Source organism: Centruroides vittatus, unplaced genomic scaffold, assembly GCF_030686945.1.
Source record: "Centruroides vittatus isolate TY-2023 unplaced genomic scaffold, ASM3068694v2 contig_19, whole genome shotgun sequence".
In the NCBI taxonomy this organism is placed as follows: Eukaryota; Metazoa; Arthropoda; class Arachnida; order Scorpiones; family Buthidae; genus Centruroides; species Centruroides vittatus.
In genome coordinates, this window is record NW_027121169.1 from 1,732,334 (window position 1) to 1,858,814 (window position 126,481).

Consider the following 126,481-nt stretch of genomic DNA (forward strand, 5'->3'; position numbering starts at 1 on the left):
ATGATTCATTATAAAGAAAAAAAATATAAAGAATTTTTCATATTTATAATTTATATTTTTTTTTATTTCAACAAAATATCAACTGCTTTTACTGACATGTTAAACATCAGTATACAACTGCTTACAACCGGCCGCCAGAAAACGCCATTGTGAAAACAACAACAACAATAATAATAATAAATAATAATAGTAAAGAAAATTATTGTTACATCTGACATAAAGTAAAATAAATTTAATCGAGTAAAAAGAAAAAAAATACAACTACATATAATAGTTTAAAACAAAAAAAAATTATATATATACTGTCACTTTTTGAATATTAAAAAAAAAACTTTATAAAAAAAAGCTCACTAATAATTTCTTTTTGTGTTTGTTCCTATAGAAGTGTATGAATTTATTGCATTGAACAAGAATATTTTTAGAAATTTTTTAGATGATTCCAACTTCAGTAAGCACTGAAGTAATTAAAAATGTCAGGTATAAAATTATCAGGAAGACACCATAATGCCTCTTTATTCGGAATCGCAGGATTATCGTGGTAATTAAGGTGATAATCAAACTTGCTGCTAATGTTGCAAACAAAATTTTTGTCAATCTTGTAAACATTAACTGTAAAATAAATAAATATAAATATAAAATTTTGTAATACTTATAAAACTTTAAACCTTTAAAATTAAGTGTAAAATATCAAGAAAATTTACTGTAATTACCGTCAATTTCCCGTCGTTACTTTTGAATAATCGTGTCATCGAAGAAACACCAACACCAAGTAAAAGTGCTAATTGTTAATTAAGTAAAATACAATTAAAAATTCTGAGTTAGAACATTCTAAAAAAATTTAAAAATGCAATTAAAAAATTAAATGTAATTTAAAAATTGCATTTTTAAATTTTTTTAGAATGTTCTAACTTCAGTAAGTATTGAAGTAACATTAAAATTTCTACATAGTTTTAATTACATTTAATCTATACTAAGCTCATTATTAATTTTTAAAAATTACAACTATATAAAATTTTAACTGTAATTCTTTTTTATAAAGTTATGATTAACTACGTGTAAGTTAAATTTTATTTAACACATATAAAATAAAATTTTAGCTTTTTATTAATTTTTATTTTTATTTATGTTTTATTTATGATTAATTATAAAGATGAAGTATGAAGTAATTTTAATATGTAATTACAAGTATTTAAGTTAAATTACAATTACTTAAGTTACATCATGTAAAAAATTCATATTTGTATGAGGCATATGTCACCTTAAATTAGTGACAACTTGTAAAAATACACAATTGATACTTATTTATTATGCCTTTGTGTCCTTTTTAACTCTATTTAAAATTTATTTTGTATACTAGTACTTTCTATATATTAACAGGACTTATTATACTGGAAATTAAGGATGCAAATATTTAGTCTTACAGATCAAACTAAAGAACATTATTTTTGATCTGTAAGACTAAATATCTGCATCCATAATTTCCAGTATAATAAGTCCTGTTAATATATAGAAAGTACTAGTATACAAAATAAATTTTAAACACAATTGATACGTTTATTATTTTTGTTTTCTGTAATTTTTTAGAAATTAAGTTACAAATTACCAACAAATTTTTTTAAGTTTTGACAGTAATTTAATTTTATTTTCATTTATTAAAAAGGATACTTAAGAATGGTGCTCCAAAACAAGCTGCAATTCCCATTCTTGGAAAACCTTTCCTTGCAACAGCCACATTTGAAAGGAAATCTTTTAAAAATATATATAAAAATGTATCATTTTTATAAAATTTAAAGTCTATTTTTAATTTTAATTATTAAAAATAATAATTTACCAAGTAAAGAGTTTCCCCATGCCAAAATGGTTAAACCAAGTATGGTGTCACTGAGATTGAAAACAATTCCTACAGCCTAAAAATAAAAACTTACAATTGTACAAAAAAATTGAATATTTATTTTCAGAGTTTGTTTTAATTATTCAAAGAATTAACTTACTTGCAACAAAACTACAATTTCAATAGCAATGCAATAAATCCATACAACAGCAACCAAAAATCCCAAATAAGAAAATGCACAATGATATTTTGGTTGCTTATCATTTTCACTCGTGAAAAATACTACAGCAGCTAAGATCAAAGAAATCACTAAAATTATGCAAATTAGTGGAAATTTGCCTCCAATCATTGTAAGAGCATCTATAGAAAAATAAATTAAGGATTTTAAGTATACTCATATTTATGTTAGTGAAGAAAAAGAGCATTTACTTACATCCAGTAACCATTAAAATAAACAAAGGACCAGTAATGCAGTGTAATACATTGAGATAACGACACCAATTCTGTTTCGGTTTAGTTACATCCAAAACAGGTGTGGTAATCGTAAGAAATAACATCACAGGGCACTGGAATGGAATGAATTGCAAATGTTAGTTTTGTCTTACTACAACAATACGTAATGTCAATCCTGATGTTTATCTGGTGGATCAATAACAAAGAGCAAATAGACATGTCTTAACCATGTACTGTATAGTACAGTATAAAGGTTTAAATACTATTCCTTCAATGTTAGGTAATAAAAAAATCAGTGTAAATCAAATTGTATTTTATAGAATTTAGTTTACTTTGATACAAAATTGTATTTTTCTTTAATGAAAACAACATTTGAAGGAATTTATTTGAAAAATTCATTTCTAATACCCAGAAAATGGTAATTACAGTAAAATCTTCTGATTAATCAATAATAAAAAGCAAATAAACATGTATAAGAATGAAGCTTTAAGTAGTGTCGTATAATGCTTTATAAAAAAGAAAGAAATTTTAAATGAAAAAAAATCAATTTTTTTTGTAAAAAAACATCAAGTACACCTTTTTGAAAAAATTTATATGAACAACTTTACACCTTAATATAGAAATTTAACTATAGAAATATTGATCTTAAGTAACAAAGAATAAATAAGCATGGCTGTATCATGACATGTATAACAATTAAAATAAAGATTTTAAATACCGTTTCTTAATGTATTACAGGAAAACAGTGATTTAAGATCTAGAAAATCAAATTTTCCACCTGAAAAAATATTGTAAATAGCTTTTTTTTTCGAAGGAAGTTGTGAAAAAATTCACTTTCTATGACCAAAAAACGGGAATTACCTTGCAGATCTCAAGTACACGTTGCCACCAGATAAGTTTGCTCCATCCTCGTACGTTAATAGGACAGATCTGATATAAAAAGTCCTTCAGTGGTTCAACCTCTCCATCCACAGGGATCTTAACTTTTTTCTTTCTTGACACCAACGACGTTTCACTTGATGTCTTCTCTAGGGATTCCATGTCAACGCTGATACTGCCTATCAGTAAATATGTCAATTTTACTTTAAGTGGTAGAAAAATTCCATGTTTACTGTATTTTAGAGCTTTCACTACATATACTTTAGATGGAAAAATCTAAAAGATACGTTTAGAAATTGAATGTAATTAAATTCGATCTTCGGCATTAATTGCTAAATACTGTATGTAAGTGATGACAGTTAATTTCTGAATTAATAATTAAAATATCACTGCAAATTTTATATAATAATTCAAAAAAACATCATTTAAATGTATTTTTAATCATTTTATCAACAATATTTTAAATTACAGAATTGGAGATAAGAAAATTAAAAATAATCAAGAAGAATTTAGGTTAGAACTATGAAAAAATTATTTTAATTTCTTGAAAAATACTATTAAAATCGATAATTGTACAGTAGAGAGTCATTAATCGGAACCCCGGTAATCGGAACGATTTTCAGTCGGACTGTGTCGTGCTGAATCGAACGTTTTTGATACTAGATTTACTTCTAAAGTATAATTTTCATAATTGAGATTTAATATAATATTTAATATTTAATATAATTTTCATGTTTTTATATTCTTCAATATATTTATTTTGTTTGTAGAAAATAAAGAAATAATTTTTAACGATACGATAGCCTCGATTATTATTATAGAAATTTTCGTTAGGCTTAAAATCGACGAAAATTCAACACGAAGCGACAGGCAACGGAGAAAAATTTGAACATCGGACAGATTAATGTATTTTTTCGTACATAATCGGTAATCTGAACAAATCACTAATCTGAACAACCCCAGTCCCCAATTGATTCCGACTAACGACTCTCTACTGTATAACATATTTTTATAAATATAATCTTTAAATATTTAAAAAATAAAATGAAAAGTATTTTACCACATGTAGGACGACGCCCAGCTATTTCTGGTGGTGTTGTAATAACAAAAATTCCAGATTCTTGTTCTGGTGAGATGGGTTGGGAAGGTTGTGGATTATTCCAAAAATCATTAACAAAAAATAAAGCTGTAAAAAATGTTCAAAATAAAAATAAATATTATAAAATTTTCACTATAAACTTTTATATTATATATTATTTACATAGACTTGAACTTACAAGTAAGAACTACACCAGCTGCTTCAGGATCATCTTCCCTTTTGGTTTTTCCAAAATTAATAGACGATAAAGATGGTACTGGTGCTAATGTGCTAGATTTTTCTTGTGCAGAAGCTTCTGAAAGATTTTTATAAACATTCAAAAATGGATTCTTAACATAAATATCGTCAGAAATGCAAAGAAATAAACATTGACCCTTACAAACAATGACCTTTGTGACATTAGGCCTTAATTACCTGTACCGTTACTCCCACATTCAGCGAGTTAAACTGCACGGTCACAGTTAAAAATAGAAGATTTATAAAGACGAAACGAAATCTAAGAGAAAAAGTGAATGCAGGGAGCATATATCCCATTTTCCGAAAAGGAGCGAGCTCACTTCGAAAGAATCCTTTTCGGGTTGTTTTTGGAATTCTGCTTTTATATACGTTTAAATAAAAAATTAATTTTAATAACCCATTAATCAATTAAAGCTTTAAATATAATAACTAGTTAAGTAACGCTGCATCAGCGTGTAGTCGGAACGAAGCTGCTCGCGCCTTTATTTTCTAGATTATGAGGAAAAAAGAAACAAAAAATCATTCGTTCTCAACAATATATTTGATTTCCATCGGATCATTTAAAGGTACAAATATAAGGTCAGAATAAGCCATTAATTAATTGCTATGCCAACGTCTCACGAAATTCTGACTATACTACGGGCCTTGGACATACAGATTGACTCGTTGCGATCTTTATTGTAACTCTTTAAAAATACTATGTCAGTTATTTTTTCACTGTACTCAATGTAACATAGATAAGACCGATAGCTGTTTCTCTTTTCCCTATATCTATTTTGATTTTTGGAAGAGTTAATCCTTGTGATTTATGTATAGTCATCGAATATGCTAAGGTAAGGGAAAACTGTCTACGAGATCGCAATATACTACCATCGTTCGAAGAGCGTGTTATGGGGATTCTTGGAAACAGATTACCATAGATGAAAGGTCCCTGATAGCTATCGAATTCCACTAAAATAAACAGAGAAAGAGCCGGAGGGCAAGCATTAGGAGCATATATAATGTAGCGTATAGTTCCTAGTGAACCATTGACGAGACTTTCTTGCACCCATAAGTTGACTCTCAGCATGATTCTGGCATTAACTGAGAGATTCAAATACTTGGAGAGACCAAGAGCTGAGTCATCTTTGGACGAAGGCAGGGCAATATCTGGAGTGTTTTCAGATGCTATATAAGCAAGAGGGCATCCAGTTGACTGCAAGTAGTTTTCGTTGCTTTGTTTAACTTGCTCGTTTATTGGATATAGCTCTACTGCCGTTTGGAACTGATCAAGTTCATCTCTGGATAAAGAGGCTCGATTTCTTGTTGTCAGAATGTTCAGATCTGTATCAGCGAAATCACTCGAAGCTAGATGTAAGACATCTGTAAAGGAACTATCTGCGCTATTTTGTCTATGAGAATTACTAAGTTCAATGAACTTCTCAAAAGAATCAAAGGCAAATGTAATGTAATGTCCCAACAGGGTCCCTACCTTGTTGGGATATTACATTGTAAAAAACACTCGAGTAGAGAGGAGTATCTTTAACAAGAGGAAGCTGACGAAAATCACCAAACAAATAGATAAAAAATCCACCAAACGGCTCATCTTTCTCGGGATTTATTTCCCTCAATCTTCTCTCGATCATGTAAAGCATTCTTGCAGCAATCATTGACATTTCATCGGTGATGAAGAATTTGAGCGACTTCATCTCAATCTGGAATCTCTGTGCAGCTTCTTCATTTAGAGATCGAAATTTCGTACTAACGATAGGAAGACGACGGAAAGAATAGATCGTAAAGCCATCAATATTGATCACTGCTGCTCCATGTTATAGAATAATAAGTTAAAAAAAGAAAACTTTTTAAACTTATTATTTTATAAAGATTTTTTATATTTGTTGTGTATCTAGTTAGCCATAACATTTACCTTTCAAAAGTACTGTTTTAATGCTTGTCATATTTTCCGACCACTAGATGACGCTTCTACACGTGCGTGCAGGAAGCGACTAACACTTGACTTCATGCATTCCTTGTCAACATTATAACTCTAGAATGAGTTGTCCGATCGCGATGAAATTTTCTAGGACGACTCATCATCACTCAAGGATGAACTGATTAAAATTTCAACTCTCAAAAATGATCCATACTAAAGAAAAACCCCTATCTCCAGTTCTACAAAAACGGATCATTTTTGAAAGTTGAAATTTTAATCAGTTCATCCTTGAATGATGGTGAGTCGTCCAAGAAAATGTCATCAAGATCGGACCAGAGTTATTTTGTTGACAAGGAATGCACGAAGTCAAGTATTAGTCGTCACTACGTTCCGACAACTAGTTAAGTAAAGCTACATCAGCATGTAGTCGGAACGAAGCTGCATGCACCTTTATTTTCTAGATTATGAGGAAAAGAAACAAAAAATCATTCGTTCTCAACAATATATATGATTTCTATTGGATCATTTAAAGGTACAAATATAAGGTCAGAATAAGCCATTAATTAATTGCTATGCCAATGTCTCATGAAATTCTGTCTATCACTATAGGCCTTGGACTTACAGATTGACTCGTTGCGATCTTTATTGTAACTCTTTAAAAATACTATGTCAGTTATTTTTTCACTGTACTCAATGTAACATAGATAAGACCGATAGCTGTTTCTCTTTTCCCTATATCTATTTTGATTTTTGGAAGAGTTAATCCCTGTGATTTATGTATAGTCATCGAGTATGCTAAGGTAAGGGGAAACTGTCATACAAGGGCAATATACTGCCATCGTTCGAAGTGCGTGTTATGGGGATTATTGGAAACAGATTATCATAGATGAAAGGTCCCTGATAGCTATCGAATTCCACTAAAATAAACAGAGGAAGAGTTGGAGGGCGAGCATTAGGAACATATATAATGTAGCGTATAGTTCCTAGTGAACCATTGACGAGACCTCCTTGCACCCATATTTGACCCTTAGAATGATTCTGGCATTAACTGAGAGATTCAAAAACTTGGAGGGACCGAGAGACCAAGAGCTTGAGTCATCTTTGGACGAAGGCGGGGCAATATCTGGAGTGTTTTCAGATGATATATAACAGGCATGGGCAAGTGCGGCTCTTTTTGAGTTACATGCGGCTCTTGCTGAAAGTGCTATCCTTTCCGGCCTTACCATACTATCCCCCACGATAGTACAGAACTGCGGCTCCCATGCATTTTGCAAAACCTACATTTCGGCTCCCACTGAACTCTTGCTTGCCCACCCCTGCTATATAAGCAAAAGGGCATCCAGTTGACTGCAAGTAGTCTTCATTGCTTTGTTTAACTTGCTCGTTTGTTGGATATAGCTCTACTACCGTTTGGAACTGATCAAGTTCATCTCTGGATAAATAGGCTCGATTTCTTGTCGTCAGAATGTTCAGATCTGTATCAGAGAAATCACCCGAAGCTAGATGTTGTAAAATATCCGTGAAGGAACTATCCGCGCTATTTTGTCTATGAGAATTACTAAGTTCAATGAACTTGTCAAAAGAATCAAATGCGAATCTACCTTGTTGGGACATTACATCGTAAAAAACACTCGAGTAGAGATAAATATCTTTAACAGGAGGAAGCTGACGAAAATCACCAAACAAATAGATAAAGAATCCACCAAAAGGCTCATCTTTCTCGGGGTTTATCTCTCTCAATCTTTTCTCGATCATGTAAAGCATTCTTGCACCAATCATTGACATTTCGTCGATGATGACGAATTTGAGCGACTTCATCTGAATTTGGAATCTCTGCGCAGCTTCTCCATTTAGAGATCGAAATTTCGTACTAACGATAGGAAGACGAAGGAGAGAATGAATCGTAAAGCCATCAATATTGATCGCTGCTGCTCCACGTTTTAAAAAGAAAACTTTTAAAACTTATTATTCTATAAAGATTCTTTATATTTGTTGTGTGTCCAGTTAGCGACAACATTTACCTTTCAAAATTACCGTTTTAATGCTTGTCATATTTTCCGACCACCAGATGGACGCTTCTACACGTGCGTGCAGGAAGCGACTAACACTTGACTTCATACATTCCTTGTCAACATTATAACTCTAGAATGAGTTGTCCGATCGCGATGAAATTTTCTAGGACGACTCATCATCACTCAAGGATGAACTGATTAAAATTTCAACTCTCAAAAATGATCCATACCTGAAGAAAAACACCTATATCCAGTTCTACAAAAACGGATCATTTTTGAAAGTTGAAATTTTAATCAGTTCATCCTTGAATGATGGTGAGTCGTCCAAGAAAATGTCATCAAGATCGGACCAGAGTTATTTTGTTGACAAGGAATGCACGAAGTCAAGTATTAGTCGTCACTACGTTCTGACAATTAATTACGTAAAATTCTGTATATTTTCTAATAGTTTCAAATATGTTTCAACGGAGTTTATTTTCAATATGTTGATAATCTAATTACAGTGATAGCTCGATTTTCGTCGATAATCTGTCCGAAAACAATCGGCGAAATCCGAAAACGACGAAAACCGAGGCAATTATTTCCATATGAATCAATGTAAATCCAATTAATTCGTTCTAGACACTCTAAAATGCATACCAAAAACACATTTTATAGAGAATAAATATAGTGTTTAATACTAAAAAACAATAAGAAATTTATATAAAATAAATATAAATCATATGTTTTTGATTGATTCAAATTAATAATAACTGTTCAATATCTTGTATTGTCTGCGATCTCTGTTTCGTTCGCACATTTACGCCTTTCGCTACATTAGCCTTCTTTATTGCTCCCTTTTTCGTCGCAATGGAACATATCGTGGATGGCGACTTCCCGTATATGCGGCCAATTTCAGCAATCTTAATGCCGCTCTCGTATTTTTCAACGATTTCCTTCTTCAACTCGATGGTATTCCTGGCCTTCTTCTTCGGAGGACTGATGGCTCTGGAAACTTTCTTTGGTCGCAAGATGGAGCTAAAAGGAAAGCAAAGCAATGGAATTGTTTGGCTAGACGTGCGGGATAATGCTCATACATTAAGAAACAACGCCACACTGAGCAGGAAGACGCGTGGGGCGTCGTTTGTTTTCGCAAAATTAGCAGCGAGATCACGTGGGCACGCCAACAAAATCCGAAGCAACCGACGAAAACCGAGAAAAATTATCTCTAATAATTTATGTAAGCAAACTTTAGTCATTGTTCTATTATCTGGATTTAATCCTTCAAGGACGTCCATTAAATTTACTGATATTGATATATATTACAAACACATTCTCAATTAATTTCAGTAACAGTATAATATCTTTACTCACTTCTATCAAATTAAATATGCTAATAACATAATATAATAAAAAAATATATAATAAAATAGAAATATGCTAATTAAAAAAGTAAAAAAAAACATAAAAAATAAATTTAAAAAGATGTAAACTTTAACGACAACAATAACGGGACAATGTAAAATCAATTTTTTAAAATAATTTCATTATATGTAAGAGCACTCAAATTACCTTTTTCTTTCGATGGTTTTTCTTGATATTTCTGATGGATGTACCTACTAACCCCCACTACTATTATGTAGACTACGTAAAGAATAACTAATCCTGTAAAGTTTTTTAGAATTTTAAAAATAAATTTATAGTTTGTTAAATTACTAAAAAATACTTTAAGAATAGAAACATTACCTATAGCGTCGTATACGTAAATAGAACCTTTATAACAAAGATAGAAAACCCAAGATGTCGCTCCAATATAGAAAAATATGTCTCTAAGGAATGGTCTTTTCATAATTGTGAAAGACTTAATTAGGAATATCGAACCAGCTATTACTGTGGTAACAAATATACCTGCCCCTGTTAAAATTATAAATATTTTTCATTAAAAAATGGCAGAAAATTATTCTGTTTGATGTTAGTTAAATCATTAATTTACTTACCCATTAAACCTCCTATTACAAGATCAGTTTTTCCTTGTTGAATACCAGCAATAGCCGAAAATATATCAGGAGAACCATTTCCAAAGGCTAACAAAGTTACTCCCTGTTTATAAATGTTAAGGTTAATATATTTAATAATTATTTCTTATAATAAAATGTATTTCTGCAGTTCCATAAGTAATTTGGTTAATAATTATTTCCATATTTTATCAGTAACAAGTTTGCGGTTGTTTATGTCTGTAGATGTGTATTTATATAGTGAGTGTATAGATGTATACGTGTTTATATTGTATGCATGTATTTACTATGCATAAAAAATGTGCTAAGAACGATGATGTAAATATAAGTATATATTTCTATTATGGGTTTTATATACTTAGGTTAATTTATACGTGTATGTATGTGTCTAAACATTATACAGGTATTTGTTTTGCCGAAACCGTGTCTTCTTTTCCTTGTTTTGTTTGGTGACACGACTTGGTGAATTTATAAACACTTGGCAAATTCATCTATTTAATCCATAATCTTTACAGAGACGCGTTTAGAGCTTTCGACCCACAACGAAAAATAAATAACTGGTAAAGTAAAATCTACAACAAAAGACTGGAAAATAAACAAAACAAAGATAAAAGCAGATTAAGATACTTATCCTTCCCCTATATTCGTGGCTTCTTCGAACAGATAAATAAAAGTTTCGATAAAATAAATATAAAACTGACACCAACTTATAGAAACTTACAAAAGAGAATCCGGCAGACTAAACCTGGTGTAAATAAACAACCAGATAAATACAACACTACTGATGTAGTTTACAAAATACCTTGCACATGTGAACCACCAAAAGCATACATTGGAGAAACAAAAAGATTGGAAACAAGATTAAAAGAATACATCGCGGATTTAAAATATAATAGAATAAACTCTGTTTTTTACGAACATTGCACAATTCACAACTGCAGCATAGGTAAAACTGATGTTAAAATAGTACCCAGGGAAAAAAATTGGTACAAAAGAAAATTTAAAGAAAGCTACGAAATTACTACAGACAATAATAATATTAACAAGAACCTAAGCATAGAAATTCATAAAAGCTGGTTACAACTATTAAATAGAATATCTTAAAAAGTATATTTATACAGTTGTAGGCGTGGCTGTGTGCAACATTCTGGGAGGGAGAAGTTACACGCTGTGAGACATGCGGGGGAAGCAGTCAAGTTAGCAGGGATGGGAATGTAAGTGGGAAGACGTAGTGCGAAAGGTGCCGGACAGATGCCCACCAGATACAAAATATGTCTATTACGTAACAGACTGAAGAGGGGTGAGAACCCGAAACGCGTCTCTGTAAAGATTATGGATTAAATAGATGAATTTGCCAAGTGTCTATAAATTCACCAAGTCGTGACACCAAACAAAACGAAAAAAAAAAAAAAATTATACAGGTATGTTATGTATAGTAATGTTTACGTAAATGGTTAATAGAATGCCAAATATATTAACATATCTAAATATATCTGTATGTATAAAAGTATGTTATTTGTATGTATGTTATGTCTAAGTATATACGTGAGCTGTATGAGTGTTCTATATGTATGCTCGTTTTCTATGCTTTTATATGTAAGATATATTTAAAGCAATTTACAATAATAAAACTTTCAGCTACACAATAGAATTTAAACTTTTTTATATTACAGTATTCTTATTATTACAAGAATATTTAATTATAATTATAATTAATAACATAAATATATTTTAATAAAATTAAAAGATACAGCAACATTCTGAGACATCTTCAAAGTTTTCGAAATGACGAAAAGTGCAGGACATAAGCTATAAGAAAAAAATAACAATTGGTTCAATAAAATAAACAAATTTTATAGTAAATATTAGAAAATATTTGAAGCGTAACAAAGTCTTATATAAAATAGCTAGAAGCTATACACATGTTAGAAACTTTTACGGATAAATTTTATCGCGAGTTCTGCTCTATGTATTTCTAGTGATGACAACTACGACTATATACTAAACCTATATACAAGTCGAAATCTCACAGTTTTACGATTTTAGAACAACAAATGGTTCACTTGAGGATGTAAAACGATTTTATGTTTGTAAATCTGACGTTGTCATCTTCGATGTTATATTAGTTGTTAGTTTAACATTAGGGGTATAAAACAAAATATCTACTCACAAGTCATTTGCTGTCATCCCTAGACCAATGAATAACAACAATAGCCATAAAACCTGATGGAAAAGAGAAAAAAATGTTACTAAAATTATTATATTACTTGTAATTTATTGGTTTCTATAAAATCGAATTTAAATATATTTATTTCTTTTTTACTATAAAAACAAATTAAAAGACAAAAATGACAATTTAAGTTTGATTGCAACAGGCTGATGTTTATGAAAGTGTTATTGTAGAAGTATGGAAACTGTACTGTGGAAAACGTTCTAGAATTGTAAAACGTAGTGCTTGTTGAATTATTTTAAAAGTGTGTTTATAGAACTATTTTGAAAAAGTTTGGAATACTTTTAAAGAAAGCCAGTACCATTACTGTTGGTACACTGGTAAAAGGGAATTAAACAATATTGTCAAACGGATATGTAAACAGAACTCGGAGAGTGCTGTATAGGTGTTGGGGAGTATATGAAGAACTTAAAGCCCTGAGGAGGGATCAGGACTTATAACACTGATCTGAAATGCATATGTTAAAAAGCCAATAAAGGAGTTATTAAACCTGTTTAGATGTGAGACAGTCTACCGTTATTCGGATTAAAGAGACTACCACTTGATAAACATAAGATACAGCTACTAAAGAAAATTTAATAAAAATTTAATAATAATAAAAGTTAAAATTAGCTGATAATGAGAATGTGAAATTTCATTTAGATTTAAATCACTTCTAAAATTAATACAAAAATTTCAATATAATACTGCAACTTGAACACTAACTATATAGTGTATTTACTCGGATACATGGCAAATTTCATCACTAATTTTTATTCAGTTGATACGTGTATTAAGTGCTTGTACACGTTGATAAAAAAGTAATACTTAATGTATAATTCTCCATCAGATGACAAAAATTGATGAATGTACAGAGAAGTTTTAAAACAATTTTATGTTTACAAAGATTTGTGATTTGAAGTTGGCTAAAGAGGGGCGTCAACAGCCCGAAACGTGTGCTATCACTTAATACACGTAGCAACTGAATAAAAATTAGTGATGAAATTTGCCATGTGTCCGAGTAAATACACTATATAGTTAGTGTTCAAGTTGCAGAATAAGTACCGGCAGGGTTTCATAAATACTATTAATACAATTCAATATAATATATACTTTATTATAATTAATTATAATGTGGTAATTAAAAGTGAAATATAAACTATGATGTATTATGTTGATATTTAATTATATTTCATATGTAATTAAGTGTAATTGATTGAATGTATGATCTATGATATTGATGTCAAATTGACATTTTGACATTGAAATTATTTAAAAGCAAAGAGAAAAATTCGAAAAAGTTAAACTCGAGATTAATTAAGTTTAAAGTAGAAATGAAATCAAATTTCTAAAATTTTCATTTGATTTTAATTTAATAGCCATCATCTCCGGTTTGTGTGTCATACAAGTATGGTTTTGGGTATTTTTTTGTACATTTTCCATCACTCATACATGGCGAATTGGGGTTTAATGGCCCGCATGGTCCGTGAATCATGTTTTTCACTACTATGTCGTACAGTTCCGGATCTTCTTGTGGATCGGGAAATTCAGCTTGGATGATTTTGTCGATATCCGTGGGATGAATTCTGTCGTGTAGCCATGTGAGATTGTGTGAGTGAGGCAGTCCTCGTTTTTGCCATTCGATTGTGTACATCCAGCATCTAACGATTCCAAGGATGTGGTATTTTTTGATGACTTCAATAAATCTCATTTGTTTTTGCCGGAAAACTCGGGCTATTATGTCGTGTCGATTCATGGGGGCTTGTCCGTATCTTAGTTGTTCTTTGATTTCTGACCACGATGTTGCATGTGAATGTTATGAAGAGGTCAGGTCGTCCATATTTTCTTACGTAGGTGATGGCATCTTGAGTGCATTCGTGCATGTGTCTCGGACTTCCTATGTATGATGAGGGTAAGATTACCATTGTTCCAATGTCGTCAATGTTGCCGTTATTTATGATCGCGTCTCGAAGGTGGATGTATTCTTCCGTGCGTAGTTTCTTCTAATTCAGTCTTATGAAAAGTATCCGTTCCGCTTCTATTTTTGCATACATATCTACCAGGAATTGTTGGAATAAACGGCGAGTGTTAGAATGTGATTGTATGTTTCAGTGTCTCTGATCATTAAGCGGTAAGCATAGAACTCCTTGGAAGTGACTTTTTTGTTTGTTTCTACGCCTGTTTCAGGTTGGATTTGTTTCACATTAAAATGATATCCGTCCTCTCCGCGCAGAAATATTAATGGATATTGGAGGGCATCATATGAACGATGTGTCTCTGCAATGCGTTGCAGTCCCTCTCTTTTTCGTTGTACAATTATGTCACGGCTTGTGTTTTCATTGTCCACAATTACGATGGCGACTTTATCTATCTGAGGTGCATTAAATCGACGTTCGTGTTCTCCAGGTGGTCTTTTGTCGGCTCGAATTATAACTTTATAGTCATCAGAAATCATTCGGTCTAGTGCTGCTTTGAATATGTGAATCAGTTGATTGTATTCGTGTAAGATCCTCTGTACATCTTGAATTATTTCTCGTCTCAATCCACTGATATTTGTGCATCGTTGATTAATTTCTCTTACTTCATTTCCGATGAAATATACTTGCAGAAATTTATGGTCTTCGTTGGGTAGTGGTAGTAATGATCCCATTTTGTGATAGATTTGTCCTTGAATGGAAAAAACATAATCGATTTCATCTCTGTTAGTGTTGATCGAAGTGACACCGAAAGAAGTCATTTGGAAGCAGGCGTTGTACGCTTTTATATTTCAAAGAAAGTGTTTCGATTCTGGAGTTTCCCCGGTCATGTTATGTAGAAATTCCTGCGGAGGTGCTTTCAGTGGTGGTAATCAAATTTTTCCATTCATGCAACAGAATCCTGTTTGTTATATTCTTTCGTCGGGTCGTAGTGGAATGCTTCATTTGTTAGGTTGTACTGTTTACTTGTCCTCGTCCGCGCTTCTCGTAGGGTGATATTTGCATGGGTGACTTGCGTTCGCAGTCTTTTATTATAAGATTGTGACGTAATTCTTGATTCTTCAATTCGTTCATTCCGTTGTTCTTCGGTTTCTCTGCTTCTCACGGTGCTCATTCTCGTTCGTTGGGAACGTAAACGTGCCTCGCGCTCTTCGACTGTTTCGTTTTTTTGCTGTTCTTTTTGTTTTCGCCGTGTTGGTTCAGAACTGGCAAGTCTCCTCCTCTTTTAAGTTTGGGCATTGTATAAAATATAAATCAAATCAACTTTCTATTAACAAATACACTAACTACACTTTTCACAGTTTTCACACTTTATTTTCGATTTATATTCAGTCACTGTATCACTTTGTCTACTCACACTTCACTGTTTGTTTTTATTCACTCACTGCACTACTTTGGAATTTTCACTTCTTTTTCGGTTCTTCCCTTCGTCACTGATAAGAAACTGACGTTCTTGCCACGACGGATCTTGCTTTATATACCCTCACCAATGAGTAGTCCCACCCATACAAAAAAGGATTCGAGTGGTCCACAATGTTCCAGAACATTCCACAACATTCGAGAGTGTTCTGGAATGTTCCACAATGATCTGGGATGTTGTGAAATGCTCTCGAATACTCTCGAATGTTCTGGACTGTTCTAGAAATTTCAAGAGGGCGAAACTTTCAGCCCTTATATCTTCAACAGCACGCCCTTTAGGTTAAAACGGGAACCTTCTTCATGAATGTGGGATAGAGGACTACCACACCATATAACTCCCTTGATCGTACCGAAACTCGTTTTTGAGTTTTAGCGGCACGCACATTGTACACTTACTTTTATAATATATATTAATTGATATTGATGATTGGTTGATAATGATTGATTACTATAGATCTTGCATACTGCTGAAGATCCAAAGATGCAATTTTATGCTGAAAATTAACATGCTAAAATCTGGTTATTGTAATTGTTTACTATTGTTTAAAAATGTTAAATATTTATATTAGAAAACTAATTAGAGTATTTATTTTAAACATAATTAAAATTTATTATAATTACGTTTAAAATTAACTTACAAAAAGTGAAGATGTTGTATTATTATTATCATTAATTTTTGTGCATTTTACACGAAATCAATTTCATTTTTAAGAATGATTATCCATTTCATATCTTTATTTGTAAGTCCTCTTAATAGACATTGATTGTGGCGTTCTATGTTACATAAATATACCGTTTTGAGGTAATAATAAATTTGAAATAAGTACACTTACACTAAGTCCAACAGCAATTCTGTCACCTTTATCTCCAAACGAACAGTACATATAAGCGGTGTAATCGATATAACCAATACTGCTTCTACAATCAAGAGTTGTTTTCACAAAGTTACAACGTTGACTCTCATCTATACCATTCACGTCACGACACTACAAGTAAAATTAAATTCAAATATATAGAATTATACATTCCATAAATTTATTTAATAAAAAAAATTGTTTAAAGAAATTTACTTTTGTGTAATTGCACACGAGCAGACCAACCGACAAACAATATAATTTAAATAGCCTAGCTACTGATAAATATAGATAAAACTAAATTATAAAGAAAAAACACACATTTATAGCGAGATAATTTTTCAAATGGGGTGAGTATAAAACCGAAAATCTCGAAAATAAATCAAGAAAAAGTAGTATTTGATATAAGCGAATGGATGAAAACTTTTCTTTAGAGATGTATTTGATATCTCATCATTAGCTACATTTCTGTAAGAGTTATTGAATGTCTTTCTTTGCCAAGTATTTTGTACCACGGCGAAGACATACGATGCTGAATGTCAATCTGTCACCAAACCATTAGTCTTCTACTGTCTTGTAAAAGTCGCTTTTCTGACTATAACGGAAAGAGAAGTAGGAAAACTTGTTTTATTGGTTTTGATAGAAAGGCTATAGAGTACTTTGTCTGTAGCAGATATCCTATCAATCAAAGGTATACTGTATTACTTTACATACGAATTTTAAAGAACTCTAAGATTATATAAAGAAAAGGTTTGTTAGAGGTTACTTTTGGTTAGAAGAAAAGTAAAAAATAAGGGTTTTGAAAAATAAAATATATTATATGGTACACAGAAGATAGAATGTATTGCTAATTCTCTAAGAAATCAAAACTTATTTATATAATTTTAATAAATAAAGTATTTTCAAAATAGCGTATTTTAGACAGAATAGTTATTTACAACATGCACTCTTCCTGTGACATCCCTCGATACCTACCAGGCGTTGCGGGAACCCTCAACCAACTGTTACTGTTTAATGATTTTATCCACTCAGCTACTTTAGGGCAAGTGATTTATGATTGTAAATGTTCCAAATCACTTATTACTGATCTTGAATAACTAATATTTATTTCACTACTAATAAAATTTTAATATAAGAGATACACTTGATACGTTTCTGAACGTCTAGTCTAAAGTCAATTTCTTTTCACAGAGAGAAGTTAGATGAATGCACTAAAAATGTGTTCGATCAAAGATGATACAGGTAATGCAAAAAGAAGCTTAGTATCTAAATTAATATTTAAACACACTGCTCAATCTGTGCCTACGTAATGTAAGAATATAAGAATATAACATTTTCACATTGCATAAGCCCACAACTGAACACTAGTAGTGGTTTCGCGCCTTACCACTTGGTTGACTACATGGAGTTTTTTTTAAGTATTCTTCATGTGTTTAGCACCTGGATAAGAGCCAGTTTTCTCTGAAAGTCCTCTCAGAAGGCATCCCTTTTTGACACACCACCCACGCATTGCGTCGCCTTGTTCCATTAATTCCATAAGCTTTACTGAAAAACGAACCAGGACAGACTATTACAAATGCCTTTCTGTTACATATTTACCTCTCAGCACCCATTTACCTAATCCCATTGCCCTTAAATGATGATTCCGCTCACTTCGAGAGACTTGGGCCTCATCAGTGGCGTAGGTATAATTTTGAGGCTCCTGAAAAACTTTTGGGAAAATCAAAATTATAATTACAAGAAATTGCTATCTACAAAATCATATAGTTAAAAGTAAATCGATCAGTTCCTTTATTATGGTGTCTGCATTTATATTACTCAAAATAATATTTAACATCTACATAAGATGTTGCTAAATTCTCGGAATAATGTTCTTGTAAAACCATCTTTTGAGTAATTTAACGTTTTTCATTTTGTTTGAGAAATTTGTCACATGTCAGCAAAATATTTCATTGATTTTCAAACTTTTAGAATATTTAGTTTTATAAAATGCATTTACTTAAAAATATTATTCAGCTTTATTAAATTGTTTGAAAAGACGTTTTATTCCGTTTGATTGAATAGAACAACACAACACATGCTTCAAACTGCCATAGGATGCTTTGGACAGATCTTCGTATGAGAAACTATGCGCTGTTTGTTAGACACTTAATCAAACTAGATATAGTTTCATTGTACATTTTTCAGTCTTCTTCGTCTTCTGAATCCTCTATTTAGTCTTCGAGATTTTTTCGTAGGTACGGTAGCGGCGTAGTTTGTCGACATGGGCAGCCGACTCAAAATGGTTGTGACAAGACAGAGAGATGCATCTGTTTAAATACCTTTGATTTTATCTCCCCCTTTAGCCCCCACATCTATAATGACATATTTCACCTGAGTTTTATGTTGCAATTTTATTGGTGATACGTACTTCAGGCCCAACCCTCATTTGGGGGGTAGAATCTGATAAACAAATAAAAATTACTTATCACTATCCAACTATTACAGTTTTCGGATCTCCGTGGATTCTTATCATCATTTACGTCATTGTGTACGCCATTTATGATTATATTCTCTTTCGATAAAATTGAATTTTACTATGAACATACATGAACGTTCTTATAATGATTTCATTTAGTCAAAGAGAACTGGTAGGTAAATTAAAGAATATTTGCTGATCATTCATATCCACTGTCTAATGATTTTTATATTCTGTAATGCAAAGTTCTTTACTTAAATTAAGGTTTTAATTAAGAATTTGCACTTTCTTTTGTGATATAAAATCCTTTCTATTGAAAACAGTTGAACATCAATTGCTTATAAAAGTGTTAAGTGGGATTGAAAGCACATTAAAGACTTGAGATAATTTTATCATGTAGCATTCAAGAATTATTATTTATATTTATAACCTTCATTTATTATCTTGCACAAATATTTTATTTTCAACTTTAAGCAACCATTTCAATTACTTAATATTTTAAAGATGTCAATGACTATAGGTTATTGAATCTTTAAAAAATTTCATTATCATTACAAGAAAAATCAAGAATTACATTGTGGCTTGCTTATCCCCTGATAAATTTTAGTGCAACAATGAAACCTGCACTATATCGAAAATTAAATCGTGTGTATCTATTGTACGTGGAGCCATTGGTAAACTTTGATCTCATAAAAGTGCCTTCAATATATCAAGAATTATACCACGTGTACTAAGCACTTTCATAGCTTCCCGATAAAGTCTGATCTCATAATGATATCTCAGTTAAGATGTATAATTACATCGTTTATATCTATTGCTCTGGATCCCCTGACTAGTTGTAATCAGGGGTAATTTCGGGAGGCTCACGATCTAGATCCATTATAAAGGTTTCACAATTGGTCCTTGTCATTCCTGAAACTACCTCTGCCACACGTGTTCTCTCAGTCTCTTCTGTAAATGGCCATGAACAATGTATAATATATTTTAAAAATTAAGATAAAACTCACAAAATTCTCTCTTAATCATACTTTTATATATTTTAAACTTAATTATAGTACAGATATCGTATCTTATTTTTATTTTATCGAAGAAGCACAAGATATCATACAATTATTTCACGTTTAATTTCTTCATATTTAAATATGTTTTTAGTACAGTAATAGCTACAAAATTATGAATATTTAATTAAATATAATAAATAAATAAATAACAAATTTTATTACAGCTTACAAACTGGATGAAAATTTCAAAGAATATATAAAATATAAAAATAAAACATTAAAATACATAAAGATATTATTTAATGATCTCTTAGTTTATTTTAGTCTTTAGAAAATCGATACATGTGTACAAATATAAACAGAATACTCATATAAATTAATAAATTTGGTTTTAAAAGCATATTTACCTTAATACAGTAAATGATTATATTTAAGAGTATTTTTATGAAAAGCCACTAAAATAAATGAATTGGGGGAGGGAGCGCTTCAGACCTTCGACCAAGGTGGCGCGAATTGCGTTAGAGTTTCTCTGGTGCGAAAAAAAGATAAATTTATTCATAACTTGGTGACTACTGCTGAATTATTTGTGGATAGTGATCAGATCAAAGTTAATAATGGCTGGGATAGAACAAAATCCAGATCCGCTATCCCATTCTCCGATAAAGAGAGGGCGACCTCCATTAACTCGAAGCACAAGTACGGTTAAGGTGTCTAAAGACGCGTGTATGGATACAATGCTCCGCCGACAACCGACATCGTCGAAGGAGATGGAAAAGACGAGAAAAATATATGAAATAGAGAGGGAAAAGGCCGAATAAACGCTAGGAAATTATTTCGAATTGATGGAAAAAGAAGACAGCCCGACATTTACTACCCTACAGTAACTGTCTAAATTGTTACAGGCCTCTCACAGCTCTATTACTGAACAAATTCTGAACCTTAAACCAGAAATAAATTTAATTCACCACGATATAAGAGAATTTAAAACTAAGCTTGGATCGTTAGAGCAGAAATTAAATCAATTAGAAACAACAGTGCCCGACTTAGATAGGAAAATAGAAAGAAGCCCAGCAATACATGGTAAAGAACATTTTAAGGGCGTACTATAGATTACTCCCTGTGGAATTTCAGGACTTTGATTATATATTTGAACTCAGGAGACCGAGACGAGTTCAACGGTACCCTATTTTTGGACCGGAGACGAAAAATAAAAAAGTTATCACACTTTTTAAGTTACCATACTTTTTTAATGCTCTCATGCAGACGGCACCGTAGCTGCTAGTATTGCCATCTTGCAATAAAGTCTGCAAACCGTGACGTCGGACTACGGTCATCTCCCGGAGCGTAAAACACGCGATACGAGAGCGGAAAGAGCGACGCGACTTCCGATCACCACGCGATCGCCATTTCGGTTAATGTTACTTATGGCAGCGAACATGGCGGCCCGACTGACCTCTCGTATGGGAGCCACCACACGCCGCCATGTGCTAAACTAGTGATCGATTCACGGTAGTTCTTGAACAAAGTAAAAAAAAGGGGGAAAACGTCTACTAAAGGCAATTTTAACGGCAAGCACGCGACTCCCGATCGCGATAGCGAGGCCGACTTAGCGGAGAGCGACGCGACTCCCTATCATTGCGCAATCGCCGGAAAAAAGTATGATAACTTTTTTATTTTTCGTCTCCGGTTCAAAAATAGGGTACCGTTGAACTCGTCTCGGTCCCCTGAGTTCAAATATATAATCAAAGTCCTGAAATTCCATAGGGAGTAATCTATAGTATACCCCATTTTAAATATAACTAACCAATGTAATTTAATGTTATTTTGATATCCGGCTACAGATAATATAAACATGAAAGAAAGTGTTACAAAATTTTTCCAGGAAAATATTACGGTTGCAGATTTTTAAAAAAGAGGAAATTTTAGACATTTGCATAATAAGAAAATAAGAACCAATGATTTTAAAAGTTTCTCTAAGTAAGGTTCAAAGAAAGAATCAAATTCTATCAAATGTTTATAAGTGTAAAGAAGTATGCTTAGAAGAGTCATTTAAAATCTACGCATGTCATCCGACCTCACTCAAGAATCAAGAAACCGTAGAGCAAAAATCCTCCTATACTATATAGAAGCCAAGAAAAAGGTGAACAGATTTTACTTAGAAATGACTATACAGGGTGGGCCAACGAAAACGAAACGGCAGAGTGTTCGTGTTCGTCCAAGCAAATCGCTCGGACAGGTCGATTTTATTCTCGATCTTATGCAATAAAGTTTTTGCGAATCTGAATATTAACTAAACAAACATTTTTTTCGAAATAAATGTTTGTTTAGTTAATACAAAATAAATGAGTTTTTAAAAGTTTTTGTTGTCTGTTGTATTCAGAATCGCAAAAACTTTATTGCAAAAGATGTCCCCTCGAGTATAAAATCGACCTGTCCGAGCGATTTGCTTGGACGAACACGAACACTCTGCCGTTTCGTTTTCGTTGGCCCACCCTGTATAATAATTTCGCGTGCATTAACTATATATTAAATAAATTATACACTAATTTATATAAATAAATAATTAACTTATATATGCAGTAATACCTCGGTTTTCGTTGACTTCGGTTATCGCCGGATTCGCTTTTCGTCGATTTTTTTTTGCGAAAAATTAGTAGCGAGGTCACACTGCTAATTTTTCGAAAACAAAGGGCGACCCACGTTTTTTTCCTGCTCAGTGTGGCGTTGTTTCTCGTTGTATGAGCATTACACATGGTAAATGCTAAGGTTTTATCATTTCTCTGTCCTTTGCTAGTCCTGAGATTTCGGGAAAAATGTGATCTGTTTCCCGGGATCCCGGAAAATTCCAGTATATAATTAAATATTTTTAAGATATAAAATAAATCTCGAAATCGAATGATATAATTATTTTTTTTATTTTTCATTAATTTAATACATTCTGCAACCTCCAAATTAATCATATTAATAATGCTGTGTAAAATATGTATTAAACAGTACCTTTGAATTACGTAGAAATTTTTAGAAATAGAAAAAAAATTATTAAAGTTTGTTGGAAACTGTTTACAAAAAAACTGCCTTTCAATTGAAAATTTAAAGAAAAAAATGAACTTAGACCAAACTTCTAACTTAGAAAGTAATTTTCGTTTTTTAAATAAAACATAATACAACATATTGTAAAGCAATGATGGTCAATATTCCGATAACTCAATCTGGTTCTTATTTTAGTAATGAAAAGTCCTACTACCGAGAATGTCCTTTCCGATTCAATTGATGTGGGCGGAATCGTTTTTAATGCATTTAAGAGAAGACAGATGTGGTTTTTTTCATTTGTAGGCTGAAAGATTTCTAGTTCGTTTTCGAGATGCGTTGTAGTATTACTTTTGCTGTCTAGTATTCTTGATCTGTCTACTCGGCTGCTTTATTAGTGGCGTTAAGATTATAGCGCAATAATTCGGCAGTTTGTTTAATAATCAGTTTTATGAAGAAAAACTTCATATTTGAATACTTCATACTCGTTTGTATCCTTGCACAATTTGGCATAATGCAGTTATTGAAGCTACTGGGCTTGAATAAAAATTAAGACAGCCTCTGCGCAATTATTCAAGATATTACAGATACTCTCTAGTAAAAATTTTTCAGAGTCCTGCCACAAATAGGCTATCAATACATATTGATTATTTTATGCAGACGGCACCGTAGCTGTTAGTATTGCCATCTTGCAATAAAGTCTGCAAACCGTGACGTCGGACTACGGTCATCTCCCGGAGCGTAAAACACGCGATACGAGAGCGGAAAGAGCGACGCAGTAGATCGCTCACGTGTCGCGTTGCCGTAACCATCTGTGACATGCCATAACAAGCAGGCTAAAAATTAATAAATACAAATGTATTCTGACAGTTTATGAGTTAATTATACTTTCTATTTGCAAAATGTCCTCAGCCTTAACACAAAATAAGAAAAAAGGTAACATTTTAAGAAATTTGCGGGTTAAGAAAAATTCTCCGGAATATTTCCCGGGTTAAAATATAGCCGGGATTACCGGGATCTTGGGATTCCGTTAAAGAAACCCTAGTAAATGCCATGTCAAATGTTCATTTATTCCTTACATTACTCTTTTATATTAATTTCTTATTGTTTTTAGTATTAAAAACTATATTTATTCTCTATAAAATGTATTTTTGGTATGTATTTTAGAGTGTCTAGAACGAATTAATTGGATTTACATTGATTCATACGGAAATAATTGTCTCTGTTTTCGTCGATTGTTTTTGGACGGATTATCGACGAAAACCGAGTTATCACTGTATATATATTAATATATATGATGCATTTATATAATATAAAAATTAAAAACATGTTTGTAAAAAGCTTACCGTTTCAGTGGTGTTATTCATATTTAATTTTCTATATGCATGTGTAAGGTTTTTGTATAGACAGTTTATATATAGTAATCTCTCGATTGACGCAATTGTGTTTTTTTGTAATAAAGCCGTTTAAAAATTGATAACAAGTTTCAAATAGCGTAGTGTTATTTTTTAGAGAAGATTTTAGAGCTATCAGCACACATTTGGCATGCCACCTGAATGACAAAGAATACGTAACAAATGGTATTGACCCTGGCCAAATTTACTGTCAAATTTCTCTATGGTCATCATTGTCCAAGCGGTTCCGTTCTTTGAAAACTGTGAATTCGGTCGTGGGTTCGCGCTTCGCCAGGACGGGCTGGCCACCGGAATTTTCCGAGTTTTCTCCACGTCTGTAACGCCTAAATAGAGGCCAGTTAACAAAACAGTTAATAACTTAAAAAAACAAACAAACAAATAAATTTCTCTAAACTAGTCTTATGGGAAATTGCAGGCATGACCTAATTTTGTCCATATTTTGAAAAATTGTATTATCTTTTGTCGATATTGGCACATACGGAAGTAACGTCATCAGAACTTTGCGTAATTTCGAATCTGGAACAGAATTCTTAATTGGAACAGAATTCTTAATTTCCTGTTTATTATAAACTTACTACAACACAGGCACCAACTCTAATAAGCCGGGACCCAATTAGTCCCCAAAAATATTTTAAGTAGTGTCTCTCCTAAAGTTAAAGTATAAAAGTAATTTTTATTAATTTAAGGCTGAAAGGGTTGTCTCTTTGAGTGAGTCCTCCTTAAAGATGGCACCCCGCGGCTACAAGTCATTCCACAATTTTTTCCCAGAGCTGCGGGTTATCCGAATGACAGTTCTAAAGTATTCACTTAAAGAAAATATACCTGCGATTCGAGACGTATTTCGTATTATGTTAAATTCACATAAGTTGTGCCCTTTATATATGAACAGAGACTATCTGTTTACTAGGAGTACATGATTTAAAATGTATCGCATTACCAAAGATTTTATTAATCGAGATCACATGATACTGTATTGTCGAAGTTGAGGCATCAACCTATCGTTACCAGAAATCCAAAATCGAATTTGCATTAGCAGTGGCAAAAATTTTTCATTTTGTTATTCCATTTGCCCGACTTCTTCATTGTAGGCTCCGTCGAACCCGTGATGGCTTTAGTGTCTTTGGGGCAAAAAAGAGTAAAGAAAAACATGATAAAATTTTTAAAAATTTATCCTAAATAATCGGAGAAATTTTATTGTGTAAATGTCTATTATTTAAACTCTAAACTAATAAATTTTGTATAAAATATTTTGATATCGTATTTCATCACATTTGGATAAAATAGCCAAACTGTTACGTTATATCTGAGTATAGAATATATAATTGTTTTTCCATTTAAAATATTCTTATATCGAATTCTTTAATGAATATAAAATTTTGAAATTTATTGCCAAACTTTCAAATGTATCTGTTTAAGGAGACCCCATCTATAAAACGAAAACTTTCCTACACAGGAAAGAAATCTCGGAACGAAACGATTTTATATGTAAAATCTATATATATAAATAAGAATGTTTGTTCGCTATACATTCCTAGGCCGTTCGACCAATTGCTACAAATCTTGGCAGTTACGTTGGACTACTTCTAACTTAAATCTTGTCGTAATTTCACCCCAAATTATCGTTTGATTTCTATATATCGATTGATTTTTTCTGTCTACATTTGATTGCTGGCTTTACATGTAGCGTCATCTATTGGAAAACACTTAACAAACAATTAACTAAATATAATTCCTACAAAAAAGGATATAACTTTAAAAATTATATAATATATTAATTACTGTGACAATGATACAGCGCGAAATAAGTTACGCCATTACATTACTGTGTCAAGTAGCACATTGCACTTTCTGCGTTGAGTGTAGTAATGTTTTGCTCCTGTACATCATACTTTTCCTGTTAGCAATATAATCGTGCCGGTTAGATATCTAACCCCGTTCAACGGAAAATTTTTGAATCGAAATAACGAATAACGTGACTTGCGGTGCAAATCAGAAGTTTGTATAGAGTTAATCCGATACTTTTTTTTACGATTGTCTGGTCTCGACTGTCTCGTGTCTGGTCTCTACTGTCATCTATCTAACTCCGTTCTCAAGATTAAAGAAAAACAGACAGAGGAACGACAATAAGAATTTATAAGATACAATTTTTTCAAAATGCAGCCCAACAAGTACTGTACCCTCCAGTAACCGAGTGGATGAAACCATCGAACATCGGTAATCGGTCGTGGGATTGCGCATGGCCAACGGACTAGCCACTTGAAGTTTTCTTCGCGTTAGTAACAATTAAATTGGGGCAAGCTGTACATAAAATTTTTTCCAGGAGTGCATCCTCCTCAGTAGATAGCTCACGTGTCGCGTTGCCGTAACCAAATAAACCAAACCAATACAAACAATTTTTCTATAAACGCGATATTTACGAAGACATGCTTAACTGGGAAATTTGAATATTCCGCCTCCTCCATGGTTCCATCTCCCCTTCATAACTCAAAAATCCATTGCCCAAAACTTCCTACTGATACTGCTTAAAGTGTTCTAACGTTCAGTCAAATTAATGTACACTACGCGCAACGATTTTAAGGCACGTAGTAGAGCTCGGAGTCTTTTTCTGTGCCAATGTTTATTTTTCCTATTAATTATTATGGCAACATTGCTTTATTCAAAATTTCTTGTAGTCGTAGTCTGTGTAGTCTGTTAATGGACATTTTATTCACATGTTGAGTCTTACTGTCAAATCTGCTTCCAGTATTCTTATGCCACAACTTACAAAAGTTTCCGTTACTTAGAATTTTCGGTAGCAATTCCATAATGTAATCCGAGTGAAACAGAATTTTTTGGCATTACAGCAGCTAAAATGTAAATCGTAATTAGCGCACATAAAAGACTATTGAGATCTGAAATAATTTTTTTGTGTTTTTGCTGAGCTTTACTTTTTCAACCTGGTTTCACCTGGGTTCAACCTATTTTACGGGATCACATAAAAGCATTATTCTCGCATTTTTACAAGATTTTTTTAATATTTAAACAGGTCTTATATCAAGTCTTTCGAACGTTAAGTTGAGCAACTTCGATTACATACGGGATTATCGCAACCTATCCAACACGAATCATTTTTCAAATATTAATAGTAGACCAGTATTAAGTAGTAGTCGTTGACCATCCTTTCTCCCAGGAGGAGAAGAACTACTACTTTTGCTCGAATTAACTTCAACCTCCATCTGCAACAGCCCTTCTTCCTCTCAACCCATCGGCATTCGAATAGGAAGATTACACAATGTGTGTTACATTGGTCACTTAGTGTGACAAACCCTTATGTAAGATAACTGTAGGGTTTAGAATCGCCTAGGCAAGCGATTTCCGCCCTGTTTTAATATAACGAACTTTTTCATAACGGAAGAACCGTTAGAAGTACCGTTAGAAAGATCCGTTAGAAAAACCGTTGCGGTTCGAATCAACGATCGACGGACAATTGGCTGGCGGAGGGTGACCGTTGGCCGGACGTTGGGAAACATTCGAATTTGATTGGCAGAGGATTTGAACGCTGGACACTATTTAAGAAGTAGTTTCGGCGGGAAAGGGATCAGATCGGATCGGATCGGATAGGGATCGTCGGTATCGAGTTCTAACTATCTCTCTCGTTGGACGTTACGGAAATCTGGGGGAAAGTGAACTCCAGTGGTTTAGTACGAACTTGTTTCTGACTCGGAGGTGTTGTTAATTATAAGTCTGCTTGCGAGATCGTAAGGAGTTTTTCCGACGAACTTGTACGGGTATAGTCGGTTGTTGTTTGGACTAGTGTTTGTGCATAATTAATTGTAACGCTACTTTGTATCATTTTGTACATTTGTATTATAAATATAAACTTTGTGTTTCGTTAAACCGACTGAGTGGTTATTTTGAACATTACTATAACGTTTGTAGTTATATAAATCAAGTAATAATATAATGAAAGGGTTAGAAGTACCAAATAATCTAATAATCTTAATGTTTTTACTTATTTTTTTGCACGGGCAACGCCGAGCTTACTTGCTATATTTTAGTTTTTAAAAAGATTATTATAAGAGGTAAACACCTGTTACGAGATTTTACTTAAAAAATAATTTTATACATTACACTGGTGTCTCGTACTTTGAATTTAATTTATTTCAGGTGGCCGTTCGAACTCCGAATCGTTTAAAGTCCGAAGCTATTTTTCTCATTAGAAATAATGGAAAGCGAATTAATCCATTCACAGACCCTAAAAAAATACCCATTTCGATAAACCTAAAACAGCAAATACACACATAATTTAAAGTAAAAATAAATGCCCTCTAATGCCCTAATACTAAATTAAAATACTAAAACAATAAATCAAATACATAAATTATGTATAATAAAATCAAAATTGCATTTACTGGTTGCACGCTGTCGACTTTAGCATCTTCAGCATGACTCCCAGATCTGCCACACATGTACTGTACACCCTTTCATGCTTTGCGGTAAGTTCCTTTTTCGTCTTTGCCTTTTTCGAGCTTCCAGTTGCTAGTTAGACTTCGTTCCTTTGACACACTTTTCGGATGCCACAATTATTAAGCAATGGTTATATTGGGTTGAACAGAAAGTTTTTGCGTATTTTTAACACTTGTCCTTACTTAACATAGATATGTGATTTAATTATAACAGTCACAAATTTCAACACATTACTGCTAATTTGAAATTATATTCTTTGTTCATAAGCCTATTTTGCGCACAGTTCGAACTTTAAAGCATCGTTCGAACTCTGAAGCATTCGAAGTTATACTCGTTATAACTTCGATATAAGTACGAGGTATACCTCGTACTTATATACGTAGCTGATACCTCGTTATAACTTCGTTATAAGTACGAGGTATCAGCTATATATATAGTCGAGATGGGTTGATAATAATAATAATAATAATAATAATAAGCGCAGAGCCCAAACGGTTAGAAGTTGAAAGTTGAAATTTGGTACACAGGATACGTCACGCGAACGTACACTAGGAAGGGATTTTTCGAAATTCCCCCCCCCCACGGGGGAGAGGGAGAGGATTAAAACTTACTCTGAAGAATTCGGCTTCTACTGTGCTATTTTAGATGCGGTTTTCTGCGTTTTTGATTGCGTTTTAATAGGGTACGTACACTAAGAAGGGGTTTTTTGAAATTCCCCCGGGGAGAGGTTGTTAACACTTCCCCCCGCGGTGGAAGTGTTAACAATGAAAGTGTTAAGAATGGAAGTGTTAATAGAAAGCGGCGTGCAAGATTTACAGGTGCAGATGCGGTTTTTCGCGTTTTTGCGGAAAATCGAACATATTTTTAGACCCAGCTAAAAATTCTTTAATTAGTCTGGAAACAGAGGGACCTAATTCTTGCATTCTGTGAAAAGGGTAAGATTGGCTATAATGTAATAATCATAATCTTCGCTATCGTTACTTTTTGCCCGAGCAACGCCGGGCTTATCTGGTAGTTGTATATATTTACTATCAATCTTCTGAATAAAGACCACGGACAGAAATACTTAAAATCGCCGTGTTTTAAAGGTTGTTTTGTATAAATTTTAAACGTTCCTAAAAAATTGCCGTTATTAGGGCTCGACTGTATTTATTTTACCTGAGTGACTTTCATCTATATTTATAAACAAGATTTTGGAACTTACAGCTGAATACAATATTTTCTAATGCTGAAATTTTAACATCAACTGAAGTAATGGACAAAATCAGGGAATCCGGAGGGCATTTCTCAGCTCAAAATATGAAAAACGCAATAAAATTTTGAGAAAAAAATAATATTAAGTGCGGGTTATCTACAGGTTAATGTTAATAGTAACGTAAAGTTTAAATGCTTTGACTTCGAATGAGAATAGCATAATCAAGTGGTCGATCCCGATCGTCTTGATGCATACACAACAATATTTAATTATAAAATATGCCATTATCTTCATTTTTTACGCAAGAACAAAAATGAAAAAATTGTAAGAAGTGATATTATAATAAACGGGAAAGTTAATCTTCACATAAACTTGAGATTTATAGTATACTAGAATACAACACATATACAGGAACCAAAATACAGTACACTTGTAATCTGGCCTTTCAATTATCCAATGTACTCTGCAGTTGATCGCCTAACCCAATACCTAATAAATACCTAATAAAACCTATATAATTATTTCAGTATTTGAAAAGTGTAGTTTCATTTCAAATATATAAAAGTATGCAATATATTTTCATTTTTTCAATAAATCAATCATATGTATGATGCAAAATAAAGCAAATATGTTTATTTGAATGTGTTTACATAGCCAGTATTATAGATAAATTAAAGTAAAAAATTTTAATATTTTAAATTACAAAAAAAAAACTACATCTGAAACCATTTAACGTTTAAAAATTATTTAGCTGAGTCCATCTAATAGGAAATAACATATAGCATCACTCATGTGAATGACAAAGTCTAAATTGCAGTTAAAGCCGTCATTTATAGTCGGGTAATAAAGCCTAGGATGAAAATTCTTTTTACCTCTTACTCTTAAATTTCTGTGTATATCCTGTCTACTTGGACCTTGTTTATTAATAAGACTTATTATACTGGTGTGGTTTCTGATTAGTAAATAGAGGAATACGGGTGAAAATAGAGATATTTTGTTTTGAGTTTTAACTATTTGCTAATCAGAAATTACACCAGTATAATGAGTCTTATCAACAAACGAAGTAGACAGGATATCCCTAGGATGAAAAAAACCATTTCGCCCATATATGCGTGACGTGGCAGTCAACGTGATAGCTAGTGTTAAAGCTTAGAAGCACGTTGCAACATATAGTTGTTTTTTCTATGTAATGACACAGTGGGTTTTTCCGCTATAAATATGAGATGATACGAATATAGCCAAACATTTCAGTAAAAAAAAAAACCACATAAACATCCCGTTTAAATTCCGCAAACACATAAGATAATGTAAACTTTTAGGTTATATAATTCATTAATTTAAACACATTCTTATATTTCTAAACTGGACACCTGACAGAATTTGTCGGTGGAATACGAGTAATTTAAATGATATAGTAATTTTACAATATAGCGATTTACCAATCTTTGCAACAGATGACAAATGTTTTGACATTCCACAAAAATAGTATTATTTCATCCATAGAAATCTGCGTTATAGTTATAGCTAAACATCTTTGATAGATGACGTTAATTATTTTATATAAATTACAATTCTGGTGAGTTTATGAAAAGACCCCATCCGAGATATTAAAACAGTTCATGAGTTCGAGTTAACCAGTTTGATTTAACATGTAAATAAATGTATATTGCTAGCCTGCGTATCTCAATCGGCAACCGGTTCATCACTGAGAAATATCCTGCAAATCTCTGACCCTATCTCCATCCATTCACATGTGTCAATAACTAATACACTATTTCCGTGACATCCATACGAATCGTAACGTACCGGTACATTCGTGAACTAATAATAAAATATTATCATCGAAAATAAAATGATAAATTGTTTATTAATAAAAACGTTTGATTTACAAAATAAATTCTGTTGTGAGCTCCTATTGTGTATTTAACATTATATTTACTCTCACATATATAAAAAATATGCAAATATTGCACTTGTATTAATGTGATATTTTGAAAGGAGAAAGTTAGTAACAGTTTTAAAATGCTAACTTTATTATAAAATGGAATGAAAACATTATAAAATGATTAAACTATATATAAATCAATTTAAGCAATATATTGAGCCATTTACTCGTAAATGTATCATGATTGCATAAATGATAATGTACGAAGGTAATTCCAAAAGTAAGGTCCCCTATTTTTTAGAAATACAAAGAAACGTTTATTTTTGATAATGTTTACATTAAAGCATGAGCATGTATCTATTTTTCTACATAATCGTTATTTTGGTTGATGCATTTTTGTAGGCGCTGTGGCAGTTTTTCTATGCCCATGTCATACCAGCTCGCCGCCATGTCGTGATAAACCGATTGAAAGTCATCGCCAATTGACGGAAATGTGTGGCGAGTCGTGCATGGATGTCAAAAACTGATATTTGCGTACTGTGGCGTACTGAAATTCACGACGAAGAAAGAAATGGTAGACCATCAATTTCCGACGAGACAATCGAGAAGGTTGGATAAACCATGAGTGAAGATCGGCGGATCACTCTGGATAATCTTTGCATTTTAGTTCCATTGACAGTTCCATTATTGATAGCATTTTAACGGAAATGTTGCAATATCGGAAGGTGTGCGCATGATGGGTGCCACGACATGGGGCGAGCTGGTATGACATGGGCATACAAAAACTTCCACAGCGCCTACAAAAATGCATCGACCGAAACGGCGATTATGTAGAAAAATAGATACATGTTCAAGCTTTAAAATGATGTAAACATTATTGATAATAAACGTTTCTTTGTATTTCTAAAAAAAATAGGAAACCTTACTTTTAGGATTACCTTCGTGTATTAGTACTAAGGAACTCTGTATATAAACAGTACTGATCTCACTGAAAAAATCGACTGATTCAGTCAATTGTCTAAAGATGGCAATCAATGATTGAACAGTTGTCTTTGAAATATCATTCGTTATGGATGATGATGACTAAACAGTCGGCTGAAGATTGTGTTGTACGTGTGCGTTTACCCTAAAGGGGTTCAATGGAAATAAAATATTTCTTGAAAAAGAATCACTACATAAAAAAGTTGTGAATCCCTGATTTAAATGTTATTAGCTACCAAAAATTTTCTCGCTATATCCGTGAAGAATCTCGTTATGATCGTCAGCACAAATCTTCAGACATTAAAAGGTGTGTGAAGATTTCTATCTTTCAGACTTCCACCCAGCTTGGAACTTTTTAAACACTCAGCGTACAGCCCCGATTCAGCGCCGATCGACTTCCACCTCTTTCTTGAACTGAAAACATAGCTAGGAGGGCAGAGATTTGAGACTAATGACGATCTTCAAAACAACGTTAAGACCCATCTTAAGTCACTGGCAAAACATTCTATGAAGAGGGAATGGCAAAGCTCGTCCACAGATATGACAAAATGCCTCAATCTTCAGGATAATTATATTGAAAATTAACCATGTTAGTACCTAACTTTTGGTAATAAATTGATTTTGTTATTTACACTTGTCTTTGTTTCATGGACCATCGGAAGTTGAAAAAACCGTCCTCGTATATATATCATAATTCATTCATATTGATTTAAATAACTTATCTTGAATATCTTATTAAAAAATAAATTAATTTGTGATTTATATTAGCTAAACTAATTAATAATATATTTTTAAAATATTTCTAAACATATCTCAAAAAAAAATCTCAAATCTTATGAAACAAATATAGAGTTTTATTCATGTATGCATTTTCATGACTTGTTAGACAATTTCAGCTAATAAAACATCTTATTTCATAAAGTAAGAACCAAGAACATAAAATAACAAATAAATAAATTCATCTTATGGAGGTAACGCGTATTAAAATTTTATTAAAATAATTAAATACGAAAAACGTTTGTGGCATAAAAATATTTAAAAACTATAATTAAAGAGGGGAATTAAAAGTAAGTAGATTTAGTTCTTGGATTTCAAATATAAGCTGTTAGAGGAGAAAGAGAAAATTCCAACTACAGTATTTAGATAACATATTAAACGTATTTACACACACATAATAACTTAGAGATGATTAGAGGATGGTGAGTAAGAGGTTGACAAATAAAATAGGTAAATATAGGATGCAAGAGTTCAGACAGTATTACTAGATATTGACAGTGATAGTGATTAGTGATGACATGGAAGCTAAAATAAAGACATGCTAGTGATATGTGCACAATATTATATAAATTATCAAAATATGTAGAGTCAATGTGAGTGTAATTTCTCATGTCAATAATACAAAACTATTTCGTCTGAAATACTATTTCTCACTATACTGAATCAAGTAAAATTGTACAGCACACTTTGTGTAGTCGATTTTCCGAAACCGTGTTTTATAATTTTCTATGATTTTTAAACACAAGACCATGCTACTATTTAAACACTTGGCGTTTTTTCATCTTTATTCAGTTGATATGAGTATTACTACACGTTTGGGCACTGCCCCTCATCAGCCAACTAAACATTAAAAAAAGTATACATAAATTTTTTCACAAAACAACAACATTATATAGAAAGGCTATTTTACAAAAATATATAACTAAATGTATAAATTCATTCGCGAGACGTACCATTAGATTCTTTACAAACTTGAAAGGTGTACACATGTATAAGAGTAATGTAGTTTTGTATATCTGCCTACATAAATTTTCACACTTTTTTACAAATTTATAATGTAACATTATTTTCTTTATACTTAAGGTAGGTTGTATTTTGTAAATTTTCTATAAGTATAAAGAAAATAATGTTACATTATAAATTTGTAAAAAAGTGTGAAAATTTATGTAGGCAGATATACAAAACTACATTACTCTTATACATGTGTACACCTTTCAAGTTTGTAAAGAATCTAATGGTACGTCTCGCGAATGAATTTATACATTTAGTTATATATTTTTGTAAAATAGCCTTTCTATATAATGTTGTTGTTTTGTGAAAAAATTTATGTATACTTTTTTTAATGTTTAGTTGGCTGATGAGGGGCAGTGCCCAAACGTGTAGTAATACTCATATCAACTGAATAAAGATGAAAAAACGCCAAGTGTTTAAACAGTAGCACGGTCTTGTGTTTAACATTACATAATTTTTTTATGATTCTTAAAGTTAATAAATTATTTTTAAAAATAGATTGTCTTTATCTGGATTAAATTTCTATGACTATTTAAATATATCAGAGGATAAGCTATGATTTTTCTAATTATGTTGTCATACATATGTAATAAAACAAAACAGTACAATGCAAATTATTTACTTATTTTACCATTACCTATTTATTAAACAGATATATTATACATAGAACATTATGCACGAAACTTTCGTTTACAATATGTAGTAATATAACAGTTTTAAACATTATAAAAGAGCTTATTGTCTTGAAAATTGTTGAAACTAATATCTCAAATACTATGATAGAGATAACACAGACTTATCACAATGCTACTGGTAACATTAAAATGATAGAAGATTGGATTCTGATGATAGAAGTGTCATTTTGATGTTATCAGTAGCAGTGTGATAAGTTTGTTATTTCTACTATAGTATTTGAGATATTAGTTTTAACAGTTTTAAATAGATCTCTATTTAAAACCTGGATAAATTAAACCGAAAATAACTATTTTCAATTTATCCACATCCTCATCTGTAATTTAAAATCATCGTGTTATTAATTTTTTTTTATAAACTAAATATATTTTTTCTTTCTTTATACAGTACATGATATAAAGTTAAAAAATGTAATTACGAATAAAATTTTTTTGACAGAACAGTAGAAAAAGTTATTAAAATTCTTGAAGACGGTAAAACTACCTACTAACCAAATAGATAAACAAACTTCTTCTCGCCTAAGAGCGACTCTAACGCCAGCTATTGGCAACCTAAGACATTAACTGTACTTTAGAGCAGTGGTGCACAAACCCCAAAAAATTCAAAGAAATTAATTACTTGACAATAAAAAATATAAGGATTTTCTCCAACAAGTATCAGATACCAGTAAAATAGTGAAATGAAATTATATTATTTATAGAAATAGAACTACAGTAGAGACTCGTAAATCGGCACCCCGGTAATCAGAATCGCCGGTAATCGGCACGATTTTCAGTCGGACTGTGTCGTGCTGAATCGAACGTTTTTGATACTAAATTTACTTCTAAAGTATAATTTTCATGTTTTTATATTCTTCAATATATTTATTTTGTTTGTACAAAATGCAGAAATAATTTTTAACGATACGATAGCCTCGATTATTATTATAAAAATTTTCGTTAGGCTTAAAATCGACGAAAATTCAACACGAAGCGACACGCAACGGAGAAAAATTTGAACATCGGACAGATTAATATATTTTTTCGTACATAAACCGTAATCGGAACAAATCCCTAATCTGAACAACCCTAGTCCCAATTGATTCCGATTTTCGGTTCACTACGAATGTATATTTTTTTATGAAAACAATTGTCTGTATTAGGTACTGATACAGACATAGGATGACTTATGACTTCCGATTTCCGATACAGATCCGAACATAGAAGCAATCATGAACTCTATGCAAGCACATACCTCACATTGAATTCTTATGTTGTAAAGTTTTTTAAAAAATATATTTCATTAAATAAATATTTATACCCATTTGCATAAATAAAACCATAGTTTCATAAAATTATGTGTTTTATTCAGACCTCTAATAGTGTGAAGTCCCAAAAACGGGTTAACATTAATTATTTATATTAGAAGATTGTTAAAACGAATGTAGAAAATCGTCCATTGTTACAAGGGACAAAAACCGATCAAAGATCGGATTTGACGCGTTAGTCATTTGAAACCGCGACGCATGAAAAAAAAGGAGAAAGATGTCGAAAGACAAAAAGGCCTAATGTAAAATAAAACGCAATAATTGTAATGAGTAATGATTGTAGACGAATGTCCTCCAGTATAGATGGACCTTTGACAAGTCGCTCGTATACGAAATTTAGATCATTAAAATTAGGAAAAAGGGAAAAGTTAATTATGAAAAGAAACTTCATATCAAAGCATTGAATTTCAAAAATCTCTCAGACTAGACAACAATAGGGAAAATATGAGCGCAAGTTTCAAAGTTCCATCAATTCTTTCCATCCTGAGTAAACGGAGGGTGTCAAGTAGATTTGTATAGGCGGTTCTTTCTCGTGACTCGAACAGGGGTCGTTTTTCGCTTGGAAACAAGCGAGGGACCAATCGAGAAGAGAGAAAGGAAGGACGTGGAGCCAATCAACATGAACAATACGAAAAAGGGAGATTGAAGTAATCGCCGAATAGGAAGGACAAGAGACTTTTTCCGAGAGGTTTCAAGGGAGACAAGAGGTGTTCCAAGGTGTCGATCGAAAGGTCCGCCGACGCCAACCGACGAGTCGCTGCACCAGCCGCTGCCCCGGGGCCTTCTATCGAGCGACGATAGGAAACACATCGGCACAAAAACGTTCGAACGTTCACCTTTGTAACGATCTGTGCATAGTGTAAGTTCGCCGACCTTTAGGGGGGAATCGTTAATCCCGCGACAGGATGGTCTAGGGTCGTTCGCGTGTGGGTGTGAGGGAGGATGACACAGACAATAAGTGTCTCACAAAGAAACCCGTTTATTTAAATATAAAACAACTCACACTATGCACAGATCGTTACAAAGGTGAACGTTCGAACGTTTTTGTGCCGATGTGTTTCCTATCGTCGCTCGATAGAAGGCCCCGGGGCAGCGGCTGGTGCAGCGACTCGTCGGTTGGCGTCGGCGGACCTTTCGATGGACACCTTGGAACACCTCTTGTCTCCCTTGAAACCTCTCGGAAAAGTCTCTTGTCCTTCCAATTCGGCGATTACTTCAATCTCCCTTTTTCGTATTGTTCATGTTGATTGGCTCCACGTCCTTCCTTTCTCTCTTCTCGATTGGTCCCTCGCTTGTTTCCAAGCGAAAAACGACCCCTGTTCGAGTCACGAGAAAGAACCGCCTATACAAATCTACTTGACACCCTCCGTTTACTCAGGATGGAAAGAATTGATGGAACTTTGAAACTTGCGCTCATATTTTCCCTATTGTTGTCTAGTCTGAGAGATTTTTGAAATTCAATGCTTTGATATGAAGTTCCTTTTTATAATTAACTTTTCCCTTTTTCCTAATTTTAATGATCTAAATTTCGTATACGAGCGACTTGTCAAAGGTCCATCTATACTGGAGGACATTCGTCTACAATCATTACTCATTACAATTATTGCGTTTTATTTTACATTAGGCCTTTTTGTCTTTCGACATCTTTCTCCTTTTTTTTCATGCGTCGCGGTTTCAAATGACTAACGCGTCAAATCCGATCTTTGATCGGTTTTTGTCCCTTGTAACAATGGACGATTTTCTACATTCGTTTTAACAATCTTCTAATATAAATAATTAATGTTAACCCGTTTTTGGGACTTCACAATAGCAGTGATATTTTTTATAAAAATAAATAATATACACAAAACTAACTTAAAAATATACATATAGTATGGGGGTGTCAGAGCTGTCAAGCGTGCCAGTGAACCTTTTGAGAGGTTGGTAGAACAAGTTTGGAATGGAAATAACAAAAAATTATGCAATGTGGTATGTACAGATTAGAGTTGTAGATACTAAATCAACCTTGGGATTGATTAAAATACTACTAATAATTGCCGGAATTGAAATAAATCCTGGTCCTCTCTTCCACTCACCACTTCGGCCAAATCAGTTGGATATGCAAAAAAGAGGGGTGAGGTAGACCTCGGAAGGAAAGTCACAAGGATGAAGAAAGGGAAACGCAGTTACTGGAAATTTTAAGTGAGGAAAACCAAATTGAAGGGGAGGATGAAAGAAAAAAATGAGACCCCGAGAAATTCTAAAATTCAGGACTATTTTCGACCGGCAAGAGAAACCGAAGAACAAGGTATTGACGATTCACAATATGCATTAAAATCTATATACGAATTAATTCAAAAAAAATTTTTTCCAGTTAAACTCTGAAATACAATCAATAAAAGCTGAAGTGAACAAGATAAAAGAAGAAAATAATAGTTATAAAGAAGATATGAAGATAATTTGTCACAAGATACAAAAATTAAAATATATTTACAAAATTAACAAAAAGTTAAAAGGTATGTTGGAATTCGAATTTGATAAATTGGTAGATGAGAATACTAACAACATAATAATTTTTAATTATCCGGTTAAAACATTGGACGTTGCTCAAGAAATTAAACAATTTGTTAAAGAAGAATTAGGATTAAAAAATATAGAAATTGAAGGACTAGTCCAACTAAAAAATAGTAAGAATAATCTAATAATAAAAGTAATATTGGAATCTGTAAAAGATAGAAATTTAGTTATCAAGAGATTTTGGACTTTGAAATCAAAAATCGTTAACGAAACCGAGAAAAAAATAATAATCACAACGGACTTGTGTATCAAATCAAGAATTAGAAGGAAAAACTACAGGATCAGATTAAAGTAGAAAAAACTAGTAAAAATAAAATCTTAATAAGAGATGATTACTATATTAATGATAATATAATATACACATTTGATATAAATACAAACAAGATCATTCAAATGGATTGTTTTTTAGAAATAGACAGACAACTAAAAAAGAACAGGACTGGCATGAAAATCATATCGAAGTGAGTTTAGTTCCTTGAATAAGAAAATAGCATCGAAAATAATTTAATAAAAGCTTGGTAAAACTGGGATATAGTAAAAAATAAAATGGCAGTAAAATTATGAGAAAGACTAATAAAGTCAAAAATATTTTTCTAATAGGTTATTGGAATATACAGGGTCTTCGCGGGGAAAATCACTAAGTCTCAGTAAAGGAATTCATAGATTCTAACATCATAATTGGATTTACGGAAACCTGGAAGATAAATTTAAGTGACAGTCAATATAATAGTTTAATAAACAACTTGGTTAAAATATTAAGTAAAGCAAAAATGAAGAATGTCAAGATATAAGGTGTGTTTCAAATTTATACGGACACGAAAAAATTAAAGTGAAACACAAATTTGCTGCATTAAGTGACAAATGTTTTATTAAAAATAATATGGATTTACATGTTTCTACACTGCAAAAGAAGAATTTTAATCAAACATTAACATTTTGTCACTGAAAATAATGTTTATGAAACTCTTATACAAAAAAACTGTTACATATTTATCCGGACAGGTTTCAAATTGCAAAGTTTTCTTACAATTTAATGGCCAATGTAACCACCATTTAACTTAATTACATTAAATACTCGATTAGGCATTGTTTCAATTAGATTCTGAAGGAATTCAATCTTAAGTTTATCCCAAGCATCTGAAATTGCTGCCTTCAAATCATGAATTGTGGAAAACTGCTTTCCATTGGCATAAACTGTACGAACCATCATCCCCCAAAGATTTTCCATCGGATTCAGGTCAGGGCTTCTAGCAGGCCATGTCATCAGATTAATATTTTTACGTTTAAACCACATTTTTGTTGATTTAGAGGCATGCACAGGGGCATTGTCTTGTTGAAAGATCCAATTTGGTCCACAAATATTTGGTCCAGCTTCTAATAAATGATCTTCAAGCATGCCTTAATACTTCTTTGAATTCATTCTTTGAGTTATAAATGCTAAATCTGTGGTTCCGTTGAATCCAAACGCACCCCACACCATTATTGATCCCCCACCCATTTGGCGTTTTGAAAAAATTTGTTTTTCGGTTCTTAAATCGTGCCAATAATACTTCCAACCGTCTGGACCATCTAAGTTGAATTTTTTTTCATCACTGAACAAAACTTCAATCCATTCTTCGGACCATGTCATGTGTTTTTGTGCCCAATCAAGTCTGTCACTTTTGTGCTTTAATGAAATTGGTGGCATTACGGCTTTTTTTCTGAATTTTAACATTGGAGATGTATTTAAAACTCTCCACACTATTGTGCTGCTACAAGGAAAGTCTAATTCTTTTTTTATTTTTCTTACTGATGTTTGTTTTGTGGAGCAAACCTTGATGATTTGTCTACAATCTCGAGGAGTAAGCTTGGGTTTTGGACCTGTCTCGAATTTTGGTACATCCTTGCCACGTCTTTTTGATAAATAATCACCAACAGTTGATTTTGGACGATTTATATATGCTGCAATTTCTCTTATTGACTTGCCTTGTGATTTATAGGCATCAATCTTCCCTTTTTCATAATCAGATAAATTCTTTGTTCTACCCATTTTAGAACGTTGAACAACATAAAGAATTTGTATTACAATTAGATATGTAAGCTAATTTGCATATTTCAATGCTTGAAACTAAACAATATTCTGTTTAAGTCATAAAATGAGTGCCTGTCCGGATAAATATGTAACAGTTTTTTTGTATAAGAGTTTCATAAACATTATTTTCAGTGACAAAATGTTAATGTTTGATTAAAATTCTTCTTTTGCAGTGTAGAAACATGTAAATCCATATTATTTTTAATAAAACATTTGTCACTTAATGCAGCAAATTTGTGTTTCACTTTAATTTTTTCGTGTCCGTATAAATTTGAAACACACCTTATTTTCGTCTTGTTAATACAGTTCGATAGGTTATACAGCACCAATTTGGAGTATAACGAATTTTAACAATCTTGGAAAGATCCAAAACAAATTTATACATAGAATTTCCTACTTGAGAATAGTATCCCAGGAAATACCGTTGATTTAAATAGATTTAAAATAAACGCTACCTCGCTAAAGAGATATATAAAAAATTTACTAAAAGTTAAAAACGCAAAGAATTATCAATGAGGATATTATATACAGTATAACAAAATTCTAGGGCAGGAGTGTCCAAACCGCGGCCCGCGGGCCGCATGCGGCCCAACGCAAGTTGCAATGCGGCCCAATGAACGTGTAAACAAAACTGACAAGTTTATTTTATTTATTTATTTATTTATTTCAACGGCATCAACCACAAAAAAGAAGTTTCACAAAGCCGTAAAACTTTATATATATATATATACTGTTGAGATGGCTATTTTTGGGCTACTTTTTAGAAAATTTTGGCAACAAACACTAAAAACATCTGGCAACACTGATTCGTTCTTTTTCCTTTCCACTCGAACTCGTGGCCGGACTGATATTACCGATCCCTCTCTAATATATCCTGTATATCTCTTGTTTTTATTTGTGAAACAACAAATTATATTATTTTTTAAATTTATTTAATAGTTGTTTCTTTTTAAGACAAGTAAGTAAATACTTTTATTTTTATTAATTTTAAATAACTAATTATAGTAATGTCAATTTACCGTTTAGCATGGCTTCTACGACTCAACAAAAAACAGTTTCTAAGAAAAGGAAATATATTGATGAAAGAAGGTTATTTAATGAGAAATGGACAGAGGACTATTTTTTTCTTCAGGTGAAAGGTGAAGCGCACTGCCTAATTTGTCGTGTTTCAATACCTGTCTTCAAAGAGTATAATTTGAGAAGGCATTATGCACAAAAACATGCTTCCAAATTCGATGCATATCAAGGAATGTGTCGCAAAGACCAAGTAATGGTACTGAAAAAAAGTCTTATATCTCAAAAGGTTTTTAGCAACGTTACAACTCGGAGAGAATCTTTTATAAAGGCTAGTTTTGTAGTCGCAAATTTAATCGCCAAAAAATCAAAACCATTTTCTGATGGTGAGTTTATTAAGGAATGCATGGAAAGTGTTGCAGATATACTTTGTCCAGACAAGAAAAGTGATATTTCTAAAATCAGTTTGTCTCATCAAACTATTGCTAGGAGAATTGACGATCTCGGGAAATATATCGAAAGCGACTTGAAAAGTAAAGCCTGTGGGTTTACATTTTATTCTTTGGCCATGGATGAAAGTACTGATGCTACTGATACAGCTCAATTCGCGATTTTTATTAGAGGTATTAATGACGAATATAGTGTAACTGAAGAAATGCTCTCGTTAGTGCCATTAAAAGACACGACAAAATCAAGAGATTTATATGAAGCAGTGAAAAAAACATTAATGCGATTTTCTTTATCCCTTTCCAATATATCTGGTGTAATTACAGATGGGGCCCCAGCTATGATAGGTAGAAAAGAAGGGCTTGTAAAATTAATAGAAAACGATGCCTTTGCTGTCGAAAATTCTCGTTTCATGAAGTACCATTGCATACTACACCAAGAAAATTTGTGTGCAAAAGCTTTGAAAATGGATCATGTTATGCAAATCGTTGTCAAGACTGTGAATTTTATAAGAGCCCGGGGATTATATCATCGCCAATTCCAAGAATTTCTCAAAAGTGTTGATGCTGAGTATGGCAATATCATTTACTTTGCAGAAGTAAAGTGGCTCAGTCGAGGACAAATGTTAGAAAGATTTTATGATCTACTTAATGAAATCAAATCTTTTATGACATCGAAAGCAAAATCTGTGCCAGAACTTGACGATGCCAACTGGCTTGCAGACTTGGCATTTTTGGTAGATCTGACTGGTCATTTAAATGACTTAAACACACGTCTTCAAGGGAAAAGCCAACTTATCAGTGCAATGTTTCAAATCATAAACGCGTTCCAGGTAAAACTGAAATTATGGCAGGCCCAATTAAATGCGAACAACTTTTTGCATTTCAACACGTTATCCAAGCATATTTCTAAAAAGGGAAAAAAATATGAGGCCTTACTTTTCGATTTGATACAAGAATTCGAAAATAGATTTTCAGATTTTCGGGAAAATAATCTCAATTTTTGTATTTTTGCGACTCCATTTACAGTCGATATAGAAATGCTGCCAGCAACTTTTCAAATGGAATGCATAGAGTTGCAATCTGTCATCCAACTTAAAGAAAAATTTGATCATGTCTCTTTGTTTGACTTTTATAAAACATATCTACCCAGAGACATATATCCTGCACCGCACAGTCATGCGTTATTCATGTCATCATTGTTTGGAAGCACCTACATATGTGAACAACTATTTTCAAGAATGAAGCATACTAAGAGTAAAATTAGAACCAAAATATCGGATGAACACCTTGAGGGCTGCCTGAAAATTGCAACCACTTCAATCGAACCAGATATTGACGCATTAGTTTCTCAACAACAATGCCAAATGTCACATTAGTTTTATTATTACATAAAATGTATAAAATGATGCCAAACGAGTTACATGTTCTGTATTTGTAATGAAAAAATTTTAATAAATTATACGAATGAAAAAATTCTAATAAATTATACGAATGAACAAATCTTTTAAATACTGAAATATGAAAACTCTGTTGACTTTTTTTTTGCTCTTTAGCTAACTCCGGCCCATAAATCCATGATTTCGTCCAATGTGGCCCAAGAATCAGAAAGGTTTGACACCCCTGTCTAGGGATAAAGAACATAATAGAAATTGGATATCACAAATTTCGATAAAATTAAATATATATGGTTTTTCAATAGATCTGTTTATGGACCAAATGGATACAAATGATCAACAAAGTCAACAGTTAATACAAAGGATATTGGAAATATCCATTTCGATAGATATAGAAGAAACACAAAAAAGAACTAAACCCGATTGGTATAGAATAATTTTAGACTATCCATTTAATAATAGCTATATATTAAATTTTTCGAATTTTCACAATCCAGTTGTCAAAGATGTAAACATTATAATAACGAAGTTTCATTCGTATATTCTGTGATTGTAAAGAAACGAGTAAGCTAACTCAAAAATACTAATAAGTATACACTAGCTGGTTGTGCTAATGAAAGAGATATGTACGAAGTTTTTTGGTATATCGGAAATAAAATATCAAAGTTGTAAAAATGAAATTGTTATAACAAGATTAAATTAATCTACTAAGTAAATGTATTAACTATAAATATAAGTTTAATAAAAGATAATAAGATCTTTGTTATGCTAAAATAATGAGATATTGTATGCGGAAAACAAAGTAAATTTGAAGTGTTTTATAACAGGTGTAAAACGGAATATACGAAATGTGAAATATAAGTTAGTAATATAAAGATACGAAGAACTAATTTTTGTGTAAAAAAATTGATAAATTATGAAATTAAACCACCCCGTTTGTAACAGGCGGAAGTCTTTTATGAATAATAAAGATTGGATTGGATTGGATATACATATACTGCAGTAATAATATAGATTTACAACTAGTAACAAATTTATCTACATAAATATAAAAATTTAATTGTAGTGATAACTAAATATCAATAAAAATTAATAAAGCGCATTATATAGCAATTATTAGTGCACATTAACTGTGGATATAAAATAAATTTTAAAATATCAATATTATATGCTAAATATGTGAGAATTGGCAACTTGCAAAGTTACGAAACGATTTGTGATGAAAAACTGTAATATACTGTATAAATAACACGCTAAATAAAAGTTTTAATATGGGCCCACTAGTGGACAATGCAGATTTCGTTTCATGAACACTAGGAGTTCAGTCGTGGGTTCGAGCCTCGCACGGACAGGCTTGGCCACGTTGGAGTTTTCCGGGTTGTTTCCACGTCTCTAAACGCCTAAATAGGGCCCAGTTTCCCTTAAAAAGACCTCCCGGAAGTTATCCACTCTAGGCAGATCGCCGAAGTGTTCCGTGCCGTAACTAAACAAAAAAATATTTAATAACATTTTTTATAAATATTTTAATCAATTGATTATAATAATGTGTCTGGAACAAAATATTAAAAAGTAAGCGAGGTATTGTAGTTTTATTGTCGAACGTGCAAAACATCACAACCTAGGCGTTGGCACTGCCAATGACCAGATGTAGAAAAATATAACCTAGGTGTGGGCACGCAAAGGGTTTAATTAATTAAACACACGTAAGTTGTGCCCTTTATATATGAACAGAGAATATCCTGTTTACTAGGAGTACTTGATTTAAAATGTTTCGGATTAACAAGGATTTTATTAATATTAACCGAGATCACATGATACTGTATGGCCGAGGAAGTTGAGGCATCAACCTATCGTTATGAGAAATCCAGGATCGAATTTGGCAGTGGATTAGCAGTGACAAAAATTTTTCATTCTGTTATTCCATTTGCCCGATTACTTCATTGTAGGCTCCGTCAAACCCGTGATGGCAATGGTAAAAAGTAGTGATGTAACGAATATTCGATTACTACCCGGTATTCGGCCTATTTTTCACTATTCGGCCGAATACCGAATACCTAAAAACAGAAGTAAGAAATAACAAAAACACAGTAAATTAATCATTTTAGTAACTTTTATTAATGCTGAACATTAAACTATAATTATTAAAGTTAATAAAAAATAGCATCTAACTCTAGTATTAAATTATTTCGTAATTAAATAATAATATAGCCTTTATCTAGTCCGATATCTTATGGCATTGATGGCGTGTAGGTTAGAATGTATCGGGCATTAATGTTATTGTTTAGTTAATTATGTTATATTCGTATTCGCGTATATTTTAATATTTTTTACGATATTTTAAAATGATTTACGAAAAACGTTTTATTGAAACTTATCGTATTTAATGAAAGAATTATTTATCTATTTCTAGCAGATGAGTAACTAATATATAAAGCAAAGAATGAGCATTTCTCATTATATGCAAAAGATGACATTTGAAATCATGTTAAATTTTAAAAATATTGACAAAAAGAATAGCAACAAAATATCACAAATAGAAACCCCCCAATAATATATTTGAACTGGGGAGAAACTACACCATATCTCCCCACTAAAGTATATCCTTATACTACGTTCGCACACAATCCACGACTCACTTCGATCTCGATTTACCTACAATCTGGATTGTGACTGTCGCCAGTCGAACATCGTGCTGTTCCCACAGGCAGTCTGCTTGAGAAGAACCCGGCTATTACACGCAATGATAAAACTGACATAACTACGCGGTAAGTCACGAACATCTACAAATAAAATGGAAGTTTTGGTTAAAAATAAATACAGTACTTTTTCTTGCCATATATTTAATAATAGAGAGATGTCATCGTCTCTCCAAATAAAGTATCTTTTTTATTTCTCTGTCGATAGCACGACACGTGTTCAGCAGCCATTTGTATTTTTTTCTCGCGCGCGTGGGATTGTGGGATCTCTCTTATCACTGGATCTAGTTTCAAGAACTCTCTCGAGTCAATCGCGATTGAACCTCGTTTCAGTCGAGATTGAAACGGTCGGGGGTGTTCGCACCAAGGCATAGTCGCCGACCTTGGTCACAATCTAGATTGAAATGTTCGGTTCGAACGGGGTATTATACTACGTTCGCACACAATCCTCGACTAACTTCGATCTCGATTTACCTACAATCTGGATTGTGACTGTCGCTATTCAAACGTCGTGCCGTTCGCACAGGTAACTCGCTTGAGAATAACCCGGCTATTGTAAGCGATGATAAAACTGGCATAACTACTCGGTAAGTCACAAACACCAACACACAAAATGGAAGTTTTGATTAGAAATAAATACTTTTTCTTGCCATATATCTAATAATAGACAGATGTCATCGTCTCTCCAAACATCTTTTTTATTTCTTTGCCGATAGCCCGACACGTGTTCTGTAGCCATCTTGTATTTTCTCACGCGCGTGGGATTGTGGGATCTCTCTTATGACTGGATCTAGTTTCAAGAACTCTCTCCAGTCAATCGCGATTGAACCTCGTTTCAGTCGAGATTGAAACGGTCGAGGGTGTTCGCACCAAGGCATAGTCGCTGACCTTGGTCACAATCTAGATTGAAATGCTCGGTGCGAACGGGGTATTAGGGTACTATTCAGTCTACAAATACGTAGTAAAAACAAAATTTTAGTGCTTAATTAAAGATTTAAAAAGATCGATTGCAAATAAAATAACTTATAAGTTATAACTTACATCTAAATACCAACAACTGCCGAATCATATAGGGCTATTTATGGCTATTACATAAATTATAAACCAATTTGGCACTAGAGGTGGACGTTATACTACGTTTGCGCACAATCCTCGACTAACTTCGATCTCGATTTACCTACAATCTGGATTGTGACTGTCGCTATTCAAACGTCGTGCCGTTCGCACTGGTAACTCGCCTGAGAATAACCCGGCTATTGCAAGCGATGATAAAACTGGCATAACTACTCGGTAAGTCACGGACACCAACACACAAAATGGCAGTTTTGATTAGAAATAAATACTTTTTCTTGCCATATATCTAATAATAGACAGATGTCATCGTCTCTCCAAATATCTTTTTTATTTTTCTGTCGATAGCCCGACACGTGTTCCACAGCCATCTTGTATTTTCTTGCGCGCGTGGGATTGTGGGATCTCTCTTATGACTGGATCTAGTTTCAAGAACTCTCTCCAGTCAAGCGTGATTGAACGTCGTTTCAGTCGAGATTGAAACGGTCGAGGGTGTTCGCACCAAAGCATAGTCGCTGACCTTGGTCACAATCTAGATTGAAATGCTCGGTGCGAACGGAGTATTAGGCTCCATCTCATATTAACTTTAATACAGTAGAGCATCGATTATCCGACTTAATTGGGGACTGGGGTTGGTCGGATAACTGAAATGTCGGATAACCGAAAAGTATGAAAAAATACATTATTAGTATAGTGTATTACGCCTGGTTTAAATACTATCCTCCCTTTCATGGTCGAGCCAGTGCTGCCAGCTAAAACAGGCAAAAATTTAACAAAAATAATATTAAAGTAGCCAAGACAACCAAATATTGTAGCGCCACATCACTAGCGAGCATTTGAATTTGCTGACTAGAACGCGGTCGGTTAACCGATAAGTCGGTTAATCGGGGGTCGGATAATCGATGCTCTACTGTAATTATAATTTAATTAATTAATTTAAATAATTTAGACCTACTGGAAGAAAAAATCGTAGTGACAGCGGGCCAATAGAGCGGGCTGCGCGATCCTTGCCATAATGCGGTTTGCGCGCCAATTTTCGTACGTGCGTTAATCAAACCGAATAGTTTGGCCGAATATACTATTCGTTACAACACTAGTAAAAAGCCTTTTAGTGCCCTTGGAGCTAAAAAAGTAAAGATAAACATGATAAAATTTTTAAAAATTCATCCTGAATAATCAGATAAATTTTATTCTGTAAATAACTATTATTCAAGCTCTAAACTGTTGAATTTCCGTATAAAATATGTTAAGATACCGTATTTTATTAGATTTGGATAATCTAAACATATTCAAGCTGTTACGTTATATCTGAATATAGAATACAAATATTTTTAATGAAAAAATAATTACGTATTTTGAATTCTTTTATGAATATAAAATTTTGAAATTTATTGCCAAATTTTCGCATATAGGAAAATCTGTTTAAAGTGACCATCTGTAAAACAAAAATTTCTACACGGAAAATAAATCTGAAAACAAAACGATTTTTCATGTAAAATCTATATACAGTATATAAATGAGAATGTTTTCTACAAAATTTTATCTATAAAATTTTCTGATTTTACTTCTCAAAATTTTTGTATTAAAGTAAACAATATAAATATATAAAGCAATATACACATGATAAAGAAATGTATATATAAATTATATCGATATTTTAAGTGAAAAAAACAGAAATGTCTTACATATAAAATATACAAATTGTGATATTTTAAACGTAAAAATACCTTAAATTATTTTTATATTTTTGAAATTTACGTCTTATTTTGCATTTTTTTCAATACTTTACTCGTATTGAATTATTATTATTATTTTATTTCTGCACGATTTACATCGGAGTAAAAAATACCTCGTCCCGTAACCCACAGAAAAAAAGATATCTATTTCCACCCCTTTATTGCATTAGATGCACTTTTAGTGCAAGTAGTTCCTCTTCTCTTCCCTTTTCCTCTTCTTAAAACGTTTCCAGATGAGCAATGTGTACTAGTCTCAACAGTCCTATTGGGTAACTCTGGATTATTATTATTATTACGGTATATACAGTATATATTATATATATATTTTATTTTTATGTATTCTTATCCTTTAACAAAATTCGCATAAATATTTTATTATTCTTTTATCAGTGTAATGCAAAACCTTCGATGCATGTAATTCTGGCAGAGTCATGGAATAAGAAAGGAAGGGGAAAAAACAAAATACATAAAAGTATGAGTCATTTATGACTGAAGTTTGAAGCTATTTTGTCTATAATATATCGGGAAAATATCATTTATAGCGGGGAAACCAATTTATGGCAGCCAACACGTTTTACAGTTGCGCTGAGCTAGCTTACAATATAACAGGAAGGAATAAAGTCTGCCTGGAAGAGCTTTGTTGGGTTGTGGGTCAGTTTGATAGATGGTCAACTCCACACCTTCGCCTTTTCTCTCGTGTATTGAAGCTTGGTACAGAAGAGATAGTCTCTGCTACATTGGAAAAAGTCGTCCACTGAGTTATGAAACTTTTTCTTTTATATGTTTAAAATTTATTTTAAACAGACTACTTTATATCAAATATATATACTGTATATACTGCACTTGTTTCTCTATAAAAACACAAACCAATTTCCTCCTAGATACGCAATCAGCCCCTCTTGTCTACATAATGAATTTTCTCGTAAAAATATTCTATTAATTTTATTATATCAATAAATATACAGTAGAGAGTCGTAAATCGGCACCCTGGTAATCGGAATCGCCGGTAATCGGCACGATTTTCAGTCGGACTGTCTCGTGCTGAATCGTACGTTTTTGATACTAAATTTACTTCTAAAGTATAATTTTCATGTTTTTATATTCTTCAATATATTTATTTTGTTTGTACAAAATGCAGAAATAATTTTTAACGATACGATAGCCTCGATTATTATTATAAAAATTTTCGTTAGGCTTAAAATCGACGAAAATTCAACACGAAGCGACATGCAACGGAGAAAAATTCAACACAAAGCGACACGCAACGGAGAAAAATTTGAACATCGGACATAATATATTTTTTAATTTTATATTTTTAATATATATTAATATATTTTTTCGTACATAAACTGTAATCGGAACAAATCCCTAATCTGAACAACCCCAGTCCCCAATTGATTCCGATTTTCGGTTCTCTACTGTATATCCATTTTATGCATATATCTTATACCTAAAGTCATATCAAACGCTAATAAATAAATAAATAAATTACTCGAAAAGTGTGTTTAACGTTTTAAGAATTTTAAAATTTATTTTAAAAATTCTTTATAATTCAATAAGTTACCTTTTTATTTATTTTATTTCAATACAATATCGATATCTAAGATTAAAAACGAAATTTGTTCTTTTATAAAAACTCAAACTTTTACCGTTGAATTGTATTTTTATAAACTGTATAAAATAAAATAATTGCATCAAATTTTTATTATGATTATTTGGTTAATGTTACCTTAGGTGCCAATATGGCGGCGCTTCCGTCGCCATATTGGATTAGTCGGGAGACTGCGTGGTACGCGGTACTTTAATCGGAGATCACGTGACTCCAAAACCGTAATAAACTAACAGTAAAATAAATAAAAATTTATTCACATTAACGCTTCTTTTTTTTCGTTCGAAACTATATTTCTTCCCTGCTTTTGTCAATTCATGAGCTCTTGTTGCATGCCTTTTCGAAAACTCCCTGATCTTGTCGATTCTGCTACACTTGTAGACGTTTTTTCTCCTTGTCTTTGTATTCGATTTGGTTGTTGCCTTAACCCATAAGTACCCTTTCTGGTACTTATGGGTTAAGAGGACGCCAGTCGGAAATTGCGATCAAAATCGCGTTTTTGAACGAAATTATCTAAATAACAATAGACTAGTAAATTTAACTCTAAAAAGAAGAAAAAATACTGTTTAAGTTGTAAAAATGAAAAAACAGCTAGAAGGATGATTATTGATATCACCTGTGTGCCATCTTCGCCGTATACTCTACAAAACAATTAGCATTTTCATGTGGTTTTTTTAAGAGAACGTGTGAAATTTTGTTATATCGTTATAAATCGTGGAATGTGGCTAATTTTATTATTTTATTGCATGTATAATTTATTTTTAGTATGTTTTTATGTCGTTACTTTACACTTTATCTGTAATCGTTGATGTAAATTAGTTGATTTGACGTTATGACTCGTTCGTGCGATTATGCAAAGTAGATGTCCAAGTTGCTCATGGTACTCGTTTGTGTGTTTTATTATCACGTTCATTCAGTGGCGTATCGTAGTGGGAGCAGCAGGGGCGGCCCGCCCCGGGCGACACTTATAGGGGGCGGCAAAATTTCACAATAAATAATAATATCTTGTAAGAATACCTAAATAAGGAGGCGGCGAAATTTTCCTTCCCCCCATGCTACGCCACTGCATTCATTACAAACTTCTGAAAATGGAATATACCTTTTGGGACTTACCGAACGACGAACGTGGATCTATAAGTGTGTTTCAGAAAAATGCAATTTTACATTCCGAACGTTTTTGCAATAATAACCATCACCAACGAGTTTGTATTTTTGTGAAACAGAAGGTCCGAAATGGAGATGCTACGTCAGGACGTGTCGACAGCAAAGGGGAATTCGGACAGATAACTGGTTTTTTGGTCTCCGCATATCCTTCCTCGATGATTTGCGTTTTATATACATTTGGTTGCTGGAACTTTCTTCGTTGGAATTTTGTAAAATGCAAGTAGGACTTGATTTTTCTACAACCATTGATTGGTACAGTTACATGAGGGAGGTCTGCGCTCATTCTGTTATGAGTCGTTGTGACAGGAAGATAGGCAGTGTTGACAAGATTGTTGAAATTGACGAAACGATGTACAGTACACACGAAGGAAGTACAACGTCGGTCGTCTTTTACCCCAACAATGAGTGTTTGGTGGACAATGTCGAGAGACAAAGGAATGTTTCCTTGTTCCAGTGCCAAATCGTTCGGCAGAAACATTATTGAAGGAAGTGGAAAATCACGTACATGAAGGAACGACCATTTTTTCGGATTGTTGGAATGGGTACAGCACCAAAGACTTACAAGAAGCAGGATATTTTCATTATCGAGTGAATCACAAATTGAACTTTGTCGATGCGGATACTGGATGACGCACGCAAAACATAAGACCTTAAGACCTTCCTTCCTTAAGACCTTATCCCGAGTTATCTCGGGCAAGTTACATAGCGTTACAAACAATCCCGTCCTTTGGGCCCCTAATTTTTTTTTTTTTTTTTGATTTTTCAGATGTTTTCTGTCTCCAAATTTTTTGAAAAATTTTTACCCGCGCGAAAAAATTTTATTGCGATTTTAATTAACCTTTAATGACGAGCGATTAACGCTTAATTGTTTTTTACGGGATTTTTTTTATGGAACTTCATTCATCCTTCTAAAGTTCTAGTGCACCGATTTTACTTTGGTAAAGTTATTTAAAGCTATTTTCTGATGTCAAAAACAACATTCAAAAGTTTTTTAACTTTTTAATTAATAGATTTTATTATGTATACGTTTAATTAAGTCAGGGGGTCAGAAATTTCAATTAAAATCGTAATTTTAAAAAAATATTTAGAAATATATTGCCACCTAGTATTCACCCTACTTTTTATCCTTCTCCACCTGAGACGTTTGAGAATGTCCCGCGAAAGAGGACACCAGCTGTTCTCAAGGTCATTCAGCTGTGTAAACAATGACTCATCTGTGTCAGATTTCGCAGTAAGGCGAGACAAAGGAAATTGTACTTTGAAGCTTTTTCTTCAAAATTAACACATTTCTTTCGTTTTTTTCGTTTTAATGTTTAATTGCATTAAAATTAAACAGTATTTAATTCATCCAGAGTCCCAACAAGTTAACGATTTACAAAAGGGTTAGTTTTCATTTATTGTTTGATTTGACAATTGTTTTAAATTTGAAAAATAAAAAAACTTGCATTATTCAGAAAAATCGCAATTTCCGACTGGCGCCCTCTTAAGTACCCTTTTGCTTCTCTGTTTTCTGTGTTTCCTTATTTTTAAAACTTGACACTGGTGCAGATGGAACAGATTTTGCTGCCGTTTTAATGTTTTTCCAGTCCCAGGATTTTTCATAGTCAATCGTTTTGCAAAAATTTGGAATCTTTCTCCAGGTTTTCTTTATAACCAAACATATGTATGAGTCAGATAGTGCCAAATGCAACACTTTCCAGTTGACGTACATTCCAGACAAAGATTTTGCCAAATGAACGACAAAAGACCACAACGGTTAATGTAACCTATGGTTAATGTAATATCTAACCTATGTCATAGCGGTTCGTCTCAGATACAATGGTTAAGCTCGTATTAGCCTAACGTAACCTATTCTAATAATTTGTTTGGTAATAATTACGATAATTTATTAGAATAGGTTACATTAGGCTAGTACGAGACGAGCCGCTATGTTCGCTATCGATAGGTTACATTAACCAAAAAGGTTACTACAGATTGTAAAGATATTTAAATCAAATTCTCAAAACATATCGTTTAAGAAAAAGGGTGTACTATAGATTACTATCTATGGAATTTCGGGACTTTGAGTATATATCTGAACTGACGGGACCGAGACGAGTTCAACGATACCCCCTACTTTTGGACCGGAGACGAAAAATAAAAAAGTTATCATACTTTTTAAGTTACCATACTTTTTTAATGCTCTCATGCAGACGACATCGTAGTTGCTAGTATTGCCATCTTGCGGTAAAGTCTGCAAACCGTGACGTCGGTCTACGGTCATCTCCCGGAGCGTTAAACACGCGCATAACACAGCAGAGAGAGCGACGCGACTTCCGATCATCGCGCGATCGCCATTTCGGTTAATGTTACTTATGGCAGCGAACATGGCGGCCTGACTGACCTTTCGTATGGGCGCCACCACACGCCGCCATGTGCTAAACTAGTGATCGATTCACGGTAGTTCTTGAACAAAGTAAAAAAAGGGGGAAACGTCTACTAAAGGCAATTTTAACGGCAAGCGACGGAACTCCCGATCGCGATAGCGAGGCCGACTTAGCGGAGAGCGACGCGACTCCCTATCATCGCGCGATCGTCGAAAAAAGTATGATAACTATTTTATTTTTCGTCTCCGGTCCAAAAGTAGGGTATCGTTGAACTCGTCTCGGTCCCCTGAGTTCGGATATGTACCCAAACACACGAAATTCCATAGGGAGTAATCTATAGTATACCCCCTCAGTTCAGATATATAGTCAAAGTCCCGAAATTCCATAGATAGTAATTTATAGTATCCCAAGAAAAATACATTTACCTTTTTAACAGTTTTGGAAAGAATATCGTAAAAAAAAAAAAAAATTAAATATTCCACTACACATACAATGTAACACTATCAGTATCGTCTACCTACATGTTAATTTGCATATTTCTACAACAAACTACCATCTACAACGCCAAATCTAACAAATTTGCATATCCATTCACAATCGAATTTTATGTCACGTTCATTGTATTTTCAAATTTCGTCACACTATTAACAGATAGCTCCCTCTATCATCAGTACCACGCGTGACTCTATTTCGAGATTACCGGAAGCACTGCCACTTTGGCACCTAAGGTAACATTAACCGTTTATTTTATTTAAAAACAAATATAACAAAAAGCTGTTAAAACACATTTTAAACTATCTCAAAATTACTTTTATCATATAAAACTACAAAATTTTATTAAAACAATGCGTTATATACACTCTACAACATAAGTTGTTGTAGACATTTGTGTGACTACAGTGTTTATTTTTAAAAAATCAAAACATTTATTTTTCATTTTTGAGAGTCAAATTTCTAAAAATAATGAAAAAAACTGTTTGTTTAATAAAATTTTGCATTTTTATATGCAATTTCTCACATTCCACAATGTATGCTAACAATGTTAATGTGTTTTTAATAAGTATTTATTCTATTGAAAAAATTCAGAAAATTTCATTTTATTTCTTAAAGTTTCTTAGAAAATAAAAAAAAAATTATGTAAGTAGCTAAAACTGCAAACTTTAATTATTATAAATGCATTTTTTAAAGCTGTATAACGTAAGATAGGTGCATGAATATTTTTGTTCATTAAAATATCTAAAAATTCCGTTATAGATTTAACTACTTTTATTAATTTCTAGAAAATTAACTCAAAGTTTCAAGATTTTATTATATTATTATGTTTTATAGAATGTATAATGTTTGTTACTGTACAGTACTATCAGTAGAAATATCAGTGATTTTAGTTTGTTAATTCTATTAATTAAAACACCCAAAAATTTATTTTTAGTTTTTTTTAATTAACTTTTTTTAAAATGAAACATCTATTATTTAAAAATGTAGAATATTGCTATATAATTGTTTTTCCTATGCTACATTATAAGATTTGTATACATTTGTATGAGTATTTACATTGAAAAAAAAACCCAGAAAATGTATTTCTAATTAATTACGATTAACTATCTAAACACTAAGAAGTGTTTTTTTTTTAGATTTTAAAACCCTTTAAATGTATAAATACTTTAAATTTTTTAGATAAATTAAAAGCCGTTGACACTGCATATAAACACCAAACATGTTTGTAATTATTAAATATGTAAAGAGTATAAAATGATTCATTATAAAGAAAAAAATTTAAAAAATTTTTCATATTTATAATTTATATTTTTTAGTTCAACAAAATGTCAACCGCTTTTACTGACATTTTAAACATCAGTATACAGATGAAGAAGAACAATATTTTTAGAATTTTTTTAGAAGATTCCAACTTCAGTAAGCACTGAAGTAATTAGAAATGTCAGGTATAAAATTATCAGGAAGACACCATAATATCTCCTTACTCGGAATCGCAGGATTGTCATGGTAATTAAGGTGATAATCAAACTTGCTGCTAATGTTGCAAACAAAATTATTGTCAATCTTGTAAACATTAACTGTAAAATAAATAAATATAAATATAAAATTTTGTAATACTTATAAAACTTTAAACCTTTAAAATTAAGTGTAAAATATCAAGAAAATTTACTGTAATTACCGTCAATTTCCCGTCGTTACTTTTGAATAATCGTGTCATCGAAGAAACACCAACACCAAGTAAAAGTGCTAATTGTTAACTAAGTAAAATACAATTAAAACTTTTCTGTATATTTTTTAATTACATTTAATTTTTTTTAGAGAATGTTCTAAATTTAGTAAGTATTGAAGTAAATAGTTAGAAATGTCAGTTACCAAATTAAAATTTCTACATAGTTTTAATTACACTCTATATTAAGCTCATTATTAATTTTTAAAAATTACAACTATATAAAATTTTAACTGTATTTTTTTTAAAATAAAGTTATGATTAACTACGTGTAAGTTTAATTTTATTTAACATAATTAAAAAGAAAAATGTAATAAAAAACTAAAATTTTATTTTATATATGTTTAATTTATGATTAATTATAAAGATAAAGTATTAAGTAATTTTAATATTTAATTACAAGTATTTACGTAAACACATACTTAACTTAAGGAATTGTAACGTAACTTATATCATGTAAAAATTCACATTTGTACGAGGCATATGTCATTTTAAATTAGTGACTACTTGTAAAAATACTTGTTTTTTGTAATTTTTTAGAAATTAAAAAAATTTGTTGGTAATTTGTAAGTTTTGACAGTAATTTGATTTTATTTTCATTTATTAAAAAGGATACTTAAGAATGGTGCTCCAAAACAAGCTGCAATTCCCATTCTTGGAAAACCTTTCCTTGCAACAGCCAAATTTGAAAGGAAATCTTTTAAAAATATATACAAAAATGTATTATTTTTATAAAATGTAAAGTCTATTTTTATTTATTTTAATTATTAAAAATAATAATTTACCGAGTAAAGAGTTTCCCCATGCCAAAATGGTTAAACCAAGTATGGTGTCACTGAGATTGAAAACAATTCCTACAGCCTAAAAATAAAAAATTAAATATCCAATTTTTTCGTAAAATTGTATTTTTAGAGTTTGTTTTAATTATTCAAAGAATTAACTTACTTGCAACAAAACTACAATTTCAATAGCAATTGAATAAATCCATACAACAGCAACCAAAAATCCCAAATAAGAAAATGCACAATGATATTTTGGTTGCTTATCATTTTCACTCGTGAAAAATACTACAGCAGCTAAGATCAAAGAAATCACTAAAATTAGGCAAATTAGTGGAAATTTGCCTCCAATCATTGTAAGAGCATCTATAGAAAAATAAATTAAGGATTTTAAGTATACTCATATTTATGTTAGTGAAGAAAAAGAGCATTTACTTACATCCAGTAACCATTAAAATGAACAAAGGACCAGTAATGCAGTGTAATACATTGAGATAACGACACCAATTCTGTTTCGGTTTAGTTACATCCAAAACAGGTGTGGTAATCGTAAGAAGTAGCATCACAGGGCACTGGAATGGAAAGAATTGCAAATGTTAGTTTTGTCTTACTACAACAATACATAATGTCAATCCTGATGTTTATCTGGTGGATCAATAACAAAGAGCAAATAGACATGTCTTAACCATGCACTGTATAGTACAGTATAAAGGTTTAAATGCTATTCCTTCAATGTTAGGTAATGAAAAAATCAGTGTAAATCAAATTGTATTTTATAGAATTTAGTTTACTTTGATACAAAATTGTATTTTTCTTTAATGAAAACAACATTTGAAGGAATTTATTTGAAAAATTCATTTCTAATACCGAGAAAATGGTAATTACAGTAAAATCTTCTGATTAATCAATAATAAACATGTATATTAATGAAGTGTGGCGGTCTAGTATGCACCACTTAAATGTTCGTTAAGATTTAAAATATCTGAAGCCAGGTTCCTTTCCAAATGGATTTATTTACAGTAATCTACAATACTCGCTACACTTGTCGAGTAAGGAGATCTCGGCTACAAGATTTAGGATGGAACAGTACAAGTCAGTACAAGTCATACGCGGAAAATTGAACAAACCAGAAAAGAGCCGAAAAGAGCTATGGCGGGCGGTCAGCACGAGTTTTTATATTCTCAATAAAGCGCCGCCTGGATTTTCGTATGCAGCTCCAGGTTACAAATATTCGGCCGCCACAGAAGCTTTAAGTAGTGTCGTATAATACTGTATAAAAAAAAAAAATTTTAAATGAAAGAAAATCGATTTTTCTTGTAAAAAAAAACATTAAGTACACCTTTTTGAAAAAATTTATAAGATAAACTTTACACCTAAATATAGAAATTTAACTATAGAAATATTGATCTTAAGTAACAAAGAATAAATAAGCATGGCTGTATCATGACATGTATAACAATTAAAATAAAGATTTTAAATACCGTTTCTTAATGTATTACAGGAAAACAGCCACTAAAGATCTAGAAAATCAAATTTTCCTCCTGAAAAAACATTGTAAATAGCTTTTTTTTTCGAAGGAAGTTGTGTGAAAAAATTCAGTTTCTATGACCAAAAAACGGGAATTACCTTGCAGATCTCAAGTACACGTTGCCACCAGATAAGTTTGCTCCATCCTCGTACGTTAATAGGACAGATCTGATATAAAAAGTCCTTCAGTGGATCAACCTCTCTATCCACAGGGATCTTAACTTTTTTCTTACTTGACACCAACGACGTTTCACTTGATGTCTTCTCTAGGGATTCCATGTCAACGCTGATACTGCCTATCAGTAAATATGTCAATTTTACTTTAAGTGGAAGAAAAATTCCATGTTTACTGTATTTTAGAGCTTTCACTACATATACTTTAGATAGAAAAATCTAAAAGATACGTTTAGAAATTGAATGTAATTAAATTCGATCTTCGGCATTAATTGCTAAATACTGTATGTAAGTGATGACAGTTAATTTCTGAATTAATAATTAAAATATCACTGCAAATTTTACATAATAATTCAAAAAAACATCATTTAAATGTATTTTTAATCATTTTATCAACAATATTTTAAATTACAGAATTGGAGATGAGAAAATTAAAAATAATCAAGAAGAATGTAGGTTAGAACTATGAAAAAATTATTTTAATTTCTTAAAAAATATTATTAAAATCAATAATTGTATAACATATTTTTATAAATATAATCTTTAAATATTTAAAAAATAAAATGAAAAGTATTTTACCACATGTAGGACGACGCCCAGCTATTTCTGGTGGTGTTGTAATAACAAAAATTCCAGATTCTTGTTCTGGTGAGATGGGTTGGGAAGGTTGTGGATTATCCCAAAAATCATTAACAAAAAATAAAGCTGTAAAAAATGTTCAAAATATAATTATAGTAAAAATTTTATAATATTTAAACATATTACATTTTATATTATTTACATAGACTTGAACTTACAAGTAAGAACTACACCAGCTGCTTCAGGATCATCTTCCCTTTTGGTTTTTCCAAAATTAATAGACGATAAAGATGCTACTGGTGCTAATGTGCTAGATTTTTCTTGTGCAGAAGCTTCTGAAAGATTTTTATAAACATTTAAAAATGGATTCTTAACATAAATATCGTCAGAAATTCAAAGAAATAAACATTGACCCTTACAAACAACTGACCTCTGTGACATTACCTGTACTGCTACCCCACATTAAGCAAGTTAAACTGCACAGAAGTACTAGAAGATCTATAAAGACGAAACAAAATCTAAAAGTAAAAGTGAATGCAGGGAGCATATATCCCATTTTTTGAGAAGGAGCGCACTTGAAAAAAATTCTTTTCATGTTTATATTTTGGAATTCTGTTTTTCTATACGTTTAATTAAAAAATTAATTTTTAATAACCCATTAATCAATTAATTCTTTAAACATAATAATTAATTACGTAAAATTCTGTATATTTTCTAATAGTTTCAAATATGTTTCAACGGAGTTCATTCTCAATATGTTGATAATTTAATTATCTCTGATAATATATGTAAGCAAACTTTAATCATTGTTCTATTATCTGGATTTAATCCTTCAGGACGTCCATTAAATTTACTGATATTGATATATATACAAACACAATCTCAATTAATTTCAGTAACATCTTTATCAGTATAATATCTTTACTCTCTTCCATCAAATTAAATATGCTAACAACATAATATTCACTAATTAAAAAAGTAAAAAAATGCCAAAAAATTTAAAAAGATGTAAACTTTAACGACGACAATAAGGGACAATGTAAAATCAATTTTTTAAATAATTTCATTATATGTAAGAGCACTCGAATTACCTTTTACTTTCGATGGTTTTTCTTGATATTTCCGATGGATGTACCTGCTGACCACCACTACTATTATGTAGACTACGTAAAGAATAACTAATCCTGTAAATTTTTTAAAATTTTAAAAATAAATTTATAGTTTGTTAAATTACTAAAAAAATACTTTAAGAATAGAAACATTACCTATAGCGTCGTATACGTAAATAGAACCTTTATAACAAAGATAGAAAACCCAAGATGTTGCTCCAATATAGAAAAATATGTCTCTAAGGAATGGTCTTTTCATAATTGTGAAAGACTTAATTAGGAATATCGAACCAGCTATTACTGTGGTAACAAATATACCTGCCCCTGTTAAAATTATAAATAATTTTCATTAAAAAATGGCAGAAAATTATTCTGTTTGATGTTAGTTAAATCATTAATTTACTTACCCATTAAACCTCCTATTACAAGATCAGTTTTTCCTTGTTGAATACCAGCAATAGCCGAAAATATATCAGGAGAACCATTTCCAAAGGCTAACAAAGTTACTCCCTGTTTATATATGTTAAGGTTAATATATTTAATAATTATTTTTTATAATTAAAATGTATTTCTGTAGTTCCATAATAACTAATTTGGTTAAGAATTATTTTCATATTTTATCAGTAACAAGTTTGCAGTTGTTTATGTCTGTAGATGTGTATTTATATAGTGAGTGTATAGATGTATACGTGTTTATATCGTATGCATGTATTTATTATGCATAAGAAAATGTGCGAAGAATGGTGATGTGAATATAAGTATATATTTCTATTATGGGTTTTATATACTTAGGTTAATTTATACTTGTATGTATGTGTCTAAACATTATACAGGTATGTTATGTATAGTAATATGTTTACGTAAATGGTTAATTGAATGCCAAATATATTAACATATCTAAATATATCTGTATGTATAAAAGTATGTTATTTGTATGTATGTTATGTCTAAGTATGTATGTGAGCTATATGAGTGTTCTATATGTATGCTCGTTTTCTGTGCCTTATATGTAAGACATGTTTAAAGCAATTTACAATAATAAAACTTTCAACTACACAATACAATTTAAACGTTTTTATATTATTCTTAATTAATTATAATTAATAACATAAATATATTTTAATAAAATTAAAAGATACAGCAACATTCTGAGACATCTTCAAAGTTTTCGAAATGACGAAAAGTGCAGGACATAAGCTATAGGAAAAAAATAACAATTGGTTCAATAAAATAAACAAATTTTATAGTAAATATTAGAAAATATTTGAAGCGTAACAAAGTCTTATATAAAATAGCTAGAAGCTATACACATGTTAGAAACTTTTACGGATAAATTTTATCGCGAGTTCTGCTCTATGTATTTCTAGTGATGACTACGACATATCACCGGCGAAATAAAAATTTAAATTAGTCATTATCTTGACATCAATAACCAAATTCCAAACCAAAAACTGACCGTCTTAGGGGAATGACTGTACCTCCCCCTCCCCTCGAAACGCGAAACTGAGTCACACTCGGAACTAAAGACAAAATTCGCTTATTGGCGAGAAAATTAACGAGGGGACGAAATAAAAAGGAGGGGAGCAAGAACCAAGGAGGTCGTCGTTCGTAGCTCCCGCCTATAGTCGGACCTTTACGCCTTCACGCCTAAAATCTACGAAGCCTCTACGGCGCCGATTGGATTGACCGCCGAATAGACTCTGTCCTCGGACTCTGAACACCTGGTGAGGTATGACGACAACTTATTTGTAAACTTTCTCTCGGGTCCGAACTTTCCTATGTTAGTACGTAATATCTCTGTCAATGTTATTCGGTGTAACTATTCTTTATTGTTTCGTAATAAATTCTGTTTGTTATTGGAACTGGTGTCCTTTATTCGAATCTCGCCTCTGTCTTATCAACGATCCCTCCTCTCCTCCTCCACTCGACCTGACACGTTATTAGTTCCAGACTGGACAAGCCATCCTCGACAGTGGGCAGGTCATAACCGACCTGTGAACCGAGAAAAGGAGGTCCGACTCCGTCCGACCTCACGGTGAACCCACATATTTCTAGTGATGACAACGACTATATACTAAACCTATATACAAGTCGAAATCTCACAGTTTTACGATTTTAGAACAACAAATGGTTCACTTGAGGATGTAAAACGATTTTATGTTTGTAAATCTGACGTTGTCATCTTCGATGTTATATTAGTTGTTAGTTTAACATTAGGGGTATAAAACAAAATATCTACTCACAAGTCATTTGCTGTCATCCCTAGACCAATGAATAACAACAATAGCCATAAAACCTGATAGAAAGGAGAAAAAAATGTTACTAAAATTATTATATTACTTGTAATTTATTGGTTTCTATAAAATCGAATTTAAATATATTTATTTCTTTTTTACTATAAAAACAAATAAAAGGACACAAATCAAAATGTTCAATTGTGATTCATAAGCAAATCACAATAGAGTTTTGCTTATAAATCACAATTTGAGTTTGATTGCGTTTTCAATAAAAAAAAATTGTAATAATAAAAATTAAAATTAGCTGATAATGAGAATATGAAATTTCATTTAAATTTAAATCACTTCTAAAATTACTACAAAAATTTCAATATAATATATACTTAATTAAAAATAATTAAAATGTGGTAATTAAAAGTGAAATATAAATTATGATGTATTATGTTGATATTTAATTATATTTCATATGCAATTAAGTGTAATTGATTGAATGTATGATCTATGATATTGATGTCAAATTGACATTTCGACATTGAAATTATTTAAAAGCAAATAGAAAAATTCGAAAAAGTTAAACTCGAGATTAATTAAGTTCAAAGTAAAAATGAAATCAAATTTCTAAAATTTTCATTTGATTTTAATTTTCAGTTTTTAAAAATAGCAAATTGAATTTTTGTAATTTTATTTTAGAAATTAAAATTAATGTCTAGTATAAAGTACATTAAAAAAATTCAACATCATATTTGGAATTTGAAAACCAAAAATTTAATTTCAAGTTTAAATTTTTCAGTTATTTATTTAATTATTTTTATACTAAATTTTAAATTTAAAAAATATTATTTAATAAATTTTTGTGTTATTATTTATTTTTCGAAAATTTCATGCAATATTAATTAAATACAGTAGAAAGTTGTTAATCGGAATCAATTAGGGACTGGAGTTGTTCAGATTAGTGATTTGTTCTGATTACCGATTATGTACGAAAAAATACATTAACCTGTCCGATGTTCAAATTTTTCTCCGTTGCGTGTCGCTTCATGTTGAATTTTCGTCGATTTTAAGCCTAACGAAAATTTTTATAATAATAATCGAGGCTATCGTATCGTTAAAAATCATTTCTTTATTTTGTACAAACAAAATAAATATATTGAAAAATATAAAAACATGGAAGTTATACTTTAGAAGTAAATCTAGTATCAAAAACGTTCGATTCAGCACGACACAGTCCGACTGAAAATCGTGCCGATTACCGGCGATTCTGATTACCGGGGTGCCGATTTACGACTATCTACTGTAATATCATATAAAATTGTATTTAATAAAACATCAAACAATTCGAATAATAAAAAATTTTAAAAAGTAAATAAATAAAATTATTTTTATTATCCGAAAATGAACTCATTGAATTTTAATTTTCTTTGGAAAAATGAAAAATCATTCATGAAATTGTAATTTCGGACATTATTAACTTTTTTATCAGTTATAAATTATTGTTTACAGCTGATAAAATAATAATTAAAATGAAATGATTTTTTAGATTAGTGATTAACGACAAAGAGGATAGAATTAGCATATAATAAGAGAAACGAAAGAGGAGAAAGAAAAATATCCTTATCAGAAAATGATATTGATAATCCTATAGATTATTCTCATCAATTTAAAGATTTTAAAACGAGAAAAAAGAAAAATATAATCATTATCTGCTTGTGTAGTTCGTCTCATCTCTAATGCATCGTCATCAATCAGTTTGAGCGTGATAAAGTAAAAATAATGTTAAACCTCTCCCTCCTAACATAAAACTTAACATCTGCATTTATCAGACTAATGAAGTATAGACTTGGGACACGACGTAATTGAAATGTCATGAGTCAAAACCCCATCTGACATTTATTACTGAAATGCAAAATTATGATCTTTAATAAACTATAAATTCTCATCTGTATCTTTATAACTGCTGATTTTTCTTTTAATAATCATCAAAAATTTGTTATTATTATTATTTTCTTCTTCGAGATGATAGAGTATAGCGGATGATAAATTTATGGATGATGTATTCTGTAACTGGATGTTGTTTGTAGAGTGCTCCGCTATTATGTACTATAGATGATGAACAAACAACAATTATAGGTGTTGTGCCATAGTGATATAGATACTATGCTGTTATGTTTCATATGTTTATAATCTATAGCATAAACAATTTTTATAAATTGTTTATGCTGTATATGCTATGCTATACGTATGCTCGACAACTGGCTAATATGGATGTCGTGTTATCTTCATAGCTAACTGCTATAGATGTTATGATTTTTCCAAAACAGATGCTATATATGCTGTGCTTTCTTCACAACTCATCATTGTAGATGGTATTACATAACAGATAGATATGAACAAAGCAGTAAAGCTAGTACTGCAAATGCTTTAATGTAATGCTGTATTTTTTATATCTGTATTATATTGTGACCGGTGGGTCGGCACTACCGTGTCTCGACGCCGTGACGATAAATTGTTGCGATTCGGAAGTATTTGGTTAAACAAACAAATAACCGATTAATTTCAAAGAAAAGAGTACGTGATACTAACTTCGTAAGATAAAAATTTAACCTATAGAATGTAAGTGGTCGCAGAGAGAGAGAGAGAGAAGAGACAGAGAGTTTACAATAAATCGCGCGTTGGTGTAAATACCTGAAGTTTGAAGAGATCTTCGAAAAGAACAGGTGAAGGCGATGGTTCGAACTGTCCCTCAGGAAGATTTCACACAGGAGAGGGTCGGTACGTTCGGGTAGTTTGGGAAGTGGCGGCGTCTTACACATGGTGAACTCCTCAAAGCAGAAGTAGATTTAATCGAAGTCGGGATAGAAGGTATGTTTGATTATACTCTCCCTTTACGGTTGAGAATATTCCGTACTAGGAGGCGATGTTATTCTGTATTCTGAGATATAGAATTGACTATCTCGGTTGAGGACTAGGCGACAACTGCCTCGTTCGACCGTTAGTTCCAATATTAAAATCGGTAGCGCAAGGCCGGGAGGTCAAGGGATCTGGGGAAAGCATCGCTTTTGCCGTCAAGAACATTCAAACTGAGAAGTTCACAGATAGTAGTTGAAAAAATATAAATATGATCAAAATATAGATGACAAAATCGCGCTATTTTTTCTTCTTTTTTTTTTGTTGAGGTCCGGGTTCTCACATCATTATAAATACCACGAATTGCCAGGAATATATCACAACCAGCTACTACAGATGACATGCTTTTTTATAATTACATAATACAAAAGCTCTGTTACGTTCCGTAACTAGTTACTGCTTATATAATACGTTACGTTACACAGATATTACTATAGATATTGCATTCTGCTGAAGATCCAAAGATGCAATTGTATGCTGAAAATTAACGTGCTAAAATCTGGTTATTGTAATTGTTTACTATTGTTTAAAAATGTTAAATATTTATATTAGAAAACTAATTATGGTATTGATTTTAAACATAATTAAAATTTATTATACCGTATTTTACGGACTATAAGACGCTACAGACTATAAGACGCACCTTAATTTTTAAGCAATTTAAAAAAAAAATACCTATAAGACGCTACGGACTATAAGACGCACCTGAATTTTGGAGGCAATTTTTCGATGAAAAAAGTGCGTCTTATAGTCCGTAAAATACGGTAATTACGTTTAAAATTAACTTACAAAAAGTGAAGATGTTGTATTATTATTATCATTAATTTCTGTGCATTTTACACGAAATCAATTCTATTTTTAAGAATGATTATCCATTTCATATCTTTATTTGTAAGTCCTCTTAATAGACATTGATTGTGGCGTTCTATGTTACATAAATATACCGTTTTGAGGTAATAATAAATTTGAAATAAGTACACTTACACTAAGTCCAACAGCTATTCTGTCACCTTTATCTCCAAACGAACAGTACATATAAGCGGTGTAATCGATATAACCAATACTGCTTCTACAATCAAGAGTTGTTCTCACAAAGTTACAACGTTGACTCCCATTTATACCATTCACATCACGACACTACAAGTAAAATTAAATTCGAATATATAGAATTATATATTCCATAAATTTATTTAATAAAAAAAATGTTTAAAGGAATTTACTTTTGTGTAATTGCACACGAGCAGACCAACCGACAAACAATATAATTTAAATAGCCTAGCTACTGATAAATGTAGATAAAACTAAATTATATTTGAATAAATTAAAGTTATAAATATATAAAAACTAAATTATAAAGAAAAAACATACATTTATAGCGAGATAATTTTTCAAACGGAGTGCGTATAAAACCGAAAATCTCGAAAATAAATCAAGAAAAAATAGTATTTGATATAAGCGAATGGATGAAAATTTTTCTTTAGAGATGTATTTGATATCTCATCATTAGCTACATTTCTGTAAGAGTTATTGAATGTCTTTCTTTGCCATGTATTTTGTACCACGGCGAAGACATACGATGCTGAATGTCAATCTGTCACCAAACCATTAGTCTTCTACTGTCTTGTAAAAGTCGCTTTTCTGACTATAACGGAAAGAGAAGTAGGAAAACTTGTTTTATTGGTTTTGATAGAAAGGATATAGAGTACTTCATCTGTAACAGATATGCTATTGTGAGAATTCGGGGGTTACAATTTGGGGTCGATTTACTTCGGGACGGTTAGGCCCGCTCACTTTGTTGGTGGATGGCTATAAAGATCTAAGTTATTTTGTCTCAAAGATCGTGAGATCTTTTTGACTCACTTCCTGACACCAGTTAAGAAGTAACGCGTCTTAACTGGAGATTAAATCTGTCATTAAAGATATGTTCGAGTGGAAAGGGTCTTGAAATCGTTGATAGGATGACCTTCATTAAAATAAATCGAGTTCGAAACCAATTAAACAATAAAAGTTTAATAATAACTATGAATCGGGGAGTACATATGGATACAATTAACACCTTTTCAAAGAATGTAGGAATTAAAATCGAATATATCTATTGATAAACTCTCTAATTATACCTGTATTTGATCGAGAGATGAGTTCACAATAATTAATGCATAATACCTCTTAATAACAATCGAATCTTCGGATGGTCCTATCGTCGAAGCAAGGAACATGAAGAGCGAGAATCTTCACTGGATGACTGTTTCAGTGGAGAGATAAACGACAACGATGAAGCCCCGAAACTGGGATGTTTACCCCTTTTATCCCAAATCTCTTCCAATCGGGAGTCAATTTGTTACACATGTGCCGGGATCCGCTCGCAAACTACTGCAGAACGCTAGCAATCGTGCGCTAGCACACCCGATGAAGTCAAAGGCCCTGCCCTTTTCTTCGAGGCCGTGCGGTTTTTCATTTGCTAGCGCAGTGATACGAATATAATAAGCTCGCTGTTGACAGAATTAAACAGATAGAGTAGTCATGCTAGCAAGAGAGGATTGCGCATTGTAGGAAAAGCATACGAGACATGCACAATGTCATTTTACAGCCAAGAACCAACAATGCGCATGCCAGTTTTAAACCAGTTCGACACTTGTGTTGGAACAAACCTAATACTTGCAAAGTACAGGCAAATAATTTTAAAAATTTATTTTGTTTCATGATAATTTCACATTGGAGCTTGACCCACCGTATGCTAGCACCCAGTTCCTGTAGTTTGCTGCAGCTCTAAGGTGCAAAGGCTGGAGTAAAATTATTAAAGTGGAATAATTTTATTATTTTACTTCCACAAATCTAAAAACTTTTAATTAAATAATCTTCACTGCATTTAATGCGCTTAGTATGAGAACAATTTCGAAATTTTTCGTTTAATTCGGCATTTTTATGAAATGAAATTTTCTATAATTAAACAAATTTATAGTATTTTTAAATACATAAAAGTCATTAAAAATAGCAAAATGTCTGGTTTAAGATTAGAAAAGAAGTAGGACGCCATTTTGAGTCTGAAGATAGTACAATGCGAATCAGGGATATCAGATTAGACAAAATAACTAGACTTGTGCGTCATACAGAATGTTTAAAAAGCGATAAAGATGCAGAATTACTGCTTACTTTTACGTAAAAACATTTTAAAATTAATTTAAGCATTAATTGCATAGAATCAAAACAAATCAAGCTTAATTGCTTACCAAAGGTTCGTGAGACTTTGTCGTGTTTAAATATAAAGTAGACACCGTAGTGTTCATCAAACTAGATATAGTTTGACTGTGCATTTTTCAGTCTTCTTCGTCTTCTAAATCCTCTATTTAGTCTTCGAGATTTTTTCGTAGGTGCGGTAGCGGCGTAGTTTGTCGACATCGGCAGCCGACTCAAAATGGTTGTGACAAGACAGTGAGATGCATCTGTTTAAATACCCTCGATTTTATCTTCACCTTTACTCCCACATCTATAATGACATATTTTACCTGAGTTTTATGTTGCAATTTTATTGGTGATACGTACTTCAGGCCCAACCCTCATTTGGGGGGTAGAATCTGATAAACAAATAAAAATTACTTATCACTATCCAACTATTACAGTTTTCGGATCTCCGTGGATTCTTATCATCATTTACGTCATTGTGTACGCCATTTATGATTATATTCTCTTTCGATAAAATTGAATTTTACTATGAACATACATGAACGTTCTTATAATGATTTCATTTAGTCAAAGAGAACTGGTAGGTAAATTAAAGAATATTTGCTGATCATTCATATCCACTGTGTAATGGTTTTTATATTCTGTAATGCAAAGTTCTTCACTTAAATTAAGGTTTTAATTAAGAATTTGCACTTTCTTTTGTGATATAAAATCCTTTCTATTAAAAACAGTTGAACATCAATTGCTTATAAAAGTGTTAAGTGGGATTGAAAGCACATTAAAGACTTGAGATAATTTTATCATGTAGCATTCAAGAATTATTATTTATATTTATAACCTTCATTTATTATCTTGCACAAATATTTTATTTTCAACTTTAGCAACCATTTCAATTACTTAATACTTTAAAGATGTCAATGACTATAGGTTATTGAATCTTTAAAAAATTTCATTATCATTACAAGAAAAATCAAGAATTACATTGTGGCTTGCTTATCCCCTGATAAATTTTAGTGCAACAATGAAACCTGCACTATATCGAAAATTAAATCGTGTGTATCTATTGTACCTGGAGCCATTGGTAAACTTTGATCTCATAAAAGTGCCTTCAATATATCAAGAATTATACCACATGTACTAAGCACTTTCATAGCTTCCTGATAAAGTCTGATCTCATGATGATACCTCAGTTAAGATGTATAATTACATCGTTTATATCTATTTCTCTGGATCCTCTGACTAGTTGTAATCAGGGGTAATTTCGGGAGGCTCACGATCAAGATCCATAGTAAAGGTTTCACACTGGATTTTTGTCATTCCTGAAACTACCTCTGCCACACGTGTTCTCTCAGTCACTTCTGTAAATGGCCATGAACAATGTATAATATATTTTAAAAGTTAAGATAAAACTCCCAAAATTCTCTCTTAATCATACTTTTATATATTTTAAACTTAATTACAGTACAGATATCGTATCTTATTTTCATTTTATCGAAGAAGCACAAGATATCATACAATTATTTCACGTTTAATTTCTTCATATTTAAATACGTTTTTAGTACAGTAATAGCAACAAAATTATGAATATTTAATTAAATATAATAAATAAATAAATAACAAATTTTATTACGGCTTACAAACCGGATGAAAATTTCAGAGAATATATAAAAAATAAAGATAAAACATTAAAATACATAAAGATATTATTTAATGATCTCTTAGTTTATTTTAGTCTTTAGAAAATCGATACATGTGTACAAATATAAATAGAATACTTATATAAGTTAATAAATTTGGATTTAAAAGCCTATTTAGTTTAATAAATTATTATACTTAAGACTATTTTCAAGAAAAGCCACTCAAAATAAATGATTTGGGTAGACGTAGACGAAAATAATATAAGATATTTATATATTGTAAGATTTAATAATAAAATATAATTAAAAGTACTAAATTACAATTAAAGTATAATTTTTTATTGATACAAATTAAATGTAATTATAAGCAATTTAAATAAATACAGTTATGTCTTAAATTCACGTTTATACATAATTTTAACAAACATAAACATATTTACTATTTATTAAATTCTACATTTATTAAAGTTATTTAATTATAAAAAATAAATAATGAAATATAATTGTAATTATTTAAGTTTTATAATAAATGATTAAATAATTTAATTTTAATTACATATATTATAAATTAATAGTTATTATAATAACTTGAGGAAAGTGCACAATCCTGCTATTGTAATTCCAATAGGTGTGGCTGAAGGAAAACTTTTTTTGACTTCTAGATCTAAGGCATGAGATCTTTTAGAAGATCTAGAGAAAATGAAAATCCTGTCATAGTTTGAAAAAATAGTTTACATTTTTTTTTTTTTTATAAAACTTAAAACAATCCACTTAGTCAAATAACTTCTTAGGAGTGGCTAATAGATGAAATCATTGGAAGCGTTATACGATATTTTGGTGTGTAGCATCCACTAGTTAAACCACGTTAGGTTGGTGCTCTGTAAAGGGCATGAGCGAATGCGTATAATCTGTCTGCTTTACACTATTCAAATATTTTCGCCGTGGAAGCTACCCATATTCGACAATACAGCGCTTCCATTGGGAATATGATTATACGAATTTGTATTCGAATATACAATAGTAATCTTATCATTGTTTTACACGTGTAGTACAGAAATTTGTAATAATGAGGTAGTAATAAAATATTAATTTTAATTTAAAGTACGTTAAAATATGAAAATAATTGCACAATATGTATTTATATTTTAGAAAATACAAGGGAAGCAGCGCTTCCACAGCTTTCCACAGACTGCACGCAACTGATTTTGAAACACGTTTTTAACTTTTTATTATAAAAATACATAATATATATTAATATATATATTAAGTTATATAATCAAATAAATAACTTATATATATATATATATATGTATATAAGTTATTTATTTGATTATATAAATTAGTGTATAATTTATTTAATATATAGTTAATGAATTTGAAATTATTATATACTACATATACAGGTTAATATAATAGAATTTTAGGTAATTTATGTAAGCTATATATTGTACACATATTATATATAATAGATACTGTATACATAATTTACCCAAACTTCTGAACTTCTGCTAATACCATTATTTTTAATAGTTTTAAGGACAATTTTTATATATACTATTACATTTTCCTTTTTAACAAATAAGGGATGGTTTTAATTCTAAATTGAATTATTATTTATTTATAAAATTTATTGAGCAAATTATAATCAAATATCAAAATATATTTTCATCTAATTAACATTAAAATAAAATTGTTTAAATTGTTTTTAAATTAGGTTAAATTTTTAAAAAGCTTTTTTAAATGTTATTGTTTTAAAACAAATATTTAATATTATATGTTTTAAATTAAAATTTTTTTATGATAATAAACTAATAAAATATAACAAAATTAAAATATTTTAAATAATTAGTATTTTTAATTCAAACTTTATTTTATTTAAAAACAGAAAACAAAAAATGTAAGTTTACGTGCTGATGAATTATCAGCATGATTTTTTTAAATGAAAAAAACAATATTCAAATCGATGATTTTAGCTTCATCAGCAAAAATCAGCAGAAAAACTGCTGTTTTATCGAATGAAAATAAGAATAAAAACATAAATCAATTTTAAATTAATAAATAAGCTGCAATAAAGATGAATAAAATGTTTAAAATTAAATTACAGTAGAGCATCGTTTATCCGAATCAATTGGGGACTGCTGTTGTTCGGATAACCGATTATGTACGAAAAAATATATTAACCCATCCGATGTTGAAATTTTTTTTCCGGTGCGTGTCGCTTCGTGTTGAATTTTCGTCGATTTTAAGCCTAACGAAAACTTTTATAATAATAATCGAGGCTATTGTATCGTTAAAAGTTATTTCTTTATTTTCTACAAACAAAATAAATATATTGAAAAATATAAAAACAAAAAAATTATACTTTAGAAGTTAATCTAATATCAAAAACGTTCAATTCAGCATGGCACAGTCTGACCAGAAAGCGTCCGGATAACCGGTGTTCGGATAAACGATGCTCTACTGTATTTAAATTTTATAACAGATGTTTAAATATTTTAATTTTAATTACATATATTATAAATTAATAGTTATTATAATAACTTGAAGAATGTTTACAGTTAGAATTAATTTTTTTTCAAGTACGACTAAAGGCAATCCTCTGTTAAATATGAAAAATAAAAATTCAAAGAATTTTAAAAGTGATTGATTAAATTATGTTCGTCTTAACGATGATTGGTCATAGAATAAAAACAGTCAGAAATACTTAGTTTGAATTGAAAGATTCGAAGATGATTGGTTAAACATATGTAAAGTAAACAGAAAGTTATTTACGTTTCATTTCGGGCACCAATCATTATACAGGTAATTTCATTAGCAATCAATCATCCTTAATAGATTTTATAATATTTCACAAAAGAAACAAAAATATTCTTTGAAGTTATTGTTCCTTAAATTTTATATATGTATAAAAAAATTATTTTAAAAATAATATATATTGATATTTATTTAATATTTTTTTGATATATTCAATACATGTTTATTTATTTTTCAGAGTTGAAAAGCGTAAGAATTGAATTTATGTCTTCGTTTCACAATTAATATTTCTCGAAGAAATTCAGATTTATTGTTTGAACGAAGAAGAATAGAATAAATGTGGTTTAATTTAAGTTGAAAAATGACTGAAAATATTTCATAAGGAAGCTCATAAAGATAATATTGTATCAAGAACACTTTGTGAATGTCGTTGATAGCGTAATTTTTGACTTGAAAAATCTATTTTATTTTTCGATTTTTGGTTAAGTACTCGTCCTTACTTTAAATATAATTTATTTATAATAACGTTTTTTTTCTAAAAGTATGATTTAATGTTATTACAATTGAAGAAAGTCTATATATTTTATTAAATATTTAACTCATGTATGAAGATAAAATTTTAAATAATAATTTATGTAATTGTAACAAATAATGTAATGGTATTTAGATTAATTTAAAGAAAATAGTTTACTGGTTAAACGTGTGAAGAGCATAAACACTTGCCGCTTCTCCTACAAATAATAAATATAAAATATATCTCATACTCTTGTAGAGAATATATATTTAAATACCTAGAGATAAATATAATAACTTTATATTTAAGAAATTTGTATGTTTATATTAGAAATTTAATATTTTCTTCCAATTAATATCGTTGTCATCTGCGGCAATGAGAACGTCAAAGCATTTCGTAAATCACTCATTAAAATGAAAACTTTAATATGCCAAATGTTTATACACGTTAAATTACATCATTCCGCTTTTTAACATATTTAATTTTAATTAAATAGAGTAGAAGTTATTTAAACTACACGCGCAGAACCGTGGCATAACGCATGTATTTTAAAGATAGGTTGTTAAAATTGTTAGTATTTTTTTAATGTTAAGAATTATAAAACCTGTGTAAAACGAAAGGCCAGAATTTTTATACAGGAGGTTTCCTGCAAAAAATTCTATTTACTCAGATGCAATTTTTACGCGACGTTGTCTTCTGTTTTTGTATTAAATAGGCTTCCGCTTATAATAGTATTTTATATAGAAAATATATCATTTCAATGTTTGTTTTGTGTTTAGGCAGGTTTCTGTTTGGTAAACGCCCCGTTTTTGACAAGATTTACAGTACAAATTAACATTATAAATTCTAAAAGTTATCTAAAATACAGTTCATAATGATTGTAGTCTGTTTTGTTTTGTTTTTTTACATGTTATTCATTTTTATTGCAGCTTATTTATTAATTTAAAATTGATTTATGTTTTTATTCTTATTTTCATTCGATAAAACAACAGTTTTTCTGCTGATTTTTGCTGATGAAGCTAAAATCATCGATTTGAATATTGTTTTTTACATCTTTTTTAAAAAAATATCATGCTGATAATTCATCAGCACGTAAACTTGCATTTTTTCTTTCCTGTTTTTAAATAAAATAAAATTTGAATTAAAAATACTAATTATTTAAAATATTTTAATTTTGTTATATTTTATTAGTTTATTATCATAAAAATAATTTTAATTTAAAACATATAATATTAAATATTTGTTTTAAAACAATAACATTTAAAAAGGCTTTTTTTAAAATTTAATTTAATTTAAAAAACAATTTAAACAATTTTATTTTAATGTTAATTAGATGAAAATATATTTTAATATTTAATTATAATTTGCTTAATGAATTTTATAAATAAATAATAATTCAATTTAGAATTAAAACCATCCCTTATTTGTTTAAAAAAAAAAATGTAATAGTACAGTAGAGAGTCGAAAATCGGCACCCTGGTAATCGGAATCGCCCGATAATCGGCACGATTTTCAGTCGGACTGTGTCGTGCTGAATCGAACGTTTTTGATACTAAATTTACTTCTAAAGTATAATTTTCATGTTTTTATATTCTTCAATATATTTATTTTGTTTGTACAAAATAAAGAAATAATTTTTAACGATACGATAGCCTCGATTATTATTATAAAAATTTTCGTTAGGCTTAAAATCGACGAAAATTCAACACGAAGCGACAGGCAGCGGAGAAAAATTTGAACATCGGACAGGTTAATATATTTTTTTCGTACATAGACCATAATCGGAACAAATCCCTAATCTGAACAACCCCAGTCCCCAATTGATTCCGATTTTTGACTCTCTACTGTATATATAAAAATTGTCCTTAAAACTATTAAAAATAATGGTATTAGCAGAAGTTCAGAAGTTTGGGTAAATTATGTATACAGTATCTATTATATATAATATGTGTACAATATATAGCTTACATAAATTACCTAAAATTCTATTTATTAACCTGTATATGTAGTATATAATAATTTCAAATTCATTAACTATATATTAAATAAATTATACACTAATTTATATAATCAAATAAATAATTATATATATATATATATATATATATATATATATAAGTTATTTATTTGATTATATAACTTAATACATATATTAATATATATCATGTATTTTTATAATAAAAAGTTAAAAACGTGTTTCTAAACCAGATGGTATCAATGTGTAGAAAATGCCAATAACAGAGGTCAAACCCAACCCCAGTTAAAGACACTCATTGGCCATCACCCTAGGGACCCTGGGACCGAGTACACATTGATCATGAAGGACCACACTATGGACGTACATATTTTATTCTAGTGAATGCTTATTCGAAGTCGGTGGAGATAGAAGAAGTACAAACGAAGTTAACCCAGGAAACCGTGAAATTATCGAAGAGAATATTTAGTACACATGGACTACCAAATACAATTGTATCAGATAATCATCAAAGCTTTAAATCCCAAGAAATGGAAGAATTTATACGAAAAAAAAATGTTATACAACACATATTTTCCCCTCCATATTATCCCTCTTCCAACGGACAAGTAGAGAGACAAGTGTAAACTATAAAGAGGAGAATCGAAAAATTACATCACAACCAAGAAAAAACTGAGGTGTTGCTCCCCAGACTTCTGTTTAGTTTACGCACAACACCTAGTAGTACTACAGGTAAAACGGCAGCAGAACTGTTGATGGGAAGAAGACTACCTACCATCTATGATCGACTTAATTCACACCTATATAAGAATAGAAAAGAGGAAACAAGAATACCAGAATTCCAGATAGGAGACAACATCAATTACAGGTGCTATAGAGACGCAAAGAAGTGGAAACCAGGTAAGGTGACAAAGAAGACCGGACCATATACAGTACATACATGATAGCTTCACTAGAAGGAACTATAGAAAGGAGACATATTGATCAACTGATAGCTCCAAGACAACAACCACTCCAGAACAGGCAACATCCAGTTTCTCAGAATAATCAACATCAAGACAAAGGACCACCGGTTAGAAAGAGCTCTAGAACACGGACACTACCTGCACATCTCCGAGACTTCGTTTTAGAGGGGAGAAGATCGGTTGTAATTTGATCTGAGTGACAGGTCAAGGGTGAAAATTCCTACATACTTTCGTTGTCTGAGAGGGAGTTCTTGTATAGTCGTCACTCCAGTCAGTTGTATCCGAGAGGGAATAAAGTTAATTGTTAATTAATCTCGTGTTTTATGTGAAACAGTGTCGAAAACAAAATCGATATAAAACCTTAATCCTAGAAGTCAAAAAAACGTTTTTCTTCAGCCACACCTTTTTTTTAATTTTTTTTAACTCTTTCCGCCCTGTGGGCACTAAGAGGGCCTCTTTTAGTAGGCCCATTATGGGTTCGGCCAGGCCCACAATGGGGCGACCGGGTTCAGCCACACCTATTGGAATTACAATAGTAGGATTGTGAATTGCGTTATGGAGTATAAACAAGAATGAAATCTTTTGTTATTGAATATGGTGGAAAGTCTAGAACAATGGTATTCTGTACTGCAATTGCTCAAGAGGATTATACCATTATTTAATAGATTTTGATTTCCACTTTTTATTACTAGTTTTTCATCAAATATTTGCACAGTCAGATATCCTATTTGATATATTACAAAAAATGAATTTTAATAAAGCATATTGTATTACTAGAATAAATCAGTTTATTGACTTCTTACGTCAGAAAAGAAATGATTTTGATTTGATTTGGGACGATTTGGAAAAAGATAAAAAATTTTCAGAAATTCAACCAAAAAAAAAAAAAAAAACGAATGAGACATAATGATGTGACGATCGTAATATTGTGAACTTTGTCATTTATATGTACCTTTATAATCTTTTAACTATATTTTATGCAAACTCTACATTTTATACAAAACGGAACGAAGTAGACCAAAAAGGGTTAGTTAAACGGAAATCAACTGATAAAACTTTCTGATAAGAGCGGTCTAAACTCGATTCCCACGAGTTGAGTTCCTTGTTAAGATGAGTCAAATTTCGGTGACACGACTACGTCACCAATAATTTTATTGGTCCAAGAAGATCATCTCTTCTGACGAAATCAAAGAAGGGCCTGCAAACTCCCTCCCCATATAAAAAGGGAGTACGATGAGTAAGACAGGGAAGTTGTTACTGACCGTGTGTTTGTGCGCTCAAAAGGATAGTTACCTGTCGCCGCCGATCCTCCCTCATCATCTATATTCAAGCTGAACTGTCGTCGTTACCCTTCCTATCTGAACAACTATTACCTGTTAGTGGACAGAGTCATTACCGACGATCTACTACAAGATCATCTATTCTTAGCCCGAACGCCTACAACGGTCTATAAGGATATCATCGATTATTACATCGACATCCGACTACATATCTTAAGGTATTTATCCTACACGCGAATATTTGTCAGCTCTCTCTCTCTCTCTAATCCGCGTAGAATTTATGTTCGCGGATCGTGAGCCATGTACCTTATCACGTGTCTCTCTGTAAAGTAATCGTTTGTATCTAATTAGACATATGAGAAATTAAACGGGTATATTTTTATATATAAATCTCTGGGTGCGTTCTTTCCGTCATCTTCTCCACTCGCTTCATTCCGGGTCTAACCCATACGTAATCGCTCGCGCAATTGATTTTCTGTATCAATCTAAAGATACAGTGGTGTCATCCTTACGTGGTATCAAAGAGATACCGGCCCTATGGTCATACTAACATTGGTTCTAAAAAGAAGTTATATAAACGTCTGTTTTATGAAATAATGGATATATTGACACAAAATTTTATTGACAGATTTTCAGACATAAAATCTTTAAAATTTTTTATCACTTTTAGATGTTACTAATTTTAAATATTATGAAAAACAATTTACCGAAGCGAATTTTAATTCTTTAAGTAAATTGTATGGAAAATTTTTTTGATTTATCTAAATTACGTAGTGAATTGCAATGTGAACGCATAAACTCAAGCTAAACATTTACAGTAGTTTGTACTTTATATTCATGTCCAGGCTATAAATGTTGTGCAAGAAAATAACTATTTTTCATATAAATTAAATATAAGATTAATATTTCTATAAAAATGAACAGTATTAAAAATCAGAGAATTATTTCATATAATGTGTTATAATTCGCTAAGATATATGAGTATAGAAAATAATATACATAAGAATGCAGAAAACAGAATTTTCCATCTAGATAGCATAAAGCCAAACAAAAAATATAAGTTTAAATGATATTATGTTAGATCAAATTGCAGTAAATTTAGAAGCCATTAGAGTAAGCAAAAAACAACAATGATAAAAAACTATTTTAAAAAATATATAAAATACAAGCAGATTATAAATATACCAAACAAAACTACTCATACTTGCATATTAGCATTATTTTTTTCATACTTCTATTTTAAAAATTTGACTTTATACGCATTTTAAAATAATATTAGTAGACTGATTCAGTGACCCTGACGACTAGGGACCAGTTTGTAAACAGACTAACGCATTAAAGAGAGCAAGGAAACAAAGTAAAACTTTCTCTTATCTCTGGAGCGAAATTGCCTTGCATGGAAACGGGTGCACTGATTTCGAAAATGACCATGAAAAATCTCTGTCGCGCAAGGTTTAGATGTTACAGGTATATTTCAGTATGAATTACTCAGTTAAATTAAATGTCTAGAGTCGATCACACAATAAAACGGAAGACTGCTTATAGATTCTTTGGAAATATCTTAATAAATTATTAGCCCGGTAAAATGGGTTGATGTCATCCTATTCGGGCGGTAAGCTAGCACGCGACCGATCCGAAATTTCCTCTGTAAATTCGTAAATTTAGCATCCAGATTCGATCATACCCCGAAAAAAGACAAAACGTTGCTTTTCGACTTTTCCACTTATGTCTCAGAATATCTTTATAAATTTTAAACCCGATAAAAAGCGGTTGACGTGAATAATAAACACATAAGAAGACAAGTGAAAATTCTAACCACCTTAAAATCGCCAATCTTCTAAAAACCAGGTATACTACAGTATTTCCAACATCCTTGGTGCCAAGCCATGCACAAACCAACCGTGGTCATGTATAAGAATACTTCCGCAACATAGTTCACACACATATTTTTTCAACATTATTTTGGATGGAAATGGACTGCGTTTACGTTTGACACCACCACTGACACACTTATCTCTCGTATAAGCCATAGCTAGGGTTTATTAGTTTTAGTTGATTTAAGCAAAATAAACTAAAAATATAAGAAATTTACGATATCACCAGCAGCAGTTTCAATGTAGATGATGTAAATAAGCGCATCCTATATACAATGCCAACTGTGGCCGCTCAGAAAAGAACTCTGGAGGCCGCGATAACTTCAAATTGCCCCTAGTCATTTTGTCCGAATTAAAGAGGTGACGGTCCATCAGTGCCCGAAATTCCATGGAATTTAATTTAACAAAAGTTCAATTTTATAATAGATTATAAAGCGTCACTCAAGTAAATTACAACAAGGTGGATAAAAGGGAGGTTGCTATACTTCGAGTCTATTCTTTTTTCGGTTCGAAGAATCATCATACAATCGAAATTTTTATTCCTCTTATACGGACACGAAACACAAGAATATTTCATTTTTGAATACATATTACTGTTAACGTGAATGTATATGCAAGGATTGATTCGCGATAATCCATCTCTTCAGCGACACAGAGGCAGAAAAATCATGAAATTCGGTGAAAACTCCAAACGTTTTACATAAAATTTCGTGGCGACTCAACAATAAAATTCCGACAATTTGTTGCGAGCGGATGATTACTGTTGTTACGAGAGGTTGAATTTTTAATTCGTCCAATTAAAAGTGATTTATTTCAAGCGTTTTTCTGAGTTTTGCGCAATTTGCAGCATTTTATCGGTAAGTTCAAACCACTAACTTTCTAAATTTAAGTATTTTTTAACATTGTTAGGCCGAATATCACAATTAGTGTCAATGATTTTCCGACAATGCTCCATTTAGACAATCGATCGGTTTTGTCACAGAGACGACGAACGGTGTCTTTCCACTTATTTTGGGAGATTCTTTTCACTCTTTTTATTGTTAAACAGATTAAATTGTTATTCCTCGCTATGGTTTATATACACATTTTATACCATATGAAATTCGTACAGCTATACTCGAAACTTTAATTAATTATAATAGAATTCCTCCATTTTCACAAATAATTTGTGTTATGGCAATCGACAGTATTGTATAATTTATACAAACCGATTTTTTAAATTATATACGATCATTAAAAATCGTTGGAAATATTAAAATTACTATATTTAATAATTAAAGATTCCTGACTTTGAAATTTTTATTTTAATTAAAAAATTGTAGAAAATGATCGTTTTATTATAAATCTTTATTGCATTTTTAAATTAACTTTACATAAAAAAATTTACATATTTCTTACTTACAATTTAGATGAAATTAAGTCAATAGGAACATTTTTACAACAGTTGCTTGTTTTTCATTGCAGAATGGACAATTTCAGAGTTGAGAAAGTGGCACACTTCGGGAGATGATAAGCAGGAGAAAAGCGCCTCGCCCTCCTCCACCTCCTCCTCTTCCATTTCTCTCCGAGTGATTCGGGTGCTTTCGAAAGATGTTGAGCAGAGCGGAGGGCAGAAGTCGCAAGCAGAGCGGAGGGCGGTTGTCATATCTCCGAACGACAGCACCTCGTCTCTGGTCGAGTATCTGGGACGACGATACCCGGAAGTGGCGGAATGGACGGTGGAGAGGCGGTCGCGCGAGATAGGACTGGACGGACAGGAGTCGAAGGGCATTCTGAAAAAACCCGTCAAGAGTAAGAAGCCTTGGTAGAAAAGACTTCTTTTTCTGCAGAAAATAAACCTTTTCTCCGCCGAGCTTATCTTCCCCCGAAGTCGACTTTGCCATGCGGAGATGACCTTTCACCCGACTACGACTTAATCGGATTTTCATCTGGCTTCGTTTCTCTCTTTTCCAATTTACGGCGCCGTCCTCGTTCTTCCATTTCGATTAAATTAAAGTACACAGAACAACGACGGTGTGATGTCTATCGTCGGTAAAGTGACGACGAAAACATAAGGAAGTATTTCTCGAGTTTAACCCCTGTTATAGTCGTTTAAACTCTTGTTTAAACGACTATAACAGGCCAAGGCGACTTATACAGACATTTACACTGTATTTAAACCAGTGTGCTACTGCTAACAAATTTCGCAACAAATAGTGGCCACTCGTATGCACTACAAGTCGACGTTAAACTTCAATAAAAAATATTTAAAAATGTGCAAACCTAAATAACAAATTTGTAAATATAATTTTCTTAATTGTAAATAAATTTTTATATTTAATAAAACTTAATACGAAATTTAATAAGTTTTTGAAGATTTGATATTTTAAGAAATAAATATTAAAAAATTACACATGTTTAGCAGTGGCGTGCCGTCATTGGAAGCAGTGGAAGCGCCGATTCCACCTTCCAATGACCTTCCCTTGTATTTTCTAAAATATAAATTTTCATATTTTAACGTACTTTGAATTAATTAAAATTAATATTTTATTATAACCGCATTATGTACTGTACCTTATTACAAATTTCTATACTACATGTGAAGAAAACGATAAGATTGCTATTGTGTATTCGTGTGGGTGCCGGGAGGCGGACGGAGTCTCGTTCCTCCTTTTTTCGGCTAACAAGTCCGTTAGACTTGCCCACGTCAAGATGGCGGTTCGGATGAGTTACGCGTTACGCGTTTTTATGCGAGTGGAGGAAGTGAATGGGGTCGACGGTAGAGCGGCGGATGATAATATTCGAATAAAGGACATCACAAGGATTAAAACAATAACAAAGGTTTATTAACGCTAACATAACAGATACAATTCGGCGAGTTATTGTCGCCTGAGCGCGGCTTCGCGGAGGGAGAGTTGACATGAAATGGGGTCATACCTCGTGATCCGGGTCGGTCCTTCCTCTAGGTCAGTGGTTCTTAACCTTTTAGTGATGAGGGACCATTTATCAAAATTTTTCTCTTGCCATGGACCACGAGCTGTTTGGCAGTAATATAAGTTCTTATAAGGTTGTTCTATAAATTAAACACGTATAAAATTATTCGAAACCAAGAGTATTATATTATTTGCGAAAATGTTACATTAATTATATTATTTTAGTGCAATTTTTGTAACTGCATAGTGTTTACCAACTGCTGGATTCTTTGTTCAGTGCTACTCAAAGCCAAACGCATGTCAGCACTGGCATCCAACCGATTTCGATGTTTATTTTTAATTATCAAAAGCACTGAGAATCCTTGCTTGCATAAATATGTGGTTGAAAATAAAGTTAGGTACCGTAAAGCAATTTCTCGAATTTTAGAGAAAGCAATAGCTTTATGCCTCCAAAAATCTTCAAGATTAATTCCTGTCTCGAAAGTATCCTTGCAGTTACTATCGTGTTACATTTCAATTAACTCTTCTTGTATTTTATCCGGCACCTCAGAAATGTTGACTATGAAAGGATTGTGAATCAGTTTCCGAATAATGCCTTCCAGGAGATCTTTTAAAGGAAACTGGCCCCTATTCAGGTGTTACAAACGTGGAGAAAACCCGGAGAACTCCACGTGGCCAGCCCGTCCGAACGCAGTGGGAACTCGCGACCAAACTCTCAGTGTTTAGCGACAGAACCGCTCGGCCACTGGTGGGCATCTCAGCACACTGTCTGTTAATAATTGGGTTTAATGTATCAAACGCAGAAAAATTCTCTCTTTCAACTTTGCTGATCAATAGGTCGATTTTAGCGATAAACGTACTGATTTTATCTTCAAATGCAAATATATTGCTAGTGCCTTCCAATTTCATATTTCCTGACCGTTGCAGTTGAAGGTTCAATTTATTTAGTTTGTGCAAAAAAATCCACTAAATAAGCAAAATGTATTTGAAATTTGAACTGACAAAACTCGTCGTCATTTATTTAATAATTTTAGGATGACTTCAAGGACCACTTCGGGTGCTTTCAGGGACCACCAGTGGTCCACGGACCACCGGTTAAGAACCACTGCTCTAGGTCAAGGTATCGTCGGCAAGGTATGCCTTTCGTTCGGGCGGGTTCCGTCGGGACTCGGGACGCACACACTCTGTCTAATCGACACTACGTAACCGACCCCTCCTTTCCTCTCTCGTCGCCCTTTTATTGACGTGGTCACGTTGTTCAGTTTCACCAACCCGCAATTTTCGTCGGTTGTTCCTTCTGATTCATTTCTTCTTCCTTTGGACTCATATCCTTTTTCCTTCTGAACGCGCGGAAAAAGATATATCATTACCGGTTAAATTCCGGTGGGTTCGAACTTTCACATTCGAATATCAGTGGCGGAATGGAAGCGCTTACGAGACAGTTTCCACGGCGAGAATAACTGAATGGTGTAAAGCAGCCAGAGGACATTGGCGCATGCGCTGTACAGAGCACCAACCTCACCCGGTTTAGCTGGTGGAAGCTACACACGTGTAACGCTTTCAACGATTCTATCCCTTAGCCACTGGGTGGGAGCTATCTGACTAAGTGAATTGTTTAGGATTTAAAAAGTAAAGAGTATTCAATGTTATTTTTATGTACGATTTTTGAAAAGTTATATTTAATTATAATTTTCTTTTAATTATACTGTAATTATACTGACAGACATAAAATCTTTAGAATTTTTATCACTTTTAGATGTTAATAATTTTAATATTATGAAAAACAACTTTCCCAAGCGTGTTTTAATTCTATAAATTAATTATAATACATCCAGTTTTTTTGCAGTAATTAATACTTTTATTAACAATAGTTCAATCCTCTATATTTCCTAATAATAGTAAATTTTAATAGACAAAAACTCATAACACCTTATATATAAGTATGTTCATTTAAAAACGTTCCAAACGCTTGTTCGTTACTGCTAAATGTTCTTCTGTTCGATTTTTTGATGTTCTATCCTGAAGAAGGTCGTTAAATACGACCGAAAACGTTAGTTAGTTTCTAATAAACACGGCTGCTCATATATAAGGTGTTATGAGTTTTTGTCTTGATAAGTCACGCAGTCTATGATGAGCTGTAAATTTTAATATGTCAAAAACTGATGAAAATTTAGTTTTCACTCAATTTCTGAATATATTTGTCTTAAAAATGTTGTAAGTAGTTATTAATAAACTAGAAAATAGTGATACAAATCACTGCAGCAGTAAAACAAAAATTCTAATTTTGATCAACAGTAATTTCAAATGAGAATGACAGTATTTGTCACTTCACTTTATTGTGCAATTGATTGTTATGAAAAAAGGTAATTCCAATTTATATGAATTGCAAATTGGATAACAAATTCTGGAAAGGAAACTTTAACTCAAAAAATAGCTTTTTTCTTGAATTTTCTACTTAAATTATATAAATGCTAATTTTGATTGATTTTTAATTCCATATTTACCATTTTATTTCCTTGGCGTCTTCGAACAACATGAGGTCGGAAATTATCTCCATAGCGTAGAAAATAGTAATAAGAAATAAATCGATTTAAAGGGTTTCTAATAAGATTTATATAAATTGATTGCTCTTTAATACCAAATCTGAAATTTAAAAATATAAAACAAATTAAATTTTTATAAATTTAATAAAAACTATAAAAACATTTATGAAATTTCATAATAAATGACCCATTGCTTACCTCTGAAAGTCTAAAAATGCCATATGTCCATGATATATAGCAGGCTTTTTTAACCTCCAAGATGTTATATTTTGTACAATTCTTGCCTATGATAATAAATTGCTTTGTCTTAAAAATATATATATATAATTTTTTTAAATATATATTTAAAATTTCTTTTTTTAATTTAAAAGATTACCTGATCTGAAAGGGAAAGAACATGAGAATTTTTGGTGGTATTTATATGGAGAACATGAAACCTTATTACGATTGCAAAGATCATAAGCAATCCCCATAAAACTTGTGCTTCCGGTTTTTGGCACACGATTATAAATAATAACTGCATTCTCCACGGAATTTGAAACACTATAATCTTCCTGTAACATTGATATCATGGGATTTGTTATTATTTTAGAATTTTGTTCCTTTCCATTATGCAACTGAAGTTCTGCTACAGTAATAGCTATTGAAAAATATAAAATATGATTTAAAAATTTACATACAAAAAAGCAATCAGAACAATGGATTGTAGAAAAAGATTTGATAATACGTTAGGCTTCTATCCTGCAAACTTGGGGAATCCGGTTCGTTCCGGGTTGGGAACATAGTAGATTTAATGGGCGGTGCTGTCTCCCATGATGTAGCCACCTCTACTGAGGGCCTGGCCGAACCCATAATGGGCACGATGTGGGTTACACACGACTCAAAATGTTTAAAAATTGAAATGTACACGCGCGGGTTTATTCAGTTTAGTACTGAGAGTCGGGTTGTAATACTCACCTGTTGGAGGAAAATATTTTAATTAGTTCTATTTTTGTCCAGCTTTAACATATGCGCATGTGAATCACCAATTTTAGTTGGCCAGATAATTTACGTTGCACTGACAGAAGAAAATTCAAACCACTTATCTTGATGCCACTGTTTATTAATAGGTAACATAATTGATTTGAATTTTCGTAATCATATGAAAAACTGAAAGTTCTTTACTTTCCTACCAAAAGAATCTGTAACCTCATAAAGAACACCCTATTCGGCGTAAGGCTTCGTAATGCTGGTGTAGGCGATGCTCCTTAGCGTTAAGTAATTTATGGAAATCTCCCTATGCCAGACGAAATCATCGATGATTGCACGAATCTATCGATGAAGTCATCGCACAGCCTTAGTAACAGTTGAAATTTTCTCCAGTTATTTTAAATAAAACCGTAACTTGTTACAAATGCCTAATTTACCCAACATTAAGCCGAAGGCATCAGAGCTAGTAAGATTCATCGCAGGATGTAAGCACAATATGGAAAGTCGTGCATGTCGCTACAGAAAGTTTGGTTCAAAAGTCTATGCGTTTATCTCATTATCTACGTTTCTTCAGCCTTCCTTCGACTTTCGAACCCATTTACAAGATTTTTGCAGCGACATGCATGACTCTCCATAGTGAGATCCATCGCAGCATGTATGCACAAAAATTTGTAGTGTAATGCTGCCTTCAGCTATCAAAAATCGCATAACAGTTCGCTATTTGATTCTGGTACAGTCTGATATGAATAATACCATTTCATAAACCTCGTAGTGAACGCAAATGCCACATGGCAGGGACGAATATTGATATACGGCTGCATTATTGTATACTTTTTCAATATTATTAGTTTCAATCTTGTTTCATAAGTCTGGAAGCTTAAGAGTTATGTTAATCTTTGCTCTTTTACAAGTAAAGCATGGCACTTAAGTAAGGAGGAACGGTATTCGTTCCTCCTTACTTCAGTACCATGCTTTAGCTATAAAAGAATAAACAAAAATCAACATAATTCCTGTTTCCAGACTTGTTGGACACCCTGTATAGTGTATACATACATATGGTTTAATAAAATAAATGCAAATTTATATATTTATATATAAATTATATATCTGATATATAAATTAAACATATATAATTATATATAAATATATGTATATATTTATATATAATTATATATATTTAATTTATATATCAGGTATAAAATGCATGTATTTTCAAATTTTTGCAAGATTCTTCGTGTAGATATTGAAACAATCTAAAGTCTCAATTTCACTTGATTAAAAATGAAGAACATTCAAATATTACTGTCATCGAATATATGAAAAGTACATTTTCAATAAATAATTTTTTTAAATGTATAACATAATAAATACAGCGCTGAAATCAGAAATTAAAAACTTGAATAGAATAATCCATAAAAATGGTAACATAGTACATGGGGCTATTGTGTTTAATGAAAACAGAATGGATTTATACGTATTTTATATGTAATATGATATTTGTTCAGTTTCAGAGTTTTTTTTTTATCTCTGAACTCTTTCCACCCTGAAGGAACCACAGATGTACATTAGAGCGACCGTGTAAAGAGAGAAAATGTATTAGGGTATTATCTATCACTTTTAGGGGTAGATCATTCATGAATATATCTGTAAATACGATCTGAACTTGAACCTAGATCCACCAGAGCAACAGAGTGACAATTAGTCACATCAAACATATGGTCAAGTTTCCACAAGTTTGTCATTATCAATACAAGCCTACAATCTATGTTCAGGAGTCAATTTAATTGTCATTTTAGTTAATAGCAAAGAAATTTAAAATATTTTTCATCGTTTTAACATATACAATGTGATTGGAACCCTATATATAAGGTGCATTTGGAAAATTAATTTATTTTTATTCAATTAGATATTTCAAATATGAAACATACAGCTGCTGAACTCGAGAACATCGTACTAGATATGACAAAACAGCAATCCATTGAAAACGACGTAAGTATCATATTTTAAATATTATTTTATGAAAATTGACATAAAATTAGAACAATAGTTTTTATATATTTTTTAATATAATAACGAGTAAATAATATTTAAAATTTTTATAAATTTCTTTATTTTTTTATTAGGAATTGCAAAAAATATATGCAGAAAAAGAGTTACAAGAAAATCTTCTTAAAATCAGTAAAAGAAAAGTTCAAGCAATTACAAAAATGTTGAATATGTGAAAAAGGAAAATAACAAATTAGAAAAAATAATAGAGAGAAATGAAAAGGAAACAACAGATTTTTATATAAAAAATTGCGCATTAGTTAAACAGGTATTAATTTATGATAATTAAGAATAAGTACCAACTACAAGTGTTCAGTTTTATCCATTCGATCACTGATGGACTTGGATTTTTGTCAAAATAATTTATGTGGTTAAATTTTGTAATTTGCAATTAATATTACAGTATTTATTAACATTAAAATTAAAAATAAGACTGTAAATTTTCTGGTCTTAACATGAATAAACATTAAAATTACATTACCAAATTCGTTATATAGGGTTATTGTATCTAATTACGAAACAAGCGGGTCAGTTATTTTCCACGATTTGAAACCACTTAATACAAAATATACAATTATTGAGAAAATTCATATAAAAATATTTTGTATAAAGTAAATCTTATATTAAGTACTGTATCTCTTAATGCTTTGACCAATATCTAAAAATTTAATTATAAAATTTTTTCAGTAAAATTAATTAATATTCAATTGTTATTGTTCTAACCGATACAAAATTTTAATTAATTGATATTACAGAAAACAATTTTATAAATGAAAGCTCTTCGGGTTTTAAAAAATTTATTCATCATCAAACTAATTTTTTAAATAATATTTACAGCTTAAAACATTATTTAGACAAATTCAAAGTATGGAATATAAGCATCAAGAACTAATCAAAGAAATCGAAGACCAAGAAAAAGAAACTGCTAAACTGAAGAAACAATGCGAACAATTAAGCATAGAAAAGAATCAATATTTAAGAAATTACTCGGAATCAAAGGTAAAAAAGCAAATTAATTACATTACATTTTAACAAAAATGGATTGTCTATAAATTACATAACACTACTTTTACACTTTTATACATTCTATTCCCCGTAACGCGTTGCACATACCTATCCCAAAAATTACGTAACGCACATCCTCATCAATCCTCAATTATACTAAGGAATAATACACAGCACCGTACGTTACATTACTTTATTAATTGCATGTATAACGTACAAATCAGTGATATAAACATTACGGTTTACTATGCAACATTTCAGAAACAAAAATGATTCATTCTGTTACCCAAGGATTGTGACACTTGCATCACGTAACGTTTTTGTAAACACCCTCACTCACCCGAATCTGCATTACGTAATTCATAGGCAGTCCGAAATACTAATTAAGAGTTATAAATGATTCGAACATCGAAACATCGAATAACTGAGAATTTGAAAATCAACTTTAAAAAGTTAGAAACAAGATAAATATTAATTTAATAAAGAGGTTTTTCGTTCTTATAATAAATACGTATCGATACTTTGAGAATAACATAAAATTCGGTCAAACTCCGATTTAGCGCCACCATTTTTCGCTCCCGAAATTGGCACTAAACCAAATCATTTCAATCAGAATTATATAAGGTAACGAAGTCTCAGGAATATTCAGAAATTTCCTAAACTATAGGGATATTTTTATGCAATAATTAACATAATTTGGCACTACAAGTGTTAATTAAAAATTGATCATAACCACGAATTTCTGTCTGAATTTAAATATAGACAGAAATTCCTGATGGTGGTCAATCTTTTTCATCATAGATCTCAATAACTGAATATGTTACATGTAGGATTGTTTAAATTATCTGAAATAGTAAAATAAAAATTTTTATAATAAATTCAGCCAATAATTTATACAAAACAATTTTGTATACATTTCATAGGCAACACTAGAACAGTACCGTGAAAAAGAAAAGCACATTTCTGAATATATTTCTAAATTAAAAAAAAAAAAAAAACTTAATGTTCAACGCGGTAGCTTTGATCAAGAAAAAACGGAAGTAAAGAAAAGAAAATCAGAATTAAAATTAAAAGAAAAAGAAGTCAATGATCAAACCGACATCACTGAAAAAATACAACAAAAATTATCATCTTTTAAAAATAAATATAACAAACTTCTTAATGAATTTAATAGTAAAAAGAATGATTTGACCGATATCAAAAAAGAAAGAGAACAAGTGAATATTTGATTATATATTATTATTATTTACAAAAAAAATTTCTTTTGCCCTTTATTTCAATAAATCATAAATAAAATTGTTTTATTCACGCAGAATTTGAGACAATTGCAAATAGTTGAATTGAAATTAGATCAAATGGACAAGAAATAAATAATTGGAAAGAAAAATTAAGTAACCAATCATTCGAATTAAAAAGAGAAGCAGAATATTACAATAATCAAAAAGAAGAAATATCAATAATGAAAGATATCATAACTTAACTGATATCCTAAAGAGAAACGAAGAAATGAGAAATAAATGTTTAAATATTTCCGAACTACGGCATGAACTGATTTCAGACAGCAGAAGACTCTCTGAACAACAACAACAACAACAAAAAAACGGTGGTTTTAGAAGAACATATGAAAAATCCCACTAATATTCATCAATGGAGAATTTTGGAGGTAAGATGTAATAAAATACAAAAATCGAAAAAATTAGTAAATATTCAAGACTTGTTTACGGAATAAAACGCCTTATAGAGAAAATAAGATATCCATCGTGTAGTGAGTACCTCTCTTGCACAGAGGTGTCATTATAGGTTATATCATTTTTTCAAATTGCAGCCCAAAAACTGGTGATACCAACTGATAGTTGATGCTACAGAGAGTCCATTGCCTTTTGTTACATGTTAAAATAATTTCATTAAAATATTTTCTGTTAATTTTCTATTAGTCTATTATGACTATAATCTATTAATAGGACTTATTATACTTATCAGGCTGCAATTTAAAAAAAAAACTGTAGATCTATAAATCCCACCGTCGTCCTGCCCGTCTTTCCTTAACACGTAATGACTCGAAGAAACGAGAATTAAAATTAACGTATCTCGACTTAGTACTGTATATGTTTACGATCGAAATTACAGTGGCATTTTATTCAGAAGTGTATAATATACTCAGAAAACCTAAATTTATGTAACGAATGTTATAAGTTATTTTGTAACCTGTTGTTAAGTTTTAAAAAATGCATATTTTTATAGATGTAAGATGTCTCCGAGTTATGAAAAAATGATATATGCCTACGATAAACTGTTCGTTGCTGTAATGTTCAGTGTAATGTAAGGAATATAAATCAGCTATTTGTTTGTCATATATGTAGATAACTTCTTTGTTGTAAAGCTTTACAAGTGTTCAACCTTTACAATAGTAGTGAGTCACGCACCCTTCGATCACAGGTGTGTGGCTCACAACTGGTGCCCGACTAAAATTGACCTATTTTTACAAGTTAGTAAGATAAAAATTCCACGAAACTCGCCACAAACAATATTTGCTAAAATTTCTTTAAAAAAATGATTAAATCGAATTGAATTTTTTGTTTTAATCCCATCAAAAACATGCGAAATTTCAATGCCAATCTTCAATTCAAAAAAATAACAAATATATGGTATGATAGCGAGTGTTCGATCACGAGAAAAAAATCTCCAAAGAACATTCTTTATATATTAATGGTGAACAATTGTCATTGGATCTGTATAAAGTGTTTCCAATAAAAAAGAAATGTTTTACAGATTTTACACTGGAGAAATCAAAACAAACTATTAACCGTTTTAAATCTGGTACTTCACCTGGAATCGATTTTATTAGAACAGAATATTTAATGTGTTTTTCAGAAAACTTTCTTCTTACAATATTGGAAGCTTTTAACGCTATTAAAAGAGATATTACTTTTCTGGAAAAATGGATCGAATCTTTGGTTATTCCAATATATAAAAGAGGCGATGTATATTATCCCAAAAATTTTCGACCAATATCTTTGATTCCTGTAATCGGTAAACTATTTACTTCCTTGTTAATGTATGCTGACGACAGTAATTTTTGCTGATACCCCATTTGTGGGGTATCAGCAAAAATTAAAATAAAATTGCAATTCTAGAGAAATTTTGTTTTGACTATGGACTAACTATAAATGTTTCTAAAACAAAAGTAATGGTATTCAACAAGGGTGGTATACGATCACCCAGAGATAAGGCGACCAGACGTCCCGCTTTTGGCGGAACAATTCCAATTTTTAACAATTTGTCCCGCGTCCCGCGGCGTTTCAAAAAAGTCCCGACTTTTTGCAAAGATTACATTTTTAAAAGAGCCTCGCAATGGAAAAGCAAACCAATTAAGTGTTTTTAGATCAGCGTTTCTCAACCGTCGGTCCGCGGAGAATTTTTACCGCTCTATGTTAAAAAATTTTCTTATTCAAAGAAATAATAATAATAATATTTTCATTTATTAAATTATGAAAAAAGATATTTTATACGAAATTTATGTTTAGCACTGCACTAAAGACAGATTCTTGTAATGCAAAATATTGGGGAAAGTACATACGTCACTTGTTTATATCTCACAATGATGTGATGTCATTTATTACTAGACGTTCCCTACAATATTTTTAACTGTATTTCGCAAATATAAAAGTAAGTGGTATGATTTTACCACTTACTTTTATATATTATATATTATGCATGAAAATATATCGCATATTTTCATGCATTAACGATTTAAACTTAAGTTTACAAGGAACTGCAATAAATGCGTTTCATTTATTTAATAAAATAGATGGATTTAAGAAAAAAATTAATTTTTAGTTGGATAAGGTAGAAATAATAATGTTGATATATTTAATAATTATTCTGAGTTTGTTACTTCGCAGCAAGATATAAACTTATCAAAAATAAATATAATCATTGAGCAACACCTACAATCTTTAAGTAATAGTGTCGAAAAATATTTCTCGTCAGAAAAAAACCACACGTGAAAGGAATTTGTGGATAACAAACCCTTTCATAGTATATGATAGTAGTAAATTATATTTAAGTAACAGAGAATACGAGTCCATCCTTGAAATTAGTTCAGATATGCTGAAAACTAGATTTTCAACAATGTCTATAGATAAATTTTTGATCAAAAGGAAAAATGAATATCCATTTCTACACGAGAAAGGGATGAAAATGTTAATCCCCTTCCCAACAACATATTTATGTAAAGCGGAATTTTCAACTATGACGGTAACAAAAATTAAATTTAGAAATCGACTTTCAATTATTTTACCGCTCCTACTCGGCTCGACTAATTTACAACCCACAGTTGAAAAGTTAATTGAAGAAGAGCAGCAGCAATCTTCTCACTAGCAATGTATACCAAATGAACAAAAATTTTAAATTTATAGTTTCTAGTAATCATAAGATTGATATTTTTTGTTGTGTACCTATATGCAATAAATTTGTGATGTGTTCAAATAATTTTTCACAATATTTTGTTGTAATTTTTGACAAGGATTTGTATTTATTAATAATTATAATTAAATACAAGAATAAACGTTTAGTAAATACTATTAATTTAATTTTTTAGTAATCATAAGACTGATATTTTTATGCAATAATTTTGTGATATTATCATCGTTTTCTGTGATTTTTGTCAAAGATTTATTTATATAAAATAATTATAATAATTACTTATATCGTACTATAATTGTTTCTTAAATTAATTTATCCAAAATCCATTTATTTTTTACGTCGGCTAATCCGAAAAATCCATCGGAATAAAATGAAACAAATAATTTCTGGGTTTGTAAGCTGGTTCGAATTGCAGTCACATACCTAGAATTCTAGGTCACACCTGAAGCACCACTGCCCACGTACTTTACAGAAAATTACTGATTAATTTATTCGATAGACAAACATTATTTATTTTATTTATTTATTATAATATTTTATATTTTATAATTATTAATTATTTTATATTATATTATAAACATATAATAAATATATATCATTATATAAATTATAATTCCTGCGAGTTTATGAAAATACTGTATCAATACCCCTTCCGAGTTATCAAAAGTTTGATGAATTCGAGTTAACCGGCTTGATTTAACATGCAAATAAATCCCTATGCTAGTTCGCATATCTCAATCAGTTATAGGTTTATTACTGAAAAATTTCTTGCGAATCTCTAGCCCGTCTCCATCCATCCACATCATCCACATGTGTCAATAACTAATACGCTATATTAGTAACATCCATACGAATCGTAAGGTACCGTACGTATGTACATTCATAGACTAATAATAAAATATTATTACCAAAAGTAAAATGACAAATTGTTTATTAATAACAATATTTTATTTACAAAATGAATTCTTCTGTAAGCTTCTATTGTCTATTGTGTTATATTTACTCTGACATATTTAAAATATTTGCAAATAATGAATATATGACATTATTATTACAGAACAGAACATGTCAGTTCTGATTTACACTTATTTGCAGGATTTTCTGCAGAATATTTTTTTTTTTTTTTTTTGGTTTGCAGAATAGATATATTTTTACATTTAAACAATTATAATTATATATATATTAAAAAATTAAATAATAAACATTAAAAAAGCATTTCAATTAGTAGAACATGACATATTTTACTTAAAACTGTGTTCCACGAATAGAATAATCTTATATACTGTAATTATGTTTTCAAGATAAACATATGGAGTGCCATCTATCGTTAGAAAAATCATTTAAGAAAGAGTGACCCGCCATCTATCGTTTGAAAAATCAGTTATATTAAGTAAGAGTAACCCGCCATCTATCGCAAACAATTTAAATTATTTAAACGTTATTCAGAAAATCGTAAATAAAATATATTTTTAATAAAAAATTTAATTTATTGTTATTTTTTAAGAATGTAAAGACAATTATCATAATAACGGAGTCGATTCGATGTTTAAATAATTTATTACTTCGAAAATATCAACACAGTAATAAATTATATAAATTATAAATTCAGTTTATTTATAAAAAATATGTTAATCTATCTATTAAGAAAAACCATTTCAAACAATTATGAAAGAATATAAAATTAAGTGAAATTATTGTTTATAATGACGAAACACGAAATACGTCACCACCCAAGACCACGTAAATACTCTATTTCCGCTACGTCAAACTAGTCTGACGAGTAACCGTTTAATATCGAGAACGGAGTTAGATGAAATCCGAGACATCTTAAGGACAGGTGACCCAGATCACAATGCCGGTCTGCAATTTTTAATCATATTTTTAATTTATTTAATTTAAAATATATGTTCTCCACCTCAGATTAGTAGCGGCTTACATGTACTCATACTTTTAATAATGGAATCGTGTCGGTCATCTAATACCTATGGGAGGAAAAATTTTGAATTGAAATAACACGACTTCCGGTTTACATCGGAAGTTCGTATATAGTTAATCGGGGCCTCCTGCCCCTGAGGTTTCCATATCTGGTCTCATCTTTCATGTATCTAACTCCGTTCTCGAGACTAAGGAAGTGACAGACGGGCAGACAACAGTAGGAATTTATAGGTCTACAATTTTTTCATATTGCAGCCCGATGAATAAATAAATTTTCATAATAATTCATCTTTATTTTTTCATATTTTAGAAATTCATTTATCTTTAGAAAATAACCTCTTATATAATGTAATATAATAATTTATTGCATTCTATATTATTATACATAATTTTTCATATATTTATTAGTATATAATAATAAAACTGAAGACTTCTATTTGAAGAAGGATTTAAATTAGTACTTTAAATTCATATCTAAGCATTTTATAATTTATATAAATAATTCAATAGTAATAATTGTACAAAGTAAATTTATTTGGCATCAAAAATAAATATGAAATATAGACATTTTCTTATTTGACCACTCTCATCAAAATATTTTCTAAAAACCTTGTAATACTATTTATGTTAAATATTCAAACCAAAGACTAATAATTATGGAGCTTAAGATATAATTTAAGTCAATGAAAGATCTGTAGAATCTTATAAAAATATTTGCATTTTCATTATTGGACACAATATTTCACATTTTAAATCATTTATAGCAGTATGTTATTCTTTTATAGAGACATATTTTTGGCTATTATTCTGGACTCCAATTTCATAGGAATCTTGGCTTTTTTTCTCTTCATTTTTTAACTTTAAACTTTTTAGGAGAATTATATTTATTCTTATAGCTTCTAGCTTGCAATTTATTCTTATAGCTTCTTGTTTTTTTTAAACTCCTTTGGAATTTAAAAAGAAAAAGGACAAGCTATAAGAATAAATTTATAGCAGTTTCTCAAATGTTGGTCTGCAGACTAGTGCCAGTCCATGATGAAATTTTTACTGATAAACAAAAGTAATTATGTTAAAAAATGTGAATTCTAGTTTTTAAACATATGTAAAACATATCTATGAGAGTCTATTTTCTTAGCAATAATGGTAATGAAAACAAGTCTTATCCTCAAGCATCAATAAGTTGTTGGTGAAGATTAATTTTCAAATTACGACTTTCATGTATAGAAATTTCATGACAACTTTCAAGTCCAGTACTTCAAATTTTCAAGTTTGACATGAAAACAATTATTACATGATAAGTTATTAAATGCTGTAGATAATCATAAGTAGATAATTAAGTTATTGTAATTTTTCTGTATTTAATACATTACTTTTCTCAAAGATAATCATCATCATAAATTAGTGTTCTTTACTTTGAAATTACAATATATTTTACCAAACTTTTCCACATTTAATTTCCTTTCTATAAAATGATGGTAAATAATAGAAGCAATTATATGGTATTTAAGTTATACTTATACTTGCAGTTCATAGACCATAGCTTGAGCACATGCTTCTAGACCATCATGTGGTCACAGACCATAGTTTGAGAACCTCTGGTTTAACTAGTGGATTTATTGAAATATCTTCATTAAAAAAACTTTTAAAGAAAATGTAATTTCTGATGCTAGATCATTTTAATTTAACCTATACTGTTATTTTATTTTTAGATTAATTTGTACTGGTATATTTTAAGTCTAACATACTGTTTTGTGTTTTAATCATAATTTTATAAACAGGATAATGACTCTGAAAATTATGCACTTATCAAAATGAACCAGACTCTAATGCAACAACTGATATCTGAAAACAATGAAATTACAAATTATAACATAAACATTAAGGAGAAAACTCAACTGTTTCAAGAAATGAAAACATTTGCTTTAAGACAGTTTGATTTGACAGAATTAAAACAAAAATTAAAAGAAAATCAAATTTTACTCAAACAAAAATCTGATGAGATAAAGGTTAGGAACTTCTTTATAATTTTTTTTTCCAATTGTCTGCTTTAGTTGCATATATAAATTAAATAATAATCAGTTTATAATTCAATGTAAGTTGGTTTATCTTGCAATAACAACATTTTACAGATCTTGAGATTAAAAATTTGTAAGGATTTGAAATAATTCATTCTTAAATTTTTCAGTGAATCAATTCTGAAGTAGAACTTATTGCATGACTAATTGTTATTAAAATTATAATTTTAACAATAAATACACTATCTTAAACTGTTTTAATTAATTAAATGATTTATTTAATTAAAGTCATTAAGTGTTGAAAGGGATCATTTATATATAAAATATAAGAAAGAAAAACAAGAAAATGATGAATTAAGAAATCAATTGAAAAAATTAAAAGTGAAGATATGGTTAAAAAAGAAATCTTCCCATTTTAACACGTTAGTTTTATACTATATGATCTTATTTTAATTATTTAAAACTTTTATATTAATTTTTAATTCATTCCAGAGAGCAACAAGAAAGCAATTATTCTTGTATAGCTAGTAACTCTGATGTTTTGCAATTACCACCTATAATTGAAACAGATGAAACAGCGTATTAATAAAATTTTATGTAACTAAATTTTCTAGTCATATATTTCATTTTATTAAAATATAATATATAAATAATATTTCTCTTCAATATATAATTAAATTAAGTAAATATTCCATTAAAAGACTTGTAACAAAATTGTCGACCAATTTAATACAATAAAAACAAATACACTATTAAATATATATATACTATATATATATATTTGAATAAATTGTATATATACTGTACATTTTATGTATTAATCAAGTTATATATTTTAATAACTTTTCTTTTGTAAAATTCTTATTACTTACACAATCTCTTTATAATAGAAAATATCAAAATGTTGTGCAGTCAGAAAAATTCATAAATAAATATTTTCAAATTTTATGCATATTATTCAGCCCCAAATGTTTTTTATCTCTACATTGCTATTACTAAGTTTTCTAATTACAATAGAAAATTTATTATTACATAATATAATTGTGTATCTTCCATTTACAAATGAATAAAGATAGTAGCTTAAAACAAGCATACCAAAATAAATTTTAATTTGTTAAAACATTATATGCATTGTTACTTAATAAAATACTTTTATCTTTTAATTTACAAGATTTTCAGATAGTACCATTTAGTAGGAAAATGAAATTCTTGCATTCAAATATAAATCTATTTAAAGAAAAATTTTCCAAATTTCTGTTTAACTAGTATTCTTTTATTATTCCATATATTTTCTAAAAAGTATGGATAAAATCATTTATGGAATGTACTATTATGAATAAAAAGATGTTAATAAAGTATACTAAGTTTATTGTTAAATTCATTACAAGCTTGTATTTTCATTTCATGTTAGTCTCATTATAATTTACATTTCTTGTATACTAGTCAAATCAGTGAATAACTATTGCATTCCTATAACAAGTTTTAGTTGATTAACTACTACTGCATACTTTTGTTGATTAATTATGACAACATAGGTTATGTTGCAGTAGTTAATCAACAAAACTTGATTTTTGTTGTATCCTGTATCATTATGCTATTCAAATTTATGGTGATTTGTCAAATTTATATTGGAATCTGATAAATCATCACAAAATCATATTCTGATCTCTGTTAAATCTATAATAATTAAAATAATACACAATATCAATGTTCAGAAATCAGACAAGTCAGCTGATAAAAAATAAACTTTGCTTGCTTTTTATAGAATTTTGTTTAAATGCAATAATTTAACATATTTTCTTGTTAAATGAATTTTATCTGAAAACTGTAATGGATAAACAATTTATAAATTATTTACCAATAATAGGTAAAAAGAAATTAAAAAATTATTACTGGCCATTTATTTGTTAAAATGACTGATAAAGATTTATAACCATTCATACTCTATATATTTTCTAGAACAGTAATACTCTAACCACCTAATATATCAAGTTCTACTTTTAGATGGCAAAAATTTCCCTTATACTAAAGAAATAAATTTAAAACAAAAACCATCACTGCTATTACATGTAAAAAGAATATAAACATAATATTTTTGATAATCTGTATAAACTTTTTAATTTTTAATGAGAAACATCATATAATTTTTGTGCTAAATCTGTATATGTGTTAGTCAAAACCCATTTTTAGTTAGAACGCGTTTTAACTAGTTGAAACTAGTTTATACTGGATGTCTTTGTTAAAATCTGTTTTGTCTAGTTAAAACTAGTTTTAACTCAAATTCATTTTTGACTAGCAGTAAATTCTAGGGTTTTAACTAGACAAACAGGTTTTAACAAAGGCACTCAGTATAAATTAGTTTCAACTAGTTAAATGCATCCTAACTAAAAACTGGTTTCGACTGCAACATATTCGCGTTTTTCATGAACTATAGACGGCGCTGCATTTTCCACAAAATGGCTACTTCATCTGGGTCGCTTGTAACTAGTATTGTAAAATTAATCATATATTATTGTCCGATATAATGATATGCTGCTTGTAGCTGTTTATCGAGAAATTTTATAGTAGAACAATTATTGCTAGCGGGACACGTCTTTATGTGGTATCGAAACAAGTGAGAGATCGTTCTATACATATTTGTGTCCTTTGTGTTAAGAGCATCAGCTTCGACATTGTCCTATCAGGACTGGATTTACAAGTAAAGAGCTATTTAAATTGTTGCTTAGGACTTCGACTTTCAAGGGACCTCAAACATTTGTAAAAAAAAAAATTAAAGTCGAATTTTGTAATAAACATTTTTTTACGAACCAACAGTATATGCTTTACTTTTTATTTTGTGTAGTATTTCATTAATTTTTTTCTAAGAATTAACATAAGGTCTTTTTTTAAAAAAATTGATAAAACGAATTTTAAAAAAGATTTTTAATGGAATGAGTATAAAAATTTAATTAAATTCAGTTATAAAACAAGACTAGTGAAACCTCATCTTTTTCTTCCAATATCCGTATAAATCGGAGACATAATCTGATTTAATTCTTTTCTTTTTATGATTGACTTCTAAAATTGTGAAGGGTTGGTAAGGGGACTTAGAGTTCAGCTTAGGGCTTCGAAATGCTTAAATCCGATCCTTTGTCCCACACAAAATTACTGGCATTTTAACTTTAAGAAAATATCTTTTAAAATTGACAGCATAACTTGTTCGTGTAAAGTTGGACAATCGGGAAACCGCCAATTCTTAACAGTAATCCACTCTTTCAGAATTCGGAGAAGCTCATAAATATAACCGACCGATTTCCGAATAATCATCTGTTTTTCGTGTGGGAATAGACGAAAACTTGTATTATTTGTATTATTATATGTTCCCGTAAGTCTTTGAAATTGTAATTTGGAACACAACAGAAAGCTTTGCTTTTTCTATTCATCTTTACTGCTGATAATACACAAGAATTAAGCAAACGACTCAGATAGAATAGTTTTGTTTTTAAACGCCAGAGGGCGAGCATCCGGTGAAAAATGCGAATAGAGTGATTCGGGATAAGATGGTAAGCGGGGGAAGATGCCTACTTTTTGGTATTTTCAAACGGTGACGTCAGATATTGTCATGTGTTTGTATGATCGTTGGGCCAATATTGAGTGCAGAAAGCTGTAGTTTGCTACCGTTATCTCATTTTCTACATCTGAGAAGAATAAAAGCAAGATAAGAACAAAGTTTTTGTTGTGAAATGTTTCTAGAATCATTTTAAAACTAAAAGTTAAAATAGAATTTATTAAAAATTGCAAAAAACAATTAATGTGTGATGTAGTTAAGGTTCTAAAGTTTCCATTGTCAGCTACCGCCGATCCCGATCGGACATGCTAGAACACGTGATTCCACTAGGCATCTTACCCCGACAAATGGGAAAGATGCCACATTTTTCTTGGGGTAACATGCCTAATGTTTGAGTTAATTGAACTCCAATATGCCTATTTTTAATAAATTTTTGTTTTGTCGTTTTATTGCAGGATATGCATAGATATTATATAAGGACTTCTCAAAAAGGTTTCAAGACTGAAAAGCTTTCAACTAGCTATAGAGCACGTTAGAACGGGCGGAAACATAACAATACTTATACTGCGCTGTTATACTTACTATGAAGTACTCTGTACTACATATGCAATAAATTAAATTTGGTTAAGATATTCAAAAATTAATTTTATGCAATTATATTTGTTATCTTACCCTAATGGCATTTGGCATCTCACCCGGATGGGATGTTCCAAATTACAATTTCAAAGACTTACGGGAACATATAATATACAATACTAATACAAGTTTTCGTCTATTCCCACACGATAAACAGATGATTATTCGGAAATCGGTCGGTTATATTTATGAGCTTCTCCGAATTCTGAAAGAGTGGATTACTGTTAAGAATTGGCGGTTTCCCGATTGTCCAACTTTACACGAACAAGTTATGCTGTCAATTTTAAAAGATATTTTCTTAAAGTTAAAATGCCAGTAATTTTGTGTGGGACAAAGGATCGGATTTAAGCATTTCGAAGCCCTAAGCTGAACTCTAAGTCCCCTTACCAACCCTTCACAATTTTAGAAGTCAATCATAAAAAGAAAAGAATTAAATCAGATTATGTCTCTGATTTATACGGATATTGGAAGAAAAAGATGAGGTTTCACTAGTCTTGTTTTATAACTGAATTTAATTAAATTTTTATACTCATTCCATTAAAAATCTTTTTTAAAATTCGTTTTATCAATTTTTTTAAAAAAAGACCTTATGTTAATTCTTAGAAAAAAATTAATGAAATACTACACAAAATAAAAAGTAAAGCATATACTGTTGGTTCGTAAAAAAATGTTTATTACAAAATTCGACTTTAATTTTTTTTTTTACAAATGTTTGAGGTCCCTTGAAAGTCGAAGTCCTAAGCAACAATTTAAATAGCTCTTTACTTGTAAATCCAGTCCTGATAGGACAATGTCGAAGCTGATGCTCTTAACACAAAGGACACAAATATGTATAGAACGATCTCTCACTTGTTTCGATACCACATAAAGACGTGTCCCGCTAGCAATAATTGTTCTACTATAAAATTTCTCGATAAACAGCTACAAGCAGCATATCATTATATCGGACAATAATATATGATTAATTTTACAATACTAGTTACAAGCGACCCAGATGAAGTAGCCATTTTGTGGAAAATGCAGCGCCGTCTATAGTTCATGAAAAACGCGAATATGTTGCAGTCGAAACCAGTTTTTAGTTAGGATGCATTTAACTAGTTGAAACTAATTTATACTGGGTGCCTTTGTTAAAACCTGTTTGTCTAGTTAAAACCCTAGAATTTACTGCTAGTCAAAAATGAATTTGAGTTAAAACTAGTTTTAACTAGACAAAACAGATTTTAACAAAGACATCCAGTATAAACTAGTTTCAACTAGTTAAAACGCGTTCTAACTAAAAATGGGTTTTGACTAACATATATACAGATTTAGCACAAAAATCATATGATGTTTCTCATCAAAATTATATGATCTTTCTCATCTTATATTGTTTTGTACAAACAAAATAAATATATTGAAAAATATAAAAACAAAAAATTATAGTTTAGAAGTTAATCTAGTATCAAAAACGTTCGATTCAGCACGACACAGTCCGACTGGAACGCTTTCAGTTAACAGACGTTTCGGTTGATCGGCAGTCGGATAAACGACGCTCTACTGTAATTAAATATAATTTAATAAATAATTATGCATTAATAGTTGTAGTCAGGCATTTTTTGATTGAGGTCCAATGCTCAAACTTTCAAATTGCTTATAAAAGGAGCCTGGATGTATTTTACTTAATCAGGAATGACAAAGATCCCGATATAACTACTCTTCCAGACATTTACTCAATGCCTTTGACAACAGGATATCTTCCCATTGAATATACAGTAGAGAACCGAAAATCGAAATCAATTGGGGACTGGGGTTGTTCAGATTAGTGATTTGTTCACAAAAATCATATGATGTTTCTCATCTTCTTATATTGTTTTGTACAAACAAAATAAATATATTGAAAAATATAAAAACAAAAAATTATAGTTTAGAAGTAAATCTAGTATCAAAAACGTTCGATTCAGCACGACACAGTCCGACTGAAAATCGTTCCGATTACCGGGGTTCTGATTAACGAGTCTCTACTGTATTGGTGTCACATGTAGATCTCTGCATACCAGGATAAAAGAACATCAGGAGTCAATGAAAAAATGCCTGACTACAACTACCTTCGCAGCCTTTGCCTCTGACCAGCATAATAATGTCTTTTTTGATAGGGCACATCCAATATATCACACATCAATGCCTCATCTAATCTGGAAATACTCAAAATCTATAAAGCAATTTGTAAAGGGACCACAATTAACAGTAGAGACAGTGTCATTATCACCTGCATGGAGGGCTTTATTTGCAGTTGTCTAGTTTTATTTAATGTCTTCGTTACTATAACACTTTTATTAATTTTAACCTTTTTTTGTTCTATGTCCACTCATGTAAGTAATGTTCTTTTATTTATACTTATTTTATATTAATTTATATGTATTTTTTTAAGTTATTTTCTTTAGATATTTTAACTATTTTTATGTATTTATTTTTAATTTTACATTAATTTGTATATTCATCCCTTGAGCATGCAATATCTAATAATATAAACCATTGATCGCACTGTTTGTATATCTGTCTTGGTATGCCTAGAACAGCCACTAGGGGCACTCCTAGCTATTATTTAAATTAACACTAAATTCGGTATATTATTATTAGATGCAATTTTTTGCATTTTTCACTGTGTTTTAGTAGGGTATTGCTTAACTCTCTTCCCCATGGGGAAGAGAGTTAAGGATTACCCTGAAGAACTCGGCTTCTACTGTACTATTTTAGATGAGGTTTTTCGCGTTTTTGACTGCATTTTAGTAGGGCACGCCATCAGAAATTCAGTATATTTTTATTTTTATTTGTAATAGGAATTTATATTTATTATTTATACCACAGAATGACACCGTTGCTGCTAGAATGCCCACTAGGGGGCGTCCCGAGCTACTAGTATAATAAAATTTGAACTGTTCCATCGTTTGTATTTTTAAACTTGTCTATCACCAGAACCTGATGATATTCTTTAAATGTTAGTTCATTAATTTGTTTTCTATTACTGGGTTAAGATATATTTTGAGTTAAGTAAATTTTATGGGAATTTTTTTGATTTATCTAAATTACGTAGTGAATCGCAATATTTATATTCGTGTCCGGACTATATTGACAAATAACTCTTAAGACATAAAAAGTATTATAATTAATGTCGATCCGAACAAAGACGTACTAAAAGAATTATATGATTTAATATCATTAATTTTTACGGTATCATCTACCAGTGCGTCTGTTGAGCGCAGTTTTTCGACCACGAAGCAAATTCATACATTGGCCAGGAACACTCGGTCGGAGAAAAAATTGTCGCGCTAGCGTTACTTTCGATAGAAAAAGAGCTTTTAAATGCGTTGATGGAGTCGACGACCAGCGACTTTTATGATAAAGTAATTAACGACTTTGCGGAAAAAATCGCCGAATAGAGTTAGTTTATAAAAAATTTAAAAAACAAGTTTTTCTATCGTGTGTTTGTATCATATCAATTTGTATTATGTATGTATTATTTGTATTTTAGAACTAAAATACATAAATTGTTTATTTTTGTCATTTCCAGTATTTGTTTAAAACTTTTATGGAAATGTGAGGTTCCGGACAGGTCTGACCCGTCACGAAAGACGCGAAAAAACGGTTAATTTAGAGAAAAATTTATTAGTTTAAAAAAATATAGGTAAAAGTCGTTTGTAGTCGGACACCCATTGTTTATATCAAACTGCCAGACAGAAACCAGAAATCGCAGAAGGAAGTCGTCCTATGATCGGTGGAAGATCGAATTCATCTTTGATTTTGACTTTTCTCCCGCTCCAGGTAAGAGTCTCGTTATGTTTAGTAACCAGGGACCAACCACTTGGGAAGCGTGATTGAGGGAGAACGACCAATCAAAATGGACGAAAGAAGGAACGGAGATTGATGTAATCTCCGACAATCGAGGACACCTGGCACTCGGTTAACGTTCCGAATAACCAAAACGCCGTGTGTCAACACGCAAAAAAAAAAAAAAAAAAAACAATTTCTCGTCTATTGTGCCAACCTGTAACCCGTGCCACTTCGGACTTAGACCGTGTCCCCGACGCCAACAGAGGAAGTCTCCCCGTGCCCTCAGACTTGTCAACGCCACTGTCCCGGGGCCACCTTCGATCGACCATCGAAGAACCACATCGACGCCCAGGATGTCCGAACGGCTGATTGTCCTAAAGCGAACTATTTTGTACATAGTATATTTTGTGTTTCTTTTTTGACGGTTTTTGTCAGATACGTCTCTTCCGCCACCACGCACGTACGAATGGACCTTAGGCCATCACTGACGCGCAATTAACTGATTGCCCCTGGAAGTCGGCTTTTTACAGAAACACAGCTTCCCTATCATCAAATGTCACGGCACACCACTGATGTTTAGATTCATTTATAACTCTAGCTTCTTCCGGTCTCACCTGCGTGTGTTTACCCCGGTGAAAAACTTGTTTCAAAAGCCTCACCGGTATTACTTACGCCGCTGTTTACAATTTTATTAAATTCCTATTATTAGTTCACACTCTCCCTATATATATATATATATATATTATATATATTATCTTGTTTAAATTTTCAATCGTTAATAAAATACTTTTTATTCATCCACTCAAGTTCAAATACATTTTTTTAAACTTTAGTGGATGACACTTGATATTAATACAGTTTTTTCAAATATTAATTCATTAATTAAATTTAATTATTGATTAATATTACCTGTGGCATCGAAGATGGCGACGGGGAATTTTTTCCCTAGATACTAGACGGCGACGGGGAAATTTTTTTCCCCTACGTTCGAGATGGCCGCGTTTCCGGTAATCTCGAATCAGATTATCGAGTGATAATCTGGAAGCAGATTAACAATGGATAATCTCGAAGTAGAATACCGAGTGATCTAAACGTTAGGGGACGTACCCTTAATATCTGTCGCATTATGCAAATTAATAAATTTCCCCGTCGCCGTCTAGTATCTAGGAAAAAATTTCCCTAGTAGGAATTGACTTAATTTTTTTTTTTTTTTTATATTACTTGTTTTTATTCCGAACAATACATCATAGACATAAGCAGTATTCGCCATTGTTTTCTTTGTCTGTTCTTATTTTACATATTTATTTTTGATTTGGCTTCTATTTTAAAATAAATTTGTCATTTTAGATTTTTTTAATGAACTAGTCTGACCCGAAACGTTTTAACCTCCCGTTTAAAAAAACAAAGGAAAATTTCACACATTATACAATATTGAAACTTTACAATATTGAAACTTTCCCTAATAAAAAAAATTTCAATTTAATAATACTCTAAAATGAAAACATATTAACTAAAATATATAAATGAATATTATACAACTAAAATTATAATACAGGTAGCCTCCTACAACGTGGTACCTTTACAACGCATTTTCGCTCCAACACAGTTGGAAAAACGCAGAAATTTTCTTACAACGCGATTTAGGGTATTTAGAAACGAATTATCCTTCACATAACAGAAAAATCGCAACGGATCACATAAGTGCAGTGGAACTTGATGAAACAAGCTCAGATCTTGAAATAAGGCCAGTCAAACATTCTCGAACAACTATAGTAAGTGACAATGAGGACTGAATTTGTGAGCATAACATTATGTTTCTTTTTGATTTTGACTTGAAATCATAATCTTTTTAGTTTTTATATGATGTAGAATTTTATTTAAGCTTTTTATGTACATAAATTTAAAAAATGATGAAAATGTTACACCATAAAAGGCAGTTTTTCTCTTTTTAGAACTGAATCCCAGTTTTTGAATTAAGTTGGTGTCTCCTATAACTCGATTTCCCACAACGCGGTATTTTCAAGGAACGTATCTACCGCGTTGTAGGAGGTTTACCTGTATTGCTAAAAATCTGTAACTTATATACTATTTAATATCTACCGATTAATTAAATAAATTAATTATATATTATAATGAAAAAATAAAATGGTTTGTCCCAGATTATTATACAACTCAATTATTCACAAACCATGGAAAATTCGCAAGCTATCTTGCCAGATTTACAAACAGGGCATCAAACCAATGTCCAACTTGCATGATTGAAGATGGCACAAGACATTATGTATATGATTGCATAATGACAGAAATAGAGAGAACTGAATTACGACAGCTTTTGCAAGATTCAAACATAGATTGGCCTTGTCACCTCTCAAACATTTGGATCAATCATGAGACATTCTCTGCATTTCGAAGACTAGCCAGGAAAACTTACCTAGTCACAAGTCAATTAATTCAAAGCTAATTGATAAATTTTATAGTTAATGGTCTCATTGTTAAGTAAATCCTGCTCGTTTCTAGCTTGCCAGTACTACCTGCAACACACATCAACATACTGCTGATTAGTTTCACGGATGATCATTCTCCTATCCAAATTTATAACTAATTCGTCTGTTCTACCTGAAACGCCTATCTATCTATACTGTTGATAGATCACATAAACGATGATTCTCCTCATGACATTAGTGACCACAACCTCTTAGTGACAGTGCAGCGATGTACTACATGTGTTCTACAGACTTTAATTTACGTAGTACAATCACAAACTTCAAGTGACAGTGCAGTGATATCCGTTAGTGTATGCACTACAGGCTGCACCCGACCCATTTGTGATTAGTGATCATAACCTTTCGGTGACAGAGCAGCGATGTACGACATGTGTCCTACAGACTTTAACTTATGGAGTACTATCACAAACTTTAAGTGACAGTACAGTGATACCCGTCTGTGTGTGTACTATAGACTACACCCGACTCAACTGTGAGTGGACGATGATACATCAAAATAGAAACTTACAGGACTACGAGACTTAAAAGGACATCTGTTGAAAACGATTGGTAAGAATTTATGAAACAACACCTGTAGGATGGTATGCGTTCATTTGAACTAACGGTATTTACCTAATTATAATATTATCTAATATTAGCTAATTATATATATATATAAAAGAAAAATGTATTAAAAAAAATGTACATAAAAAAAATATATATATACTCATGTACATATACTCATGATAAGAAATTTATTATATTCCTAGAGATATTATTTAGACTTAGTATTATACGATTGATTTAATTTATAGAAATGATTCACTTAAAATAACTTCGTAAATATATTATGGATCAGCTAATCACTTGCTATAAATGATAAATGTTAATGACTTTTTATGCGGAATCGAGTACTGTTATGTAAAAATGAATACTAAATGTTACTTTACTGGTGTGTAAATATTATTAATTGTGATGACATGTAAATGACATTAGTTGTTATATGCCATAACTGTATAGATTATACTTGTGTTATTTACTGTTACGTCGGGAATCAATGTTAAAATCCAATATTTCAATTGTACTGTACATATACTCATTCTGTAATTCTAATTATAAACTTTGAGAGACTTATCCCTGGTAATGCTATAAAGCGGGGCCAGGGTATGTGCGTTTGCACCTTAAAATAAATAATTGAATTGAATTGAATTGAATATTATAATGAATCTAATGTATATGTAAGAATTCACGTAAATGTAAAAACGTACGAAAAGTGGCAATACAAACAAACAAACCGTTAAAAACAATAAATGTATTCGGTATGGTCTTCAAACCGAATATTTGTGCCGGATTTCTGTGCTGGTGAGTTTATTTTAAAATGCCGAAAAATTATTTTTCGGCAGTCAAATAGGATAAGTTAAACTTATTCTAGAATATAATTTAATAATTTAATTAATCAATAATAATGTCGGTATTTAGCCCTACCCCCGAGGTCTTCAAAGACCTAATAGTTTCGGCATTCTCCGCTCTTGAAGAGAGTAGAAACTTGAAAAAGGAAATAAAGGAAAACATTAGAATCCAACTTAAATAAAGCATCAGAGCTGTTTAATTCTCTGGCAGATAACTACATCAAAATTGAAACTAGACGCACTTAAAAACAAGCAGAAATGTGCTGATAAGTCTCTGGGGACTCTAACCGCTAACTTACCTTGCAAGAAATTAGAGCCCTATATAAACAGAGTATGGCCACTCTAACGTATGGACGCCATTTTGAGGCCAAAGTTGCAGTGTCACAGTACTGCTTAGCATTTAAATGAGCAATGTTAGTTAAAAACAGAAATTAGATTCAGAAAGAAGTTATATTAAGTTAAACATTTTTAGAAATAATTTTTAATTATGTTCGGAATAATTGTAGTTTATAAGTGATGGACAAAATATATAACAATAACAGGGCTAGAAGCAAAAAAGTGAATATATTAAAAAATTATATTTAGTGGATCACATTTATTCACAGCACTATTGCAATATAAATAATCTGAAAAATATGTATTTAAATTTAAAAATATAATAACTAAAGACAAAAATTATATAAAAAAATCAATAAAGTTTATTTTTCAACAAGAAAAACTCAAGTAACATAGTGTAACATAGTAACAAATAGTGATTCTCTGCATTTTTTGCAAGGAATGCAGATAATTACTAAATATCAATCATTTATTAATAAAAAGGGTAATTTCCCTGTTACAGGGGGTGTTCTGTAGTCGTCTTTACAATGTCCGTAAAGAGGGAAGAGGCAAGCCTTGTTCAATTAACATTTCATAGCCTGATCTTCCACAAGCAAATTTTAACTGCAGAGCCTTTCTTATTGTATTATTTTGCCATTTTATTTTCCGTGTTGACACGTTTCCAAGGGCTGTTATTTGATCAGGATTGAAAATTAATTTTATGTTTGTACTCTGTGTGTTGACTCTAGACTTTAATTTTCTTATCTCTTCATAGAGATCCTTATTCTTTTCTGCGCTCTTTTAACTCTATGTAATGCATTATGCAATTGAGATTACAATTCATTAATTTGTTTTGATTTTGGCGACAGTGACTGGCTTTGTTTTGATTTTGGTGACAGTGGTGACAGATTACGGAGTCTTGAAATACTGGACCAGATGTCTCATTGTCTTCATCTTCATTCGTGCTTTTACATTCTTCAGCATTTTCTTCAAAAAGAATCAAAGTATGCAATAAAAAAAATAGAATATTTAATAAGAATATTTTAAATTTATATTATAAATATACCTGTACTGGGCTGCATAGATGTCATAGGAGATAATTTGTAGCATAACTGTGGTCCAAGGTCGGATCTATACGCTCACAATTGTTTCTATGCCCTGTTTTTGATTCAGAGCATCTTCTCTTAGGTGCAGGTCTGTGAGAAAAAAGTGTAGGACGGCATCGAGCTTCAGCAATCTTCTTCCATCCTTCCTGTAATTTTCACACTGATCTTTCTCAAAATGAACCTATGAGAGTTAATTGTAAATATTCACATCACTAAACCAATATACTTATAAAGGTTAAAATGTATTAACAGACTTAATACTCTTTAGCTTTAGTTTATTAATGTGCAATGTACAATTAAATAGGTAGGCAAAGCAGAAGTCCTTTCTCATAAAAATTCTGATTCTTACCTCATAAAATTCTGATTCTTTCTCATAAAAATTCTGACAAAGTAATGCATGTTTTCCAGGAATCCATAATTTCTTATTTTCATCCAGCCTGTTTACTTTAATCGCCAATGCTTTTTTTTCCTAGCTTTATCACTTGGAAATCGATGCAGTTTGAATTTAAGAGCTCTATTTTGAGCAATTAATGGCTGATCAACCTGGCATGATCTATTTTTATATGGTAGCTTTAAGAGCGATATAGATGTATCGATAGATCTAAAGGCTAAAATAATAATTTCTAACGTCAGTATAGCAAAGTAAGAACTAACTTGATGTTTAGAATCTATTTTAGATTGGAACTACCTGGTATATAAAGTTTCGAATCCTGTTATTTATCGTAATAAATAGCTGATTGACACTCACTTGTCATAAGCGGATCGGAACTGGCCTCATAATGGCGTCCACAAACCACGTGATCGGCTGTAGCCAATCATATTTTGACCATACTCTGTTTATAGAGGGCTCTACAAGAAATTTTCTTCTGCTGCCATCTGGTGGCAGTCACTGCAATTAAAACCGAAATTTAATTTTAACTAAAATATATTTTTTAAAGCACGCAATTATTTTATTTTTGATTGTGTTGCTGTCTCACATTAACGTAACCTAAAACGTTATTTTAAAATTTTGATTTTATACTTTTTAACCACTTTTACGAAACATGCTTTCTGATCCATTTCCTCGTCAAATTATATCACTGTTATTACATTAAATAGTTTATGCAAAATTATAATTATTAGCTTCACATTTCCAACACTTAACATAAATATTACATTTTAAAAAATAAATGTTTAAATTTAAAACAATTTTTCTCTGCTGCCATCTGGTAGCAGTTTTTGTGAATATTTCCAAACTGAAGTTTATTCAAAAATAATAAATAATTCATAACGCATAATTATTAAAAAGTAACTTACAGCAATATTCTTCATTTTATCTAAACCTATAACACTAGTTTAAATATTTTCTTTAATTGATACCTGTACTGCTTTAAAATAAATACACATAACATACCTAGCCTCCTGTACAGGTGACTTCCTGGCTGGCTATCCGTAGTCTTGCTGAGCTTTCTATGTATACCCATATATCTATCTTCTTTTGTATTCTGCCCAGACCTATTTATATAAATGGGCTTGAGCAGACGACATTTTCTCCATAAAGTTCTTATCAATTACAGCCCTGTGCCGCCCCCAGTGATAAATCTTAAATTATAACTTTTTTACTGGATGTCATCATCTATGACTTCTTTCTTTTCCTAGTAGCTTTGTACAACTCAGAACAACCTATGTTAGGCTACTATGGGTACTAACCGAGCATCCATCCTACCTTGGCTTAATACACTAAATCTTTTAGGTTACAAGTACTGACTACACAAAACATGTAAATTTTTATGACCTCAAGCATGGAATTAGTATATTAATATGACCCCTCTCAGGTGAACATCTAACACATGCCGTTAATACTTTCTGGCCTCTTAGTGCTCTCTGAGCGGAAAGAGGCCTGGGTTATCTTGACCAAACTGCTTGGAACTTGATTGAAAAAAACAAAGGTAGACCGTAACCTAGCCCCTCAATTATTCGATGTACTCTCCAGTTGATCGCCTAGCCCTATACCTAATAAATACCTAATAATACCTATATCTATACACGCAAACACACAGGCCTATATATATATTATATAATTTTTTCAGTATTTGAAAGGTGCAGTTTCATTTCAAATATATAAAGGTATGCAACATATTTTCATTTTTTCAATAAACCAATCATATATATCAGGTGTGGCTAAACTTTTATCCCTTACGGGCTACTTTTTCGGTAAAATATAGTCTGCGGACGACTATGAATATGGGCAAACAATTTTAGGATTTTTCAAATTTTTCATAGATATTTTAATAAATAAATAATGATGATAAATAAATAATGACAAGTTTTTATTTTTTCCGGCCTGTACTTGGTTTATTAATTCTAAAATAATAGGATTAAATATTAATAACATTTAAAACAATAATTAATAAACTAACATACCTGCTTCTGTTCGCTGTATGAATAAATAAAAATTAAAAAAAAACTAAAATTGAAAGTAAATACAAGTGCACAAACAAGGAGTAACAAGTGGATTGAAGCCAAGGGCTGTCACGTTACTGTCTGACACATGATTTTGCGCCATTTTATGCGATTGACATTTATATGCGCATGCATTGCGACTACAATTAATTTAAAAGTTAACATTCATTTGCATTGTTCATCGGGATAAATACAAACAGTATGGGTACGTTGCACAGACAAGTCTATTATTGTAAGAATAAATTATCGAATTAAGATTTTTAAACATTAATTTAAGTGAAAGCAAATTGTTCAACTTTAGCTTCGCGGGCTACTTTGAAAACCTTTGCGGTCGACCGGTCGACCGCGGTCTACGTGTTGGCCATTCCAGATATACATGATGCAAAATAAAGAAAATATGTTTATTTGCATGTGTTTATATAGCCTGTATAAAGTAAAAAAATTTTAACATTTTAAATTACAAAAATAAATACTTCTGAAACCATTTTATGTTTAAAAATGGTTCAGCTGAGGCTTTAGGTTTGAAATCTAATAGAAAATAACACATAGCATCACTCATATGTGGATGACAAAGCCTAAATTGCAGATAAAACCGTCATTTAAAGTCGGGTGATAAAGCCTAGGATGAAAATTCTTTTTACCTTTTACTCTTAAATTTCTGTGTATATCCTGTCTACTTGGACCTTGTTTATTAATAAGACTTATTATACTGGTGTGGTTTCTGATTAGCAAATAGAGAAATACAGGTGAAAATAAAGATATTTGTTTTGAGTTTTAACTGAAATCTCTATTTGCTAATCAGAAATTACACCAGTATAATAAGTCTTATTAATAAACGAAGTTAGACACAATATACCTAGGATGAAAAGGCCACTTCGTTCATATATGGTTGACGTGGCAGTCAACGTGATAGCTAGTGTTAAAGCTTAGAAGCACGTTGCAACATATAGTTGTTTTTTCTATGTAATGAACACAGTGGGTTTTTCCGCTATAAATATGAGATGATACGAATATAGCTAAACATTTCAATAAAAAAAACTACGTAAACATCCCGTTTAAATTCCACAAACACATAAGATAAACTTTTAGGTTATATAATTCATTAATTTAAACTCATTCTCATATTTCTAAACTGAGATTTGGACACCTGACATACGATTATTGATGGAATACGAGTAATCCAAATATAATAGTAATTGTTAAATTTCATAATGTAGCGATTTACCAATCTATGTAAGCGGTGACGAATGTTTTGACATTTCACAAAAATAGTAATATTTCATCTATGGAAATCTGCATTATAGTTACAGCTAAACTGCACATCTTTGATGATACTTATTAGGAATGAAAATTGATTTTTAAGAAAATATTAATCTTCAAATATAATGATGGAGTTGAACCACGCTTATCATAAACACGCGTATGCCCATCTAAGTAATTCTCTTGCAGTAGATATAACGAATGATTATTTGAGTTTAAAATTCGTAAGTATATTTTAAGATATTTGAATTATTTTATAATCAATTAATTTCGAAAAACGTAATAAGAATTATTGTAATTCTTTAAATTTCGAAAAAGCTGGCGAGAATGATTAGTAGTGTAAGCTTATCGTAGTGTTTACTTTTCCAGTCATGATATATATAACAGAGGAAAAGTATGGTGATCGATAAAAAACTGCCTCCCCAAGACCTTTAGATTTTTTGACTTGTTGTAGTGGCTTGCCCTTGTACATCATACTTTTCCCTTAATAATAGAGTCGTGTCGGTCATCTATCTAACCTCTATGAGGAGAAAATTTTTGAATTGAAATTGAAATAACACGACTTCCAGTTTGCATTGAAAGTTTCTATGAAGTTAATCGGGACCTCCTGTTTCTAAGGTTTCCATTTCCATATCCGATCTCGTCTTTTATCTATCTAACTACATTCTCGAGATTAAAGAAAGACAGACGGACAAACGACAGTGAGGATTTACAATTTTTTACAAATTGCAGCCCAAAAAAGTTCGTCGGATATTTCTGTATGTATGGATATTATTGTGTGTTGGGCATGATTTTGTTCATTCACTTTGAAGCTTAATAACTCCTGTTTTTTCTGAAATTTTGCAGGGAGGTTTGTGTATTAAGGGGATTGGTGTCATTAAATTTTGGTGGATAAAGGTTGAGTGGATGGGGGAGAAAAGAAGGAGTCGTGTCGTATCTTTGTAGGGTTGGACCGAATAAATATTTTACTCGTTATTAGCATTTACAATTTTTTAAACTTGTTTCTACCCTTAAAATTAAGCCTTTTGTCATTTTATAATAATTAATTATTTTTCATATGCACAATAACAACGTAGTTACATTTAAAAAACAATTACATCACATGTTGTAAGCTGACTTAAAATTCCGAAATGCACATTTTGGAAAAAAAAAAAAAAAAGAAATATAGAATAAAGAATATCAGGGTGTCAACTTACAACTTGCGGTGTGATAGTTCTTTAAATATAACCACATGTTTATTTCTTCGTATGCAGAATAACAAATAGGTCATAACTATAATTTTGTAAAAGGTATTTTTTAATAAAATGGCAGATGGTGCTACACGCACTTTTAAATGTTGTTGCCAGGAAAGTTAAGCAACGCGTTGCTGGATTTTTTTGTTTTAAGTTTAATAATATACATATTTTTTTTTATAAAACTTTGTTATATAAATGTAATCGTAATTGAATTAATTATTAAATCATTCTAATGTGTTTTGAATTTAGAAATATGACGCCCATAAGCCCGCAATATGCAGGCGCCCCCAAACTAATGGTGCCACTTTTGTACCGAATGATTCTATTTTATAATTTTAATTCTTCAATGATTGTATTTTTACAGTTATTTTAAATATCAAAAGGGCAAAGGACACTGCTATTTAAAACATTATTGCAACCACTCTCTTCATGCAAAAATGTTAATATTACTCAACTGATAGATCTTACTTTGTTAAACTTATAATTTGCACTAATTCCTTTACGAATTGTTTCTACATAAAAGTATTTTTTTAATTATTTTATTGTTATTGTTATTATTTTGAATTTTTGTGCTCCAAAACACTTGCGCCCTACGCTCGAGCCTAGTGGGCCTAAAGGCCTATTTCCTCACATAGCATATCATGAGAAATCTAGATCTTAGAACCTGTTGCACTTAGAACAGATATCATTAAAAACCTTTTACTATAGCAAAATAAAACATCAGATTTAAGTCCTATTTTTGATAAATACGCATTACTAAGATCATAATAAAATCAGTACAGTGGCGCGTTATCCTCTGGTCAAAAAGGGCAATTGCCTGGGGTTTCCACCAACAGCGGGTCCCAAACTCATTACTGTAAACAGGATATCGAAATTTAAGTTTGGCTCCATATCTGAGGATTCTAGATTGCCGATGTGGGTGCAGGGCGCAGCGTAAAACTTAATTACCCTTAAGAGGTCGCTTTAAAACAACAGACGCATATACCATGGAATTCCCCCCAAAATATTCCTTTGAAGAAAAACTCTTGAAGTCAGCACTTTACATGGAGCCCCCTAATTCAAATTTGTCTGGGACCATAAAGCTATAACCCGCCCATTGAATCAATAAAATAGTGTTATCATATGAATACCCTTTCCAAGATATTAACATGATGGCACTTATGCACATTTGTGCTGGTGTTTAGATAAATAGCTGAGGAATACGTTACTTAACCATTTACCTAAATATTTGCATATTTATGCTTATGCAACCAACTTGTCTTGATGTTCTTTGACTTTCTAAGACTCTTTTACCAGAACCCACAATATCAACCAACCAATGAATAAATCTAACTTGAGTCTAGAGGAAATTCTTATAGAAGTTTTTTAGTTACAAATTTTCCTTAAAAAACACAAAATACAATTTGCTTACAATTTCATTCTTGATAAAATGTCATACCCAAAAAATCCAGAAACGAGTTGTGTTACTTTCCCGCCGATAAACATTAAGACACAGCACAAAGCTAAAATTGTGTGTGGCGACATGTATTATGAGAGATTATTTTTAAAAAAACGTTTTTATATTATTACTATAAAATGGCAAAAAGCTTAATTTTGAGAATAGAGGTGAATTTTATTTAAAAACAAATTGTAAATGTTTATAAATTCTTCATTAAACCTAATCCCATCCTGATAATCTTTATCTTTATCCCATCCTGAGATAATAAACTAAAAAGAAGGCAACACACACACACACACATCCATAGAATTTTTCCCCGATTTTTTTTTTATATTTTTATTTTTACTTTTTTGGGGTTCAGGGGAATTCAGAACGTCAAGATTTGCAAAAAACCCGGAGGATCAAATTGAGACGATTCCAATACTTTCATAACAAGCCGGGAAAGATATAGAACATATAAGACATTTCAACGACACTTTTATTGATGTTACTAAAAATATGTTCTTACATGTATATTGTGGATGAAAATTTTGCATGAATATATTTATTTGTAATAAAAAAAACAAACTTTAACAGATATAAAAATAGAAAGTTAACAATATAAATATTACAAGTTCATATCTTTGTGTTGTAACAAACTTATGACATAAAAGTCAACATAAATCAATACTTATGTCATAACTTTAAGTTATTTAGTAACTTTAACTTATTTAGTTTGGCTTAAAAATTAGTTGTGAGAAATCAGTATATTTTCAATTAATTTAGAAGTATTTGACATTTAACGTTATTCAATTAGAATGTGACAGAGAAAGTTTGACACTCCATAAATCCAAGAAAGTAAAAACAACCCTTAAAAAATTCTGTGTCGGCATCTATTTTGTATTTTATCTCAAGACTAGATGAATCTAATATTTTGAAACTTGGCAGGGTTAATTCGTGGGTTCACGCCTTGCCAAGGGCTGGCTACGTGGAGTTTTCCAGGTAGACTTTCTAAGGATGGACCTACTTCACCCTTAGGGTGCATATACTTTTCGTTTTGTATGAATCGATCTGTAAAAGCGGATCAGTCTTTGTCACGTGATACAAGTAGCTTCTGTCATGCGGAAAGTATACAAGTAGGATCGAAGATGGCGGAAAACATTTGTTAGTTAATAATAGTCTCTCCTTGTTAGTTAACATATACTGAGTTTTAAAAATATTATACGTATAATATTTTTGAAACTCTATATATGTTAACTAACAAGGATCAATTAATTAAATTAAAATAATTCATTTTATCCCTCGATATTAAAACTGTAGTTAGTACTAAACGACACACGCTGTTATGAATTATCGTTTATTTGACAAAATTGTTTGTGCTCATTCATATGAATTTTTAAATCGTATTACTCTGTGAATAAAATTGTTTTCCACAAACACAAAATTTAAAAATTTCACAAAATTAAAAGATAAAACTTGCAGAAAAGATGAAAGTGCACGTCATACATTCTTGCTGTACAATCTAGCAAAATTGTTTCTAAATACTTATTTTTTTCATCTCAGTTTATCGGATATTTTAATAATGATGTTTTTACTTGCCATTTATAAGTTTTAAATAAGTTTCTTTGTCAACAATTAAACGTGTTTCTTCGTTATTTACTGTAAGATTAACTTCAACCATGGTAGCCGCCATCTTTAATCCCTTTTATCCGATCCAAACGATCCTACCCTCCGCTCGGATTAGTTTGATCGCGATCCAGTTGATCCTAGATGGCGTTTGTATACGCAAATAGAGATTGATCGGATCGCAGTAGTTCCTTTGTATACACGATTTGAATGATCGAAGTGATCTTGGATCAGTTTGATTCCAAAAGTATATGCACCCTTAGAAAGTCCTTCCGGGATCATCTCCCTATCGGCAGATCGCCCACGTGTCACATTACCTTATACAAATTAACCAAATCTTTACATCTGCTAGACTGCACTGTTAAATATATATTACACGAATCTTATTTGTTATAATATTTAAGATTCTTTTAAAGAAATATACTGTAACCAGCTGTTACCCTCGACTTCACCCGCGCGAATTTAGCAAACACCATTTATGTTCAGTATTTCAACAACCATAGTAATTGTTATATAACACCTATCACTGAGAATGATGAAAATTGCTGAGAATCAAATGAACTGTTTTCAATTTGATCAATTTTCTGGAACGTTTACAATCGTTCTATAATCGAACCAATACGCAATAACAAATTTGAATATAAAACGGTTCGAACAATTGGTTAAAAAATCGAAATACTGTATATAAAAATATTTATAACAATGTCTGAAATGTTAACAATTTTAATACGCCTAAGTACTCAGTGAAGATTAAACGTAGTTGAAAACGAAAAATCGCATCTAAAATAGTACAGTAGAAACCGTTCTTCAGGTTAAGCCTTAATGCTCTCCCTCTCCCCCCGCGAGGGAATTTTGAAAAATCCCTTCTTAGTGTGCGTTTTCATGACGTACCCTGTGTACCAAATTTCACCACTTTAGGTTCAGCGGTTTGATCTGGGCGATGATGAATCAGTCACTCAGTCACTCAGTCAGGACAAGTAATTTTATATATTTAGATTGTAACTTGTTCAATATGTTAAAACATTTAATTTCATTCGCTGCAAAACATATAGTTAAGAGGAACTAGAATATGACTTAGAGTTACTTTTGAGCAGATAAAGTATATTGTTTTAAATACTAAAATTCGCTTATAACTCTGAAAAGTTGTGATTTTTGAACAGAAAAGCAGTTTATAATAACTGGCTTTGTGTTTTATTAATTTACGTACGCTCAGACCCTGAAGTCAGTCACATATGTGATGTGCACTCCTCTCTAGAAAGCCATAAAATTAGTTTTAGGCTTAAACTTAAAAAAAAAAAAAAATCCAGTGATGCCAGACATTTGATTAAAGGAGTTATTGTTTGAACTTCTGCTTATTAAAGAAAAATATTAATGAGAATAAGATGTTGCTTAAACAATGAATATGTTTAATGTGTCTAAGTTGTTATCAAGATTTATTCAGAATTATTATTTACTATGACTATGCGTAAATATAATGATATTTACAGCCACATTTTTATTGAGTAACATACATTATTACCATTAATTAACCTTCTTGGAGTGATGTTTGACCATGAACTGATTTTAAAATCTTATAGATGAATTCGTGTTATTCTTATTAAGCAACATGTAAATTTAATAATTAAGCAATTTCTTAATTTGTTTAAAATTTAAGAGCAATAATTTCTGTAATATTTATTGATTACGTTTCTAAGAGCAAGCGGAAGTGAATTTTATGGAAAAATTCGTTTTAGAATGTCTAACATGATATATCACTTCCTGTAATTTTTGTGATTGTGAAATTATCTAATAATGGCAAAACAATACATCAATTATAAACATTATGTAGGAAATAAGAAAGTAACTTTTAATGATGACTTAAAGCAATGTTCGCCGTATCGAGCAAAAGATAAATAATAATTCTGATGCTCATTACGGTAAAGAATGTCGAAATTACAAAGTTTTGCTTTCAATTTTACGTCTTTTTTCGACTCTCTGTTCTATGATCACTAAGAGGACCATTTTCCCCATACTTATCATGGTTCAGCCAGATCCGCAATGAGGGTGAGGGGACCCAACATATCAGGTATAGACCGCCCATGAATAATTCCTGGGGGAATTTTTCGATAATGAGTCCCAGAACGCCTTAATAATCTCCGACTCCGGCTATTAATTGTTTTATAAGTCCATTCCGATTCAAATTGTCCCATAGATAATCATAAAAAACCCTATAAAAATTCTTCGTAATCCATTCTATCATGGATTACGAAGAATCTATATATGGATACGTAGAATCTATATAGTGTTACTTTATGATTATCTGTGGGTCAATTAAATCAAGTTCAACCTATAAATCGATTAATTTGAGTCCATATTAATAGTAAGGATTGATTTCTGTTTGTGAGTGAATCAGGAGTTAGCAATACAGCCGATTAAGTGCCGACAGCCTGGACAGAGAATCCCATGAAGTCCAAAATAATAACAAATTGAAAATTGAAGCAACTTGTATTTAATTTGCCATATTTAATTAAATATAATTACAATGCCATATTATATCAAGTATTCATTTAGTACGGCTTTTAAGGCTATTTTCTCATTAATTAGAGCAGTTATCAAGAAATTACTGTGTTGGTAATCTAGTAATGGCAACCGAAAGTGATTACATAGCAATTTTAATTATGGTAATTCATCTGCATCTGGATACTTAAGTTCACACACAGACTACGAATTAACATAGTTCAATGCTTAAAACCAAATAAATACTTTATTAATATTTAATTTATTTCTATTTTTGTTCACGTGTAATCCTAGTTACATATGTATAAATCAATTCACGTGGATTCATTGTGTGTTAACAAATCTATATGTATGGAGAAACATTACTATACGTCATCATCATCATCAACATCTACACATATATATTGTTGGAAAAATTAAACTAGAAAAATTTCAAATTCATAGAAATTTTGTTATTCGTGACGTCAAAATATCAAAAATCATAATTTTGCTATTCATTATTACTATTATTATTGTGTGAATTACGTAGAAGTGATCTCATAATGATTATTTAACATCACAAGTTTTAAAATAAATATTATTTTTAAAAATAATTTAAATATTTGAATGTTTGTGATATATTTAATAAATTCAATGATAGTAAATATAAAATAATTCTAAAAGTTAATTTTAAGTACAAAAATTTGGTGTGAAATTTCTTAATTTCGGTTTTTTTCGGTTGATGTTTCTATGACATAAATTATTTAAAAGGCAATTTATCTGCTTGGTTTAGCAATTAAATGATTATAATAAACTTTTCCATAAATTAATATAATAAGAGGGAAAAAATATGCAAGAAAACGTTATTTTATGTAGTAAAAACTGGCAGAAAAACGAAATTCGTCATTAATGAATGAACTTTTTTTGGGCAATTTTTAAATTATTTATTGATTATATTTTAATCAAATTCTTTTATTTTAATTTTGTTTTTTTTTTCATTTTCTTACTTTTTATATGTAAATCTTCTACTAAAACCATAGTTTCTTATTAGTATCAGTTACAATATACGAAATTTTTTGGCATCTGGAATTATAGACGTAAACAAGTATCAGAAGAACTTGATATATAAAATATTAGAAAACGTTTAAGAAAAATTCTTGTATTAAAAATCATCTAAAAACATATCTAAAACCCCACCTTTCTTTCAAATAATAAAGACAAATAATAGTAGCTATGACTACTTCTTTCAATTAAATAACGTTTTAGATTTCAATAGACTGTGTTTAATTTAAAGAATAATTAATTCTTAGAACGGAAATTTTGCAGTCGATTTTCGTTAATGGTTTTATAGTTTTGACGAATTATTTTCATTCTAATTTTAAAAAATACAAATTTTTATTTGATTTACCATGAGAGAAACTTCGAACGGAGTATGAGATAAGGCAACGTAACATATGGGTAATATGTCAAGCAGATATATGCCTTCCAAGAGGACTTTCAATAGGAAACTGGCGCCTGTTTACGTGTTAGACAAATGGTGTATTTAAACGGTTCATTGATCAATTGTATCAATAACAAAAATGTTATTTTTATTTTTGAAAATTACTAAATTTACTTAAAATTTTAAATTTTTAAAATAAATCTTGTAAAAATTGTAGACCTATAAATTTCCACTGTCATCCTCCTGTCTGTCTGTCTATCCTTAATCTCGAGAACGGGGTAAGGTACACGAAAATCAAGATCAGGTTTGGTAAGCTCATGGGCAGAGAACCCAGATTAACTATATACGAACTTCTAATCTGGACCAGAAGTTACGTGTATTTAATTTAAAATTTTTCTCCTGGAAGGAATTAGATAGATGACCGACTATTCTTTTCTATTTTTGTTTTTCCCTTCTACCTGCAGCACTGCCTTCGCGTAAGTATATAACTACTAATTAACTATTGAATATTCTAACGCTACCATTAATTAATACGAAACAATAGACTGTAAAACAACAAATTGTAAACTTAACCGCACGAAATGTAACTATATGAGTAATGCGGACCTATAAATTTTACCTTGAAAATACTGTGAATAAACGCAACTATCCATCACACAGGACTACACACCTGATGGAGACTGTGTGGTGGCTACTTGTCTTTTGTCTATAAACTAAAACTTTATCCTCCTCTTGTGGTAATCTTGTCCAACATCCCCTTGTTTTATTTTCTCCCCTGCCTCTTAATATTCTTTTTGGTTTTCCCTAGCTGGCTTGGTGAAGTTTTTCCGGGTTTCCTCCACTCTTCCCCCAAATGGGAGCCAACTCCCCTGAAAGTCCTCCCGGAAGGCTGCTATGACAACTCTCATAGGGTGTTGCATTTCTCTCCTATCAAAGTTTTCTTCCAAATTTTGTTGGGCACTGTTATCACTGGACTGCTCACTGCTGCTTTCTTTCCTCAGCTGCTTTGAGTCATCCAAAATACAGGTTAGGTCTGGTTCGGTTAACACTGCATACTGCAACTTTTCTATCAAACTTTCTTTCTCCTCGACTTCAAAAAATCATGGTAAGTATGTTAGCACAAACAAAATATAACATGCAGAATAAAGATAAAACACAACATATAACACGTAAATTATGAGCCCTCACAAGGGACTAGTTTTCTTATGAGCCCTATACGGGGCACTTATGAGCCCACCTAGGGACACCTTCTACTAACAAACGCAAACGCAAACAAACCTCACACATAACACTCTAGGGCCTTTTTATGCTCTCTCTTGAGTGGTAAAGGGCCTTAAACCACAAATAAAAAAAAAAAAGATAGATGACCGGCACGATTCTATTGCTAACGGAGAAGTATGATGTACAGAGGCAAGACACTACTAATTTGAGGTGGAGAGCATATCTTTTAAATAAAAAAAATCATTAAAAATTGTAGACTGGCATTGCGACTATGTCATAATAAATAATCGCTCGTTTACTGTATATTACTTTTAATAAACTGTAAGTTTTTTTTACTATTTTAATTAATTTTATACATATAAAAAATACAGTAGATATGATTAAATAATAACTTAAAACAATTTTTATATTTAAAAAAACTCTAAAACATTTAAAATTATATTTAAAATTCACCAGAAAATTCAATTTTATAGAAAATAATTTATCATAAAACAATTTAAATGAATTATTTAATTGAATTCAACCATTAAGTAATAAAAAAATAATTAAAAAATAGAATTATTATATATTTTATGGATAATGAAATTAAAAAAAATAGAAAAAAATTAAATTGCTTTTGTTAATTAGATAATAACAGATTATTCTATTTTTAAGAAATAATTTCAAAGACCTTGTGATGCAATACTGTGTAAAAAAACAATTAAATAGTAATAATGTATGCATATATATTAACAAATAGGAAACACAAACAATCGTTTTTCTAAATGATATAAAAATATATCATGTGTAAAATAACAATTTTCATATTTAAAATTAATTTTTTAAAATAAAATTTTAATTTAGTGCCTTTTTAAATGTTCAAAATTTATATTGTTTAATTTTTTTTTAAACTTAAATGTGTACAATTAATAATAGAAAAAGTTATATTAAATATAGTGAAATCCCGTTTTAACGTTTTTCGATTTAATGTTCACTCCGATTATACGTTTATTTTTTTTTTAAATTTTCGCCATATTTATTGCTCCATAAAACAAAAAACCCATATTCTAAGTTTACCTCAATTTTACGATGAAAGCGTTAAGGGGTTCTACTGTGTTTTGTAATATTTATTTATACAGTATATAAAAGTCAAAACATATATCTAAGTTTGTTAGGTAAAGGGTTATATACCGTTGGAGGTATTCGCACCAAATTTGGCATGACACCCATCGACACCCTAGAAAAAATACTGAGGGGGTCCTCATTGCATAACAATCCGTAAAGCCACCCCCAGTTAACTTAAACCCGAGCAACTTTTTGTGTTTTA

At 31.0% G+C, this 126,481-nt stretch overlaps 4 protein-coding genes across 7 annotated transcripts; 2 read left to right on the forward strand and 2 right to left on the reverse strand.

The window, feature by feature from the left end:
• Window positions 1-410: 410 nt before the first annotated feature.
• On the reverse strand, window positions 411-70,154 carry LOC136970112 (mitochondrial sodium/calcium exchanger protein-like). 4 transcript variants are annotated; one of them, XM_067264501.1, is made up of 16 exons: window positions 69,954-70,153; window positions 16,855-17,007; window positions 12,588-12,640; window positions 12,169-12,226; window positions 10,400-10,502; window positions 10,149-10,316; window positions 9,975-10,067; window positions 4,441-4,557; window positions 4,224-4,349; window positions 3,146-3,342; window positions 2,265-2,397; window positions 1,992-2,191; window positions 1,832-1,907; window positions 1,666-1,746; window positions 711-778; window positions 411-609 (listed from the first exon to the last, which is right to left on the reverse strand). In XM_067264501.1, exons 1-16 carry the CDS (start codon window positions 70,035-70,037, stop codon window positions 430-432), a joined length of 1,890 nt encoding a protein of 629 aa, XP_067120602.1. In that variant the 5' UTR covers window positions 70,038-70,153; the 3' UTR covers window positions 411-429. The 4 variants fall into 4 exon arrangements, with proteins under 4 accessions (XP_067120602.1, XP_067120603.1, XP_067120600.1 ...); XM_067264502.1 differs by lacking the exons at window positions 411-609; window positions 711-778; window positions 1,666-1,746; ... (10 more) ...; window positions 12,588-12,640; window positions 16,855-17,007 and adding exons at window positions 57,075-57,268; window positions 57,361-57,437; window positions 58,034-58,114; ... (10 more) ...; window positions 63,829-63,881; window positions 67,711-67,863 and having other exon boundaries at window positions 69,954-70,154; XM_067264499.1 differs by lacking the exons at window positions 411-609; window positions 711-778; window positions 1,666-1,746; ... (10 more) ...; window positions 12,588-12,640; window positions 16,855-17,007 and adding exons at window positions 57,075-57,268; window positions 57,361-57,437; window positions 58,034-58,114; ... (10 more) ...; window positions 63,829-63,881; window positions 67,711-67,863 and having other exon boundaries at window positions 69,954-70,154.
• Window positions 70,155-86,288: 16,134 nt separating this feature from the next.
• Window positions 86,289-86,997, reverse strand: LOC136970225 (heparin sulfate O-sulfotransferase-like). The gene is given in 4 exon segments (XM_067264652.1): window positions 86,289-86,460; window positions 86,559-86,644; window positions 86,737-86,799; window positions 86,801-86,997. Coding segments are annotated over 4 exon segments (453 nt in total). The 5' UTR covers window positions 86,933-86,997.
• A 613-nt stretch (window positions 86,998-87,610) lies between these two features.
• Window positions 87,611-99,361, forward strand: LOC136970259 (cilia- and flagella-associated protein 58-like). The gene is made up of 9 exons (XM_067264684.1): window positions 87,611-87,699; window positions 89,236-89,318; window positions 89,453-89,643; window positions 90,213-90,374; window positions 91,304-91,597; window positions 91,694-92,043; window positions 98,519-98,746; window positions 99,044-99,177; window positions 99,248-99,361. The coding sequence occupies exons 6-9, from the start codon at window positions 92,002-92,004 to the stop codon at window positions 99,339-99,341; spliced, it is 498 nt and encodes a 165-aa protein (XP_067120785.1). The 5' UTR covers window positions 87,611-87,699; window positions 89,236-89,318; window positions 89,453-89,643; window positions 90,213-90,374; window positions 91,304-91,597; window positions 91,694-92,001; the 3' UTR covers window positions 99,342-99,361.
• On the forward strand, window positions 89,247-91,750 carry LOC136970226 (myosin heavy chain, clone 203-like). Its single transcript, XM_067264653.1, has 5 exons — window positions 89,247-89,318; window positions 89,453-89,524; window positions 90,213-90,374; window positions 91,304-91,597; window positions 91,694-91,750. Exons 1-5 carry the CDS (start codon window positions 89,247-89,249, stop codon window positions 91,748-91,750), a joined length of 657 nt encoding a protein of 218 aa, XP_067120754.1.
• Window positions 99,362-126,481: the final 27,120 nt, after the last annotated feature.

Excerpts from the sequence above, each read along its gene's own strand:
- LOC136970112 (XM_067264499.1), bottom strand. The coding sequence starts at position 70,037 with ATGCACAGTCAAACTATATCTAGTTTGATGAACACTACGGTGTCTACT. Across the intron at positions 67,864-69,953 it reads CAAAGTCTCACGAACCTTTG|TGTCGTGATGTGAATGGTAT; the intron begins GTAAGCAATTAA and ends TTTTACTTGTAG. Across the intron at positions 58,769-59,822 it reads GTGTACTTGAGATCTGCAAG|TGCCCTGTGATGCTACTTCT; the intron begins GTAATTCCCGTT and ends TTTCCATTCCAG.
- LOC136970226 (XM_067264653.1), top strand. The coding sequence starts at position 89,247 with ATGAAACATACAGCTGCTGAACTCGAGAACATCGTACTAGATATGACA. Across the intron at positions 89,319-89,452 it reads AGCAATCCATTGAAAACGAC|GAATTGCAAAAAATATATGC; the intron begins GTAAGTATCATA and ends TTTTTTTATTAG. Across the intron at positions 90,375-91,303 it reads GAAATTACTCGGAATCAAAG|GCAACACTAGAACAGTACCG; the intron begins GTAAAAAAGCAA and ends TACATTTCATAG.
- LOC136970259 (XM_067264684.1), top strand. The coding sequence starts at position 92,002 with ATGAAAAATCCCACTAATATTCATCAATGGAGAATTTTGGAG. Across the intron at positions 92,044-98,518 it reads ATCAATGGAGAATTTTGGAG|GATAATGACTCTGAAAATTA; the intron begins GTAAGATGTAAT and ends TTTTATAAACAG. Across the intron at positions 99,178-99,247 it reads AAATCTTCCCATTTTAACAC|AGAGCAACAAGAAAGCAATT; the intron begins GTTAGTTTTATA and ends AATTCATTCCAG.